Source organism: Hemicordylus capensis, chromosome 2 (genome assembly GCF_027244095.1).
Source record: "Hemicordylus capensis ecotype Gifberg chromosome 2, rHemCap1.1.pri, whole genome shotgun sequence".
In the NCBI taxonomy this organism is placed as follows: Eukaryota; Metazoa; Chordata; class Lepidosauria; order Squamata; family Cordylidae; genus Hemicordylus; species Hemicordylus capensis.
Genome location: NC_069658.1, coordinates 96,993,739 through 97,137,917, shown reverse-complemented (window position 1 = coordinate 97,137,917; position 144,179 = coordinate 96,993,739). Strand labels below are relative to the sequence as shown.

At 41.0% G+C, this 144,179-nt stretch overlaps 1 protein-coding gene across 7 annotated transcripts; it reads right to left on the bottom strand.

The window, feature by feature from the left end:
• Positions 1–58,143: 58,143 nt before the first annotated feature.
• On the bottom strand, positions 58,144–138,434 carry AGTPBP1 (ATP/GTP binding carboxypeptidase 1). Of its 7 annotated transcripts, XM_053295464.1 has the most exons (28): positions 138,303–138,366; positions 137,775–137,846; positions 125,722–125,809; positions 122,993–123,120; positions 121,522–121,589; positions 120,611–120,674; positions 120,222–120,368; positions 114,553–114,684; positions 112,618–112,711; positions 111,675–111,712; positions 104,278–104,486; positions 99,417–99,594; positions 97,592–97,689; positions 94,465–94,581; positions 91,880–92,586; positions 91,304–91,342; positions 76,721–76,804; positions 75,840–75,926; positions 75,606–75,754; positions 74,565–74,652; positions 73,831–73,975; positions 72,469–72,622; positions 68,717–68,897; positions 67,464–67,593; positions 66,472–66,603; positions 63,222–63,398; positions 62,190–62,350; positions 58,144–61,266 (listed from the first exon to the last, which is right to left on the bottom strand). In XM_053295464.1, exons 5-28 carry the CDS (start codon positions 121,570–121,572, stop codon positions 61,089–61,091), a joined length of 3,540 nt encoding a protein of 1,179 aa, XP_053151439.1. In that variant the 5' UTR covers positions 121,573–121,589; positions 122,993–123,120; positions 125,722–125,809; positions 137,775–137,846; positions 138,303–138,366; the 3' UTR covers positions 58,144–61,088. The 7 variants fall into 7 exon arrangements, with proteins under 7 accessions (XP_053151439.1, XP_053151437.1, XP_053151440.1 ...); XM_053295462.1 differs by lacking the exon at positions 125,722–125,809 and having other exon boundaries at positions 138,303–138,434; XM_053295465.1 differs by lacking the exons at positions 137,775–137,846; positions 138,303–138,366 and adding an exon at positions 135,670–135,776.
• Positions 138,435–144,179: the final 5,745 nt, after the last annotated feature.

Sequence of the window (144,179 nt, the reverse complement as noted above, 5' to 3'; positions counted from 1 at the left end):
TGATAGGAAGGGGGCTTTATTTATCACAATAATAAACAAGAGAAAGAGAGTGACAATTAATATACAGAGTTTGGAAGATTTGAAGTCTACTGTAATCCCAAGAATTCTTTATTGATATACATCCATGACTGTGAAATAATTACACAGCAGGATCCTTGGAATGAAATAACACTTATTTGCAAAAGAAAACCTTTGTGTCATTTGTCTTGTTAGTATATGCATAATTGGCCCAGTCAACCTACATTCCATTGCACTGCAAAAACATTCAGATTGCCAGCAAGATTGTTGCCTAGAATCTGGATTCAGTTATTTGATTCTGAATTTATCGTTGATAAGTTCTGTCTCTGTGGTTCTGGATTAAATACAATTAATTGGTATTGGTTGACATACTGCACATTACATGCGTGTTGTAATGTAATGTTTGCACAGTTGCATAAGAGCACGGATGAACTACATGAAAGAATTGTGCAAATGCAGTTCTGTAACTGACAGCCATTATTTCTACCCTCCAGAAGGGTTCTGCATGAGCAGAAACATATAACAGAGGATCAGAAACATGTTTCTGCTCTTGCAGAGCCCTTCTAAAGCGTAAAGTGTACTCTGGAGTCCAAACAATCCTGAGCAACAGGGTGCTTCCTCCACACCCCTGCAGCCACTAGAAGCACAAATAGTTTGTTGGTCAGGATATCAGTCAGTATCTCTTTTTTTAAAAAAACAACAAAAAAACTATCTGCTTTAAAATGAAATCTGAGCTACAGGACACTCTCAATTATCACAGGTTCTCCATGTTTCAACTATTTGAGGTTCAGCAGTATATACCCATTTCCAATTATTGCAGGGTTGAATTTCAGCCATTTGTGATTCCTGTGTCTGCATTTCATACTTCCAGTGGCATTTCCGGTGGTATTTACAGCACTTCTGAAGGCAGTGTGGAGCCATGTTGGGACATGTTTGTCTGGAATTTGGAGCAGTTTTGTTTTTAGGGATATTATTGGAGGAGCAGGAGAGACCAAGGTATAGTGCTGTTGTGCTGTCAAGTCGGTGTTGACTCCAGGAGACCACAGAGCCCTGTGGTTTTCTTTGGTAGAATACAGGAGGGGTTTACCATTGCCATCTCCCGCACAGTATGAGATGATGCCTTCCAGCATCTTCCTATGTTGCTGCTGCCCACTATAGGTGTTTCCCATAGTCTGGGAAACATACCAGTGGGGATTCAAGCCAGCAACCTCTTGCTACCTAGGCAAGTTGCTTCCCCGCTGCATCATTAGGTGTACTCTTCTCTTATTTCTGGTCCCACCCCTTTCTTGTAATTTTCAGCACTTTTTCAAATACTGAGGGACATAACCCCTTCATTTCCCAAAGGCACATTATCACAGTTTCGGCATTCATAGTGGTAACACAGAATATAACCCCCATGATAATCGAGGGCCTCCTGTATGTCAACGCGTACACTTATAACTTATTTACATTACTTTCTGGCAAAGAGACAGAGTTAGAGGTTGCTTTTATATGTAAATAAGAACTATGAAATAAGATGGGGGTGGGAATTAGTCATGTGCACGGACCGGTTCAGAGGCCATTCTAAAGGCCTCCAGACCGGTCCGGACACGGGGTGGTTTTGGTTCGGGCAGATGGGGTGGGGTGTTCCAAATAAGGACGGGGGGGCTTTACTTACCCCTCCCAAGAACGGCACCGTATTTTTTTGAGCAGGCGGGCGGCATACCTCCCTGCCGCCCGCTTCATTCCCCCTCTCGGCACAGCATGGCTCCCTCCTTTTGAATTCTGAATCGGGGCGGCAGGGTATCTCCCAGTCCCTGCCGCCCTCTTCAATGCCCCCGCTCGGCTGGTGGCCGCCCCCTTCGAGCCCCCAAGACCCCTGCTGCCCATTCCCTTCCCATTGCAAGGGGTCGGCAGGAGAACTCCCCTGCCATCCCCGTCCCCTTCGCCGGCTGGGCTGCAAATGGCTCGCAAAAGGCTTCCTAGAAGCCATTTGCAGCCCAGCCGGCGAAGGGGATGGGGACGGCAGGGGAGTTCTCCTGCCGACCCCTTGCAGTATTGGGAAGGGAAGGGGCAGCAGGGGTCTTGGGGTCTCAGGGGGCGGCTGCCAGCCAAGCAGGGGCATTGGAGAGGGCGGCAGGGACTGAGAGATACCCTGCCGCCCCGATTCAGAATTCAGAGAACTTTTCAATCAAAAGCCAGGAGGGAGCCGCACCGAGAGGGGGAATGAAGCGGGCGGCAGGGAGGTATGCCGCCCGCTTGCTCAAAGAAATACGGTGCCATTCTTGGGAGGGGTAAGTAAAGCCCCCCTGTCCTTATTTGGAACCCCCCACCCCAGTGCCGGACCGCAGCTCCGCGGTTCCGTGCACACCCCTAGTGGGAATTGGACTTCTAAGGTGTAATTAGTAATGTCATGTACTCAAGTTTATTAATGTGGGCATCCTACTGGATCCAGGAGCTACCAAATAATCACAAATCATACCTACACACATGGACAAATGTGTTGGTACCCCTGCATGAAAAAAGAAGAACCCACAATTGTCTCTGAAATAATGTGAAACTGACAAAAGTAATTGGCACCCATCCTTGTTTATTACACATTTAACAAAAATCAGACTTTGCTTTAGATGCAACAGAATATTTCAAATAATAACACAAATGAAAATGGCATAGACAAAAATGATGGGACCCTTAACCTAATATTTTGTTGCACAAACTTTAGAGGCAATCACTGCAAACAAGCGATTCCTGAAGTTCTCAATGAGACTTCTGCACCTGTCAACAGGTAGTTTGGCCCACTCTTCCTGAGCAAACTGCTCCAGCTGTGTCAGGTTTGAAGCCTTCTTCAGACTGCATGGTTCAGTTCTTTCCATAGATGTTCGATAGGATAAAAATCAGGGATCATAGAAGGCCACTTCAGAATAGTCCAATGTTTTGTTCTTAGCTATTCTTGTGTGCTTTTAACTGTGTGTTTTGGGTCATTATCCTGTTGGAGGATCCATGACCTACGACTGAGACAGAGCTTTCTGACACTGGGCAGTACCTTTTGCTCCAGAATGTCTTGATAGTCTTGAGATCTCATTGTTCCCTGCACAGACTCAAGGCACCCCGTGCCAGACACAGCAAAGCAGCCCCAAAACATAACCGGGCCTCCTCCATGTTTCACAGTAGTTATGGTGTTCTTTTCTTTGAAAGCTTCATTTTTTCATCTGTGGACATAGAGCTGATGTGACTTGCCCAAAACCTCCAGTTTTGTCTCATCTATCCAAAGGACATTCTCCCAGAAGCATTGTGGCCTGTCAATATGCATTTTAGCAAATCCCAGTCTGACTACTTAATGTGTGTGTTTTTTTCCAACAGTGGAGTCCTCCTGGGTCTTCTTCCATTGAGCCCACTGTCACTCCAAAAGCGACGGATGGTGCAATCAGACACTGATGGACTTTGACCTTGGAGTTCCACTTGTATCTTTTTGGAAGTTGTCCTTGGCTTTTTGTCTACCATTCTCACTATCCTTCTGCCCATTTTGGGGTCGATTTTCCTCTTGCGGCCACATCTAGGGAGATTGGCCACAGTCTCATGGATCTTGAACTTCTTAATAATATTTGCAGCTGTTGTCACAGGAACATCAAACTGCTTGGAGATGGTCTTATTGCCTTTGCCTTTAACATGCTTGTCTATATTTTTCTTTCTGATCTCCTTAGACAACTCTCTCCTTTGCTTTCTCTGGTCCATGTTCATTGTGGGACACACTATGATACCAAACAGCAGAGTGACTACTTTTCTCCATTTAAATAGGCTGAATAACTGATTTCACGATTGGAGACATGTGTGATACTAATTAAAGAAAACAGCTAATTTGAAAAATCACTCTAATCCAATTATTTACGATCTTTTCTAGAGGTACCAACAAATGTGTCCAGGCCACTTTAGAATATCTTTGTAGAATAAGCAATACTTTATCTCTTTTCATGCTTGCTTTGCTTTATTTGATGACATATCAAAGGCATGCAGGTATACATGGGACAATTGCTTTTAATGTAATCGCTTCTCAGGAGGCATTAAATGAGCTGTAAGGGTACCAACAAATTTGTCCACATGTGCAGCTGAGCGCAGCAAGAAACAATGTATTCAGTTAAAGATTTGGCCAGGGAAAAAGAAAAAGAGCACCTTTTACAGCTGGCTAGGAATGGTTTTTAAAATTCTGTAAAACCTACCAAGTAATCAGTTGGCCAATGTGGCTGAGCCTGCGAATGAAGGGAGATGTGGTCTGACAACATCTGGAGACTCAACTTTGAGAATATCTGGTGTTTCTTGTGCTTTTAACTGATTTCTGTCTCTCACACTCATGTGTTTTTATGTTATAGTGTATTTCTTTGCTTCTTTCTCAAATTACACAACTATCCTTCCCACCCTGAGTCTCTCATGTCCTCCTTCTGTTGTTTTGCCCATTGACTATTTTAGACGGTAAGCTCCTTGTGAGCAGGGGCCTTGATATTTTTGCCTGTGTCACTGTGTAAAGCACTATGTACACTGATGGTACTGAAGAAGAAGAAGGCCAAATTCTCTAGCAACAACCCCCTTTTTTAAAAGCTGCAGCTTAGTGGCTTGGATAGCAGGAGAGCCACAACTGCCAAGTTTTTAATGAGGCCACGGGAGTATCTCACTTCTGGAGAGGATACCTTCTGCTGTCTTCCGAAACTCTTTCTCTCAGTCCTAATAAAGGGCATCCAAAATTGCCCAGGATGTCCATTACTGAAATAGTAGTAGCAGCGGTAGTACGGTACTCTAATTCTCTAATACTAATAATACTTCCATTCTCTCTTGTGGGGTGATGGGCACAGGCAATTTGGGAGGCCATCTATAAGGACTATGGGAGAGTATTAGGACTAGCATCTTGAACCTGTATCAGGAGATAATGGAAGCCATCCAGTGCAGATATGAGGTACGCCTGACGGCTTCTACCTCATAAATAGCTCCATCTAACTCAATAAACTGCACCTTTTAAAAATGACCGCTGTTGCCAGAGATTGGAGCTTAGTAAACACGAGAGGGCAGCAAAGAGGTAGTTGCATCTGGCTCTCTGTACAGCAGACTCCCAAGAGAAGAGCTCCTTACAAGAGTTACCTAATTCCTTATCTTCAGCGAATGCCAGATGATGACAAACAACAGCCCCTTCATTTTTGGAGAAGGGACAAAGTGTGCTTGCTGGAGTTTACTGAACCTTAAGAGATGCCACATTCAATGAAAAGAACACTGTTCTTTTCAAACTGAATTCCCAGATGTATTTCTTAAGACATAATTTGACATCAAAAAGATCCTGTAGCCAATCTGTACACGGTGAATGCCAGTGTGAGAAGCAGAGGATGCAGTGACCGCAGACCCCATAGTTAAGTCATCCATAACTACAGAGGATATATGATCAAACAACAGAATTGGTTTAAAACAGTGCCAGAATAAGATCGCATGAGTAAATAACCATGGGGTGGTATTAGGGAAGAGGGCCTTTCATTGATTAGACTTTAAAATTGAGGCATTTGCTACAAAATAGAAAACCATGCAACATGGTCCCTCAGCCGTGGATCGGATTTGCACTTTTGACTTTCGCCTGAAAGGGGTTCGGTGAAAGTAGGGCCAGATCCGTTTTGCAGTTCCAAGTGGCAGAACTCACAGAACAAAAACTATTATTAACTCCCATCTGCTGGAAGGAGGCTGCAGCTGTTTGGAGAGGTTTTGTTCCTGCAAGCTCTGTCGATCTGCTCAGAATTCTAATGCTTGTTTACCAACTGCTTTCAGAAAGAGCAAGATGTTTCAAAGCAAACAAGGTGTGAACGTCTAACCCCCCTTCTTCCCATGAATGTTTTTCAAATTGAGCTCATGCATTTTGGATTTGGTTCTGTGCAGTACTTCAGATTAACACTTTACATGCAACATTATGTACAAATATGCAAGCATCCTATCTTATCTCTATTTCCAAAAAAGCTGGCAATGTTAGGATCCTTATGGACGCCTAACCAGAGAGGGAGGTACTGGTAAAGGCAAACCTGGGATAACCTGCAGATACATTGGTTTCATGAAAATCAGGAGGGGGGGACCTAAGTGGGGCAAAAAACCCCACACCCAAATGACCCCAATGGAGCGGACTGTTTGTGAGCACAGAGGGCTCTTAACAGACAACCAGGTGGGCAGAACTAATCTGTTAATCTGCTTATCATTGTATGTGTGCGTGCACACACATTGTCACACAATAAACACACAATGTTCACCATTTCTCTCTCTTTGTACTAGGGATATACTACAACGTTTGTTGCGGGTCTGTACTTGTGGTACAAGAATGCCTTCTAAAATAAAGAGAGCTCAGACCAGAGGTGTACCTAGGCAATTCTGGAGCCTGGACCTAAAGGCCTTTGGAGGGCCCCCTCCCCTGCTGCAAGTTAAGCATCACCCCCCTACACACACACAGGCCATGACACATGCTGTATTTTTAACAAGTGGGTTCTTGAGGGCCCAAACAGCAACTGCTGCTGCTATGAATATTAATATACCGCTTTTCAACAGAAGATCCCAAATCAGTTTACATAGAGAAACAAAAATAAATAAAATGGCTCCCTGTCCCCAAAGGGCTCACAATCTAAAAAGGAAACATAAGATAGACACCAGCAACAGTCACTGGAGGGATGCTGTGCTGTGGATGGATAGGGCCAGTTGCTCTCCCCCTGCTAAACAGAGAGAATCACCACTTTTAAAAGGTGCCTCTTTGCTCAGTTGAAGTCACAAGAATGAAAGAATATAAAATGAGAGTAGTAGTTCAGCAGCATCTGCAGGCTCCCAGTTTGGGAACCACTGCTTAACAGAAACATTTCAACATGCAATTTGACATATTCCCATTCCACAGATTTCTTTCCCCACTCCCCACTCTGTCTCTAAAGCAGAGGTTACACTCAGTGCTGGCACAAGTCACAGTCACACTCAACCGGCGGTGCAGCAACCACACTAACCAGGACAGACTAGGGAGTATTTGTGGGGGCCCAGGGGGTGTGGAGGCCCTGGATTTCAGCCAGGAAGTCCAGGGGTAAGAGCTCAGATCACAAATCATCTGGCTCAGATCACAACTCTTATATTTATCATTTATATGCTGCTTTAGTGGTCACATAGTGACTGCCATAGCAGCTTATTATGAGCAATAAAGGACAATGCAATAATAAAATCAACAATTAAGCAATGCTACATTTAAAACCAAACATCAAGGACACAGTATAATTTATGAGGGATAGTGCCATCATCAAAAGGCAATCAAAATCAGGAGATCAAATATTTAAAATTTGCCTTAAAAGGACAAGCTTTCAATGTCCTTCTAAAAGATGAGAAGTTAGGAGCCAGATGGGTCTCCCAGGCAACAGAGTTCTAGATCCCAGTTGCTACTACTGAGCAGGCCCTCTCTGGTGTAACCACCAATGTAACTTCATTTGGAGGTGGAACACTGAGCAAAACCTGCCCTGCTGCCAATCTCAATGGGCAGACAGAATCATGTGGGAGGAAGGAGGTGCTCCTCTTAATAGATTTCAGTTCATTTATGTTATGTTACTCATTTTTTCAGATCACAGGTTCTGGGACATACATGCTTTGTCTTGCTGGAATAGCAGATTAGGTTCTTTTAATGCTTAATTTGTGCAAAGACACCCATTTATCTCATATAGTAGAATCTTATATAGCACCAATTTAGTCGAATCTTGAGAAATGTATATGAAGGATCTAGGTTTAGGTGCTGCCAAAAAAAAAAAAAAAAAGGAATTATAATCAACACTGGCTGACATCCTGACTACTGAAACATCCATTCAAGAAGCTGCAGGGACACAGTGAAAGCCTGCAAGTTGCTCTGTTGAGTTCTGAATTATGAGTGCAATTGCACAAAAGTGCTAATATTTTTGAGCACTCTCCCATGCTCCACAAGTGCTCTACAGTCTACACTATAGAGGTGGAAACATGTCCATTCCTTAAATCAGTGACATGTTTCCACTTCTATAGAGCACTTCCAGAGCACAGGAGAGTGCTCTGAAATAGTGTTCTCATGCTATTCTAGTCACAATTGAAAGCTGACGGGAGCTGAAGCGGCAAGGTAGATAACTGGAGCACAAGTGGAGAAAGACTCGACTCAAATACGACAGATTAAAACAAAGAGCACATTTGAAGACATATGCTCAGGCAATATGTGAGGCAAATAAGTGATTCTTTTCTGCCTGTATTGCATCCGCAAGCTCACATCCAACGGGGTTGTTTAGGGTTAGGAACATAGGAAACGGCCATATACTGAGTCAGACCATTGGTCTATCTAGCTCAGTATTGTCTTCACAGACTGGCAGTGGCTTCTCCAAGGTTGCAGGCAGGAATCTCTCTCAGACCTATCTTGCAGAAGCCAGGGAGGGAACTTGAAACCTTCTGCTCTTCCCAGAGCGGCTTCATCCCCTGAGGGGAATATCTTGTAGTGCGCACACATCAAGTCTCCCATTCAGATGCAACCAGGGCAGACCCTGCTTAGCTATGGGGACAAGTCATGCTTGCTACCACAAGACCAGCTCTCCTCTCTCACTAGTCCTTGTGAGAGGACTAGTATGTGTCCCTCCTCCATTGAATCAGAATTTGGAACCATCAATTACCCGTTCTGACATTTTAAATGAGTTCTTTTAGGATAAAATATCTTGTATTTGGGACAGCTTAGATTAAGATTCAGACCCCAGATGGAGAGTGTTGCTCTTCAAAATGTGAATTTTTATATGGCGTCCCTCAGGGCTCCATACTGTCTCCAATGTTTTTTTAAACATCTGCATGAAACTACTGGGAGAGATGATCAGGAGAACTGGTGCAGGGTGTTATCAGTATGCTGACGAAAGCTAAATCTATTTCTCTATGACAGAGTCATCAGGAGAAGGCATAACCTCCCTATTGCCTGCCTGCAGGCAGTGATAGGCTGGATGAGACTGAAAACTGAGTCCAAATAAGACAGAGGTACTTATTGTGTGGGGTCAGAATTCAAGAGACAATTTTGATCTGCTGGTTCTAGATGGGGTCACACTTCCCCAGAAGGAACAGGTACACAGTCTGGGAGTGCTTCTAGATCCAAACTTCTCCCTGGTGTCTCAGGTTGAGGCAGTGGCCAAAGGTGCTTTCCATCAGCTTGGACTCACAGTCACACCCCACCTTCGCAGGGGCGAGGGACCTATTAGAATGGTCCGCCCGAGAAGGTTATTGGATCCTATAGGATTTCAAGAATCCCTGGAGGGATTCAGTGTTGGCTCTGTCGGTGATCCTGTTGATGCCCTGGTGGAGAATTGGAACAGCAAACTCACCAGGGCGGTAGACATGATCGCTCCTCTCCGACCCGCTTCAAAACTGGTCCCTTGGTATACGGAAGAACTACGGGTGCTGAAGTGGCGAGGTAGACGACTGGAGCGCAGGTGGAGAAAAACTCGGATTGAATCTGACAGATTGCAACATAGAGCTCATTTGAAGACCTATGCTCAGGTGATACGTGCGGCAAAGAAGTGATTCTTTTCTGCCTGTATTGCATCCGCAAGTTCACGTCCAGCGGAGTTGTCCAGGGTTGTGAGAGGGCTAGTATGTGCCCCTCCTCCCTTGAATTGGAATCTGGAACAATCTATCACCCACTGTGATGTGTTTAATGAATTATTTGTGGACAAAATCTCTCGTATTCGGGCCGACTGAGATTCCATCTCCACAATTATTTCAGTGTCTGATGTGGAGGTGTCCAGTGACTCCTCATATGTGGTTAGGTTGGATCAGTTCCATTTTGTGACTCCTGAGGATGTAGACTAGCTGATTGGAATGGTGTGGCCCACCACCTGCCCTCTTGACCCATGCCCAATATGGCTAGTTCGATCTAGCAGGGAGGTTGTTGTAGAAGGCCTGGTAGAGATCATAAATGCATCTCTGAGGAAAGGTAGAATGCCTCCTAGTCTTAAGGAGGCAATTATTAGACCGCTTCTAAAGAAGCCTACCTTGGATTCCTCGGAGCTGAGTAACTACAGGCCTGTCTCCAACCTTCCATGGCTGGGCAAGGTAATTGAGAGGGTGGTGGCCTCCCAGCTCCAGACAGTCTTGGAGGAAACTGATTATCTAGACCCATTTCAAACTGGTTTTTGGGTGGGCTATGGGGTGGAGAGTGCCTTGGTTGGCCTGATGGATGATCTCCAACTGGGAATTGACAGAGGAAGTGTGTCTCTGTTGGTCCTTCTGGACCTCTCGGTGGCTTTCGATACTATCCACCATAGTATCCTTCTGGAACGTCTGAGGGGGTTGGGGGTGGGGGGCACTGCTCTGCATTGGTTCCGCTCCTACCTCTCGGGTAGGTTCCAGATGGTGTCCCTTGGAGACTGTTGTTCTTCAAAATCTGAACTTTTTTATGGTGTCCCTCAGGGCTCCATATTGTCTCCGATGTTGTTTAACATCTATATGAAACCGAGATAAAGACACATTTATTTACTCAAGCTTTCTTGTGGTTTTAAATTGTTTTAAGGTTTTAATTTCCATTTTAATTTGTTTATGTTGCTGTAAACCACCCAGAGACGGAGGTTTGGGGCAGTAGACACAAATATAATAAACAAACAAATCTTTACAAGAGTAGCATGTAGGTGCCCACTGCATCTCTGAAGCTGTTTGAGGCATGGATGCTTCAGTAGTCAGGATGTCAGCATTGTATCTATATAAATTGGTGCTGAAGTGCATTGGCACAAAGTTATCATAAGAAAAAACGAAAATCAGATAGCAATGGAAGAGGGATGTCACAATGGCCATGGACAGAGGCAATATGATACTTCTGTCTACATCAATCTGCAAAAGCTTTCAGCTTCCTTTTACTGACATCAGAACTGCTTATATAATTCCCCAGGGAAAAAAATCTAAATGTATACTCTTCAACGGTCCAAACTACATGGTTGGTTAAACATATCAGCTGACACACTGCACAAGGATACGTCAGCCCAGCAATATTGCATGTACACAAGTTACACAACTTAAATTGCACAAATGATGCTACACAAGAGTAAGCTTATTGGATACAATAGACTTACTCTGTGTAACACCATTTGCACAGTTTTTGCATTTGCACAAGTTATGCAACTTGTGTGCACTCAACACTGCTTGGCTGATGGAACCATGCACAAATGGTTTGGCCCTGTGCTATTTTAAGTTAAATCGCAGAAACAGGGAAGTGGTCCGATCAGGACCAGAGCCCAGAGGGTCGGGGTATTTTACTGTTTTCCTTTGGACCATGGTTCTGACAAAAATCATGCTCCAAAACCGCAATTAGCTCACACTTAAAAGAAATTCAAATGAAGTACTAAAATACCAGGGAAAGAGTACATAGTGCTCTTCTACATTTGCAACACAGTACACTCTATATATAGTGTGCAGATAAGCAATGGTAGCAGACAAAGAGACAGAAAAAGAGAGTTCAAGATCTTTGTAAAGACATGCCACATAAAAGTGATGGAACTGAGAATAGAACCTGGCACAGCCACAAGCACAGAAGCCAAGAGAACAGCACCAATATAACAAAAGGAGTCAACTGTGCCACTAGGTGGGCAGAAATATGCAGAATGCAAAGTCTTATCAGCACTTTTATGTAACCAAGATCCAATGTATTTTCAAGAATAATGCAACTGGGATATCAGTTCCATGTAGCCACCCAAATGGATGCTTAAAAGGCATTGGTATATTTATATTTTTAATAATAATTTGGATTTTTATTTATTTATTACATTTCTATAGCGCCTCATACAAAAAAGTCCCTGGGCAGTTCACAATCTAAAAACCATTAAAACACTGACACAATTAAAACAATTTTAAAACTACAAATAAAAACACTAAAACCCAAAGCTTTAAAACTATAAACTAAAAGCCTGGCTAAACAGGTATGTTTTTAGGTCTTTCTTAAAAATATGCAGAGAAGGGGAAACTCTTATTTCATTAGGAAGCGCGTTCTAGAGTCCCAGGCAACTCTAGAAATGGCCCAATTTTGAGTTGCCACCAACCAAGCCGGTTGCAGCTACAACCAGACATCCTCATATGATCTTAATAGGTGGAGGGATTAAAGGTGTTCTCTTAAATACAGCTACAGCTGCACATAGTCAGTTGAAACTACACCTACATCTCAAAATTACTCCAAATAGCTACTTTGGAAACTGGAAAAGACATAGCACCATCACAGAAATGAGAAGGAACCAGTCTCATGCCCAAAGACCCAATCATCTGCCCAGCTAATCAGCCGCTAATCAACCACTACAATCCACAATCCAGCGCGCTAGTCACAAGTGAACAGCAAACTGGTGCCTGCCTGTGGAGCAAGTCCTTTCAAGCAGCACAGAATGTGGAAAGGCTGTGTGGTAATGAAGTGTAGGAAAGAGTTTTAAAAGCACACACTGTATGTTTTTCGGAACACTTCTATTTGCCAAGTTCCAGTTCATCAAACTAGAAACTGGAATGTAAACAATTTGCTGAACTACTGATTTCATATGAAAATAATATTTAATTTCCCCACACATTTTTAGAATGGAAATTGCATATGAAGAATGCAAAAAGTGACACGTCAGCATTTTTACATTCAATTTGATGTGTCTAGAGAGACACGTTAAGGCAAGAAAGAGTGTATGCAGGAAACCCCCTGTAGTGTCAAACTGGCAGTAGTTTTTCACACACCCCTGTAGTGTCAAACTGGCAGTAGTTTTTCACACCATGCATATCTATGGAATTCTCTGCTACAGGATGGTGATGGCCACCAGCTTGGATGGCTTTAAGTGGGACATAGACAAATTCATGGAGAACAGGTCTATCAATGGCTACTAGTCTTGATGGCTATAGGCTAGCTCCAGGCTCAGAGGAAAGATACTTCTGAATACCAGTTGTAGGGGAGCAACAGCAGGAGAAAGGGCATGCCTTCATCTCCTGCTTGTGGGCATCCCAGAGGTATCTGGTGGGTCACTGTGGGAAACAGAATGTTGGACTAGGTAGGCCTGATCCAGCAACGCTGTCCTTATGTTCTTATTTAGTGTCGTGTGTAACTCACACACTGCGGCAATAAGCTTATCTCCAGTGCTCCTACTGCTTTGCCACTGTGCCACATTCCCTTTCCCCAAATCAAAGCAAACCAGTGTGGTGCAGTATTGCAAGTATCAGACTAGATGGGGAGCCAATGTACAAATTGGTTCACACAGCCATGATGCTCACTGGGTAACCTTCGGTCAGATTCAGGTATCTCATCTCTCAGCATAACATTCCCCACAGGGATCAAATGAGGAGAGTCTTTGGAGAAGAGTGGGATAGAAATGTAATAAGCAAGTCGGACATTTGCGGTTTGAAATTGGCTAGCTGAAATGATCACTGATAGTTCGCAATGTGTGTGGGGGTTGCTCAAGCTGCACCTTTGTTGTATGCTGCTGCAGAACTGACCTTATGGCATCCTCAGTTGGTTGGGATATGCATCTTTCACATCTGCATTAATGCAGTGCTGTGCATTCGTGGGTAGGTGGAAAGATCCTGGTCCTGCCACTTGCACAAAGCCACACATTGTGGTGCTAGAGGACTGAATGAATGTCACACCTTTGGGTTAACAGGCTTCACAGAATTGGGTGGTAAAAGAGCTATGAAGGCAGAGATGTGTATGGGAAGGGAACAGCCAGTATGAGTCACTTCAGTGAACATATACCTATTGGCTCGTATAGCTTCCATTTAGATGTGGTGTTCCCCTCCCAAGGAGCCCATTGTAGAAGGGTCTGGTACAAGCCGCTGCCAAAAAAACCCTCTTAAGTGTGCAATAACTAGTGTGATTTTGACATAGTACAGTGTCTCTTGCAGATGTTCTCTTTACTGGCAACTTGTTCTTTTCATGCTTCGAATCAGGTCCTTCCTTTCTACCTGCAACCTTTCTGACAGCCCTGCTGTGCTGCAAGCATGCTTGCTGTGCCTTTTCTCATGCTGTGGTGGTTCAACACAAACTTAAGTACTTTATGTCTATTCTTTGAATATGGTACATAAAGTTCTCTAAGAAGCAGATGGCTTTTAACCCATCTAGGAATGAGAAATGCAGTGAATAGTGTGTGATATTCGAATTGTGAAGATGTAGTGCCAACCAGAGGTGCACCTAGGTCATTTTGGAACCTGGACCTAAAGGCCTTTTGGAGGGCCCCCTCTTCCCCTGCAAATTAAGCAACATCATGCTCCGCCGAGTGACTACACCACTCGGGACAGACTAAAGAGGATTTGGGGGCCCCCAGGGGCTGTGGAGGCCCTGGACTTCGGCCCCAAACTCCAGGGGTAAGAACGCCTCTGGTGCGTTCACATACATCACATGTGCATCACATACATCTCCATAATGCTGCACTGCAGGGCTGCTGAGACCTTCAAAGGCAGCATAGGGATTCTATAAATGGGACAGTTGTGCAAATAACCCATCAGAAGATTTCCCCATTGTCCCAAATGCAGAAATCTGTGGGATGGTGTTTGTACAACCACTCCATTTGCACAATCCCAGTGCTGACTATGAAGGGTGTAGCAGCCCTGCAGTGCAACATTACAGAGACATAACACTGTGTTGGGTGTCAGCCACTGTGTTTTACACAAGGCTGGATCAACTATGGTGCATGTATTCAGGGTATAGTTCCCAGCCACAAGGCAACTTCTACAATGATCCAGTTGCCATAAAGCAGAACGACCAAGCTGTGGTCCAGATCCTACAGCGTTGGAGTAATGGGTCCCGGTTTCTTGAGGTTTCTATTGCATGCTTCAGGTGCAGGATCTAGCCTAGATGCAGGATAACTAGCAACTTCCCCCATCACTTCTGGGAACAATTGAAAACAACAACCCGTGTATCCTTACCAGTTATATCCTAAGTTTGTTCTATAGAAAGCCACAGGTGAAGAAAAAAGGGGAAGACAAAAACACAAAGATTTGAGAAGGGTGGCATCAATTGTTGAAATAATTTGGTGTCTTTTTCCAATAATCCCTTTAAAGATAGACAACAAGATATTGAATAAATGGCAGAGTCAGCTCAATTCATTCATTTGGAATTATAAAAAACCCAGGATTCAATTTAAGGTGATGCAAGATTCCAAAGAAAGAGGTGGTCTTGGAGTTCCTAACTTGAAACTTTACTATCATGCTAGTAGCTTGACTTGGATTTTGAATTGGATTTTAGAGCCCCTGGTGGCGCAGTGGTAAAACTGCCGCCCTGTAACCAGAAGGTTACAAGTTCGATCCTGACCAGGGGCTTCAAGGTTGACTCAGCCTTCCATCCTTCCGAGGTCGGTAAAATGAGTACCCAGAATGTTGGGGGGCAATATGCTAAATCATTGTAAACCGCTTAGAGAGCTCCGGCTATAAAAAAGCGGTATATAAATGTAAGTGCTATATTGCTATTGCTATATATTTTATCCCCTTAAGGAAGTTTTACTCAAATGGAGGAACTTGGTCTTACTAGAGGATTGCATAATTACTTATGGATTTCTGGTTCGAGGAAAGATCTGGAGATACAACAACATACCATTGGACATAGTCTTTTTTTTGTCTGGGATAAATACCAGAAAAGAATAAGTCCTAGATTATCACCTTTGGCCTCAATACTGAATGTTTATTTTCATAAAGAAGAATTTTCTTCTAAATATAATTTTTGGTGAGGCAGTCTATACTCCCTACAAAGTTTGGCCCAATATTTAGCTCTGGACAAATCAGTTTCTTCCGGGCAAACAACTCAACAAGCATCCTGGTTCCAACAAGCTCAGATCAGCTCAATAGTTCGGAAAGAGTTACAGTTACAGGGTGGGAAACTTAGAGGTCTGACTTACTTTGAAAAATTAATCACCCAAAACACTGATCATTTATTAGGCAGAATTTATAAGCTATTACTGAAGTATGAAACAGAGACTGAGCAGATAAAAAATGTATGATAAAATGGATGCAGAACTTTACTAGATCGATCGATCTCTCTGATTGGGAATACCAATGGAAAAAGAATGTGAAATTTACTTTGTGTACCAATCTAAGGGAAAATTGGTATAAGATGTTCTTCAGATAGTATATAACTCCTTTGACTATTAACAAAATAGATGATTCTTTCTCTAAGAAATGTTGGAAATGTAATTCACATTCAGGTTCATTCTACCATATGTGGTGGAGTTGCAATAAAGCTCAACAGTTCTGGAAACAAATTCATATGAAAATTGAACAAATCTTAGAAGTTAAGATTCCCTTTCTTCCAGAAATTTTTCTTTTAAGTATGATAAAACCTTATATTCCTGCCAAGTCAAAAGAATTGTGTTTATATATGATTACAGTGGCTAGGATTATATATGCATCTAATTGGCATAGTTTGGAAATCTCTTCCTTAAACGATTGGTTTTTGAAAGTGTGGGATTATGCTTCAATTTCGAAAGTCTTGGCTTATGTACATGGTATGTCTACTGAATCATTCATGTCTGTTTGGGAACCCTTTATAAATTATAATATCCGTTATGGTCAAACTTTGTTCCCATTTTCTGGATTTGACTTATAGTATTTTTGATATGTAATTTACAAGAAGCTGATCAGATCAGATTTTACAATTTTAAGAGTCTGAATTTTTTTGCTTTATCTTGTTCTAGATATTTTTTCCTTACTGATGTAATTAATTAGAAAAATGAGGTTTGTCATGAAAAATGATTGGTTTTAAATTGTTTTTATGATTATTTGTCTTTGTTCTCTTTGATCTATTTCTTAATAAAAATTCTTATTATTAAAGAAATAATTTGGCGGATGTTTTTTCTCATGCTCAGGGTTTGAATCATCATCATATCTGGGGCTGAGAAGAAATTTCCCCCTAATGTTGGATTGACAGTGACTATGGACTAGGATGGACAGATTTAAATCAAGGCAATTTAATGGATGTGCACAGCATGTGCCCTGCTCTCTTAGATATCCAGTTCTCTGTGCAGTATGCAAGATACTATCAATACACTTGTATATGCAAACAATTAATATGCAGTTTTATTTAGGAAGCATCTAAACAGTAATGGATTTTAAAAATTAAATCAGTGATTGAATTAGCCTTATTCCCCTTGGTGATTTAAAATAAAGGCCAGTTTAATCATTCATTTGAATTTTAAAACCCATTACGATTTAGAGGCTTCCTAAATAAAACTGCATATCAATTGTTTGCTATATTTATATGTATTGATAATATCTTACATACCACACAGAGAACTGGACATCTAAGAGAGAGGTGCACACGCTGCTTGTGAACCACCGTGAAGCATGCCCATGCTCCACGCAGAGATGAGGCTGCTTTGTGCCTAGAAACATTGTGTAAATGCAGTTGCAATGCTACTCCCATTGGGAATGATGAGAGTAATGTCACAACTGCTTTTATGCAATACTTAGCAGGCACAGAGCAGCCTCACCTCCGCAAGCAGCACGGGCCTGCTTTAGAGTGGCTCACAAGCAGCCACTACGCGTCTCTCTTAGACGTCCAGTTTCCTGCATGGTATATATAAGCCTTAACATTGCTTCTGTCTGACAACCAGGCAATGCAACATGCCATTGCATTGTTTACAGTAATATTTTCCTTACTATCAAAGGTAAACTGCCCAGAGATGCAAGTTTTGGGTGGTATACAAATATGTTAAACGAATATGCCAAATAAATAAATATTCCTCAAAATATTTCCAAAGATGAACTCTTAATGACCAGCAGCCATGGCAGGTTTTGTGGACAGGTGCTGACTGGAATCAAGACTAGAAGGCACTGCTTCTTTTCAATGTTCCTTTCTGTTCTAGTGTGTGCTTTCTCAAATAACTGCCCTGCTCTACATCTTCCCTCTCAAAAAAACCCCCCACAACCATTACTTGGCACATCGGTATTCTTCATGAGATGCAAGGTAAATGGCTGTGCTCTCTTATTAGTAGGCAGAGTCAGAAATATTTATAATTAGAGTATTGATTCTGTCTGCAACTGGTTCAGGAGATCAAGCAGTAGTGGATGGATGGCTTACCTCTCTCTGGTCTGCAGTGTCAAGTCATAACTACTATTAGATGGTACGATGATTGGCAAAGGTTTGTTTTTCTCCACAGCTTGTCCTTCCTTCCTTTCACAAATGACAGCAGACTTTCAGAAGTTCATAGAACAGTCAGAAGGTGAGTTTTGAGAGACTATATGTTTGCACTAAGTTCCGATGTCTGAATAAACCAAGTTACTTTTAAAAGAGAAACTTATTAAAGTTGAAACTTAAAAAAATAAAAACAAAATCCAAGCCTTGGCCGACATCTAGACTAGCCTACTCACGAGTAGTTCCATTCAAATTCAAAGGACAAGTTAGTCATGACTAAGTTAACTTCAGTGGGACTACTTCTGAGTAACAGTTTGGCTGTCAGCCATTAATTTTTAATTTAAAAAACCATTGATTTTTATCCATTCTGTTATGGCACCTTTCTGCCTTCATATGTGGCATGTGAACTGGCCTATGTGAAGGAGTGAGCCTGAGCTGTTTGCCCTGTAAGCACCCACAGCAGCTCATCTGCACTCTATTTATGGCACACTGCGGTCTGATCTGTTGGTGGATAGTTCATAGGTGATGGCTAGGCCAGTCAGGTGGCGGGGGGGTTACACTCAATCGCCTTTTTCTGCCCCTACAGTTCTATGGTTTGCAACTTGGCTGGCATGAAGAGATTTCAGACACAGGGCAAGATGGAGATGACCATTGGCTATGACCACTTTTGGCAAATTAGATAGTATGGCTTATACTACTGAGAGTATGGCTTATACTACTGATTTATTAACCTACTTTCCAGTAGGCTTAGGAGATCACCTGGCATTCTCCCATCAACTTCACAACGCCTGGACCAATATGAACCAAATTGGATACAGTTGTAGGGACACAGAGGGACACCTCAACAGCGTAGATTGTGATGATGTCATCCGCATCGATCCAAGATGGAGGACACATACACTTTTGAGGTGCAAGTAGGCTAACTTGTGAACTACGTAACCTATTTGAACTAAATTTGCTAAAGCTGTAGGGACATATAGGAATGCCCTAATGACATAGTGTGTGATGATGTCATCCACTCCAATTCATAATGGTAGCCACGTAAACTTTTGAGGTGCAAGTGGGCTAACTTGTGAACTGCTTAACTGATTTGAACCAAATTTGCTACAGTTGTAGGGACACATAGGAATGCCCCTATATACTATGAGGACTGTCTAACCCAGGCCTGCTCAACTTAGGCCCCCCAGCTGTTTTTGGACTACAACTCCCATAAGCCCCAGCCACAGGGGCCAATAGCCAGGGATTATGGGAGTTGTAGGCCAACATCTGCAGGAGTGCCGAAGTTGAGCAGGCCTGGTCTAACCCATTTGAACCAAACTTGGTACAGTTGTAGTGAGTGACACACAGGGACACCTCAATGGTATCGTATTATTATTATTTTTTCTTGTTTAGACAGTCAGACAGGTGTTATTGACTGGTTTGTTTTATCCAGACATAGAGTCCTTCCCAAGGACCTGGGATGGCTGAATTTTATTGTCAATTGTTATAGATATCGTCGCAGAATATAGGCTGTTCCCAGTAAAGCTGCTTTTTGTAATTGGCTGATGGTGATTTCTGTGACCCCTATGGTGTTGAGGTGCTCTTCAAGGTCTTTTGGAACTGCACCCAGGGCTCCAATTACCACTGGGATTATTTGGGTCTTCTTCTGCCACAGCCTTTCAATTTCAATTGGTAGATCTTTGTATTTGGTGATTTTTTCTATTTCTTTTTCTTCTATTCTGCTATCCCCTGGTATTGCTATGTCGATTATTTTGACTTGTTTTTCTTTCTTCTCGACTACAGTTATATCTGGTGTATTGTGTGGCAGATGTTTGTCTGTTTGTAGTCGAAAGTCCCATAATATTTTTACATCTTCATTTTCTTCAACTTTTTGGATTTTATGGTCCCACCAATTTTTGGCTACAGGTAGCTTGTATTTTTGCAGATGTTCCAGTGTATCATCCCTGCTACCTTGTCATGCCTTTGTCTGTAGTCAGTCTGTGCGATCTTTTTACCACAGCTGATTAGGTGGTCAACGGTTTCATCTGCTTCTTTACAAAGGCGGCACTTGCTGTTTGTGGTGGATTTTTCAACTTTTGCTCTTATTGCATTTGTTCTTAGTAACTGTTCTTGCGCAGCCAGTATTAAACCCTCTGTTTCTTTCTTCAAGTTGCCATTCTTCAGCCATTGCCAGGTCTTCGTGATGTCTGATTTTCCATTTATATTGTGCAAATATTGACCATGCAGTGGCTTATTTTTCCATTTTTCTGCTTGGTTCTTGACTTGTTCTTTCCTGTAGGCCTGCTTTGTTTCATTGGTGTTGAATAGTTTCTCATTATTGACCATTTGAAGTGCATCTTCTTCACTGTCCTTGATATATTCTTCAAGGCCTCTTTTCTCCTCCTCTACTGTTTGGTAGACTTGCAGCATTCCTCTTCCACCTGAGCTGCGAGGGAGGTATAGCCTATCTGCATCACTGCGGGGGTGTAGAGCATGATTGATGGTCATTATTTTCCTGGTCTTACAATCCAGCATCTCTAGCTCTGCCTGGGTCCAGTCTATTATTCCTGCAGTGTATCTGATAACAGGTATAGCCCAGTTGTTTATGGCTTGTATGGTCTTCCCGCCATTGAGTTTGGACTTGAGGATTTTTCTAACTCTCCTGATGTATTCACTTCCAATTTTTCTTTTAACTTCAGTGTATGCGATGTTATCAGCCTGGAGAATGCCCAAGTATTTGTAATGTTCTTTCTCTTCCAGGTTCTTGATGTTGCTTCCATTGGGCAGTTCTATTCCTTCTGTTTTTGTTATTTTCCCTCTGTTCATTATTAATGCAGCACACTTGTCTAGTCCAAACTCCATTGCTATATCACTACTGAATATACGGACAGTGTTTAGCAGTGATTCAATTTCTGTCTGGGACTTTCCATACAACTTCAGATCATCCATGTACAGCAGATGGTTTATTTTACTTGATGTTTTAGATGTTTGGTATCCGAGGTCTGTTTTGTTTAGTATTTGTGAAAGTGGGGTCATGGCGTTTACAAACAATAGAGGGGATAGTGAGTCCCCTTGGAAAATGCCTCTTCTAATGCTAACCTGTCCAAGTGCCTCGCCATTGATTGTTAACTGTGTACTCCACATGCTCATTGCTTTCTTAATAAATATCTGAATGTTTTTGCTGACACCAGTTGTTTCTAAACATTTTAGTATCCATGTGTGAGGCAATGAATCGAAGGCTTTCTTGTAGTCAATCCATGCAACACTTAGATTTGTTTTTCTTCTCTTGCAGTTTTCTAAAATCATTTTGTCAATCAGCAGCTGGTCTTTTGTGCCTCTGGGGTTTTGGCAATTTCCTTTCTGTTCAACTGGAAGCTGTTTGTTAGTTAATAAGTGTTGCATGACTTCATCTGCTATTATTCCAGTTAATAATTTGAACATGGTTGGCAGGCAGGTTATCGGTCTATAATTACTTGGAACTGCACCTTTTACTGGGTCTTTCATTATGAGATGAGTTTTCCCAGTTGTTAGCCATTGTTCAATATCACCGCCTTGCATAATGTGATTGAACTGTTTTGATAGTTGTTTATGAAGGCTTGTTAGGTGTTTAAGCCAAAAGCCATGCAGTTCATCGTCCCCTGGCACAGTCCAATTTTTAATTTTCTTTGCTCTTTCACTTATTAATTCTGGTGTTATTATTAGATCTTGCATTTGTTGGTTACATTTTTTGACCTCTTTCATCCAGCCTGCTTTTTTATTATAATCTATTGCATTGTCCCATAATTTCCCCCAGAATTGCACTGTTTCTTCTTTATTTGGTGTTTCTAGGTTTCTTGCAGTTTCTCCTTCTATGCTTTGGTAGAAACGTCTCTGATTCGACTGGAATTGGAGATTCTGCCTGTGTTGTGTAGTTCTGGCTTCATATCTGCTAATCTTCTTTGACATTGCTGTTATTTGCTGCTTTCTTATTTCCAGGACTTCTCTAATTTTCCTTGAATCTAGGTGGTATTTTTGGATCAAATACTGTTTGGTGTTTTCATTCTTCAGCTTCTTGTCTTTCATATCTTTCAATTTACTAGCATCTGATCTAAGCCTGGAGATTTTATTTTCTAATCTAATCTTCCATTTAGGTGATGTACTACTTTCTTTTTTTACAGGTCCATTGATCTTATATCCGAGCTCTTGTGTTGTTATTGTTGCTGCACTGTACATTAGTTGGTTTGTTTCTTGCAAATTATTGGTTGTTATTTCTGTAAGTGCAGCATTGACATCTTTTAATGCCTGAGCAAGTTGTTTTTTGGCAACTGTTTTTAGAGCTGGAAGTCGAACCCAGGTGGTTGTTTGGTTCATGTGCTCAGTTATTTTTTGCTTTAGTTCTTGTTGCTTTTCTTTTAAACGGTATTCGGGTTTTTGAGGTGAAGGCAAAGGGGTGGTTGCCTTGTTTTGATTTTGAAACAGTTCAGCAACAGTGGCATCCTCGATTTCCAACACCTCCTCCACCTGCGCCTGAGCAACTTCTTCAATTGGTGGTAATTCTTCTTCCATATCTTGAGCCTGTGTTTCTCTTTGCAGTTCTTTAAATACTTTATTTCTTATTCTGTATCTTCTCTGGTCTGCTAGCCTTTGTTCTGTTATTTCTGTATCTGGATGCTTCTCTTTCCAAATTTGGTACATTCTTTTTAAATAACCTCTTCTAGTTGGACTAGACTTGTAATAGAAGATCATTATTTCCTTGTTGGCATTTTTCGTATATTTTTTTTCGGTTAAGCGACGTTTCTTCCAGTAACTTTGCTATCTTCAGCCCTGGTTGCTCAACTGAAGATCCTGAGTCCTGTTGCCACTTGCCACCAGATGTCCAGGGACTATAGCACCTGGCACGGTCCTTGTTGACCCGGGCGACGACCGATCCGGTATAGATTTATTAAAGTAAATTTACTCACCATATTGTTGATGGGAGAGGCACTCTTTGTCTGGCTCCTCTGGTGAGACCTGTCCAGTATGGTTGGACCCAGGGGCGTAGCAAGGTTGGAGTGGGCCCAGAGACAAGATTTTAAAATGGGCCCCCCGCTGATATACACACACACGAACACACTTCACAATATATGGTGCACTCATACTCACATCCCCATTATGAATACGGTGAATACTTAGTTCACATTGAATCAAGTTTCTTTTACTCTCTGCTCCTGCCGATCTCCAAGAGACGCAACATAATTCATAGGGGGTGCAACACGGGTGGGCGGGGAGTCATGTGGTGTGCCTCTGGGGGGCCCCTCGAGGCAGTGGGGCCCCAAGACGACTGCCTCCCCTTGCCTAATGGTAGTTACGCCCCTGGTTGGACCTCTAGCATAGCTCTCACCTTCCTCAGAGCACACAAGCCCCACAACCATGCCAAGGTAGTGCCTCACTGGGGATGATGATGATGTATTCGATTTCTATACCGCCCTTCCAAAAATTGCTCAAAGCCGTTTACGCAGAAAAATAATACATAAATAAGATGGATCCCAAAGGGCTCATAATCTAAAAGAAACGTAATATAGACACCAGCAACAGTCACTGGAGGTACTGTGCTTGGGGTGGATAGGGCCAGTTACTCTCCCCCTGCTACATAAAGAGAATCACCCTGTTAAAAGGTGCCTCTTTGCCAAGTTAGCAGGGGTTAGCAGGGTTTTAATATCATCCACCCTAATCCAAGATGGTGGACACATGAACATTTGAGGTGCACAAAATCTAACTTGTGGACCTCAATTTGAACCAAATCTAGTCCAGTTGTAGAGACAGTAAAAGGAAAGTAGGCTGATTAGTTCTTACTAGAAGAACAACTTGTTTATATCATTTATTAGTCACTTTTCTCTGGTAAGTGATGCCTAAGGCAACATATAAATAAAGCAGCACACATATCGGATAAGAATCTAAGTTTGATTACCCAGCAGGCATGGAAGATTAAAGGAGTTGGGGGGTACTCAGAGGTACTCATCTATTCTTAGCAACAGAGGTACTCAGCAATTCTGTTTTGTTTTTAACAGAATCTGCTGAAGATGCTCATTTTATAATGTGTAACATGTCAGGGAACCAATATAAATGTTATTGCAGGAGGAAACCTGTTTCAGTTCCCATGATTACACTTTAAAGCAGCTGCGCCCCTAGAGAACAATTGAGAGATTTATTTCTCTTATAAATTCTAATTTTACAAAAAGGTCATGCTTTCCTTAGATAAAAAGGAATTTGTTAAAAGCAACAGAAACAGAAATAGCCTACATCACATAAATCATTGCTTTTACAGTCTTTGGAGCATTGGATCTCTAGGGGGGAGGGACTGTGAGGAACCTTTCGTTGGGTTGCCAACTGCCTTGGTGTCATCAGGAAAATTCTGAAATTTGCCATCAGTATTTATTATTATCATTAGTATTTTATTAGTATCATTATTTGCCAACAATATAAGAGTCGCCTTTCTGGAGCAAACAAAGCCCTATTCAGATGTTATGTGGGTATTGTGTCTGAACATATGTGCTTTTGTTTTATTTGTTTAGTGTAAACATTTTAACACCATCAAAATGCAAATCTCCATATGATTTACACAAAATTAAACAGCAAAAAAATTAAAACCACCAACAATTAAAAGATGTTAACAATTTAAAACACTTAAACTTTAACCAAAAGCCTGGTTCAACAGGTGTGTTTTAAAAGCCTTTTTGAAAGCTACCAGAGACAGCTAGGCTTTTACTGTGACCAGAAACATACTCCAAAACTTTGGGGAAGATCTAGAGAAGGCCAACCATGAGTCATTTTCTGTGACTTACTGCATATGCATTTATTTTTGAAGTGAATCTGAGTACAGCCAGGCCCCTTCAAATGCAAGCTACAAATAAGAAGTGTACTGTACATGTGTTGAACATAACTATTGAACATATGGTTTATGTGTTCATCTAGTCCAGCATTCTTATCTGACATGGTGAGCAGTCAGATGCCTCTGGTGTGATATTCTGCTATGAATGGGTATGTTGGGGAATACCTACTGGGTAGACTTGTCCCATAGTTCCAACCAGATTAGGGGAGGAGGGAAATGGCAATCAACTACACGTGGTTTTAAAGCTACACACACACAAAATATACCACATCTGGAAAGCTCACAAACAGGACATAAAGGGGATAGCTGTAAGGAAACAATTTGATGTTTTAAGTATGTTCCTCTGTGAGTTCAGACATGAGAGAAACATTTATGTTTCAGTGTGACACATACTATGATAAATACAGAGCCAGAACATACAGAGAAGAATATGGACAAATTGGCACAAGTATACTCACCCCATCGTGAAGTGGGAGATGCCTGGGAAGCACGGAAAGTATAAAGTTTGTTGGCTTCTTTATTCTGTGTTTTATAGCAAAAAATAGATGTGTGAGAGGAAAGTGGGTGGATAAGCCTGTGGGAAGAAGTTCTGGTTCATTTCCAGAGATTTCTCCCTAGAAGTGAAGCAAGAAGGAAGAGGTTAGTTTGTCCCATGATGCAGCAGGAGAAGGGAGGAATTATGAGTAAGAAGGAGAAAGAGGAAGTATGTTGACAAATTATCTCATCATGCAAGATGCAGATGAAGAGGAGAGGACTGGAACACAGGAAGCGGGATGAGTGTGAGAGGGAGGGTGTGAGACAAGTTTCATATAGGGGCAGGAAGTTTGTTTTCACTCCCATTGTCTAAAGAGAGAGGCTCCTGATTAGAAAATAGGCTATAGATTGGATGAGGAAAGAGCCTGCTTTTTGCTCTTTTTTGTCAAAGACTTTCCATCAGTTCTGAACCCCCTTTTTTGTGCTTTCAGACTCAGTTACAAAGAGTGTCAGAATCAATTTGAGTTAATGTCTTAGGTTCTAGGGTTAGGTTCCACCCATCAAGTGTACTTCTGAAATACATAGTATTTATTTTATTTATTTTATTTATTTTTACCCTTATATCCTGCTCTCCCTCCGAGGAGCTCAAAGCAGTGTACATAGTTATTTTTATCCTCGCAACAACCCTGTGAGGTAGGTTAGGCTGAGAGATACATGACTGGCCCAGAGTCACCCAGTGAGTTTCATGGTTGAATGGAGATTCAAACTCGAGTCTTCCTGCTCCTAGTCCAACACTCTAACCACTATGTTATGCTGGCTCTTTATGCATGCAGGGAAACTATTGTCTCTTTAGCCACCCTCCATTTTTTGTTCCCCAGGACCTTTCCCAGATGGGCAGCTTTAATGCAGCAGGAAGTACCTAAAGTTAAGCTGTTTTGAGCACTGCACCAAAGTGCTACTTTTATAATGTGCGGTAACTGCACAGAGTCAGGAAAAAAGCAGAGTAATGCCATTCGCTGTATGAACAGCACCTTCTATTGCCATCCTGATGTCACTTTAAATGGTTCTCACGTCTGAAACCCCCACCCCACCCCAGCCTAAGTGTAATGAAGTTATGTTAAATCACCATTTGGAAAAGCTCCAGAACTGGGAAGTCAGAGGTAGAGGTAGCCTCTGAACTTGAAGGTTTCCATTAAGTGTTTTGACAAACAGCCATGTCCCAAACAGTCATTCATTCAAGTCAATGAATGCTTTCATGTTTATGTAGGGGTTTGTGATTATTTAGCAAAGTGCCAAGGAAGCTATCACTCCAGTTACAGAATGCTAAGTTTAGTTGTTACAGCTATTTAGAGAAACACGCATGGAGATCACTGTAGATTCGAAGTTACTTAACTAGTTTATTGGTGAAGTACATTTGGGATAGGAAAGACCTATCCTATCGATCAGCTACATAATGAATAGAGAGTGATGTTTCCATCTTCTCTCTAGGAGAAAAAGAATTGAAGTGACTCACTACAGGAAGTACCTGAGGAGTCAAGGCAGGGTCATAGACTAGAGGCAAGCAGGGACAGGTAAGGACACCCTCACTAACTACCGCTACTCCCAATGCCCCTAGTGGTCATTAGGATAGTTGGTGCAAAAGTTCGATGCACTGGAACTCCATCTCCAACAGTTTACAAGGTATAGGCAGATATGAACACTTACAGCAGTGAAGCTCTCCAGAAACAAATATTTAAAAAATCATTTTAAATCTTTTTGTGGAACTGGCTGCTAGATATGGCACATGTACTCACAAATACAAACATTACCCTCACTGGTCAATTGTGATTGTTTGCTGTAACAGACAGGTTCCAGAACTTACCTGGGAAGTGAGGATACTGAGCTACTGCTTCCAATTGCTTGCCCACACAAATAGCATGTAAAATATTTGAGTGGTGCATCTTCATGACAAATGCCTAAATTTGATCTTCCTCCTCTGACACTGATCTGTAACAAAGCACTCTAAGTTGCCTGACCTAGCACAGCAAGCTACTTCTCCTGTATCACATATTGGCACCTCCTTAATGATGCAACCCCTTACCCCTTCTGTTAGCACCTCTTTGCTGTTTCAGTATTGCCCCTGCAATTGAGAAACCCTTATCCTCCACAAGGGATGCTGGAAAGGCTGGAAAGTAGTTTTCTGCACATGCAACATTACTTCTAGTCCAGTCTTTCTGTCCTTGGTATGGAGCACAGAGAGACTGATAAAGCCAAACACCCCAAACATTTGCTTATAGTTTGTCCTCATGCACAGAATGCATAGACCATTATAAAAGGTGCTGCGATGTTTACTAGGATTTTTCTGAAGTTACTGGTTGAGGAATAAAGGTCTCCTGTCAACAGCAGCCAGTAAATTGCACTGGAATCTAACAATCACAAGAAGATCTTCATATTCTGCGACTGAAGAGCCCAACGTGACTTCTGTCTTACAGATGATAGTTATGAGTCTCAGCAGCATGCCAAACAAAAACCAGAGCTGGTCATGGCTAAGTGTGTGTGAGGAGGAGGAGGAGGGGCAGGACAGGAAGAGTGTGTTCAGATTAAAAGGACGCACATGTTCTGGTTTGGGGGGAAATTGACTCTGGCATGCCACTGAATACTAGTGGCACTGGAATACACATTGCTTAAGACTAACATTTCAAGTGCTTCCAGTTACACACTGTGACCTTAAGTTAACTCCAGTCTCTCTGTATCTCATTTGCCAATCTGTAAAATTGTAATCCATCACTTATCGGGAGCAGCTGATATATGCAGAATGTGTTGCATTTGACTGGTGCAACACATTTTGGTGGTTCCTGCTCTCTAACCGAGAGGCACTTTATACACTGGGAAATTTGGCAACATCTACTAGTCATTTGTGAAATTGTGAAAGGAGGATTTCACGAGGGCAGGAAGATTGGCACAGGTTGTGTCCATTTTAACTGTACCATCCTAGCTTTTTTGGAGGGCTGTAAACCCCATTTGAAATACCTCAGAAAACTTATCAGAACTCAAGTATCTCTCTAGGGAGAGTGAAAAGCTTACTTCACTCAACTAAATGTCTCAATGAGTAGATGGAGAAATGCTAGGTGGGTCAGGTAATATGTGTTGTGAGTCTGTAATTATATCCTTGAGCAAGATGACCCTTTTCCTAGCAGCTGTGACCATGCCCATGACTGAAGGCCTGGCTGTTCCACTCACTTCACACAACACTTTTCCCACATCCTCTGCACAAGTATTTCCTAGAGAAATTCCATAGCACAGATAAGAAGAATGGAAGTTGTCACCTAATGGTGACAGAAGCAGAAAAGCAAGGTTGGAAATCCTTTTCTTGTTGAAGCTGTCAAACAAAGGGGCTATTGAGTCTTTTGATGAGGTCTACTCTATAGGAATTGAACTGGCCTGCTTCTCCACTAGGCACATTGGAGCAGCCTGGAAGCACAGACTGACATACTATGCTAAATTCCAAGTGTGTTGTAACGCAACATGCACATAGTTGTACAAAAATTTAACCCCCACCCCTCAGTGAATTCTACGCATTTTGAAGAAACAGGTTGCCCCACACTTCTGAGTACTCTTACGATAATCAAGACTGCCAACAGACAAATTAGAAGGATGTTTTCACAAGTGACAAACAAGTCACAAAGCAAATATACCTTTTGAATGGAGTGCCTCCCTTATGGATATTATTAGTGTGAGACATAAAGTAGTAGCTGGCACACTTTAAATTGAATTCTAATCAGTGCAGGCAATATATTGAATCACATGACAGAATTGAAAAGTGCAAAAATAATTGAGATGCCACCTAATTTGCCTCTTTATATGGCTGGAACTCCATGTTATACATATTAAACATGTGCTTCCCAGACATACCTGCTGGTTAGTAGAAATGCAGGTGAAGAAATGGCAATTGGAGAGATAATGATCTCAGAACTGTGCTACACTCTCTGGCAACCTCTAGGCTTGACTACTGCAATGCTGCCTTTGTATGTAGTTTGTAAACTTCAGTTGGTCCAAAATGCAGCAGCTAGATTGGTCTCCGGGGTTTCTCGGAGAGACCATATTATGCCTGTCTTAGACCAACTGCATTGCCTGCCAGTAAGTTTCCAAGCAAAATACGAAGTGCTGGTAAATACTTTTAAAGCACTAAACAGCTGAGGACTGGTTACCTGGGAGAGTGCCTTCTTCTGCATGATCCATACCTCACATTAAGGTCATCGAGAGAGTCTCCGGATGCCGCCAGCTCGGGCTGTGGGATGTATTTGTTCCTAGGCTGTGGAATGTGCTCCCTATAGATATTTGTGGCTTAACATCTTTATCAGCCTTTAAAGGAGCCCTTAAGACATTTTTTTTTAAGCCTGGACTTTAGTAACCTTTGAATTTTTTGCATTGTTTTACATGATTGTTGTTTTAATAGTTTGTTTTATTGTATATATTGTTGTAAACCACCTAGAGCCTTGGAGTCAGGCAGTATATAAATTACATTAAATTAAATACATAAAATAAATACATAAATTAGGATAGTGAAGTGTTTGGCACTTCCTCCCATCTTTATTCAGATCATGCATTTATTTATTTATTTATTTTGAATTACCTCACTTTTTTTTCCAACCTGCAGCACAGAGAGGCATGTAGCAAAGAACAATATGATAACAACAATAAAATAATAAAGTGTAAAGGGGGAAGGGTCATAGCATCAATTAGACAAACGCCTCTCAACATGGAACAATAAACCTGCAGTTCTGCTCTAAGGGCCAGCCTAGACCGATTGTGTGACTGAGCTGGGAGCTTGATTTTAGGGATGTTTATTAATCACGATTTGTGCACTGATTTGAAGGGCATGTGGGGCACCTTTAAGGGCAAGGAGAGCAGGTCTATACCTACTCCTCTGTTGCAGCTTCCTGCTGCGGCGTTGTACTCCCTAGAGCCCCTCATGTGGCAGTGGCACACAAATGGCCGCCATGCATGCATGGAGCCCATGTACTTGGTTTTTCTAAAAGAAAGAACATGAGAACTTGTGCAGGAGTCCCCAACTGTGACCATGGTGGGACCAAAGTGTTAACCCCTACACATACACTATGATCCCAGTCCATAACAGGCTCCCATGTGTGTTCTTTACATTAGGAAAATCAAGCACACATGCTACAGTTATACACTAAGTGTACTTCCTGTCTAGTTTGTCCCTGAGTGACAGGTTGTCATGCATTATTTTTCAGAAGGCAACACCAGCAAATAAGAGTAAATCTCTGCTTGTGCCTGCCCATCTCTACCTCCTTGGGATGCATGAACAGGTAATGTACAATATGGTAGCAAAGCCTTACACACACACACACACACACACACACACACACACACACACACTGATCCCAATCAAGATCAGACCCTTGTGCGTGCTCCTTACATTAGGGAAATCAAACACACATGCCCCAATTATGCACTGTGTACTTTCTAGTTTATTCAAGTGATATTATTATTCAGTAAGCCAAAAGCCATCAGTTTAAGATGAGAATTAAGATGCTTTACATTTTCACTCGTGCTCTAAAAGAATGGATATTGCAAGTGCCCATCTTAACATCCATGCCGTATAAGTGATATTAAAGACTTGTACAGTCTGGTATATAATGATGGCTTTAGAAATGAGGCTTCATACATCTACACTTTGCCTTGATCAGAGATTCATCCAGCAGAAATTCATCAAGGGCATCTCTAGGAAGTTATTCTGCACCTGTTAAATGTCTCCCCAGCCCAATGTCCAACTGAAAGATCAAGGCAAAGTGTGGGTGCATGGAGTCTGATTTCTAAAGCCACCATCATATACCAGACTGTACATCTTTAATATCACTTATATGGTGCAGAAGTTAAGCTTGAGCAGCTTAACTTGCAATTTCCATTCTTTTAAGAGCACGAGTGAAAATATCTTAACTCTCATCTTAAACTGAAGATTATTGGATTATTGAATTTCCAGGCATTTAAAAGAGGTATCTTACAGTGCTCACATGTAGTCTGCTATTCAAATGCATACCATGGTGGACCCTGCTTAGCAAAGAAGGCAATTTATGCTTGCTGCCAGAAGACCAGCTCTCCTCCACTAGTGTAGCCTGTTCTTGTCTTTAACAGCAATTTGCTATGCAGAAATTAGCCGGTGAAGTTTTTCACCGCATGAAGATAAGCATGATTCCCTGAACAGTACAAGAACTGGCAGTCCTACTTTGTAGCTTCCTAACCTTTGTATATTTGTTCTTCCATTTCTCCCTCCCTCCCTCCCTTTCTTCTCTCTCTCTCACAGACACACACACCTGCCAGCTGCCCTATCCCCAGGGCTCAGATGACCTCCGTGCATGTGTGGAGTCCACACATATGTGGAGTCCATCTGAGTCCACACATGCACAGAGGCCAGGGCAGCCAGCTGGTAACACAGGCTGGCTGGGCCGCAGGGAGACACATGCCAGACTGCCATACCAGTTGTGGACAATGCTGTGTGCACTGCAGCTTCCAAGGTCCTACTGCAAAGACTCTTTCAGCAAGCAAGATGCATTTTTCTATGTCTTAAAATGCAGCTCTGAGGAGCAATTGTGCAATAACCATTGATTGGGTCCCACAGGGAAATTCAAAAGACACTTTTCTGTTATGCAGTCTAAAGGCTGAAATTATGCAAATGGACTACAACAGGTTTCTTAACCTTGGGCCCCTGGATGTTGTTGGACTACAACTCCCATCACCCGCAGACATGGCCTTTGTGGCTGAGGATGATGAGAGTTGTAGTCCAACAACATCTGGGGGCCTGAAGTTAAGAAACCCTGGACTACAAAATCATTTAAATAGCACTTCATCAGTCTGAAAAAAAAAATGTGGCCAACCCTTTAAATCCCTGTTCAAAAGAAAAAAACATTAAACTGCACTGTATAAGCGATTTTCCAATGGATCTTCACCAAAAGTGCAGTGGAGGTGTCTCTTGTCACCTAATGAATGTGTACTGATGACCAGGCAGATTAGACAAATGGTTTTGATTTTATAAGCAATAGAATGTTCAGGGCTTATAATGGTGGAACAATGAAAACACTCTCCATAGGAACATATGAAGCTGACATATACTCAGTCTGACCATTGGTCCATCTAGCTCAGTATTGTCTACACAGACTGGCAGCGGCTTCTCCAAGTTTGCAGACAGGAATCTCTCTCAGACCTATCTTGGAAATACTGCCAGGGAGGGAACTTGGAACCTAGATTCTCTCCCTAGAGTGGCTCCATCTCCTAAGGGGAATATCTTACAGTGCTCACACATGTAGTCTCCCATTCATATGCAACCAGGATGGACCCTTCTTAGCTAAGGGGACAAGTCATGTTTGCTATCACAAGACCAGCGTTCCTCCATCTTAACTATACTGGTGCTGTTGTGCCAATATAATTTTTGAATGATATTATATTTTTACATTTTATTTTTTATGAATACAAGATATACGATGAATATTTATATACCGCATTTCAACCAAAGTTCCCAAAGCAGTTTACATAGATATAAATAAACAAACAAGTTGTTCTAGTAAGACCTAATCTGCCTACTTTCCTTTCACTATCCCTTCCCTACACCTGGACTAAATTTGGTTCAAATCAGCTGGTCCACAAGTTAGACCTCTTGTGCCTCAAATGTTCATTGAATTGGGATAGATGACATAATAACAAACTAAGACATTGAGGTGTCCCTGTGTGTCACTCACTACAACTGTACCTAATTTGGTTCAAATCAGTTAGACAGTCCACAAGTTAGCCCACTTGCACCTCCATGCATCCACCATCTTGGATTGGAGTGGATGACATCATCACTAACTATGTCATTGGGGCATCCCTATGTGTTCCTACAACTGTAGCAAATTTGGTTCAAATCAGGCAGTTCACTTAACTAACCCACTTGCACCTCAAATGTTCACATGCCCACGATCTTGGATTGGGGTAGATGACATCATCAGAAACTATGCCATTGGGACATCCAGAAGCACCCCCAGACTGTGTACCTGTTCCTTCCAGGGAAGTGTGACCCCATCCAAAACAGGCAGATCAATCTCATCTCCTGAGTTGCAACTCTGCACAATGAGTACCTCCGTCTTATCTGGATTCAGTCTCAGTTTATTCTCCCTTATCCAGCCCATCACCGCCTCCAGGCAGGCATTTAGAGAGGTTATGCCCTCTCCTGATGATGTTGATATGGAAAAATAGATTTTGGTGCCTTCAGCATACTGATAGCACCCTGCACCAAATCTCCTGATGATCTCTCCCAGAGGTTTCATGTAGATGTTAAACAACATTGGAGACAATACGGAGCCCTGAGGGACACCATACAAAAGCTCTGATTTTGAAGAACAGTCTCCAAGGGGCACCATCTGGAACTTACCCTAGAGGTAAAAAACCACCAAAAAACCCTTAGAAGTAAATATTAATACAGATATATAAAAATAAATAAAGAAGCAATTACTTAAAGGTAAAATAAGATAAGATAAAACGTAAAAACCTAAATTAGGTATTTCTGACATACCATGTGTGGATCTTAATTTCAGCCATTCAAAACCTGGCTACCTATTGTGAAACATTGGTGTGAATGTCAGGGAAGTAGATTTATGTTTGTTTTACAATAAAACAAGAGGGGTAATATATCTAAAATGTAAATCACAATAAAAAGAGCAGAAGAGGAGCACATAGCCAACTGTCTCAACATCCCCATTCCCACAAGGGCACAATCTCTCCAGATAGGGGACCCACTGGAGCTACCAGGGGCCCTCAAAATGTGCTCTCCCATCAAATAGCATATATTTGTATCAGTCCTCTGGGGCTTCATTTTCCATGGAAGATATTCTTATTCGGGGAATAGGACTATCTTATTTTATATGATTGTGATCATTTTTATGAAAAAACAAAAAAGCACAGAGATTAATGCTGGCTCTGCCACATACAGCTTGACCTTGAATTCATAAGAAATATGCAGAATCCTGAAAAGTCTAAAGGCAGTGATTTATTTGCTGTTTCCCACAGCCAGTCTTCACCCAAGGAGAAAAGATGACATAGTTGTATAGTGCAATGGGGAAATGATAATTTAAAGAGATATTCATAAAAGAGCCTGTCTGATATTCTGTTTGAAATGTTTCCCTGTGTGTTCTATCTAGCAATGTTCTCTGTGAAAAGACATAGTGGCAAAAAAATTAAGCAATAAAATGTGAAAGTGAGAGGTGTAAGAAGACATACTACGATAGAATTATAAAGGGTTTTTTTAAACAAAAGGAAAATGGATTGAGCAGTAGGGATTGTGTCGCCATGCTATGTGACAAATTGTGCTATATGACTATCATAGTGACCAGTTATGACGACAAGAATGTAGGTCCACTGCCAGCTAAAGCTCAGCCACTTTATGCACCACAAGGATTTACGCTGAACATGTAATTAAATAAGGATTTTGGAGAGGATGTAAAGACGTAACACGATGATGAAAAACATATAGACTAGTGGTGTTAGTAGAAATGAATGGGTACTATGGCCAACGTACCACACAGTGTTCTATGGGAAGTTTCCGCACCATCCACACTGCTGCTGGCATTTTTAAACAAAATTGATGCAGTTGCACAAGAACACTATTCCACAAATGCTTAAAATAGTGCAAATGCAGTGGCAGAACATTATGGCCATTGTTTGTGAAACAGTGCTCTTGTGCAACTACATTAAAAAAATGTCTGCAGCAGCACAGGCAGTGTGGAAACTGCCATGGGACACTGCACAGTATGTGGGCCAGTGTGTTTAAGTAAAAGACAAACATGATTGTGTAAAGTTTGAGGTTATTTAATGTTTGGAAAAGAGGCGACTATGAGGGGAATCCCATAAAACTGAATGTTGGGAAATTTAGGACTGACCAGAGGAAGTACTTTTTCACACAGCACATACAGTGGTCCCTCGACTTACGAAGATAATCCGTTCCGAACGCACGTTCGTAGGTCGGAATTTTTGTAAGTCGAAAAGCGCATCCACGGAGGTCCGGAAACATTCGTAAGTCGAGGAAACCGCATCTAAAAATTCGTAGGTCGAGGAAGCCGCATCTAAACCGGCAACGACTTCCGGTATTTTTTGTCGTTCGTATGTCGAAATCTTCGGATGTCGAGTACTTCGTAAGTCGAGGGACAACTGTAATTAATCTATGGAATTCTTTGCCATGGGGTGTGGTGATGGCCAGTAGTTCGGGTGGCTTTAAAAGAAGCTTAGACAAATTCATGGAGAACAGATCTATAAATGGTTACTAGTCTAGTGGCTAGAGACCACCTCTAGCCTCAGAGACATGATGTCTCTCAATACCAGTTACTGGGGATCAGCAGCAAGAGAGAGGGCACGCCCTAACGTGGGCTTTCCAGAGGCATCTGGTGGGCCATTGTGTGAAACAGGATGCTGGACTAGATGGGCCTTGGGCTTGATTCACAAGGGTTATTCTTATGTCTAACTACAGCTGTTTAAGCATTGTTGAATCAAACCAGAATGCCATGGAAATTAGTGTGGCACAGAAGTGAAAAATATGGCATGCACAGTATAGTTAAAGTGACCTTTAGTATGGGTCTAACAATTTTCTGATGGTCATTCATGCTTTCTAAGACCTGTTCATATATGGTCATATTAGGTACCCCTCAAAAGATTCCTATTGTGCTTTTGGCTCAAAAAATGGAAGAAATGGAAAACACGCTACAGGTTGGTTATTAGCTGCTCACAATTCTCTGCCATCATCACCAGCAATAAGTTTGCACTCATGCACCCCACATAATTTAACAGGAAGAGAGTCATCCTCAGAAAGGTTGATAATATTGTACCAGATGAAAGTCTGATGATCAGATCCGTAGTGAGGGGAGCTGGGGACAGTCAACACATCACTTGGGCTGAGTCATCTTGCAGATATTGACTTTTCAGCATACTGGTTAACTTCAGAATTTCCAGCTGCTGCTTTGAAAGTTGAAGAGAGACAGAGAATGTCCTAGATGTCTCAGTCTCACAATCCTCTACTAAGAACTTCATGGAGGTGACATGGGTGACATTCTGCTCAATTAGCTTAGGTTGCAATCCTAAAGACACTTACTAGGGAGTGAGTCCTATTGAATGTAGTGGGTCTTACTACTGAGTAATAGGATTTTGCTATCATAACTCATTGAGAGGCTGGGAGGAAGAGGTGGGGGTGCTATGTGTGAGAGAGGGAAAGTGTGTTTGAAGATGTGACATCCCATAAGCCAGTGGGGGAAGGTGAGGGTGTTGGGAGGGGGGGACATAAAGAGCTATCTTTAAAAAGGGATTGCTGGCGGTATCCCTGGCAGCTGTGAGCAACAGTGCCCTGCCCAACATCCCGCCTGGCAGCCACCACTGCTCCAGCACTCATTTGGCCTCTGTGCATGCGTGGAGGCCAGGTGAGGGCTGGAGTAGCGGCAGCTGCCAGGTAGAAGTCCAGGCAGGGTGCTGTTGCTCACAGCAGCTTGCAGGTGCCAGGGGTACCACCAGCAGTCATTTTTTAAAGGTACCTCTTGACACACACCCATGCCAGCACCACCCTCGTCAGCCCCCACTGTCATAAGCATCAACAATCAAAACTAGGAATGCTGTGAAATTGAACTTTGTATTTCTGTGAGAAATCCACACTATGTAAGATATTTATATTTATTTATTTATTACGTTTCTATCCAAAGGCTCTGGGCGGTGCGCAACAAGTAAAACAAAAACAAAAAACAAACATGAAATCTCAAGTATATACTCTTTAAGTAAAAGGTCATCATGCCCCTGCCTTGTTCTTTATTTCGACTGATTTACAGGAAGTCCTTGACTTAAAATTTTTCTTGCATCCTTGTTAAGATGAAGAGCACTTAGTGTTTATGAAACGCCATATTGTATCAACATGACATCACACATTGCGGGAAGGGAGACTCTGCTAGATGGCTGCTGAGGCGGGGGCTAGAGGACGAGAGGGTGGCAATGGCAACTCAGGCTTACATTGTCATTCCAATTGGCATCCTGGCCGCAACTGCTGCTACATCCGAGGCTGTGGAGGGATTCGCTGAGTCGTCCATCCAAGATGCTGCCCTGACTGCTGCTGTTTTCATCCCTCCTCTTCCAAGCTCAGCTGTTGCATTGTGATGGCAAAGGAGAGACAGCCTGGCCCCTTCCCAGCCCACTCTTCCCATGCTGTTTTCAGCCCGCCCTTCTTCCTTCCCTATCTAACTGTTGCCCTGTGTTGGAAGTAAAGAACTCTGTGCTGTCTCATGTTTCAGTGACAGAGGAGGACAGACTAGTGAGTCAGAGGGCTAGAGGGATCAAGACATTGGTCATCCCTTCTCTACTGCTCTGACACTATCCCTTTGATATGTAGGTTGCTACTCTCCGGGACTTCCTTCCTTCCTTCCTACCACTTCCTCTTCCTTCTTTTCCCTTTCTTTTCCCTTGCAACACCCACGCTTCTCTCTCCCTGCACCATGTGTGCAGAGATGCAGAAATCATCCCTCTGCATCCAGCTGGATAGCTAGATTAGAGATCCTATCTCTCCACTTTACTATCTAGGATGGAGTTCACCAATAAAGGCTCCTTATATTTATTTGAAACTATGAACTGGCTCCAAGTTTCTTTTACTCTCAGCATACACGCATGCCTAGGCAGACTCTGCTGTGTTTTTGCCTTTGTGCACTCTGCTGTAATAGAAGGATATCTCTTACCAGAGAGAATTCTCAACACCCTGAAGGAAGAAGAGGAGGAGGAGGAAGAGATAGAGGCGACCTACCCAATTGCCTCCTTCCCTTCTCTGGAAAAGGTGAGAAAGAGCCAGGAAGGGACTGCGAAGAGAATGGGTGGCATGGGTGAGCATCTTCTGATTCTTCATCATCAAATTCTCTGCTGGATGTCTGCACCTTTGTGACTGACAGCAGCAGAAAAATAAAATAAGGCATCAGATCTTGGTTCAGGAATCAAACCCCAATTTATAACATAGTTTCCTATGGGAATATTGGTTCCATTATTCAGCTTAAGACACAGTTTTCAGTAACTAATTGTGTCATAAGTCTGAAGACTTCCTGTAACAAAATGTTTGATTTTACATGGAACAAGTTATATGTACATATCCAGATACTATCTACGTTTTCCAGTTTTTGCAGTTTTCCATTATCATCAGCAAACCAGTTGCAAAGAAGGATGGTCTCTCCTGCCCATAGAAATTAATGACCAATAAGGTTTATTTATTGCACTTAAACTGCAGTACCATTTCTAGTGCCCCCTGCCAGTGCCCACTCTCCATCCATGTTTGCTGCCCAGGCCCACATGAGAGAGGATGGCACAGTAACATCTCAAAGCATCATGTAACATGGGTGGGATCAGGAGACACTACAGTCAACAGCAGCACCACACTTTGACCCTGGGAAAGGAAGGGACTACATGATCCTAACAATACACTTGATCTTGAATATTTACATTTTACCAATGTAACATGGGAGCCTACCAATGATGAGTGGAAACTATGACACAGTGGTAAAATTGTGCCTATTAATGAAAAATGAATAATATGGTTCTTTCTGTTGCTCCAAACACCACCTGCTTAATTTGCGGTAATCTTTTATCATATTACCTGCTAAACAAAAAACTTAACTAAAACCTTAAAGCAGAATGTGGAAGCACAATGTGTGCCACGATCCTGTGCAGGGATATTCAGAAGTAAATCCCACTGTTTTAAATGAGGCTTACTCCCAGGTAAGTGAGCACAGGACTGAGATCTTAACTGCTAACTTGGCAGAGAGGCACCTTTTAACGTGGTGATTTTTTTTATTTAGCAGGGGGAGAGTAACTGGCTCTATTCACCCCCAGCACAGTACCTCCAGTGACTGTTGCTGGTGTCTATCTTATGTTTCTTTTAGATTGTGAGCCCTTTGGGGACAGGGATCCATCTTATTTATTTATCATTTTTCTATGTAACCACCCTGAGCCATTTTTGGAAGGGTGGTATAGAAATCGAACAAAATAATAATAATAATAAAACAAATCGGTCAATAACACCTGTCTGACTGTGTAAACAAGAAATAATAATAATAATAATAATAATAATAATAATAATAATAATAACAATAATATAAAATAATATAAAAATAATATAATAAAAAATAAAAAATAAAAAATAATAAAAAAGCAATGAGCATGTGGAGTACACAGTTAACAATCAATGGCGAGACAATTGCACATTGAAATTGAAAGGCTGTGGCAGAAAAAGACCCAAAGTAATCCCAGTGGTAATTGGCGCCCTGGGTGCAGTTCCAAAAGACCTTGAAGACCACCTGAACACCATAGGGGTCACAGAAATCACCATCAGCCAATTACAAAAAGCAGCTTTACTGGGAACAGCCTATATTCTGTGATGATATCTATAACAATTGACAATAAAATTCTGGCATCCCAGGTCCTTGGGAAGGACTCGATGTCTGGATAAAACAAACCAGTCAATAACACCTGTCTGACTGTGTAAACAAGAAATAATAATACCACTATTATTTATTTATTTATTTATTTACACGGTCAGACAGGTGTTATTGACTGGTTTGTTTTATCCAGACATCGAGTCCTTCCCAAGGACCTGGGATGCCAGAATTTTATTGTCAATTGTTATAGATATCATCACAGAATATAGGCTGTTCCCAGTAAAGCTGCTTTTTGTAATTGGCTGATGGTGATTTCTGTGGCCCCTATGGTGTTGAGGTGCTCTTCAAGTTGTTCTGGAATTACACCTAGGGCGCCAATTACCACTGGGATTATGTTGGTCTTCTTCTGCCACAGCCTTTCAATTTCAAGTGGTAGATCTTTGTATTTTGTTATTTTTTCTATTTTTTTTTCTTCTATTCTGCTATCCCCTGGTATTGCTATGTCAATTATTTTAACTTGTTTTTCTTTCTTCTCGACTACAGTTATATCTGGTGTGTTGTGTGGCAGATGTTTGTCTGTTTGTAGTCGGAAGTCCCATAATAATTGTACATCTTCATTTTCTTCAACTTTTTCAATTTTATGGTCCCACCAATTTTTGGCTACAGGTAGCTTGTATTTTTTGCAGATGTTCCAGTGTATCATCCCTGCTACCTTGTCATGCCTTTGTTCGTAGTCAGTCTGTGTGATCTTCTTACAACAGCTGATCAGGTGGTCCACTGTTTCATCTGCTTCTTTACAAAGGCGGCACTTGCTGTTTGTTGTGGATTTTTCTACTTTTGCTCTTATTGCATTTGTTCTTAGTGCCTGTTCTTGTGCAGCCAGTATTAAACCCTCTGTTTCTTTCTTCAAATTGCCATTCTTAAGCCATTGCCAGGTCTTGGTGATGTCTGATTTTCCACTTATATTGTGTAAATATTGACCATGCAGGGGCTTATTTTTCCATTTTTCAGCTTGGTTCTTGTCTTGTTCTTTCTTGTAGGCCTGCTTTCTTTCATTGGTGTTGAATAGTTTCGCGTTATTGACCATTTTAAGGGCATCTTCTTCACTGTCCTTGATATATTCTTCAAAGCCTCTTTTCTCCTCCTCTACTGTTTGATGGACTTGCAGCATTCCTCTTCCACTGGAGCTGCGAGGGAGGTATAGCCTATCTGCATCACTGCGGGGGTGTAGAGCATGACTGATGGTCATTATTTTCCTGGTCTCACGATCTAGCGTCTCTAGCTCTGCCTGGGTCCAGTCTATTATTCCTGCAGTGTATCTGATAACAGGTACCTGTATAGCCCAGGTGTTTGTGGCATGTATGGTGTTCCCGCCATTGAGTTTGGACTTGAGGATTTTTCTAACTCTCCTGATGTATTCACTTCCAATTTTTCTTTTAACTTCAGTGTGTGCAATGTTATCAGCCTGGAGAATGCCCAAGTATTTGTAATGTTCTTCCTCCAGGTTCTTGATCTTGCTTCCATTGGGCAGTTCTATTCCTTCTGTTTTTGTTATTTTCCCTCTGTTCATTATTAATGCAGCACACTTGTCTAGTCAAACTCCATTGCTATATCGCTACTGAATATACAGACAGTGTTTAGCAGTGATTCAATTTCTGTCTGGGACTTTCCATACAACTTCAGATCATCCATGTACAGCAGATGGTTGATTTTACTTGATGTTTTAGATGTTTGGTATCCGAGGTCTGTTTTGTTTAGTATTTGTGAAAGTGGAGTCATGGCGATTACAAACAACAGAGGGGATAGTGAGTCCCCTTGGAAAATGCCTCTTCTAATGCTAACCTGTCCAAGTGCCTCGCCATTGATTGTTAACTGTGTACTCCACATGCTCATTGCTTTTTTAATAAATATCTGAACGTTTTTGCTGACACCAGTTGTTTCTAAACATTTTAGTATCCATGTGTGAGGCAATGAATCGAAGGCTTTCTTGTAGTCAATCCATGTAACACTTAGATTGGTTTTTCTTCTCTTGCAATTTTCTAAAATCATTTTGTCAATCAGCAGCTGGTCTTTTGTGCCTCTGGTGTTCGGGCAATTTCCTTTCTGTTCAACTGGAAGCTGTTTGTTAGTTAATAAGTGTTGCATGACTTCATCTGCTATTATTCTAGTTAATCATTTGAACATGGTTGGCAGGCAGGTTATCGGTCTATAATTACTTGGAATTATTATCATCATCATCATCATCATCATCATCATCAGCTGTTGTAAAAAGATCGCACAGAATCTCTACTAACAAAGACATGACAAGGTAGCAGGGAAGATAAGCTGGAACATCTGCAAAAAATACAAGCTACCTGTAGCCAAAGATTATAAAACTGAAAAAAGTTGTAGAAAATGAAGATGCAAAAATATTATGGGACTTCCGACTACAAACAGACAAACATCTGCCACACATTACACCAGATATAACTGTAGTTGAGAAGAAAGAAAAACAAGTGAAAATAATTGAGATAGCAATACCAGGGGATAGCAGAATAGAAGAAAAAGAAATAGAAAAAATAACAAAATACAAAGATCTACCAATTTAAATTGAAAGGCTGTGGCAGAAGAAGACCAAAATAGGTGCAATTCCAGAACAACTTGAAGAGCACCTCAACAACATAGGGACCACAGAAATCACCATCAGCCAATTACAATAAGCAAATTACTGGGAACAGCCTATCTTCTGCGATGATATCTATAATAATAACAGCAACAACATTCTTAATAAAATTCATCCATCCCAGGTCCTTTGGAAGGACTTAATGTCTGGATATAACAAAGCCATGAGAATAACACCTGTTATTTGTTAACAAACAAAGACATGACAATAACACCTGTCTGACTGTGTAAACAACAACAATAATAATATTCAACTGCTGTTAGCTGTTTTATGAAACTACAGATGAATTTTTTTCCACATTATTCTTTCAAGGCTTGAGAGCCAATTATTTCATTGTGTTTAATCAAGAGGCGTATCCAGGGAAAATAGCGCCTAGGGCAAGCACTGAAATTGCGCCCCCTGTCCAAACATCTGACACCCATCATTCAGATAACTTTACCATAATATCAGCTGAAAAATACAAGTCAAGCTCGTTAATCTTTTAATATTTCAAAAACTATTTAGCAGTGGACGTAGCCAGACCAAAAATTGCTGGAAAACTACAAATTTCAGTGTGCTAGGGCTCATGAAATACCCAAAGGAGGTGTACTTGGAAAACGAAACAGAAGTGCCTGAAAAATCCATGCAGTTTGGTTTGAAAACACCAAAATTACAAGCATCAGATGGGATAGATTTGCATTACAATCAATATAAAGATAAGATGAATTGAAACAATAATGAAATGAATCAAATGGTAAATGAAATGAGTTATAAGAGAAATGAATGAAATGAAAATTTGATGAAAACAGTATTTTTCTTTTCTTTTAAAAAAATAGACAGTGCCGAGACTTTGTTACATGTGTTTGCATATCCGTAGCCCTAAGAGTTAAAATCAACAAAGAGAGAGACAAATGTTGGTTTTATATATTTGGAATGTTAAAAATGACAAAAGACATTTGTTTTAATGTGAAAGCAGCCAGAAGAATGCCTTAGAGGATTACAAAATTTGGTTGCATCAAGCACAGTGAACAAAGGCAACCCTGCGCCTTGTGTGTGATAGTGAGCCAAAGAAGAGCTCTTCTTCCTTCATGCAAGTTGTGTGTTCAGAAAAGGGACCAAAACAAATCTGTGAAAGCCAGTTCCTAAATCCCAAACCAGTGGGTTTTCACATCTGCATACACAGCCATAGTTTTACTGATTAAAGATGGGAGACCATGAGAAGCGAAGAAGGTATGAAAGGCTGATAGTTCAGAACTGATTTTTGTTTCCATTCATTGTTGTATTTTTTTTAAACCCACACAAGTTAAACAGGCAAAATTATTTGAACTTGAAACTTCTCCTTGCAGATTTTTTTCATCCTGTTGATTTAGCACTATTGTGCCTAACCAGAGGTGCCATTGAGGAAGAGGAGCCTCCTCCCAGCCCCACAAGCTTCATATTCACATGTGATTTCTCCTCTGTAGCACCTCTGTCTCTGGCCAGCCCAGTGGTTCTAAACACTGAAGGACTATTGGTATAAGTAAATGGGTCTATGCACTCGTTATTCATGCTAAAGTGTTTTTTGCAAACAAGATCTCCTGTATTCGGGCCAACTTGGACTCCACTGTTTTTGCAGGGTCTATGGCGGTGGTGTCCAGCAATCCCTCTTGCAGTATTAGATTGGATCAGTTTCAATCTGTGATTCCTGAGGATGTGGACAAGCTGCTTGGGGCGGTGAGGCCTACCACCTGTTCTCTGGATCCTTGCCCGACTTGGCTGCTTCTGTCTAGCAGGGAGATTGTTGGAGATGGCCTAGTTAATATCATAAATGCATCACTGAGGGAGGGTAGGGTGCCCCCTGGTTTGAAGGAGGGATTGATTAGACCACTCCTAAAGAAGCCTTCTTTGGATCCCTTAGTGATGGACAGTTACAGGCCAATCTCCAATCTCCCTTGGTTGGGCAAGGTGATTGAGAGGGTGATGGCCGACCAGCTCCAGGCAGTCTTGGAGGACACTAATGATCTAGACCCATTTCAAACTGGTTTTAGGGCTGGCTATGGGGTTGAGACAGCCTTGGTTGGCCTGATGGATGACCTTTACCAGGGAATCGACAGAGGGAGTGTGACTCTGCTGGTTCTTCTGGATCTCTCGGCGGTGTTCGATACCATCAATCATGGTATCCTTCTGGATCGCCTGGGGGAGTTAGGATGGGGGCACTGCTCTGCAGTGGTTCCGATCCTATCTCTCAGGTAGATTCCAGATGGTGGAGCTTGGTGACAGTTGCTCCTCAAAATGGGAGCTGTTATATGGAGTCCCCCAGGGCTCCATTCTGTCACCAATGCTTTTTAATATCTACATGAAACCGCTAGGTGAGGTCATCAGGAGATTTGGTGCTGGGTGCTATCAGTATGCTAATGACACCCAAATCTACTTCTCCTTTTCATCTTCAGGAAATGGCACTCATTCTCTAAATGCCTGCCTACAGGCCGTAATGGGCTGGATGAGGGAGAACAAATTGAATCTGAATCCAAGCAAGACGGAGGTGCTCATTGTGGGGGCTCAGAATCTGAGGGATGAGTTAGTGCTGGATGGGGCTACACTCCCCCAGAAGGAGCAGGTGCGAAGCTTGGGAGTACTCCTGGACCCAGGCCTCACCTTGGTATCTCAGGTGGAGGCCATGGCCAGGAGTGCTTTCTATCAGCTTCGGCTGATTCAACAGCTGCGTCCATTCCTCGGAGAGGATGACCTCAAAACAGTGGTGCATCAGCTGGTAACCTCCAGGCTTGACTACCGCAATGTGCTCTACGTGGGGCTGCCTTTGTACGTAGTCCAGAAACTTCAGTTAGTTCAGAATGCAGCAGCCAGATTGGTCTCTGGGGCAACCCGTAGAGACCATATTATGCCTGTTTTGAAACAGCTACACTGGCTGCCGATATGTTTCCGGGCAAAATACAAAGTGCTGGTTATTACCTTTAAAGCCCTGAACAGCTTAGGTCAGAGTTATCTAAGAGAGCACCTTCTTTTAGTTGATTCCCACCGCACGTTAAGGTCATCTGAAGAGGTTCGTCTCCAGTTGCCACCAATTCGTCTGGTGGAGACACAGAGGCGGGCCTTCTCTGTAGCTGCTCCTGGGCTATGGAATGCACTTCCGGCAGAAATTCGTAATTTGAGATCATTGCTGTCCTTCAGGAGAGCCCTTAAAACGTACTTATTTGGCCTGGCCTTCCAGAGTTTTAAATGATTAATTTTTTAAAACTGTTTTAAACTGTTGCCCTGATTTTGAGGGCTTTTAGCTGTTTTATTGGTTTCATTGTGTCTTAATAGTCTGATTTTAATTGTTAATTTGTTTTAATTGTTTTTATCATGTTGTGAACTGCCCTGAGCCATTTTGGAAGGGTGGTATATAAATCTAATCAATCAATCAATCAATGCGCAGATCCCTTTTTTGATAATGCTGTTATTATTGTGATATATAAAAAGATAAGAATAGCCTTGCTGGAGCAGGATCAAGGCCTATTTAGTCCAGCATCCTCTTTCACACAGTGGCCCACCAGATGCCTCTGGGAAGCCCACAGGCAAGAGGTGAGGGCATGCCCTTTCTCCTACTGCTACTCATCTGCAGTTGGTATCTAGAGTCATCTTGCCTCTGAGGCTGGACATGGCCTATAGCCCTCAGACTAGTGGCCATTAATAGACCTGTCCTTCATGAATTTATCTAAGTCCTTCTTAAAGCCATCCAGGCTGATGGCTGCCATCAGATCTTGTGGCATAAATTCTATAGGTTAATTATGCATTGCATGAAAAAGTGCCTCCTTTTGTCATTCCTAAATATGATCGGTCCTATATAAAGATAATCATAACAGATGGCTTTTTTGCAATGTAGTTTTTTAAAAAAAACATTGGATGCATTCAAGAGTGGGAATTTGGATATTGTTGAATCCTGTCCCTCATATTAAAATGTCTCCTCCCTCTTGTTGAAATGAAACGATGCCCATGTGCTAAATCCAAAACATGAAAAATGGACTGGAGAAATTTCTTGCTTATAATATTGAATATGTAAGAACAAGAGCACACATCTGACTTCTCCAAATAGCTTGCCTATTTATAGCTTACAATTTCATGGGAAAAGCCCAAAGCATAAACACTTAAATTGGAGAAATAACAAGTATAACTTAACTAAGAACTTTCTCTGGTTACTGGTCCATCTGAAACTAAGTCTGTTCAGACCCCTGAGAAGATCATGCTGTTTCAGCCACTCACACAGACCTCTGCTGCAAAAGTGAAAGTTTCCTCCTGTTCAGTCACATGACCCGTCTCATCTTGAGGTCTTCAAGGCTTACCTTTCAAAGATGTAGTATCTTTCCTTCATGTTTAGAAGGAACATAGTAATCTTTCCTTCATGTTTAGAACTTTCAGTGGTCATTTAGTAAACTTTTAAAGGTAATTGTATTTTTATACTGTTTTTATCCTTGTAGTATGTTAGCTGCATTGAATGCCTCCAGACTTGAGCGGTAAGGTGCAATATACATATTAAAACTAAAATAAAATAAATTGGTGGAACTGGGAAGGTGGTTATTCAGAAAGCAAGGCCAGTGCTGATACCTGGTTGATCACCTTCTGTGGGTGGACTACTAGGAATAGAGGGGAGCGCTGAGCTGCCAGCTGGCCAGAAGAAATGGTCTGGCCTGCTCTAGTGTCTTTAACTGCAGATTTATACTCAAAAATTGGCAGATGAAACAATCCTCGGGAGGCACTGACTTCATTCAGTCAAGGACAGTGTGCTTGGATACATTGTCCGAAACAAGAACAGAAGTCCTGCCCCACCAGCATGTCTCACTCACTCCCCACTCCCACATTGCTCATGCATGTGTGGTAAGTACCCAGTAGCTCTGCAGGCCCAAAGGTAAAACTCAGGCCTGTGTCTGGGGTGGCTGGTTTGCAAGAAATTGAAGTGTGAACTTTGGTTCTGCCGAACCAACGTAATTGAATGGAATTGTTTATGCTGAGGTCAAGGCCTGATGAGAAGGGAAATTTAGCCCATCCTGCCTTGGAGTTGTTTCTACATTGTGCTATGCTGATGTCAATCATTTGAACTAGCTTGAAACTTGCTATGTGAATCATATTTAGAAGGTCTTAGAAAACCACATTTTAGATATCAGTACATGTATGCGTTTGGAGTACATACTTTCACACAGCAACTGCTGAACTGCTTTTATAAGATATCTCCTGATAACATTTCTTATACACTATTTCCTAATAACAATTCTTTGAATGCTATATCCTAACAACATTTCTTGGAATTGAAGGCGCAAACAAAACTTTGAGAGCTGACCACAGACCGGTCAAGCCGTGAGTAAATAGGATTGTTGCCATCTGGACTTGTAAACAAGTCAGGCCTGGGATCCACTATGCCAGGGATGTCAAACTGTGGCCCTGCAGCTGTTTTTGGACTACAACTCCCATAATCCCCAGGCACAGTGGCCAATAGCCAGGGATGCTGGGAATTGTAGGCCAACATCTGCAGAAGGGCCACAGTTTGACATCCCTGCACTATGCCAATGATGGGGTACCGGGGAATTGTTTACATTAGAGTGGCGACTTTGGCAGATTTGATTTGGCTGTTTTTGACAGCCTTGCCTTGTCAGGCTGTTGTTTCTCTTCCCCCTCTGTTCTCATCCCTCCTCCTCTCTCTCTCTGCTCTTGGCACACAGTCATCACGTCATTGATGAGCTCTTAGCTTCCCCCTCCCCTCTTGAGCCTGGCTGTTCGGCCCCTGGATTGTGCGTGGCTTTCTCCCGCTGTCTGTGCTGTGGATTAAATGTTTTGCATTTTTGTGGTGAGTGCAGGGAGATAAGACTTCATTGCTAAGCGACAGAGCTTTCTAGCAGACACTGAGTGAGATAGGAAAATGTTTTTATTCCTAGTCAGGAAGAGAAAATATGCTGTTGTTAGCTCATTCCAATGAGAGTGAGGAATACTTTTAATGCTTTTCTGTTGGGTGGAAGAAATGATTTTAATTGCTCTTGGACCTATACATTATAATGAGACATGTGATTGATTTTGCTTGTTTGCTAAATTGCTTCGATGTATCATTTAGCCTTCAATAAAGCTTTTAAATTGTAGGTTTTTTGTTTGGGAATGCCTTCGTTCTTCCCCCTCCTTTTCCCTGAACGCACGTGATCTCTCCAATAACGAATCTGAAGTAGTCTGGTAGGCTAGTTGTGTTAGTGACAGCCAGGCTGTTCACAACACTTACAGCCTTCACCTGAAGCAAGTCTCCTGATCACAGAAATGCCCACCATCATGCTTATAGCCTTCACCACTTCAGATGAAGGCTGTTCAGATGAGCGCTACGGAAAGGGGAGTGAACCAAATGATTGATGCACCAGTGGGGTGAGACTCTTATTCTCACTTTGGACAGTGTATCTGAGTACACTGTCTTTGTTTGAATGAGACTACTGAGAATGTGTGGATGCTGCAGTGCTAAGGAGAGACCTATACCACAGCTCTACTGTGTCCAGGGAACTATTCTCTTAATCATCTTTTTGAAGTAATCTTGGGCAAAAAAGAAGCACGATGCTTTGCACTTTCCTTATTTATATTGTTGATGAATTAGACAAAATCTTCTTAAGATATTGGCTGGATACGGTACCCTCAGAACTGGATCTTGCACCAGGGTTGATAAGTTGGCCCATAGGCAAACCACCAATTGCCATAAAGATCAGTACTGAATTTGGTACCAATGGCCAAATTCAAATAGACCCGAAAAAGGATCTATGACATGCTTCGAAGTGGCAGGTGCTTATGCCTTCTACCTCAGGGACACTCACAGTCTTGGTGAACAGTTTGGCAAAGCACAGGCAGTGGGGCAAGAATTGACCTTGTGCCCTCTCACTGAGGTAAATAAATAATAAAGCAAAAATTGATGTCCACCATAAGTTTTTGAAAGCTCGCCTCCACAAATTTTACACAAACAAACCCTGAACACCATAGGGAGCAAGGCAGAGAGAGAAAAGAAGCCTAGGAACTAAAAGAAGGGGTGCCCACTAACTGCAATACTCAAATAAGAAAGAAAAGCTATCTATGTAAAGGGAAAAGATAACGCTCACTATGAGAAATTTCACAGAGAGCACTTCCTGAGCGGCTACTATCTTGGCAATCAGAAGAGGATTGATAGGGAAAGTGCTGTCCCTTCTTGTGGCACACAAGCTAGATTCAAATATCTCTTTGGAAGGGATGCTGACTCCTGTGCTAGAGCTCTAGAACATTCTTGAAGACTTGGCTTGTGCAGGCACAGAACCCATATATATGACTGCATATAGACAGACCCTGAGGAAGAATGATTGGTGGTGAGGTCCTCCACAGCATGGAGATAACCACTGTCACCTGTTAATGTTTGTAGTTCAAGCTGCTTTTAATAAAGGCACGACTACAGTTGCAAGGTTGACAAGCCTAGAGGGGAATGGCAGTGTCCTATTGGAATCTGTCTGTATCTACTGAGGGTTCAAAAGTGCATCAAGTGGACTTATGAACCTATCGGAAATCTTTATGTGAATATTCCCTTAGTTATATTGGGTCTCTGACAGGATACAGCCATCTTGTGGAGAAGGAAAGTCAAACACAAAAGCCTTGGAACTTAGGGGAGGCCCTGGAATAATTAGTGGGGGCGGCAGCACTGTCAGACCTTGGGAAGATAGAGATTTCGATGAAATTAGGAAAAATAATGCCCAGCAATGTTTGTTTTCTTATTGAAATTGGCTGCTAATGCTGCCAGATGTCCAGGATTAGGCTGAATGGTAATTGAACTGCTCTTAACCAGGATATTCTTTGCCCTAGCTGGATGTATCATGTGAAGGAAAACACTCCAGAATGTGGTGGTTTATATTATTATGAACTTTCAACAGAAGGAGATTTGTGGGGAGCCTAGGGCAGTGTCTTTAATGTTTCTTCCTCTCCTGTGTTAACCGGGATACATGGAGCAAACTCAGTTTCAAATCTCCACTCAGCATTTAAGTATCAGTCATTTTAGGAGCTAGAAACCTGAAGTATATACTGAAAATTGTGCTGCTCCTGACTTGGAAGCAAGCATTTCCATATTGGTGGCATGTACTTATAAGGGTAGAGGAATAAGGAATAAGAAAAATTACTCACAGGAAAAGAAGCAATTAGTACAATGGAACTCTTCTTCTTGATTACCGAAAGCACTCGGCAAGATGCTTCTGAGATTTGACCATAGAAAGTGTTGGGGGCAACTCAGAAGTATATGGAATTCAGGCCTGTGTCTGATTTCATTTTATATTAAGAGTTCAATTAAATGCCTGAACTCAAGGTGAACTGACACCCAGGTCTCATGCCTGCCTCATGGACTGCTCTGTGAAGGAAGAGGCGATCCAGCTTTGTATTGTGAAATGGGTACTCAAAGAAGCACAAAAGCCAGGCCAGAACAATCCAAATGTTAAAATGTAACTCACTATCAGATAATGTCTGTGGAAAAGGCCAGGGGCTGATCTTCCCTTTCCTGTTGCAAGAAGTCTATGTTAATCTTTGTCAATGATGGCTCTGCTATACTCAATTGCTCTCTATAGAAATTCCACTCTAGGTAAATGCACACAAAGAAAACACCTGTAGATTAAATCCTTGTACTAACACCTTTTTAACACCTTTTGGGACTAGGCTGGCAAATCTGGGACAAGAAAAGGTGCCCATTTGCAACTCAGAGATGCAGCTTTACTTTGGGCAATGTCTGCCTGAATAATTAAAAGACAATATCCAGAAGGTCACAGCAAGTTGTCACCTTTTGGGACCCAGGAAAGATGAGGAAATATTGAATAGGCTCTATGGGGATCAAAGGAAGATACAACTATAAAGAATGAGGCTTACTGGACAGAGAGCTAGCAGTCTTTTGCCTGCGAGCATTTTTTGCCTGCTAGCAGTCTTTTGCCTACATGCAGTCTTTTGCCTACAAGCAAGACTTGCTCATGAGTAATCCAAGGGTTTGCTGCCCAAGCCGTGGGGCTAGAGGCAGGAACTCTATCCAGGGAGAAGGGACTGTTTGTGACTTCTGCTGCACAGCAAGAAGTCAAGATTCCCCAGCCATGATACTCCCTAGCAATCTTGCCTAACAAGCATACTTGCTCAAGAGCCATTCCAGAGTTTGCTGCTAAGCCGCGGGGCAACAAGCAGGAACTCTGTCCATGGACAAGAACTCTCTGTGACTTCTGCTGCGCAGTGAGAAGTCAAGACTTCCCCAGCCATGGTGCTCTGACTCTCAGACGTGCTCTGAGCAAACTGCATGCTTGATCACCACTCTCAAAAGCTCCAGCCACAACCTCGCTCCTTCAGCTGAAAGATCCACCATTCTCAAGCCTCTGATCTGGGTAATATGCCACCCCACAAGCCTTGGATCCCTCCATCCTTTCCCCTCCTTCTCCTTCCCCCCCTTCCCTCTACTAATTCCTGATCTCCCCAAACCATGCCAGCCCTCAGCCTTCCTCCCCCCCCCTTTTCCATCTATATCTGAATTCTATTCGGCTCTAGGAAGATTTAATACACACACATATGTTAGTTAGGAACACTGGGTGAATATTGGTGCTGGCTAGGGTTGGAATATTGTTAGTAATACTGATAGAATGTTCTGTTTTCTGCTCAGTTAGATTGATGTTGTTATTCTTTTATACTCAATAAAGCCCATTGAATCATTTAGGATTGGATTGATCTCCTGTCTTCCTTGCGCCAGATCCTACATGGTCACTATATAAAAGAACTGGTCACTTGGTGACACTATGAGACAGGCCTAATTTTGAATGCTAGTTAATGAGCATATTTAGTATACAAATCAGGCCTGGTTCACAACAGAAGTGCATGGGAATCTCCATATTCTTGATTGGCAGTGTTGAGCTCTTGTTCCTTCATGGAAATTCCATCAGGAAGAGAAACCAAAGTGATGTTTTAGGCAATAAAAGATGCACATTTGTATTACAGACCAACTTAAGCACAAACCAATTTTAAGCTTTCATGACTAAAAATGTCCCAAAATTTAACAGACTTAGCAAAAACATTGCCAAGTACTTCTTTATGCCATAGGGCTAGAAAACCTGTCTTTTGGTTTCAATGAGAACTGGAATTCCCAGAGACTAATGTTATACCAGACATCAGGTGACTGACAGTACTGGTGCCCAGAGCAAACACTGTTGAAACCAGAGAAGGAGTTAATCCGAGTTTATCTGCCAATCAGCAAAATACCTCACAGATATTATACAAATGAATGTATTTCTAACTTATGGTTTCTATTTAATAGGTTATTTTTCTGCCTCTGTTAAGTTTGCATGTTCCAGAGCTCATCTGAATTCTATAGTGAAAGAAAAGTGAGATCTAAAATAAAGAAATAAAAAGGAATGCTCACACATGCAATCTGGGCAGAGGTAAGAAAAGTGGGTCTCTTCTACACAGCTATTTTTAAGGGACATGAGCTATATCCTCCTTTGTCTCCTAAGTTAGAAAAACAACAAATGTGAGAACTACTATCCCAAGCTACAAACTACAAACAAACAAATAGTGGATCGTACCTTAAATTATAGGTCTTATCTAACCAAAATTATCCAACACAAATACTTATCTAACACAAATACTTACTTATTTAAATAGGGAAGTTAGAGCTGCTTTGGGTGTTACCAAAAAGGGAGTCCTGCATTTCTAGAGTCTATCACCAACATCATTTCCTTAATGTTTGAAAGGGAAATGCATGTATGCTGTGTATGTCTAGGAATTTGACTTTTCCTGTAACGTGAAGTGGCTCAAGCACACACAACTGTCTCCAGTTGAAATCTATAGGCCTTCAAAGTGCTTATCTTTGTCTGGATCATGTTCTAAATACATAAACATGCCTCTACTCCACAACCAATCCCAACCACTGATTCAAAAAGGCACCAATACCAGTCAATATACAGACTTGTATTTGTGCCACATCTGTGATGAAAAACAGCCTCTTTGACATATTCTTCAAGGTGAGAGGAATATATTTTGGCTTAACAGCATGAATTTATAGTCCAATGAGAAAAGAGCCATTCTTCTTAAAAATAAGCTACTAGATTGTGGCTCAGATTATTGTAAAGGTGATTTTTATTGTAAATCTCAGAATTAGGCACAATAGAGAATGATCACTCCATCTCTACAATCTGTAAGCAGGTAGAGCTAGGGAGGAATTTGGTCAAATACATTCATAGCCCTATATGTGTGATAAAAAATCTACTTCAGGGCTATTAGTTCCTTCCTCAGCATTCTCAGTTCAGTCAGTGGAACCTTGGTGGCAGCCATTTAAACCAATCAATTGAAGCTGACTTAACTAGTAGCAGAAAGCAATGCAGCTGAGGTAACCATAGAAACCACAGCAACTAGGACACAGCTGAAAGTTGCCATGTTTTATTCTACCCTCCCCTCATTCCCCTTTACAACATATTTTTTCATTCAAAATCTCTTTTTCACTTGCCAAACGATTTTTATACATGAACCACTACCCCCTCCCTACCAAAATTCTTACTCTCTGGTTGCTTGCTTCTTGTGTCATCCAAGCAGCAAAACTGGAAGGGGGATGATAATTGCTCACATCTGGGCCTGATATGTATTCACATTTGCTTCGGTGAATGATGACTGTTCCTTGCCCTACCACATACAAGAACTGAATGTCCCGCTCCCAGATTACAAGACATTGTCAAACTTTTGAAGCAAAATTTAACATGTCATGAAATAAGACTAAACTGGCCCATATTATCCTTCATTTCTTGTATGAGGTTCTTAGCAGGACAATTTGGTACCCATGTCACAAAATCAGTGGAACATCTGTGATGCATAGAAGCATCTGCTTCTTTTTTTTTAAAAAAGTGGAAAACTTTGTGCTCTGAATTTTTCCAGAGATAGGACATATTTATTGAGATAATTCATTTCACACATCAAAAAGCTTGGACTTCTAATAAAAAGAAACTAACTAATTGTCAATGTGTTGCGCTTTAGTGGTACCCGAACAGCTCACCTTGCATAAATTAGGCCTCATGAATTAGAATCACTTTGCCCTATAGCAAGAAGAAAATGTTTTTAAAGATAAAAGATAAGAAAACAAAAAGCACATTTTATCTCCCAAATCCATCTCTTTTGTCACTGCTATCCTATCACTATCCCACTTTCCACTGCAATCTTCCCCCTCTATTTCTGCAGTAAGATTGTTGTGGGAAGTAAAATAAAAGTGTTAGCTTGGATTCCAGTGGGCTGAATTAGGCAGAATTTTGGAGATCTTGTTGTTCATCCTGCCCATCAGAGGCTAGTGCATTTTCTCTTCAGCATTCTGATCCTATTTTAGAAAGGACTGTGGCAGATCACCACAAAGGTGAAAAGAAGCAAAAGGGGGGGGGGGGCGGGGAGGGAGAAAGGAACTATCTGGGCTCCAGGAAGCTCCCTCACCCCAGCCCCTGCAGAGCTCTTTGATTTCTGAGCTATCAGGGACACTCCACATAGCATTTTCAAAGCTGTTGGTGAGGTACAGTGCAGAGGACACACAACAGCTCTGGCAATCTCCCCCACCCCTCCCCTTTTCAGAGTCAAAGATACATATCCAACTGTATGAGCATGCAATAGCAGGGGCTGTCTGTATAAAGTATGCCCTGTCAAATAATAGACACCTGTGAGTTGAACTGGTGTGGGATTAACTTTGGAGGCTGCAGGGAGTTCACAATGCTGGGATGCAGGATTAGCAGGCTTTAGGAATCAGCTTTGCTGACTTCGTATTTGTAAATTGCAGTGATGCTGTTTGTCTCTGGTGCTTTCTCTCATCCAAAGGAAACTAAACTCTGTGGAACTGTTCCGGACTTCTCATTGCTAGAGGAAATGAGATGCTTAACAATATTCTTTTTGAGCACACAGTTGAATCCTTGCCCTACTGCATTCACTTACTGAGCACAACGTGTTCAAAGCTGTCAGTTTTCATTCTTGGGCATCAAAGTGCCAAGTAAACAAAAACCTTCTATTATGTTTTGGAATTGTATGACACAGGATGGGAGGATTTCTACTCACAGAGGAATTGTTGGTCTAATAACTGAGGAGTACTTGCTTAAAAAAATAAATCCTCATTGTGTGTGTTATTGCTTGAAATTAGCTAAGTACAGCTTACAGGATGAAAAAACTAGTATTGGTACTATAAAGCTGGATAGAAGAAAAAGGTTGGCATGTGCAGCTTCTCTCAGCTATATATCTACAACAGGTATATGGAGCTATTGGGATAGGAGTTAGCAATCTGAACACTGCAGATCTCAATTTCCTTAGTACTGCCCTCATAAAAGTTGAATCTTGCTGTTGGAAGCAACAGACAGCACAAGACTGCCATCTAGGGCAGGAGATGTATCAGTGCATCATTCTGAAGAGGAACACGGTTAGGGCTTTTGGGGACAATATGATTATAGAATTATGCTCTCTCATCTTCCTCTTGTTTGGACATTACTAACATTCAATTTGGGGGACAGGGAAAATATTTTGCATTTCTATCACTGGCAGACTCAGTGTAATACCTCAGAAGGTGCTATAAACTTGTTGCCTGACTCAGCAACTAAACCCAGTACTGCTGTCACTGGAAGCTTTTTGATCGTGGCTGTGACACTGCTGACAACACCTTTCATCCTAATGCATTTGGAACAGTTCTGTAAAGGTTAATAGGAATTCTGTTTCAGAAAAGGTTTAGTGTTCATGAGCATTAATGTAAGTCCTTCACAAACAAAAAGCAAAATAGTGAAAGTTACAAGACAGTGAAAGCTCTGCCATGTCAAGAACCTTTTCTTACTTAATATCTCTAATGGATGTATGCTTTTCCCAACTCAGGGGTGCAGATCCCTTCCTAATCATTTGAGGTGTTCCTCCCTTCACATTTTACTGAACACCCCACTCCACCAAAGCTAATAACCCATATCCTTCAACACCCAAAACATTCCCCCCTCCAAAAAAAATAAAAAAAAAAATGGAGTTGATCTTCAAGTTTTCCTTCTATCTGCACCCTGTCCCCAGACTTGAACACCAAACCAAACAAACTACCCTCTGAAAAGCACCAGATAGGTTTCCCCTACTCTGATACAAACTCTGTTCAGACATTATGTTAAACAAACGTGCAGTCTGTACACAGTGTATACACATACAGTTCTTCACACATTGGGATGGTTCAGGCGATAACACACTAGCCCACATGATTAGGAGGAGGCACCAAGGGTACACCAGTTGGAGCATCCTCTTCAGGGGACATCCTGATGAGTGTACTCTCAAAAAGTGAATTAGATTAACCAACATATTGTTATCCTTAACTATCCTATTCTTGAATCCCTCTGCATTCATTCTGAAGTTTCACATTGATCCTTGGTTTTTGGTCTCAAATTAATTATTAATTGGAGCCAACGCCAAACTAATGAAGTGCTCATGCAACAATGCTGCGCCGGTTCTATGGGGAAGGGGCGATTTTAGTCACTCTCTTCTTCCCTTTGAAGCAGACCATGACTCGCAAAAATATGTCCCTGAGGGTCATGCAATCCCTCCCCTGTAGCACCAGAGCAGCATTAGTAGCAACAGTGTTTCATTAATGGGGGTGTTGCTGGCCAGCATCTCTACATTTCTGTTTTTAAGACTCAATTGTATGAGTTTAGAGTCCTAATGGCAAATGCAACTTGAAAATAGGAGAGACTGGTGAAATTTTTAACCATTTCTAAATAATTAGTAAAGTTTACAGTACAGATGCATAGTGATCTTTGCATCCCTTTGGTACTTTATGCAAAGGCCCATGCTGAAGTGAAAGCCAAAATGATGCACAAATATTAAGTGGGGCGAAAGTAGAGAAATAAAAAGTGGCTTGCATTAAAGATTAGCATAACTAACTCAAAGGGACAATATGATTTTATATGATGTAAGGTTTCACATGTGCTATACAACAGAGTTCATCAATTTCATCCACTTGCTTCATCCACACAAACTTTAAGAATTTTATTACATTTTTGTTGTTGACTGCTGAAGTCATTTTTGATCAAATGCCTTACAGTTTTATCTTCTGTTATTTTATTTACTGTAGAAACAGTATAGGATGCTAGTTCTGAAATTAAGCTGATCCTGGACATAGGTTAGAGATTGAGAGATAAAGTTTCCTTTGAATTTCCATTTCTACAAAGAATTGCTGATGTCCTGCATAAAATGTTTTTAAACACAACACACTGGTTGTTTATAGGGATGTGAAATGGATTTTCCATTTTGTTTTGAGCTGGAAATGACATGCAAAATGCTTGAAAGGTTTCATTGAAACAGTGGCCAAGCTGGCTGTTTCAATGAAACTAACTCAAAAGGTTTTGAGTGTTTCAGCCATGGGGAACAATGAGGAACTTGAAACACCTCATTGTTCCCCATGGGGAGCTCCTAGGGACACCAAAGTGGGTTGGGTGGTAGGGCATGAGGGGTGCTACCTACCACCCAGCCCACAAAAGAAATGGGCAAGTTAACCTTTCCCAAGGTTAACCAATCAAAACAGTTTCAGTGTAAATACACCATCTTCAGTTGCTAACTGCAACAAAGAGGTCTTGGTGGAAAGAACTGTTTGGAAGTTAATGTAAGCATAGCATCGCCAACTTTGCAACTCAAACATTAGTTTTAGTTTGCCTCCAGTTGTTCTTAAAGTACCCCGCACCTTCCCAAGTTAAAAATTTCCTGTTCAATAAAACACAAAGGGAAATCAGGTGATCATAATTCCTTTATTATATATTTGATAAATTATATATCTGGGGCATGCACAAAAGATTTCCACAATTTATTACGGCATTACAATGAATACTTGAAACCTGGACTTCCTGGCTTTTGTAAAAAGTATTTAATGTTGTGACAGCCTTGTTTAAAATTAAATATTTGTGGTCGTTCTTCAGCTAAGAGTTGTTTAATATTCCATGTTAAACTAACAAAGTTGGCACAAATAGCAACCTTTGCCCAAGAAATACAATATATATAAAGGAAGATTCCAGCATTAAATTAAAATGTATTACTGGTGAAGAAGAAAGTGTATTATACAACTTGATATTATATTTAAGTGTATTATACAACTTGATATTATACAATTTTCTCTATTTGATTCAAAAAGTCCATAGAAGCAGATAGAAAGCACAACCTAAATCTATACACTCACAGTATTTATGTTTTATATCAAGCTTGCATCAAAATAGTTCTGTAGACTATAAATTAGGTTGAAAGACATTTGAATATAAGAACAGGAAATTATTTCAAACTGTTAGACTTAAACCTACAGAAAGGAAGACGTTGGAGAAAGAAGAAAGACATGCAGCCTATAATGTCAATATTATTTTATAAACTCACTTTCTAGTTAGGAGATTGTTTAAACTGTGCAGGCAGCACAAAGGCAAGTTAGAGCAGTTCTGACTGACCTTGATGCCAGTAACGCATCACCTTTCCCACATTTTAATTTGACAGGAAATCTAGAGCTCAAATCACAGTTTTACCATACCCAGTGTCAAGCTGAGAATGACAGGGCCTGCTGTCATAGTGTTAAGAGTTAGAGGGGGCTTTGGAGACCTAATCAAACCCCTTGCTCAGTACAGGAATCTGCTACAGTGTCCCTGACAGATGGCCACCAAGTCTCTACTGAAGGAGAGACCACCATTGTGAAAGGCAGATTGCTCTACTGTCAAACAGCTTCTATTGTCGGTAAATTTCTCTGTTTATCCAGAATCTGCTTCCTTGTAATTTCAATCCATTGGTTCTACCTCTTGTCTCGGGAAAAGCAGAAAATAAGTCTGCTCCATCTTCTATTTGACAGCTTTTCAGATATTTGAGGACGGCTTTTGTATCTTCTCTTCTCCAGGCTAAACATGCCCAAGCTCTTTCAAATGTTCCTCACAGGAATTGGTTTCTAGACCCCACTATGTTCATTGCCCTCTTCTGAATCTATTCCAGTTTATCAATACCCTTTTTAAAATGCAGTGCCCAGACTGGACACAGTTACTTACATCCAGATTAGGGTTGGACTAGAGTATTACAAGAAGATACACCTACAGGAGGCTTGCAGTGTTCTGCAATGCCACACAACCGCTAGTGGAAGACTTCCTTTGAGACAAATACAAGGCTGTGTAATGCATCAACATAGTCTACCTGCACAAGAACGAGTTTGAAACAGATGTTCCTTTATTTGTGCAATATGCTATATCCTTAGGCCAGAATAACACTAGTCTGAATATAGGCCAGTATTCCAAGTGAGGTCTAGCCAGTGCAGAAAAGTTGTGATGCTTTTGGAGATGCCACTACATTTAGGAAGGAGCTGTTTCAAAAACCTCAGCTACAACTGCAAACCTGTCATGTCTGTAGTAGGACATGCATATTCCTACTGCTTCAATAAGCTGAAACCATATTCAAACTTGAAGAGTATCAGCACTGTATTCATAAGTATGAGGAAAAGAAACTAGCAAGTAGGTCACTAAATACACACACACACACACACACACTGCAATATTTATACTTATGCTTATTACCAAGGACACACGTTTTCTCCAAATTTTATATTGACTATTTACTTTGGGAGGAACTTAGGTATATACTTTAGGTAATGAACAAGTACATTGGGTCTAGTTTTCAAACAGTAAAGAAGACACTAAATCTGTGCCAGGAATATACCACTTTACGACTGCAAGTGGGGACTCTCATGATTTGAATGCTCCTGCATACAAAAAAGAAAAAGAAAATCACAAACAGAAAACCAGATGCTGGGAAGAGGGGTTCTAGCCTTGTCTAATCTTCTCCCCAACATGCTAGCTTTCAATGAGCAACATCCAGACTAAGTTGTGTCTAAAACTAATTTAGCCACAATTAACTTGTCTCATTGATTTTAGTGGTGCTTAGTCATGACTAACAAGTCTGGATGCTGCCCTCTGTGTGTAATCATGTGAGCCCCCACCTTCTGTCTAAAGTCTAGACACAGGTTTACATCTCATCTGCCATTTGAGATGGGGAAAAAGCCTTTGCTTGTCTAATGCATTTGGTTTTTTTAAAATTAGAAATGTAATTATAAATTCAGAGTGTATTTTAAATCAAGACTGTAGTAAAACCAAGTAATGTTTTATTTAAGGTTCAGCATATAAACTGGCAAGTACATCCATTTTTCTTTAATTCAGCTGTGCAAAATGAACCAGTTTAGCAAAACCCCTGCATTACATCAGACACAACAAAATGTGAAGGCGGGAAGGGGTGGGAAAGGTTAGCACTCTCTGTCTCTCCTCTCCCTGCCCCCCCCCGCTCAAAATTCTGTATATGTGTGTTTCAGCAACCAGCTTGACAGCCAGTATCTGTCACAAGGTAACTTCTGCCCTCTGACACACCAACAACCTTTTATTCAATTTCTTGCTGATTCTCGGGATGAAGAACACAAAAAGCCATGCAACAATATTTAGCAGGCATTCAAGTGATGAAGCAATTTTAATGCTAAGGATAAGAACTAAATTCTTTAAATAAAACAATTGTCAATTCATTTAAAAGCCAGAAACATTTATTGTTTTTTTCAACTGGACTAAACAGACTGCAGTTAGTTTGCTTTAGCAAAGCCACAACATTAAATACTCCACCCTGTCCGTCTTTCAGAAGCCACAGTATTTAATTTCTTCTTCATTTTCCAAAGATGTCTCAAGGCAAATGTGTCCGTGTAATTTCAGAGTCGGAAAGTCCATCTTCTTGAAGGCTGGGTTCATAATCACCAGCATTATTTGCCAAGTCAACATCTGGCTCATCGTTGCTCTCTGCGCTATAATCCACTTCTTCAAGGAAGCGGGGTTCATCTTCTTCCAGAACATAGGTAGTGGGACTAAAGCAAGAACACCACAGGGAATGTTTCAAGTTTGCTATGTTCAAGTGAATCCACACACTTCCTCATTTCCAGCATGAGAAACAATCCATAATTAAATGTTTAATGCCAGCAATATACAATTCTACACAGATTGCTTAATAGGCTACTAAGGGCCACAGGCATTGCATAGGAGACATGTGAACAGTCTTCCAGTGATTTCCTCTTACTTAAAAGAAGCTGTAGGAGGCTGTCAGTTTGAGAGGAGAAAGAGCAGCGGCTGCTTAAACCTTCCCTTCCTGCCATTTATCTGTTCAACATCACCCTCCCCAAGCTGCTTTGCTCCCTTGGGAGAAAAATACTGCATCTTTTCTTTTATGAGAGGAACAATCACAGGACCGGGTGTGTGTGTGGGGGATTTTGATCAAACAGCAGAAGAGAAAGCAACCCCCCACTCCCCACCTCTCTTCTGCTCTCAGTTGTGGCTTCAGAGAGACGGATGCCCAGTCAGATTTTTATTTTTTAAGGCAAACCATCAGGAAGCTGTTCACATGCTTGCTATGTAGTGTATTTTGGAGGCCTAAAAGTCATTCATGGACATGGACACTGGACATGGATGCTGACAATAAGCTCCCAATACTGGTTTTATCCTCTGCACTGAAAAACATTTCATTCATTCCTTCCTCTAGAGGTAAGAACATCTGTATGATAATAGGAACTATTTTTCATATACATCCACGCACACAGTAGTGACTTATACATGCAATGGGAGCAGTACCCTTCTTTCTGGATTCAAATTAGAGTGCTTCACACTGCTGCTGTTATTTACATTTCTTTAAGGTGTTCGCATGAAAGCAGCTATAACAGGCAGACTTTTCTTACAAGCAAAGGAAAATCCCTGAAGATGACCTTTAGAAAAACTAACACGTTTCAATTTGTACTACCTCGTTACTTTACAGCTGGACTCAATCAAATCACTTTCAATGTCGAAGAGGGTAGATGGCAGGTTGTATTCCAGTGGTGATGTCAATCTTTTCAAACGTAATAAACCAGAACAGAACTTGGCTCCCATCTCTTCCAGTTCACGGGTCCCAATTTGCAAGCCCTAATTTCAGAACATATATATCAATATTTGCACTAATATCAGGTATAACCCCAACTCCCAGAAGTATTAACAACCAGTACAGTCATTTGGGCAGACTTTTGATGCCAAACAGGCACAACAAACTCTAAAAACAAAAATATAGATCTTTTCTCAATTTTATATTTCTCTCAGGCACTGTTTCAGACAATACATATTTCAAAAATGTTTCCCTATAAGAGAATACAACCATGAATATTAAACTAAAGCACAAGATTATTTCCCCCCCAGAAGTGTTCACACAGACAAGCCCATGATATACAGCCGATGATGCTGCAGGCTTCTAATGAAGCACCGCAGGCTTTGCACTTTTGCAGAAGAGTGCAAATATTTAAAGTAGCATGCCTGCACTCCAGAAGCGCTACTTAGATGGGAAACACATTGCTGATGGTCAAATGATGCATTTCCAATCTATTTATGTATTCATTTATTTAACACATTTTTATACCCCCCAAAACACAAGTTCTCTGGGCGGTTTACAAGACAATAAAAACAACCAATAAAAAGATTAACACATTTCAATAATTAAAATTTAACACGTTAAAACTATTAAAACACTATCTAATTAAAAGCCTGGGTGAACAAATGCATCTTGACTGCCTTTTAAAAAGTCGTAAGAGATGGGGAGGCTCTTATCTAAGCAGCACTTCCAGAGTGTGGGCACACTACTTTAAATATTTGCACTCTTATGCAAAGGTGCAAGACTGGCAGCACCTCAGGAGCCTGCAGCAGCACACGTGGATCGGTCCCACCCACATTATGCTGTGGATCGGTCCCACCCACATTATGCTGTTCAATATGTGAGTGACTGATCCTATTTTCAGGCATGTTTTACCTTGTATTTCCCCTGATCGCATCCACATAACGTGCTTTCCATGGTGTAACTCCTCTGCACGCCTATCTCTCTCCAGACTACGACACGTGCTGTAGACTCCTTGGATTTTTCCACCACGAAACTGCAGCTGCTCATGCAAAATGCTGGGGCTGTCTGACTCAGAATCTTAGGAAGAGTCTACAGGAAGTTAGGGTTAATATATTTTGCATGAGTGACAATTGACATTGAAGTGTACTGTTGTACCACCTTTTAAAAAAAAATATACACAACAAAACTGGGTGTGAAGTTCTTTGGAATATTCCCTATTTTAGTATTCATATGCAAAGAAACATACCAAGTTATCACTATACATAAAATAAAATAAAAATAATACACATCCAGTAACTCTTGAATTAGGGGGCGGGAGGGGAAGCATGTTCTGGTAATGTTAATGGCCAACAGACGTGTCATTTTGTTAGTTAACTGAATCCCAGGTCCATCTTGGCTTGCTCCTGTACAAGGCCAGTGAAATGGTTCAGCTTCAAAGGACTGAGAAGGAAGTACTAAGAACCAGGAATGTTCTAAGTGCTATTGGAGCTGCCCCTGCCCACAGAGGCACTTAAGAAGAAGAAGAAAATGATGACTCCCTCTTGAACAGAGTAGAAAAGCAGATTTTGGTGCGCACACGCACACATGCGCTGCTGGGGGGAAGGGATAATTACAAGGCTGTCCTAAAATAAGCCAGGATTACTGGGTTTGAGAATCACAGCAAAGACCAGTTTTGTCTACCCTGGCCTAAACCATAACTGGAAGATTTTTGTCTTCTCGTGCACTTCTTCAGGGTGGAAGGAAATGCATTAGCCCAAAGCTTAGGATCATCACATGCAAACATAAATTAACTATCACTCCATGTCACATTCAAACCCATACATTGTTTTTCAGCCCTATCTTAGAGCTGTGAATTCAATGTTGTAAATGCAATCATGTTCTCAAATTATTTAGTATTAAAGCTTTCATTTCAAAATACCAGAAACTAAAATGAGATAAGCAAGCCATGTTTTAAATCAAGAATTAACCATGAAATCATCTTCAGTTCTAGAGTCTCTGGGCATGATCCACAAACCTGCTATACTTCGCAGGTACCTGCCCCCTTCGCAATTCCAGGCACACCTCTATAGGACTGCTGAATGAGATTGTGCAGATACTGTAAACCTAGAGTCTATGCTACAGCCTTCATTGCTACTGTAGTTTAGAGAAGTTGAAACAATGTACAGCTAGAAGCCACAAGTCTAAGCATCCTGCAGAATGCAAGTTACAAAGAAATGGACCCTAAATATAAGCTTTAAGGGCAACACAATGGATACCAGTAAGTTTAATTTAATGGAAAGTCTATATGGGCTACCTCCTTCAGAGGCTCAATAAATGATTTTGTGAGAATCTACAAGATGTTAATTTCAGCATAGGAACGAAGAATACATGGTGATGGTACAAAAGAGAAAGCATTTTGAAAAGATTGTGTTAAGCTACAAAGTTTATATACTTATTTAAAATATTTATCCCATGTCCTTTAGGACAAGTCCTCCTATCAAGCCCTTGCAATCAAAAGGTCCCAGCTAAAGCACTTTGGTTGCCAGAACCTGAGGGGTATACTCGTGGGTCAAATGGGCCATAACCCAAAATTTGGCTTTTAAAAAGCCAATATCTCTGGGTATTTTTTAGTGAAGATGTCCAGAGATATAACCATATCAATTACCGAGAACATTGATGTATTTCTTCTGGGCTTTTGAAGAAAATGCTCCTAGGGTCAATCTCAGAGGTGCAAGTACCTAGGTGTTGCCTCCGCAGAGAAAATGTTATTCAAAATGTTATCACTTAGCTCCACAACTCCATTCATGCAAGGCTGAGACACTAGAAGACCTCTGGACTTCATTATAGCACAAACATTTCTAAAAGTAGAACATTATCTGAAAGTAAGATATTTGTTATTCATTTGAGTTCACTTTTCTGGCTTTGGATTTTTAATCATTTTCCTTTTTCTCGACTGTATTGCCTGCCCCCAAACAAAACTGATGTTTACAAAAAGTCAGGCCATGCCAATTGACAAGTTCTCAAGCCAAGATTTCATCCCAATTTAACTACCCAAGATCCTCTATTAACTAGAGATCCTGGAGACTGAATCTAGTCTTTACCATGCAAAGCAAATGCTCTACTGTTAAACTATGACTCCTCCCTGGTCCATTTTCTTAGGGCACTAGACACCTGCACAGGCTGCAGTGTAAACAAGTTGTTCTAGTAAGAACTAACCTACCTACTTTCCTTTCACTATCCTTACAACTGTACTAAATTTGATTCAAATTGATTAGGCAGTTCTCAAGTTAGCCCACTTGCGCTTTAAACGTTCGTGTATCTGCCATCTTGAATTGGGGTGGATGACAACATCACACCCCAAATCAAACTATGCGTTTGAGGTGTCCCTATGTGTCCTACAACTGTACCATATTTGGTCCAAATCAATTCCCACTTGTACCTCAAACATTTAATGGATGTGTCTGCCATCTTGAATCAGGAGGGATGACATCATTACAAACTACATCCTGAGTCATCCCTTTGTGTCCCTACACCTCTAGCAGATTTGGTTGAAATTGGTTAGGCGGTTCACAAGTTAGCCCAACTGCGCCACAAAATGTCTGCCATCTTGAATTGGGGTGGATGTCATCATAACAAACCATGCTGTTGAGGCATCCCTATGTGTCCCCTACAGCTGTAGCAAATTTGGTTAGGCAGCCCACAAGTTAGCCCACTTGCACCTCAATGGCTCACGTGTCCGCCATCTTAGATCTGGGTGGATGACATCATTACAAACTTCACCACTCAAGTGTCCTTATGTGTCACTCACAACAACTGTACCAAATTTAGTTAAAATCAGTTAGACAGTCCACAAGTTAGCTCACTTGAGCCTCAAACATTTACGCGTTCTCCATCTTGAACTGGTTCATACTGGTCCAGACACTGCAAAGTTGATAGAGGCGGGACACACTCACGGATGAACACACAGACACACAGACACACGGAATGCCAGTTGATCTCATAAGCCTACTGGACAGTAGGCTAACAATGGGAGTTGGGCAAGAGCATGCTTGGATTTATTTACATTTCCACAATAAAATCCAGCAACATAATATCCAGTGAGTTTTGCTTAGGATTAGACAAAAATTTCTGCGGGGCCCTTAGTATGTGGGGTGGGGGAGAAGAAACAAGAAAAAAAGCTCACCCTGTAACCAAGGTCTTCAATCAGATCACAAGAAGCAGCATTAAGATTAGTATGCCACATGGTTTCTTTGATGCTGCAACCATACATAAACACATTTTTCTTACGAGAATGACCATGGTAATCACAGAAAACCTACAAGAAATTTTTCAAAAATTAAACAATGTTATTTGCTTCAAGATATTTTAATTAAAGCATTTTTAATGTCCTTTTTTCTGTAGTGGGACACAGAATTTCCAGCCCTCAAACTTACCTAGAAAATGTAATTTGATCAATTTATGTGCTATCTTTTAAAAGTCTGATGTAAAGAGAGAAAAAGGCTTCAACAGAGAGAAAAAATATGTGAAATTCTGAAGTATATCTGCTTTGGGTTAAAGTTGGGGGGAAGAAAGAATAATAAATGCAACGTTATTAAAATTATCTTTGTCAGTTTACAAAATGTGTTTGTCAGTTTGCACAACATCAGGATTTCCAAGTGATAAACTCTGAAAGTTCTCTACAACCTCTCATCCTCACACTAGCCCATACTTGAAGCTTTAAGTGAGTTTCAGATCTTGGGTTCTCTGAAGCAAGTAGGTTAGAAAAAGCAGACACTGATGGGCTCGGAGGTCGTGACGAATCTCGGCTTTCCCTAACTTAGAAAGGAAGCAGACCCTCATGCAGGGATGGGTGGGATGGGGGAGGTAAAACATGCTTTTCCACAGAGGGATGTTGTGTGGTGCTCAGTATTAATAAAGGTGTCGTGCAATATCTATATCTATATATATACACACACACACCCCTACTACTTTTTTCATAGGAACAATCACATCAAACTGTAGTGGCTAATAACATGGACCATATTTAAATATATAGTATGGTAGTCATTCAGCTAAATTTGAACACAAAAAGGTCTACCAACTAGGTTTACATTTACTTTTGCAAAAGGAGCAGCATTTTCATGCCATGCCAAAATGACTTTCAATGTATTGGGTTGAGTAAATACATACACTTACCAGTGGCAAACGCTTTATAGCAGCCAAATACTGGAGCAGACCTTTGGCATGATAAATTGTGGGATGCAGATCTAGGTTTGGGCTTTGCCATTGTCTATTCAAGTCCTCCCCACTTAAAGAACACCGATGGCTACAGAAGAAATAATTTCAGTAAGATCTTGTTTTCCTAAATAAAAACATTATCTCTCCCAAGTTAGTTTGTATGAAGAAGTTCCACACAATTTTATTAAAACAGAAGAAAGTTCTTTAAAGTCTTGTTTAAGCTATTATTTAACAACAAAAAAGCACAGTTCAGCTAAAAATGAAGAAAATCATTTTTGGAAAGAGAGAAATGAGCTTGCTTCCACTCAAGAGAATAATTATTTCAAACCAGCCTTGATTAATAGTAGTACATAGAGCTCATTTCCAGCTTTTTGAAAAATGCAGAAATAGCTTCTGAAGTTTAGAGGTTTTGTTACTTATTTGTGATACTATAAAAGCAAGACTAAAATATATGGTTGAATGCCATAATTAATGTTTGTATTCCAATGAGAAATGAATAAAACCCAATTTTTCTACAAATTTGTCCAATAATGTTTCTTCTTTGCATATTTATTAGGAAGCAAGTTTGATCAGAAGTCTAATCACCAAGATTCATTTATATCAATCAAACACAGATGGTGCTGTAGCAATTTCCATATTGCAACAATGCATTATCATTGAGGGTAGTTAATTCCAAACAGGTGGATAATTCTAAGCCATCTTCCATGAAAAGACCTTTCAGATATCCCAAATGTACTGATTTTGGAGCATTAACGATAACCTAGCTAGTCCTCTCCCCACCCCCCAAAAAATCTTCCCAGAACTTTTGGAAGAGTCCAAAATACATAAATAATGTATGTGTCTGACATCTACAACCACCACCATTGTATATGTTATATATGTTTCAAGTGCACAGGAGTTAGTTTGTTTTTTTTTAAAGGAAAAAAATAGGCACTGCATTAATCAGATTTTTGCAATACTGTTCCATAGGCAAGACTATTCTTATTTTGTAATTATTTCTCCTAGCCTAGTTTTCTATTTACTATCAAAATTTAATTTTTCTATGCCTAAGGCTGTGTTCACACAGTTACAGCGAGCCCAGCAGAGCTGACTGTGAGAATCCAGAATTTCTGGGCAATTGTTTAACCAGGATAGATAATCTGGGATAGGTTTGGGAGTGTTTGAGAAGCATTGCCATTAATTCCGCAGCTAAAATGCAGTTAAACACTTACTTTCCATTGATGACCCCATCAGGATTAAGCATTGGAATAATTTTAAAAATATAGGATTCTCGTAAGTTCTGAGCAGCAGGATGATTACTCATGAGATATTCCAAAGTTCCCTTCATAACCCAACTTGCATTAGTCTCTCCAGGATGTACACGAGCAGATAAGAAAATATAAGGCCGGTTTCCTAAAAACAGCACACACAGGACAGTATGACATAACCAGTTAATTATCAATTCAAAAGAACTGCAGTTACATAAATCACGAAAAGAACTGTGTATTTCTGAATATGATCTACAATATGAAATACGTTCTAGACATTTATTTTTTGGGGGGAAAACCCCACTTTTTTAACACACCAAAGCAAATTACCAAGCTAGGCTGTGATCTGTATCTAAACATTTGCTGGGCACATTCTATCCTGAATTAGTCTTTTAAAGCTCCCATCAATAGGCGAGTTAGATATGCACCTAAAAACAGGTTGCTTACCTGTAACAGGTGATCTGGTAGTGAACTGGTAACATTCATTAAAAAGTGGGTTCTGCGCCTGTGCAGAAAATTCATTAGCTCCTCGCAGCATTGACCAACCATCACTATGCGTGCCCCGCGCTGGCAGATTGGCACCCTATAGTTCAGTTTCTTGATGGCGGCTTCAGTGCAGCCTTTCCTTTTAAGTGTGTGGACTTGAAACATATTTCTTGCTGTATCTGTTTCAGGGACGGATGTGAGGGTTTTATGAATGTTACCGGATCACTTCCAGATCACCTGTTACAGGTAAGCAATCTGTTTATCTGGTTCGTGATCTGGTAACATCCATAAAAAGTGGGTGACTCACAAGCTACATCACTCCCAGAGGTGGGCGCATATAGCTACTGCAAAACATGCTTGAGTACACCCCTCCCAAAATTAGCCACCGCTACTGAGCACCACTGCAGTTTTTTACAAATGTAGCAGCCATGCAAATATCTTTGAATTTAATTCCTGACAAGTGTGCTGCTGAGGATGCATACACCCTCACAGAGTGAGCTTTTACGGCTTTAGGTGGATCTACCTTCTGTATCTTGTAGGCCAGGTAGATAACCTCCACTAGCCAATGAGAGATCCTCTGTCTAGAGACTGGATTTCCTCCATCTTTTAGTTTATAAGTGACTAACTGCCATTTGGTTTTTCTAATTGCAGACGTCTTCTGCAAATAGAAGAGCACATTGCACATTCACTACTTATTTATTCATTTGATTTATATATCGCTGTTCCAAATTGGTTCAGGGCAATTTACATTAAAATAAAAAATAATTAAAATCAATTAACAGTTAAAAACTATAAAAACAACATAAAACCAATTAATAATTAAAATATTTAAAACAGTTAAAAAACCCTGGAAGGCCAGGCCAACCAGATAGGTTTTAAGGGCTCTCCTGAAAACCAATAATGAATTCAAATTACAGATTTCTGCTTGGAGTGCATTCCACGGACCAGGAGCAGCTACAGAGAAGGCCCGCCTCTGAGTCGCCACCAGACGTGCTGGTTGTAACTGAAGATGGACCTCCTCAGATGACCTTAATGTGCAGTGGGGATCACGCAGAAGAAAGCGCTCTCGAAGATAACTCAGACCTAAGCCATTCAGGGCTTTAAATGTAATAACCAGCACTTTGTATTTTGCCCAGAAATGTATCGGCAGCCAGTGCAACCATTTCAAAATAGGCATGATATGGTCTCTCTGGGTTGCCCCAGAGACCAATCTGGCTGCCGCATTTTTCCAGCTCCTCAGTATACCAAGGGGCCCTTTTTGCAGCAGGTCGGAAGGGACGCTTAGGAGCAATCGTGTCTACTGCCCTGATGAGTTCCCTATTCCAGGTTTCCACCAGGGCATCGACAGAATCACCAGCCGCACCAAGTTCAAAACCCTCCAAGGCTTTTTGGAATCCTACTGGGTCAAGCAACCATTTTGGACGGACCATCCTAATAGGCCCACCACCCCTGCAGGGGTGGATTGTGGCTGTGAAATCAACATTAACCAGGTAGTGGTCTGTCCAAGACAATAGGGAAACCACCAGATCCCCCACCCATGGAACAAACCCCTGATCCGAACAAAAGACTAGATTGAGTGTGTGGCCGGCAACATGAGTTGGTTCAGAAACTAACTGGGATAGGCCCATAGTTATAGCAACAGCAATAGCAATAGCACTTACATTTATATACCGCTCTATAGCTGGAAGCTCTCTAAACAGTTTACAATGATTTAGCATATTGCCCCCCAACATTCTGGGTACTCATTTTACCGACCTCGGAAGGATGGAAGGCTGAGTCAACCTTGAGCCCTTGGTCAGGATCGAACTTGCAACCTTCTGGTTACAGGGCGGCAGTTTTACCACTGCACCACCAGGGGCTCATGGCTAGTTATCATGGCCACTATTAACTCCTGAGCACACCAGACAAGCCAGCCCCAAAGGTGGATGCTGAAGTCCTCCAGCACCAAAAGTCCGGGAGACTACAACACCAACTCCACGACCAGCTCTGTCAGCCTCTTGCCAGTGCTTCCTATCCTTGTCGCGATGGCAAGATGTGCACCTCTTGGGAACTCTCAGCTTCTTAAAGGGAGAGTCCTATGCTGATGGTCCTGGCATCAGGGATTTAGAATGTGTTTGGATTGCAGTTCCTGATGCTGACTTCAAAGTTGTGATCACTTCCTTGAGAGATGTGGAAGCACCCTTTGGAGTTAGGGCTTCCTCCAATAACACTACCCTTAAGTGTGGAGCTCTATTTTTTAAAGTTTCTTTCGAGAACAAGCTGCAGACAGAGCATATGGCTGTGTTATGCCCTTCCCCCAAACATAGGAGACAGCGGCTGTGACCATCCGTAGAGGGGATCTTCTTCCTACAGTGGGTACATTTCTTGAAGGTGGTCTTTTTCCTAGGTGTAAGGCTTGAAAACGACATTCAAAAATCAATAACCTTACCAGTTCATAGTCATACATTTTAAAATGCTTTGCTGAGGTACCGATGTCTGTTAAACAAAGAATAACCTTTTCCCAGTACATTATACACAAGAAGTCACAATTGAGTTTCCAAAGGGTAGTCTGATAACAAGCCCAGTCACAGTCCAAGCCAAAATTGTTATTTTTTAAAAATATATTTTATTTATATATAACATATTTTTATACTGCCCAAAACTCACTTCTCTGGGCGGTTTACAACAAAGCAAACAGAAAAAGTCAAAACAGTTAAAATAAACAACAAAAATTAAAACACCAGTTAAAACAAAGTAAACGATACAGCAAAAGTTAAAACACTAAAACAATTCAAACCTTAAAACATTTTAAACAATGTTAAAAATAGTTTAGCCACTAAAATATTTCTCAGGAGCCAAGAACTAACAAAGAACTGAACGCATTGGTGGTCAGAAAGAAACTAAACTATAGGGTGCCAAATTGCCAATATGAACAAGTGTGGGGCACACGCAGTGGCAGTTGATCAGCGGCACGAGAAGCTAACGAATTTCACCCAACGTGTTCTGCACAGGTGCAGAACCCATGTTATGGATGTTACTGGAACACAAAACAGATCTCCCATTGATGAAAGCTGGGATTTGAAAGTGATTAATTTAGAGTGGATTGTGCCCACTGTATTCTGTTGAGTATCTTTTTAAAAATTATTATTTAAACAAAACATACAGCTACAGGAAAGTAAATGACAGAAATTTTTATTTGAAAATATCTGGATATAATTTTAGCAATTAAAAAGGAAGAAAGGTATACTTACTGAACTGACAGATATGCTCATAGTAGTTTGATTCTGGCATGGCTGTTATAGTGACTAAAGGACAACTGTTTCCAGAGAGGGTCTCACACAAAACATATTGTCGAAAATATATCTGCTGAGGATTGTGCATAGATTCCAGTTTTTGAAGGTGCATCTTTATCACAAAAACAATTAGATTGTAAGCCTATCATTTTATTTTTTAGTCACTGTACAACACCTAGAAATTTTAAGTGCTTCATAAATAATAAAGGAAATCCAAATTAACCCCATGCATATACATCATTGGTTAGTAACATTATGATGTAAATATGTAAGGTTTATCGGTACACACATACATGCTTTTGTGTGAATGACTGTACATTTTAAGTGCTGTCTCCTATGTTTGGGAGAAGGTCCATTATAAAAGTGAGCCTGGGTGCAGGCCCTCTCAAATACATAGTACAGATAGGAAGTATACTTCTGTGCACGTGTTGCACATTATGTATGAATAACTAATACATACATACAGATTTGTACATGCTTACACTGTACATAGAAGTGTATATGCATTCAACATAATGTGTAAATACAGCTATATTTAACAGTGTTAACATTTAAATGTTTATGTGACACTATCAAATACCAAACCACTTCTTCACCTTTGCTTGAGAACACTATGTTTGCACAATCAACCTTAAGGCTGCACAATACATTGAGAGTACTGTGTACAGTTCTCGTCACTGTATCTTAAGAAGAACATTGTAGACCCAGAAAAGGTACAGAAGAGGGCAACTAAGGTAATCAGGGACCTGGAGCACCATCCTCATGAGGCAGGGCTACAGCATCTGGGGACTTTTAGTTTGGAAAAGAGGCGACTACGGGAGACATGATAGAGGTGTATAAAATTTTGCATGGAGCAGAGAGAGAAGACAACAAGACATTTTTCTCCCTTTCTCACAACACTAGAACCAGGGGTCATCCCATGAAACTAATTGCCAGGAAATTTAAGATCAACAAAAGGAAGTACTTTTGCACACAGTGCATAATTAATCTATGGGATTATCTGCCACTGGATGTGGTTCTGACCAATAGCTTGGATGGCTTTAAAAGGGGCTTAGACAAATTCACAGAGGACAAGTCTATAAATGGCTACTAGTCTGATGGCTATAGGCTACCTCCAGCCTTGGAGGCAAGATGCCTCTAAATACTAGTTTCAGGGGAGCAACAGCAGGAGAGAGTGCATATCCTCACCTCTTGCCTGCGGGCTTCTCAGAGGTATCTGGTGGGCCACTGTGGGAAACAGGATGATAGACTAGATGGGCCTTGGGCCTTATCCAACAGGACTGTACGTCTATGCATCTATCCAAGACAAGATTAACTCACCATTAAAGCTGAGTAAGTATATGGATAATGGTAAGCAAAGTAACAAACATCATCCTTATGTGGGAAGTTGATTGTGAAGGTAATGGTGTAGTAGGATTTTCCTTTCTGACCTCCAGCTGCAATTGAACTTCTGGAAAAGTGATTTCTAAGAGGAAAACATAACATTTAAAAAATAAAATTCATGTGCATTTTACCATTGCATGTACACTGCAGACACACAACACTTGCTCAATTATTATTTTTAGTACAAATTAGCAAAAGTTGAAATAAATTCACTCTTTCACTGGTTTTAAAAACAGTGGCTGACATCCTGACTAAAGCAGTGGCAGTGTGTCAGGAGGTTGGAGGCTTCTAGACCTCCAACAGGACAGAGTGCGTAGGGTGGGGTGGGGGGGGATTTTCACTGATCTCCAATTCCCTCAGAAGTGTGCTGTGACCTCCAAAAATATATCCCTGAGAGCTGCATAACCCTCAGGGATATACTTCTGGAGCGTGCAGGACACTTCAAAAGGAAGGAGAGATTGGCAAAAATTGCACCCTCCTTCACACACTCTGTGCTGCAAAGCTAAGAAAGATCTCTGCAGCATGGGCGCACCTTCCTGGCACGCTACTGCTGCATTAGAAAGGATGTTAGCTAGTGTTAATATGGCTAGTGAATGTCAGTATTTCCTTCCAGTGCCTTTTCCAACTTATTAATTCAATATTTGATTTCACTCAATTATTGTTAGACTTACTTGTAGTAACAAATATCTGTTCCTACACGAATCCACCAGGGTCGGCCATTTAATGCATCTTGAACAGAATACATAAGAGGCTGCATACCTTCAAAGAAAAAAAATATTGTTACTGAATACGGCTGCACATACTCAAAGGACTATACCTATCCACTGTTGTTTTTCATAGCCAACAATACTCACTATAGCATTAAAGGGAACTTAACTGCATAATTAAAAATTATGATTGAACATATTGTTAAAAAGTTATCATTCTGCATTCTGAAGATACTGTACTATGAAATTAGCTATGGCTGTACCTTATTTTGATTACTGATAATAGAACAGTTAAGTGTTAAATATTTTTCAATTATGTCCTATCTTCATATCAGTATCTTATGAACTGTTAAAGTCAAGGTACTTATAAGCTAGATTTTTCCCCTTCTTCCCGTCTACCACTTAGAAATATGCTCAGTATCTGTTTCATCTTGGTTTGTACATTGCTATATTCACTTTTATACTGTAATGTACTGTATAGCTTATATACAGTGCAGTTTATATGTGGTAATAAGTTGCAGAGGTAGCATAAATCTTTGACTGATACTAAAGCAAACTCCAGTTATTTCAATTGATTATTTGGCTTTGCCACCTACTTTTTATATATATGGCATATTGTGTGTCAGCAATTCCCATTTTTTGCCAGGTTCTCATTTTCCTTACAAGGACAGGAATAAAGAGTTATGTGGGTTGCTTTCAGGGCCACCCTCCCACCCCTTCCTGGCTTTGGGGATTCACAAAAGGTGGAATTGCAGAAGGCTGCAGTCAAGAAAGAGAGTTAAAGAAAACTGAAGTTTTGAAAAGGGCCATAAGGCCTATTAAAAGGTAAATAGAGGACCATGTGTTGTCTCTGGGACATGTCCCCAAAGCCTCAAAAACACCTTTTCATTTCATTGTTTCAGGGTGTGTGTGTGAGAGAGAGAGAGACTTTGAATGATTTGTATTTCTAAGCCCTCATTCCTCCTAACTGTTTCTTTTCAATAGGAAAAGAATAACAGGTCTTACCATAATTAAACTGACTGTTTGACTTTTCACAGTTGATTATATTAAATCGGTATGCAATGCCTGTCCGCATTCCGCTGACTTCAAAGTAAAACCACTGGTGATAATGATTGCTGTTTATATCAGAGTTCAGAATGAGATCATACTCATTTCTAAAGATGAGCAGAAACAAATAAGTCTTAAAATTAAGAGCAACTGCAGTGCAGTGATAAAATAAATATAATGACAACATCTTACTTTCTGATCTGAATAACTTTGCGTAAGTTTCCAGATTCAAATTTCGAGTTAAACTTCAAAACATCTCCTTCATCTGGCACTGTATAACTTAAAAAGAAAGAAAGAAGTTACAAAATAAAGTTCTCCCTATTAGTAATGTAATTTCAGTTTTGTACTGAACTCAAAAATCCCCAAACATGCAATATCAGGGTGTATGGAGAAATAGTGTAGTTCATCCTAACAAGTGTTAAACGTATGGCCTTAATTATTAAATTGCTTCAGTTTGTAGTGAGAATTCCTTTCACACACAAATACAATGTTGCTGAAGTTTGCTTAGAATTAAATGCAACAAATAAAGCACAGTAGATAGAAGCTGAGCATCCCGACTAACAAAGCACTGATGCAACAGGAGAAGCACTGGTGTAGCATCAATGCTTCTGAACAGTTCCAAGCGAACACTAACTACATTGATACTGGTGTGTGTGTGTGGAGAAATTTCAGTGACTCCCCTCCTTCCCCTTGAAGCCCTCTGCATCACCTGAAAATATATCCCTGAGAGCTGTGTGACCCTCAAGGCCATATTTTTGGGTGGCACAGAGGGCTTCCTGGAGAATAAGAGTTGGTAAACTCACCACTCTTCTGGTGTGCCATTGCTGTTAGTCTGGAAGCACTGCTATTCTGATATTGGAAGCATTGCATCAACACTTGCTTAGACAGATGGCAGCCAGCAAGGTTGGCAGCAACAATTAATTCCTAGTGCCTTTTCATATAAACAGTCCAGAAAACCAGCTATCATATCTTGACTTACTCATCACTTGCTCTGTGCACAAAATAATGCAAAACTGAAAAGAACAGACAGAATGAGAAGTGTTAAAATAAAAGGCTCTTACTGTGAAACCTACCTCCGATTATCAAGGTCATACACAACTCTATCTATAATGTCATTAGGATGAATCAGCCTCTCAATGTCCTGAGCAATTTTTGTCCTACAAAAATAGAGGAAGTTCTCTTGTCACATTTCATAATTGTTAGTTAGAAAGGAGCAATGCCACCTATTAAAACTATGCCATAAGGAAAGAAAAAGGAATTTGATCTTCAAATGAGGTTTCAATCTGGATTCTGTGTTTGCATCCAGTCCTGCTAATAATTTGTGGAACCCACATCCAAGTTATGCCTTCCTGTATGGAAAAAGTCAGCTCCTACACAAGGCGCCAAGGCTCAAAGATCCAATGTCTGATTTCCTTGTTATAGAAATCTTTTCCTTTCAATGTGCCTAGTTTTAATTACTTCATATTAGCAATCAATTAATACTGAATTAATATTAGTAATACAATCTAGTAAAGAGTGGAAAATAATTAAGTTATATATTAGCAATTCATGCAGTAACAGCTGTAGGTAAGAGTTGGGAAAAGTTCCAGGGACTATATTATGCAGTGATTGGGTTTGTGTGCGAGCCTTTCACCTTTGGTAACCTCTATTTCAACATGAGGTTGAGAAAGAAGGATGTTTAATACAAGATGAACTTCATACATGTATCACTTCCGTGTAGGAAATTATGTGCACCAATGTGTATGTTATTGCCTGATGATTTTATTTTACCATGTGTACATGCTGTGGGAATTGAACTAGCTTTTTACATATAGCTGCATGCACACGGCATATACCATTTTCTACACAAATGTGATATTATGTAGAATAGACGTCTTCCCTAAATACCCCCATGTCTTGTTGCCTCAGTCACATGGTGCTCGCTCGCTCTCCTCTGTCACACAACCCCTGATATTTCTGGGGTGCTCAGCTTCAGCCCTCCACCAATTGTTGGATTACAGCTCCTATAATCTCCATCCACACTGGTCAATAGTTAGAGATGATGGGAGTTGAGGTCTGGTGACAGCTAGAGGGCTAAAGCTGTGCATATGCTCAGAAAAAGCTGAAAACACTGAAAGTTAGCATTATTCAAGCTATGTAGGAAAACTTGTACACTACATACAATAAAAAATAATGAAACAAACAGACTTTGACAAAGGACAAGACAGCAAATATTTCCTGTTATTCTGAGTGGGAAAGCTGGCTCATATTTCACGTACACTTAATCATGAGCTATTTCTTGCATTACGTACAAGAGACACTGGCTGGCATACAAACTAGCACTGTGCAGGTGCGTGTTGAGGTCCAGGCTACAGGGGGAATTTTTGCTCCTCTTCCCTTTCCTTCAGAAATACACAAAGCCCACTGTGAATCATGAAAGTGTTTCCCTGAGGGAATTGCACAAGCCTCCGAGACATATTTTGATGATAAACAGTGGGCTTCAGATGGAAGAGGGGGGAAGCAAAAACCATCCCTTCCTCATCTTCCTGTAATAGCATAGCAGTAGTCTGTACCTCAGCATGTTGCACCTACAAAGTGCTAGTCTGAATATGCTAAAGAGTCACACAGGGGTCTTTGTTATTCGCAGGCGTTCCATTCTCACCTATAGGTGTGAATACAGAAACCGCAAATAAAGAAACCTTACCCCTATGGGAATCCAGGGGTTAGCTTTACACACATACGGCTGGGTGGGGGGCAGAAATAAGAGAAAGTACTGTAACTTAAGTGGCCTTAAGTGGTACAGTAGGGAAATGCTTGACTAGCAAGCAGAAGGTTGCCGGTTCGAATCCCCACTGGTACTATACTATACTATACTATACTATACTATACTATACTGGTACAGCAGCAATACAGGAAGATGATAAAAGCCATCATCTCATACTGCGCGGGAAGAGGCAATGGTAAACCTTTCCTGTATTCTACCAAAGAAAACCACAGGACTCTGTGGGCACCAGGAGTTGAAATCGACTTGACAGCACACTTTACCTTTACTTTACTGTACCTTGCTCTCCAGGTCTTCAACAGTGGCCCTCCAAACCCCCAATTATTCTGATTTTTCATGAAAAAAAATCACAGGATTTTTTTTTATTTTTTTAAAGAGCCACAAAAATGGTTCTGCACTGTAAAATGGTGGCTGGAAATAACATCGCAAATCATTTCCAGCCCCTCAAAAACTGAATAGGCAAATTTTGCCTATTTTTTTATACTACAGATAAAGAAAGCAGGTCTTTAAGACCTTTCTGTGGATACGAGAAACTGTGGTTGTTGAAACCGCGGATAATGAGAGCCACCTGGTACATTTATCTCTGAAAGCACAAAAGAGGCTTTTAATGCAATCATGAAGTACATCCTTGATGTCTGTGTAGAATCTTGTCAGTCAACATACATTTATTTATAACTGTAAGTCATCACAGCTAAAGTTTTGTAAAAAGTCAATCATTTCTAAATCAGTTGGATAAATGTTAGTCTACTATAGCAAAAAAGAATGAGAATTATGTGACATTTTAAAGTTTAGCAGCACATGTATTAGTGCTGGTGCTGCAGAACACAACAGTAGTGTCCACACATCATCAGTGGTTCTATGGGAAAACTGGTGCTTGCTTAGTCTGCATGCTGGCCAGTATTTTCTATTCATATGGTTGGATCTTGGACATGGAATGTAGAAGTTATGTAAAAACTCAATAGAAAGGAGAACTGGCCACTCACATGCTCCAGAGGGCAGGAACCCTCTGTTGATTAGCCAAAGGCTTTATAAGCTCGGGAAGGATAACCTCTCCTCAGTTATGATCAGCCAAGTGAAGGTACAGCAAGAGGAAGAAAGTAATGGTAGAGGAAAGTACACAGAACCAGTAGATGCAGATGCCCAGAAAAGGTGGGTTGAGAAGTCCTCAAATCCAGCTGCAAGAAAAGCCTTCACGGTGAGTGACCAATGCTCCTTTCTCTGCTGCTGGATGAGGACATCTCACGTGGGACATGCCACAGCTAGAAACCCCAGGTGGGAGCGTCAGCATCTACTGGGGCAAAATGACTTGTTGGAGAACATGTCTGGCAGACCTGAAAAGAGTGATGCAGATCTATTATAGTGCCTAGCGAAGGTTGATGGGATGTCCATGTAGCTGACTTACACATTTCCTCCAGAGGGGCATTGGTGGAAAGCAGCAGAAGTATCTGCTGACCTTTGAAAAATAATAATTAAGATTTTTATTAATTTCTAATACAGAGAATACAGAAGGCAAGGGGGGGAAATTGAATCAAGAAGATAAAAGACATCTCTAAACTTCTATATACTACGGTAAAATACAATTGATGAAATACAGAGTTACTGTCTATACCATGAGAATTGATCGTGTGAAAGCAATCAAACTGGTTTATGTATTCTTTCAGATATCAAACTGATTTTCAACCAACAGACATTAAATAATTACTTCAATACAGCTTTTCTTCTGGTAATCTGCTGTCCTTGTAGAGTGCGCCAGTATCTTGAGAGGTGGCCGTAGATTCTGTACTTTGCATGCTAATGCTATATATGCTTTGACCCATCTAGCAATAGTAAGTGCCAATACCTTCTGGCCCATGGTAGCCAGGAGGAAAGATACAAACAGGGCAACCATGGGTCTGAATGATGCCATGCGATCTAGGTACATGTTCAGGCAGCATCAGATGTCTAGTTTATGCCATTGCTTTTCCAAAGTGTGGACCAGTTTTGGACAGAAAGACAAAAGTATCATGTCCTGAGAGCGATGAAAGACCAACAGAACTTTAGGTAGGAAGGACAGATCAGGTATCAGGTCACCGGCAGTACCCTAAGTAGCTGCAACAGTGCCAGCACACCAAGTCATAAAAAAGAGGGATAGAGATAGGGACTCCACATCTTCCTCTATCTCATCCTCATCAGAGCGGTCTCCACAAAAATCCAAGAAAAGATATAGACATAAAAGGTCTCAAAAATAAAAAAAGGTAAAAAATAAAATCCAGAAAACAAGACAAGGATCAGGGCTCTCCATCCCATTCATCTGCTATTTTGGTATATGACCTACCTGACCCCCATCCCAGTAGGTAAATCTGGTATGGGGGTCGGAAGAGGTGGTTGGTCGGGGAGTGTGGGAGGTAGAGGGCATGAAGACACTAATTTCACTGGTTCTGGTGCTGCAGGTTGTGGTTGTCCTAGTGTGCCCTCATGTGAGACTGGCCTAGGGAGGACAGGCTGAGCTAGCTGGCAAAGCCCCTACTAGTCATCCTCATCCCTTTGGCATCTGGGAATATTTGGCACAGGCATTTCTCTTGGGGTTGGGAGGGGCCTGCTTGGAGTGCTCCCACCACACCCCATTGGTGGCTCCAGTGGTTGCGAGGGGATATCCCGCATAGTCCCCATAGGCACGATCTGAGTATGAGCAGGCTCAGCTGGAGATGGAGTCTGTTCTATGCATGGTTGCTTGGGAGGCTGTACAGGAGCAGCTGTCAGTCTTGCCGGGACCTCCGTGCAATCGGGAGGCTCCACTGGATTGTGTGCAGGATCTGCCAGCAAACCAGCTGCACCCACTGTCAGTGGATGGCTACACTTCATTTTCTTTGTCCCCGAAGAGCCTTCCATGGGGTTTGGGCCTTCTCTTCCTCCTTCTCCTCCCACTGGCACCATCGAGGACCTGAATGTCATAGGCAGGTTTGCAACCTGGGAGTGGATAAACACTGCCTTACCCAGAGGAGGGAAGAGTTCTTCTTCTTGCCTTTGGGCATGCGTACAGGTGAAACTCGAAAAATTAGAATATTGTGCAAAAGTTCATTAATTTCAGTAATGCAAATTAAAAGGTGAAACTGATATATGAGATAGACGCATTACATGCAAAGCGAGATAAGTCAAGCCTTAATTTGTTATAATTGTGATGATCATGGTGTACAGCTCATGAGAACCCCAAATCCACAATCCCAGAAAATTAGAATATTGTGAAAAGGTTCAACAGTCTAGGCTCCAGGTGTCCCACTCCAATCAGCTAATCAATCCATAACACCTGCAAAGGGTTCCTGAGCCTTTAAATGGTCTCTCAGTCTGGTTCATTAGGAATCACAATCATGGGAAAGACTGCTGACTTGACAGTTGTGCAGAAAACCATCATTGACACCCTCCATAAGGAGGGAAAGCCTCAAAAGGTAATTGCAAAAGAAGTTGGATGTTCCCAAAGTGCTGTATCAAAGCACATTAATAGAAAGTTATGTGGAAGGGAAAAGTGTGGAAGAAAAAGGTGCACAAGCAGCAGGGATGACCGCAGCCTGGAGAGGATTGTCAGGAAAAGGCCATTCAAAAGTGTTGGGGACTTTCACAAGGAGTGGACTGAGGCTGGAGTTAGTGCATCAAGAGCCACCACACACAGACGGATCCTGGACATGGGCTTCAAATGTCGTATTCCTCTTGTCAAGCCGCTCCTGAACAACAAACAACGTCAGAAGCATCTTACCTGGGCTCAAGAAAAAAAGAACTGGTCTGTTGCTCAGTGGTCCAAAGTCCTCTTTTCTGATGAGAGCAACTTTTGCATCTCATTGGGAAACCAAGGACCCAGAGTCTGGAGGAAGAATGGAGAGGCACACAATGCAAGATGCTTGAAGTCCAGTGTGAAGTTTCCACAGTCTGTGTTGATTTGGGGAGCCATGTCATCTGCTGGTGTTGGTCCACTGTGCTTCATTAAGTCCAGGGTCAACGCAGCCGTCTATCAGGAGATTTTGGAGCACTTCATGCTTCCTTCCGCAGATGAGCTGTATGGGGATGCTGACTTCATTTTCCAGCAGGACTTGGCACCTGCCCACACTGCCAAAAGTACCAAAACCTGGTTCAATGACCATGGGATTACTGTGCTTGATTGGCCAGCAAACTCGCCTGACCTGAACCCCATAGAGAATCTATGGGGCACTGCCAAGAGAAGGATGAGAGACATGAGACCAAACAATGCAGAAGAGCTGAAGGCCGCTATTGAAGCATCCTGGTCTTCCATAACACCTCAGCAGTGCCACAGGCTGATAGCATCCATGCCACGCCGCACTGAGGCAGTAATTGCTGCAAAAGGGGCCCAAACCAAGTACTGAATACAAATGCATGCTTATACTTTTCAGAGGTCCGATATTGTTCTATTTACAATCCTTGTTTTATTGGTTTCATGAAATATTCTAATTTTCTGGGATTGTGGATTTGGGGTTCTCATGAGCTGTACACCATGATCATCGCAATTATAACAAATTAAGGCTTGACTTATCTCGCTTTGCATGTAATGCGTCTATCTCATATATCAGTTTCACCTTTTAATTTGCATTACTGAAATTAATGAACTTTTGCACGATATTCTAATTTTTCGTGTTTCACCTGTATATGCCTTAGTCTCAACATTTGCTCCATCTGAAGAGGTAAAGGAAGAGAGGGTGAGTAAGGAGGAAAGAGAAGGGTTTTTTTTTTTTTTTTAAGATTAAGAAATGGGATAGAAAAAATGCTAACTAACGAAACCTAGAGGGAGTAAAGAACAACAAAAAGGGCAGTAAAAAAAGATAGGTTAAGGGGGAAATGCAGAGCAGAGATAGGCTTGTCTGGAGAGTTAGTCACTGGCTCTGGAGCAAAACCACAGGACTGGAAGAAATGGGGAGAGGTTACCCTTCCTGGGCTTATAAAGTCTTTGGCAAATCAACACAAGTCCTGCCCTCTGGAGCATGTGAAAAGGATAACCCATGTAAGATGTCCTCATCCAGCAGCAGAGAACTAGAAATTGCCACCAGAGCAAACAACGCAACATACCATGGGTACACAGACCATTCCTATACCTAGAAGTATTGCAACACAAACAACAATGGCAAATCATCATCTGAGAAAAACACAAGGTCTGATCAGGCATCTGCAAAAAGAACCACTTCCTCAATGGAAAGTAATGGCGAAACTGCTTGCCCAAGCAAACCAAGAAACAGTTCCATGGTACAATCTAACACAGGCACCCATTCAGGAGTCCAGGTGGATTCAACAGATGAAGAGGAAGATTATGCCACGGATTCCTCAGATAAGGAATCCAATGAGCACAACTCTGATCCAAGCCAAAATGTTCCAGATCTGGATGAACCAGTTCATAATTTCATTAAAAAAGATTGCAGGAATACAACCTGTATACTTTACCAGCAATCACAAATTCAGCAAAATCAGCATAGGAGGTTATCCAGACATCCAAACGCCACACAATACCTGCGGACAAGGAGAGGCACAAACTAGATGTCTTACGACGAAGATCCTATGCTACTGCATGCCTAACAATACAAAATCGCCAATTACTTGGCATGCTTATCAAAATATACATTCCTTGTGGGAAACACTGTTTAAAGAACGCACTGCTTTGACACCAGAGGTGTGGTGTGGCGTTTTTCGCTTTTGGAGGTTGATGCACAATCTATCACCAATGAGTTTGGTACAGGATGTTTCATAAGATACTCATTTTCATTTTCTTGTATCCTATACAATGTCTCTAATCTTTTTGACGTTGGAGTGTATGTCTGAATAACCTCCCATGCTGCTTTTGTGGTTACTGGTAACATTGGTAAGTATCCTTAGATGAGGATTTCTTCGCCATTGTTGTTTGTGTTGCAATACTTCTAGGTATAGGAATGGTCTGTGTACCCATGGTATGTCGCCTTATTTGTTCTATTGGCAATTGTGTCTGTGTTTGAGTGGACATTGCTAAATGGAAGCATGGTGGAGAAATAATTGGTGGTGGAAGAAAATTTGTTTGTATTGCAGCATCCTGATTTTCTTATTGTGATACTAACTGTTAGTCTGCACTGATGCATCTTGATTTTCATTTATAGTTGGCGTAACTCGAGTTGCCATAACTCGAGTTACCATTTGTATCAACTGCGGAGTTACCATTCTTTGAGTCTTCCATATCTTAAATTGTGTGTACTCTTCTGGTGAGATGGTAATTGAAGCATCTCCCCACCCCCTTTCTGGAAGCAGTCCATGTATTAGGGTGGTTTCATACATATTTCCTATCGATATCAAGAGTGTCCTTAGAACTGGTGGCATCTGTTCTAGTCCCTCTCCTTCTTCGATATCCAGCCCATGGCTAAGGAAGCCCTTGAAAGTGGTTGTTGAAAGTGTACTTTTGCTGGATTCTAAAAGTGCCTTGATGTCAAATGCTGTTGATGGATCTAATGCTGCTTTGGTATCGAGCTTGGCTTCGTGGTCGATGTTGAAGATTATCAGCAATCCTCCTCCAGACTTCGATGCCATGGATGACACTACTGATAGGAGCTGTCTCAGTGTTGATGGAGACTGTTGAGGCGTAGATGCCGGCGACAAAGATTGCTCAATGTCGAGGCTTCAATGTCAACACATCCCTCGCACTGTGATGTTCTTTCGATGCCAAAGAGCTTGTGGAAGCCAACACGGACTCTCTTATATGCTGTACCCCAGTAGGAGAGGGGGTCATTTTGGATATTCTTGTTTTTTTCATAGTGTTTAGTAGGTTTCTACAATTTATTTCTATTTTTTTTTGCGGGTGGTGCATTGGTATCAGCTTCGCTCTTTCTTTTAGATCTGTCCCATTGGGAATGAGATTCTGGGACAGCTGGCTTCTTAAAGGACATTCCCGCCTTCAAAGTTGTAGCCGTAGCCCCTGGCACTGAGGACTTAGACTGCATATTTGTGGCAGTCCTCTGCACCATTTTCAACATCAAGCATGACAACATTGAGGGAGGTTGCGGCATAGCTTTTCCTGGACTCAGTGCGCTCTTCAATAATGCCACTTTCAAGCAGGCAGCCCAATTTTTAGGGTCTGTTTAGAAAAAGAGCTGTAGATTAAGCAGGATGTAGCGCTATGCCCAAACACAACACACAAAACTAGTGTCCATCTGTTGAGGGGAGTTTGCTCTTGCAGTTTAATGTAAAGTGTGCTGTCGAGTTGATTTCGACTCCTGGCGCCCACACACCTTCTAAAGGTGGTTTCCCCCCTAGGTGCTTTCGCACACACGTAAGGCACGTAAGGGGTTTCGTTAATAAGAGTAGTCGATGTTTGTTCCATATTTTGCCCGTAATTTCCACCAAACACCAAATCCAAATGTTAGGCGTAACTCAGTCTATTTAGCGTTTTCCAAATATCCATGTAAAACATAAATACTTATCGCAACCCATAGAGTAGTCTTGCCATTCTGTAGTCTAATCCATTTAATTTCAATCTTAATCAACTGTATTTTCTTTTCTAAGGAACTAAGTGATCATATTGGCAGTTAGAAAGAAACTGGAAAAAGGATGCCAAACCGCCAGTATTAATAAATGCAGAGCACATGCAGCAAGCAGTTGGGGGCGTGTCGAGGAGCTAACAAGTTTTACCCGAAGCGGTCTGTGCAGGTGTGGAGCCCACTATTTATGAGTGTTGCTGGATCACTATCCGTATCAAAATGCTATTTCACTTTAAAATAACTATCCGAAGACACAGCAAGAATAGCCACCGAACTGCATTTATGGGTAGCTGAACCTTCTCATCTCCAGTTCATCCCAGGGCAGTACAAATGTTGAAACCCAGCTACCTGCCCATCCTGAAGGGATGACAATTCATATCCATCCCTGTGTGACACTTGGAACTCTTAATATATTCAAGTAAATTATTTGAATATTTGTGTTAACACAAACTCATCAGAAGAGATCAATCCAACATAATAAACAATGTATCAGCCACTGGAGCTTTAAGAACAAATGTCTAATTTTCTCTATCAAGCCTAAGCAGGCTCATAGGGGGGGAAAGGGGGTGCCTTCGCTGACTATGGGGCAGCTATCCCGGTGGTGGTGGGGAATAGAAGACGTAACGTTGACAGGTCAGCAGGCTGTTCCAGGGGAAGGGTAGTCAGAAATTTAATAGCTGTCTCCCCTTCTGGCTGTCCTGCCAGCTCTTTGACCTCAGGGAGCACTGCCAACAACCCACATAGCCTTACCCTGCTCCTCTGTAATGCCAGGTCGATCCAAAATAAACCTGAACTCATTCATGATTTGATCATGGATGAAGGGGCCGACCTTGTCTGTATTACTGAGACTTGGTTGTGGGAGGCTAGTGGTACAGTTTGGTCCCAGCTTCTCCCTCCAGGATATTCTGTAGAGGAGCAGGTGAGGGGACATGGGCGGGGAGGTGGAGTGGCTGTGGTCTATAAGGATAACTTCTCCCTTACCAGGGTCCCTGTTAGGGCATCGGACCATATTGAATGTGTGTACTTGAGTTTGGGGACCAGGGATAGATTGGGACTTCTGCTGATGTACCGATTGCCCTGCTGCAGAGCAGAATCCCTTACTGAGCTCACGGACTTGGCTGCGGAACTCGCGTTGGAGTCTCCAAGACTCTTGGTGCTGGGGGACTTCAATGTTCATTTTGGGTCCAATCTGTCCAGGGTAGCTCAGGAGTTCATAGCAGCCATGACAACTATGGGCCTATCCCAAGTGAATCATGTGCTTGATTTGGTCTTTTACTCTGATCAAAGTGGTGTTCCGTGGGTGGGGACTCCTGTGATTTCCCTATTGTCATGGACGGACCACCATCTGGTTAAGGTTGGACTCACAACCACTTCCCACCTCCGCAGGGGCGAGAGGCCTATTAGAATGGTCCGCCCGAAGAGGTTATTGGATCCAGTAAGATTCCAAGAAGCCTTGGAGAGATTCAATGTTGGTTTTGCCAGTGATCCTGTTGATGCCCTGGTTGAGAATTGGAACAACTTGCTCACCAGGGCAGTAGACACGATTGCTCCCAAGCGTCCCCCCCCCGACCCACTTCAAAATTGGTCCCTTAGTATATGGAAGATCTACGGGGGCTGAAGCGGCAAGGTAGGTGACTGGAGCACAAGTAGAGAGAGACTCAACTGGAATTCAACAGATTGCGACATAGAGCACATTTAAAAATCTATGCTCAGGCAATATGTGTGGCAAAGAAGCAGTTCTTTTCTGCCGTTCATGTCCAGTGGAGTTGTTCAGGGTTGTGAGGGGACTAGTATCTGCTCCCCCTCCCTTGAACCAGAATTTGGAGTCATCAGTTACTCGCTGCAATGTGTTTAAAGAGGTTTTTTGCAGATAAAATCTCTCTGATTCAGGCCAACCTAGATAGAGACTCCACAATTAATTTGATGTCTGAACTGGAGGTGCCCAACAACTCCTCTTATGTGATTCGACTGGATTGGTTTCAGTTTGTGACTCCTGAGGATGTGGACAAGCTGCTTGGAGTGGTGAGGCCCACCACTTGTTCTCTTGACCCTGGTCCCTCATGGCTTGTTCTATCTAGCAGGGAGTCTGTTGTAGACAGCCCGGTGGAAATCGTAAATGCTTCTCTGAGGGAGGGCAGGATGCCTCCTTGACTTAAGTAAAAAATCATTAGACCTCTTTTAAAGAAGCCTGCATTAGATCCCTCAGAGATGAGCAATTATAGGCCTGTTTCCAACTTCCCATGGCTGGGCAAGGTAATTGAGAGGGTGGTGGCCTCTTAGCTCCAGGCGGTCTTGGAGGAAACTGATTATCTAGACCCATTTCAAACTGGTTTTTGGACAGGGTATGGGGTGGAGACTGCCTTGGTCGGCCTGATGGATGATCTCCTATTGGGAATTGAAAGAGGAAGTGTGACTCTGTTGCTCCTTTTGGCTCTCAGTGGCTTTCGATACTATCGACCATAGTATCCTTCTGGAACGTCTGAGGGTGTTGGGGGTGGGAGGCACTGTTTTACAGTGGTTCCGCTCCTACCTCTCAACAGATTCCAGATGGTGTCGACTGGAGACTGTTGCTCTTGGAAATCTGAGCTTAAGTATGGTGTCCCTCAAGGCTCCGTACTCTCTCCAATGCTTTTTAACATCTACATGAAACCGCTAGGAGAGATCATTGGGGATTTGGAGCTGGGTGTTACCAGTATGCTGATGACACCCAGATCTACTTCTCCATGTCAACCTCTTCAGGAGCTGCCATATCCTCCCAAAATGCCTGCCTGGAAGCAGTAACGGGCTGGATGAGGGAGAATAAACTGAAACTGAATCCAGATAAGACAGAGGTACTTATTGTGTGGAGTCAGAACTCTAAAGAAGATTTTGATTTACCTGTTCTAGATGGGGTCATACTTCCCCAAAAGGAACAGGTTCGCCATCTGGGAGTACTTCTGGATTCACACCTCTCCCTGGTTTCTAAGGTTGAAGTGGTGGCCAGGGGTGCTTTCTATCAGCTCCGGCTGATACGCCAGCTGCACCCATTTCTTAAGATCAATGACCTCAAAACAATGGTACATCTGTTGGTAACCTCCAGACTTGACTTCTGTAATGCACTCTACGTGGGGCTGCCTTTGTACGTAGTCTGGAAACTTCAGTTGGTTCAGAATGCGGCAGCCAGGTTGGTCTCTGGGTCATCTTAGAGAGACAACGTTACTCCTTTACTGATGGAGCTACAGTGGCTGCCAATAGGTTTCCGGCCAAAATACAAAGTGCTAGTTATAAAGCCCTAAACAGCTTAAGCCCTGGTATTTAAGAGAGCGTCTTATTCACTATGAGCCCCATCACCCATTGAGGTCATCTGAGGAAGTCCATCTCCAGTTACCACCAACTCGTTTGGTGGCTACACAGAGACAGGCCTTCTCAGTCAATGCCCCGAGATTGTGGAATGCACTCCCTGCTGAGGTACGATCCTCGCCATCTCTGGCAATTTTCAAAAAACACCTGAAAACCCATCTTTTTGCCCAAGCTTTCTCAGCTTCCTAATTTTTTTAGGTTTTAATTTCTGGTTTATTTTTCAATTGTTCAATTGTTTTAAGTTTTTTGTATATGTTTTTAACTTGTTTTATGCTATTGTTAACCACCCAGAGACAAAAGTTTGGGATGGTGTATAAATTTGATAAATAAAATAAATATGTATTTGTTTCTTATGGCAAACTTGAAATGTAGGCTTATAAAACTACCTTGAATTTTTGTAAGTGTCCTAGAAACGGGGCTTCATTATGTTAGCAGAATCTTCTTTCACGTATGACTAAATGACATATATGTGCTAATTATGCATCCCTGTTAATTTCACTATACAGCAAGATTACTCAGAAGACTGTATCAGAAGTCAAAGCAAGAACGGCAATACATCTTTTACGAGGATAGCATTTACTTTCACTCTCAGCAACAATAAATTGTATTTGAAGACAACATTATCTGCTTTATCTTCATTACCTGGAATCAACAAAAACACTAGAGATCTCAGGTATGCACAAGACTGAAAAATAATATTAAGCTAGCTGCTGAATGCCCTCAGAGACTAGGCCATAATTATGTTTGTTTATGATATCAGACCCTTGATAATTAGAGCTACTACTAACAAATAATTCTCAATGTTTCTCTTATGTTTTTAAATCTTTTAGTCACTGGGCACATGCAATCCAAACCAGCTCCTTCATTATTCTTGATTATACATTCATCAGCCCAGAAGACATTAATCTAATATTGTTCATATGAGGTAGAATCCACAGTTCCAAATGTCCTCACATTCATAACTGTATCAGAGATATGGGAGATGAGAAAACAAGGTGTCAAAAAGAGTCAGGCACAAAGGATACCTGTGATGCGTAGAAGACTTGCTCAGGCCCTCTCACTAACAAATAAAGCCCAGACTTACTACTCATGCAAGCATTTCCTCTTGGTAATAATCTAAGATTGAGTCCAGCTTCATGAAAATACAACATTTGCTATAGCTTAGTTTTCATGACAGAACAAAAGCAAACCACAACAGGATATTTTCACTGATGTCCCATTATCAAGAAAACATTGGGAGACTGTAGATCTAGTGATTTTTCCCAAGAGTTTAATTAATATCAAGTTATCAATTTGTCAGTATTGGTAACTACAGCAGAACCTGGTTATATGCAGAACTACTATTTGTGGCTCCACATATCTGTGGGGTGTCTCACTGACATCCGTTTTCAGTATCCGCGAATATGAAAGGGTTAAAACCCACGTATCTGCAGTTCCTATAAGGCCAGAAGTGACAGCGGAGGTCACTTCCGCCCACCATTTTGTCTCCAGGGAGCCATTTTGTGGCTCCTTTCCTTCCAAAAAAGGATTTTAAAAAACTATTTTCCATGATTTGGGGGGCATTTCGGGGCACATGGGGGGATTCCTGGCCACATACTCTTGGAACACACCACCGTAAGTTTTTTTGAGTTATTCTACCAATTTTGGACATTTCCCCCCTTTTCCCCACAACTTCAGAACCTAACCTCCCTTTCCCCATAATGACAACTCGTTACTCGCGGTTCCATTACTTGCGACAGTAGAAGGAACAGAACCCCCTGAGTAATGAAGTTTTCCTGTACTTTTTATATCTCTGCACAGCACAATGGGAGTCTGGAGTAGCTGAGGTTCTATACTACAATAACAAACTTTAGTAGAGTTTGCACAGTGCATCTGAAGCCATGTATTTTTGACTTTGTGAAAAAGAGAGCGATTGTGACAGAAAAAGGGGAAACATAGACCGTCTACATGTTGGATTCCCCCCCCCCATTTGAAATACAAGGATCAAGGAAACCGCACACACCCATTCACTGTCAACTATCGTACAAAAGGAGTTCAAGAGACCCCGATGTTATGAAGGAGAAATATCCAATATTTCTTTCACATACATCAGAGTTCGCATGTGACTTGCAGCCATTCTCTTCTTCCTTGTGGAAGAAAAGGAATAAAGTTTGAGTAAAATATCTGTGAATTCTAATACTCCTATGCTTTTAATAAAAATAATTTTAGCATTTATATAGTGCTTAGAAGTTCAATGAAATCTATCTATCTATCTATCTATCTTAGTAAACAATACAACTTCCCATAGGATAGGTTGATGCTATTGTCCCATACTGCAGATGGAGTGGGGTGAGAAACAGAGGCCTAGTGATAATACATTGCCTAAGGCCTGAGTTCATGGTCAAGGTGGAATTTGAACTGGGGATTTCCAAGTCTACTATTAGCCACTACATGAGATAAAAATATAACTCCCTTTTTATATTTCATATTATATGGAACAAAATGACTAGTACTTGCAGGGAAAAGTAGTTCTTCATTCAAAAAATCATTGCCGCATATTAGCTAACAGTTATGGCCACAAACATTCCTATTGACAAAACCCCCAAATTTAAATGTTTTAAATTTAAATTTTGCTGTAAACTTTTGAAGCTCAAATACCTTTAGAAAGAAAGAGGCAAGCTTACCTTTGCACGCCATAAGGTCTTTCAAGAATGGGCTCTTTAAATGGAGGTGGAATGTGTCCAAAATAGTCAGGATAAGCAACTTCTGAATATTCGGGAACAGACTTCGTATTTTTCACAATCTCAATATAAAGTTCTGGGTCATGGAGTTGTAATGCCTCAGGCACCTCAAACATCACTTGCTCTCCCAAAGAAATTGAACAAGGAACTTCCTCCTCTTCAGGATCGGCTCCAGTACAGCACAGCTTTCCCAGCTGGACTGACCGTCCCTCACACAAAACACTTCCACAGGATGAAACATGTTGAAATGGTTTGTTACAGGCAGCTTCACTGAGGCTAGTCTTGCACTCTTTTTTTGTCATGGCCCTTGTACTGCAAGACTGTTCATTTTTGGAAGTATTTTGCAAAGTAATTTTGTCAAAGTCTTTTACTATTTCATGGTTTAGGCACTGACAAGATGAAAGCAACTTTATTTTATCACCTTGATGTTGTAAACTATTGTCCATATTACTATCACTCTTTACCAGACCCAAAAAGATTGGTCTTTTATTACAGTCCTCTGCTTGTAAAGGATGATTCTCCCTCACAGGTGTTTGTGTTGTGTAGTTTGCTGAAGACTGCTCAACTCCAGCAGTAGGAACAACAATAGGCCCTCCTAGTGTTATATTGGTCGAAAAAGGCTTTGGTTCCTTGGAAATGAGGTCATATTCCTTAACATTAAAGACAGAGGGGGAGGGAACATTGTTAGGAACATTTCAACATTTATACATCACAAAGTATACCAAAGCAATCTGGTCCCTGTCCAGAAGGCTTACAATCTAGATTTTGAGGAGGGGACAATCCTAAATGAATCACAAGAGAGAAAGTGTTCCAGGCAGAAGGAGAAACATATTGGAAGTTACAGAGGTTAGGGTGGAACAAAGAGAAAAAGGAACCAAATTCAGCTAATTAGGAATAAGAGACAGAAATAAGAGTACAAGAGGACAGAGATATAGCAGGAGGTAACAAGTTGTACTGGTAAACACCAATACAAAAATTGACAGAGAGTCACTTCCTAAGCCTTGGTCTTTCAGAGCAGTACTCATTTTCTGACAGCGACCAGCCAGATACCATTAGAAAATCACAAGTAGGGATGAAAAGGAGGGAAGCCCAGCTGTGATGGAGTTGTCATTAAGATGGCCAAGTGTTGGAACACAGTCTCTGAAAACGAGTGCTTTTTAGTCTAGGAACCAGGCTACTAATGGGGAGACTTGTTAAGGATGTACAGTATAAAATTATGACTTACATGTGTCTTCCTCTCTCATAATACTAGAATGTGGAGGTCACTCAATAAAGTTGAAGTGGTGTTCAGGACAAAAATTGAGTTCTCTACCAAAAGAAGTGGGGATGGCTACTAACTTGGATAGCTTTTAAAAAATAATTTGAGAAATTTGTGGAGGATAGGTGTGTCGATCTAATATATTGGCAGCTAAATGGAACCTCCATATACTTCTGAGTGACAGATGCTTGTGGCAGATGGGATTACCTCCTTTCTCATTCTACCCTCTAACGTTAACTAGAAAAGCCTCTGCTAAGATATTTTATCTTCTGTTCTGATGACTGTGTAAGATGACCTGAGCATAAGCAACTATTTTAGTATTACATACAAATAGAAAATACCTGATCTTGACAACTTTGAGATGGAAGAAGCAGCAGGTCTTGCCAACAGCTTAAATTCAGGAAAAGGAAAAAGAGGAGTCAATATAGGAGAGAAACACTGAGTTTTCAGTGGAAATATTAAGAAGCTCCATCTTTGGCAAGATTGGTTTGAGATGCTAATTGAACATTTCAGCGAGATATGAACTTAGACAGAAGTGGAGATATCAAGTGGAGAGAGAAAAAGAAGAGAATCAGAAGTATAAAACATGATAAAACAATGGTGCTACTGTGCTACACTTCTGTAAGTGTAGGAAAAAAGGAAAGGAAAGGAAAAGGCTAAGGACTGATGGAGAGAACAAGCAATCAGAAAAAGAGCAGCTTTTCAGACATCTCCTGGAGAACCAGAAGTGTCACAGAAGCTAGGGAATTCAACAGGACTAAAAGCAGCAGAGAGTTTAAGAATGAGAATCAAGAAAAGGTCATTAGTTGAAGAAAGGCCATTAGAAATACTGGTTACAGTGGTTTCAGGGAAGTATAGGTTACTCAGTTCTAGAAGTCTTGTACTAAAGATGAAGGAAATGTAGCAAGAAGAAGAGAAGGAGTTCTAAGCAAGTGTCTTGTCTTCAAGTATAGGAAGATTTGAACATGCCTGAAAAGTCAGTGGACAGTCTTACAGAGGAAAGGGATAGAGTATACAAAAGGAAGCATCAGAAAGGAAGTTCTAAAGGTTTAAGATTCTACCTGAAAATATTTGTAGGTTTAACATTTGGTTTACCATGACACAAGATGATACTGCAAATTATGGTATCTTCTCATTGTTTGAATATAAACCTTGCATGCTTTGAATGCTTATGTTCTATTTCAACAGAAGTAACAGTCCAATAAAATGTGTCTTATGCACTTGACATCTCTAGAACTATCTAGTTTTTATAAAATACTAACATCAATACCTGAAAGTCCTCTACAAGTTCTGGGAAAAATTGTTCATACATCCTCAGATCTTCTATGGGTCGTCCCAATTCCTGCTTTGGTTTCAATTTGTTGATATCAGTCTCTATATCATCATTCTGAAGAGAGAGAAAAGCCATACAATGTTTAAAAATCTTGTGCAATCAGCAACAACAGCCTTAGAGAAAAACACATTTAGAATGCCTAACAATTCTAAATACGGCAAATAAGGTTTTTGTATACCTCAAAAGGAAGCACAAGTGCTCTTATCAATTGATCAGCCAGCATTAAGAATGGCTTTACAATGAGAAACAAATGCATCCTAACCATTTGTTAGAAGCATTTTTGTACAGGTGGACTTCCCTACATGTAGAACTGACATCTACGGTTTTGGATATCCACGGTCAGGTAATTAAGACCCGGCCTCTGCATACGCCAAGTGCTTCCATGTTCATTTCAGTCAAAGAAGATTATCCCTATGTCAGTTCCTTCAACTATATACAGTAGATGGCTTCCTTCAGTGACTTGAGCAGAGTCCCACATATGCAAGAGCTTCACACAACTGTACATCAGGATAATAGAATATCAAGATTGTATGGTACTATCCAATTGGATTAGTCATCTTTTTTAACTCAGAGTGCTGTTTACATTAAAGGGATATTGGCTACGTGTCCTGTAGTGTAGCACAGGCGGTAGAGCCCCACCCATATCAACAAGGGGTTCTAATACACACAGCAATGCTGCTATGCAGGTTATGCACTACTTGAATTATACCCACTGCAAGTAGTGCACAGCCTGTGATTGCATGGGGCTAAGCTGTACTGGAAGAGCTCTCTTATGCAGCAATGTTGCCAAGTCTTTTAGTAACAGTTACAGAATGACTGTGATGGAGTGCTGATCAGTCTAGGATGGTTTCATGTCATGTGCTGTCTTTGAGGCTGAGGTCTCCTGTAGCTACTGTCTCAAGTGCATTGATCCAAATGTTCCCTCTAGCTTCCATTTTCACTGCATCCAATGGTCATATAGTGTGCGTTCGCAAGTGTTAAAATGTTTGGCTACTGGTTGGTCTAAATTTTTTTTTGTTATGATTGCAGACTTTTAATACTGAATCATGTACATAGGTCATTTGTTGTCTTACCCATGTATTGAATATTGCATCCTGGCCGTTTGCACTCAGTCAGGTAGATCACGTTACAGGATTTGCAGCTGATGTTCTGTTTGAATTCATACGTTTTCCCAGTCCCAGTCCCCTTGCAAGTAGATGTGTCACAGAAATAGATACAGGTGACACATCATTTTGAATCACAATGGTGTGATCCTGGATTCCTGACTGGTGACTTAATTACAGCTCTCACTAGCAATTTACCCAGATTTGGTGGCTGATGAAATGCTACAATAGGTGGTTTGCTGATTGCTTTAGAAAGATGATTAGTGTGGACTAAAATTGGATAGCTTCTGCTCTCAGCTCAGACACAGGGTTTGGGTGAAGCTCCAGTTGGAGGCCTAAAAGTTGCTGGGAAATCTCCCAGCCTAGACACTGGGTATGGCTATAAGCTTTGGCAGATCCAAGGGCAATGGTGGAACATGAACGCTGTCTGTACAAGTCTGCCTCTGCCACCTTTGCTGCTTCTCAGCCTCCAGGGGGATCCCCCAGCCCTGGATTTTGCCCTCATTTTTAATGTGTGTTGTGGGGAAGGCTTAGCCACTCTCCCAGCCCAGATGCATGGTGTGAGCCATAGATAAGGGGAGACATAACTAAGGACCCCTGACTGTGTGTTTAGGTTGATGGTGGGGAAGACTCCAAATGGCTGGGGATTTAAAACATTTAAAGGGATTATCTCAGCTGCTTCTCAGGAACCTAACCCCAAAAGGTTTAAACTTTGAAAGTTCATGGTACTTTCCTGTGATCTCTGCAATATTCAAGGTTCTCCTGTATCGGTTGAAAATGCACAGGAACGTAGGAAGCTGAATTATACCCCTGCTAACTCAGCAAAGAGACACCTTTTCAAGTGGTGATTATCTTATATTTAGCAGGAGGAGAACAACTGGCCCCATCCAAGCCCAGCACAGCATCACTCCAGTGGCTGTTGCTGGTATTTGCCTTATGTTTCTTTTTATATTGTGAGCCTTTTGGGGACAGAGGGCCTTCTTATTTATGTCTTGTTTATTTTTCTATGTAAACCGCTTTGGGAACTTTGGTTGAAGAGCGGTATATAAATATTCATAAATTTAAAAAAAAAACGAGTCAGACCACTGGTCCATCTAGCTCATCATTGTCTACACAGCCTGGCAGCAACATCTCCAAGGCAGGAGTCTCTCCCAGCCCTATCGTGGAGATGCTAGGGAGGGAACTTGGAACCTAGATGCTCTTCCCAGAGCGGCTCCATCCCCTAAGGGGAATATCTTACAGTGCTCACACATGTAGTCTCCCATTCAAGTGTAACCAGAGTGGACCCTGCTTAGCTAAGAGGACAATTCATGCTTGCTACCACAAGACCAGCTTGTGGTCTTAAATGTGACTTTAAAAAATTGTGGGAAAGAGTTCTACAGTACTGGGTCTCTAGAAGCATATACAGCTTTTGCCTTTACTGGAATTTGGCTGCCAGAACAGGATGGTGGCTGCTAGTTAGTGAAAGGGCAAGATCTGAGTCATGACCTCAGGACTTTGCTCAGCCATGAACACAACCTGAGAATGAAGGTGATTAACAGGAGCCAGTGATGTTCCTGCTAAAGCTATCTTTAAATGACTCTATCCCAACACACAAATGCTTTCATGCAGCAGAGGGCTGTCAACAAGGATCTCTGGATGCTCTCCTGATATATAAATGGTTCATAAGAGTAGACAATGGGGAAGAGGGGGAGAGACAATGGGGAAGCTCAACAAGTTTGTGAAACACTTCAGTCAAAAATAGGATGTAAGCAGAGATCCAAACACACACTATACAAATCTAGATGAGTTATTATTATTTATTATTTCTCCATTTGTTTTGACAACTAAACCACAGGGCATACAATGCAGTTAATGTATTTATAAGCAAGATACATAAACCACCTTTTTTTCCATTTCTGGCAAGCAATGAAAACCTCCCTTCAAAAGGATATAAGTATTTTCTGGATTCTAGTACTAACCTTAAAATGTTGATCTATGTCATCTTCAATGTCATTTTCAATCTCAGATTCTGTTTCGGTGTCATCATTGTCATCACTTTCATCTACTACGTCATCCACTGTGATATAAAATGCTCTATAAGTAGGGAAGATGTACGATTTCTACAATATGTACATCCCAGAAAAAAAATGATGCATGTGAAACTTTTCACTCACCAACTGAAACCTCAATAACCCATATGAATTAAAATCCCCATGAGACTACATGTTATAAACTTGATTACACAGATTCTCCGTGACAACAGAAATAACCTATTAGATAGTTTCACAGTAAAATTACCTAATGGAGTAGATCTACAATAGAATACTTTATACCATCTTGTTTTAGAGGTCTTCATAAAAACCTGTCATGGCTGCAGGTAACAAGAGAGTCTATTTTGAAATATTTAGGAAACATATCTTTGCCATGTAAAAAAGAAAAAAAATGTGGCAAATACAAACAGTGTAACGATGATATAAATGAAGCAGAATTAAATCAGTATGTTTTTATGCATTTTTATCTAGAAATTAACCATTAAAAATAAAAATAAATCAATTATTTAAGGGGATATAGGACAGCCATCTTCAAATATCTGAAGCACTCTCACACAGAAGGAGTGGACTTGTTCTCTGTTGCTCCTCAACAAGGAACAGTGTTAGGAAATTCTTCTTCACGTCTAGCCTAGCTGTAAGAGCTGTTCCAGAAGAGGACCAGCTCTCCTTTGGAGAGGAGAGCTGGTCTTGTGGTAGCAAGCATGACTTGTCCCCATAGCTAAGCAGGGTCTGTCCTGGTTGCATATGAATGGGAGACTTGATGTGTGAGCACTGCAAGAGATTCCCTTCAGGGGATGAAGCTGCTCTGGGAAGAGCAGAAGGTTTCAAGTTCCCTCCCTAGCTTCTCCAAGATAGGGCTGAGAGAGATTCCTGCCTGCAACCTTGGAGAAGCCGCTGCCAGTCTATGAAGACAATACTGAGCTAGATAGACCAATGGTCTGACTCAGTATATGACAGTTTCCTATGTTCCACAGTGGAACAGTCCAGGGATTCTCAGCGTTGGATTCCCAGGTGTTATTGGACTTCAACTCCCATAATCCCCAGCCAAAGGCCACTGGGGCTGGGGATTATGGGCATTGAAGTCCAATAAAATCTGTTGATCCAACATTGAGAATCCCTGTCTGTCTTGTGTAGTAGTTGGTTCCAGAGGGTTTCCAAAGAGGAACTGGATAGCTTTCTGCCAGAGATATTACGCAATTTTCTGCACTGAGCAAGGGGCTGGCCTAGAATACTTCCAAGGTTCCTTCCAACTCTAAAATTGTATTACTACGTTTGGCAATTTAACCAATCTACTCTGATATAGATATTATAAAATTTAGCTACACCAAAGCCCTATTAAAACATTATGTTGTATGAGAGAGAGAGAGAAACACGCTATCTAGTCCTTCTTACTGCTAAAATACTAATTTTATACTATTTAACACAGATTCTCCTTTTGTAAGCTATGCACAATTTTGTTTTAATGGAATGAAAAATACTATATTGTGTAATTTATATAGGATTATTTAAATTCATGCCTATATTTACACAGGAACTATTAAACAAAACAATAGAAATCTTAACTGGCACTGAATCATTCATTCCTTGCTGTTCGAGGTTTTTTTAAAGTCTTTAATAAATCTGAACTGATGAATTGGATGAAACTGTTTTCTATGTATCCAAAAACAATATATTTAATATATAAAAATAAAAATTTCCTATAGTGCCGAGAGCAGATGAGATTTAAACCATTATATTTCAAACTTAACCATACCTTCAGGAGGCAAACTATATAGCTGAGCCACCGGTCCATTTACAGGGATGACAGGTAGGTGGAAATGGAAAGCACTTTTAATGGTTGGTAGTGGAAGACGATTTTTAGGATAGCATTTCCTCATTATTAGACTGGAAGTGTTGACTAGTGGATCAAGAGTTCTTACTGCAAGACATTCCTATTACAACAAATAAGTCATTATAAAATAAATAATTGCATATCATATATCAACCATGGCTCTACTGTGGTAATTCATGGCAGTGTGAACTTATAAGGGTGCTCATTTGACATCAAACACATGTTTCATTTGTTCACGATACTTACGACAATTTGAAAACTTAAAAAGCATCAGCAAAACTGACTAGAATTATGGTTGATGAAAGACTGAGGTAGAAGAGCCCACTAGGGGGAGCGGGTTCCTGCCTTTTCTTCCAAATACAGTAAAGCTCTAGAAAGGGTCGAGTTGTGGCTCTGTGCAGGCACGCAAATTCAAGTGTGATGCACAGACACCATGAAGAAGAACACAGGTTTCAGCTCTGTTCAAGGTGCAAGACCCACTCCCTGAATGTCAACCTGTTGTGCTCAGAAACTATCCACCCTTTGGAAATACTATTACTGGGCATTTATGTTTCCAGGCAATCAGGCTTTTGTTGTCTAACTGTTAGACAACATAGACTCTAACACTTTCTGACATGCGCATGTGTACTGGGCACTTCCGGTCCAAGGAGAAACCAGGACAGCAAGGAGGTACACTGCCACCCCGCTGGACCATTTTAAAAAGATAGTGCCAGTGAGGAAAACGCGGCAGGAGGGGTAAAAGCACCCTTCTCCTTCCTTAAAGACATCCCCCCCCCTTCGAATCAGCTGAACCACTGGACATTCAAACCTGTTCGGAGGCCTGTAAAAGGGCCTCCAAACCGGTTTGTGCACATCCCTAATCAGTTTCCTCCAAGACTGTCTGGATCTGAGAGGCCACCACCCTCTCAGTTACCTTGCCCAGCCACGGAAGTTTGGAAACAGGCTATAGTTGCTTAACCCTAAGGGATCCACTCCAGGCTTCTTCAGAAGGTCTGATGATTGCCTCCTTAAGACAGTGAGGCATCCTGCCCTCCTTCAGTGAAGCATTTATAATATCTACCAGGCCTACTACAACAATATAGTATATCTATTAGCAATATACCTGCTAGATTGTATATGAATAAGATGAATATTTATATACCGAATATTTATTTATATAGATATAATAAATAAATAAATAAAATGGCTCCCTGTCCCCAAGGGACTCAAAATCTAAAAAAGAAATGTTAAGATAGACACTAGCAGCAGACACTGGAAGGATGCTGTGCTGGAGATGGACAGGGCTAGGGGCCACAGAAATCACCATCAGCCAATTACAAAAAGCAACTTGACTGGGAACAGCCTATATTCTGCAATGATATCTATTATAATAATAGCAACAGCAACAATATTGATAATAAAATTCAGCCATCCCAGGTCCTTGGGAAGGACTTGATGGGGCTATTCTCACGATCGAAGAAAATCGGGCTAGCCTCTGCTAACCTGATTTTCTGCGATCGTGAGACCCACCGGGCTCGGCTGCAAGCCCGGTGGTTCTAGAGAGGGTAACCCGCTCAAGAACCCCTGCCCTAAAACCAGGTTAGCGGAGCGAGCGCTCCACAAACCTGGTTTTGAAGATCGTGAGTAGCCATGGCACGGCTTCGCACCGCGCCTACTCACGAGGAGACGCCCGGAGGGAGGGTCTCACCAGCATGCCCTGCGCGCTCGCGCAGGTCATGCTGGAGCATGTGGCCTTTGCTCCCCCCCAGCCCCTGCCGGCTCCGTCACGGATCATGAGACCCGGTCCGATGTCTGGATAAAACAAACCAGTCAATAACACCTGTCTGACTGTGTAAACAACAACAACAGATCTTCAAATGCGCTCTATGCTGAACAATGTTGGGTTCAAGTCAAGTCTTTTCTTCACTAGCAGTCCAGTCATCTAATTTGCTGTTTCAGCTCCCATAGTTCTTCTGTATACCACGGGGCCAGTTTTGAAGCAGGTTGGAGAGGACGCTTAGGAGTGATCATGTCTACTGCCCTGGTGAGTCTGCGGTTCTAATTCTCCACCAGGGCATCAACAGGATCACCAGCAGAGCCAACATGTTCAGGAATCTAACAACAAACAAAAGACCTAGAGAACACAGTCTCCCCAACTCTAAGAAAGATGACAGAAAGCAGTGGGAACAAGTTGAACTTGAATAAATCTAAGGATAGTAATGAACCATGGAAATCAAATATAGACAGATCCCACCCCACCCCCAAGCGCTGGAACTTAATGTAATTAAAAGGTCAGCAAGACAGCAGACAGGTTCCACAGTAAGAACAGATATTTTAGCTTCAAACTTTCTTGCTGCAGTTTAATGCCTATGGATGAATTCTTCTCCCATATGACCCTGGGACCAGGAGGCACCAGTAAAAATGGCAACATAATTGTTGTAGAATAAATTATGTTTACAATACAATGGCTTGAACTGTTCAGGAAGTGTCAGTCATGGAAGCTGAGCAAATCCCAAGAATTCTTCTAGTACAAGTTAAGCAGCAGGCATTACTAAAGCAACGTTATTCAACAGCTAGAACTAAGTGCAAAAGTGGGAATCTAAGAACTTTAAACAGCAAATGATTTCCCCCCCCCGCCCCTGGGGCATGAATGCCTGCCCCAACTGAAGTGTTTTGGCATGAACTACAGTTTTGTAGCATACCAAGGAGAGTAATGTAAGCTCATTGTTCATTCAAATACTTCCAAACAGAGGCACTGACATAGGAGACTTACAATGTGCTCCAATACAAGCCTTCAATGATGGACATGGCCCATATTAAAGACAGTGGACAGAATCCAGATTGGTTAGTCATGATTAAGCACAATTTAAAGTCAACTATACAAGTTAGTTGTGACTAACACATATTAAATGAGACTTAGTTGGGATCCTGCCCAGAATGTCCTGCAGAATTGTACTTAAGAGCACCATAATCCAATTTGGACGAAATCAACATCTGCAAATTTGCAGCACAGATAAAAATACCAAATTGGATTTTTAAAAAGTATTCTCTCAAAGCATTTAACACCCTTCTGCATTTCAGCATTAGCTGGCATATTAGGAAGCTGAGCTTGTTTGGCCTCAGCCAGCCACAAGAACTTAGTCTCTGCACTAGTGGAATGTCGGGCTTGCTCAATTTCAGGTCCAAATCAGGATATAAGCCACACATCTTCAGCAGAAATGTTCAAGTTTGAGAAAATGTATAACAGTTTAGCACAGACCCTTGACAGAAACACTCAAGGACTTGACAGAAACACTCAAGAACAGCAGGGCTGTTCTTATGGATAACTTCATGGAGAAGAGGTCTATCAATGGCTACTAGTCGGAGGGCTACAGGCCACCTCCAGCCTCAAAAGCAGAATGCCTCTGAGTACCAGTTGCAGGGGAGTAACAGCAGGAGAGAGGGCACGCCCTCAACTCCTGCCTGTGGCTTCCAGCAGCATCTGGTGGGCCACTGTGCAAAACAGGATGCTGGACTAGATGGGCCTTGGGCCTGATCCAGCAGGGCTGTTCTTATTACTTGCTGTAGTAGTTTTTCAACTGTGAACTACGTTAAAAAACACCCTATGCACTACAACTTAATTAAGGTATATTATCCAATGTATAGACTTTTTAAATATAACCATATAGTGTGTAAAATACTAATATGTAAATATTGATAGATGTTAATATATCTTTAAAAGGTATATTCTCTACACTTTTAAAAGGCTCTACTCATATTTTTATTAGTGTATCTTTTTGCTTCCTACTGTTTTCCCTTTTAAAAAAATGTTGGGCATAATCCTTCCGCCAATAAAGTTTTATAGAGGATTAATAAATTAACTAGCTGACCCGGCGCAGAGCATCTGTGCCCCTAGTTCTCCCTGACTCTCCCCCGCACCACTTCAGCCCCTTCTCCCCAACTCTTCCCCCGAGCGTCTCTGATGCCCGCCCGCAGTTTCTGGCCGGCTTTCAAGCCGGCCTGTCCCCTCCTGCCACCGCCTCCTCTTCCTGGAGGCCCAGTCGCCTCCTCATCCTGGCGGCCAGGCCCGCCACCACCACCTGCTCCTGCCGGGCGCCTCCTGAGGCTGGAGCAGCTTCGCCCGCCGTCCAGCTGCTTTCTCAGGCTCCCGAAGCTGCCCCCAGCCTCTGAACTCCCTGCCGCTTCATGACGCGGCACAGCCAACCCACAGAGCCAACTGTCAAACTCCTTTCGGCTTTCCAGCCGCCTGCAGCCACCAAACTCCCTGCCGCTCCAGAACTCTCACGAGAGGTTGCCACACAACCGGACCAGACCATCTTGGAGAAATAATTATATAGATAGATAGATAGATACAGGGTTAGAACATCAATTGTCATTAGACAAGGCAATTAGCTAATGCAGGGGTTCTCAAACTGCGATACTTCAGATGTTGCTGAATTAAAAATCCCATCATCCCCAGTCACAATAAATTGTAGCTGGGGGGTGGTGGGAGTTGTAGTTCAATAACATCTGGAGTACCACCGGTTGAGCTAAAAGATATTAAAGTGCACATTAGCTGTTAACTTCAGAATGTCAAAAGCAGTTGGTTGATCAATTGGGTGTAATTTCCTGACTATTTTTCAGTTCTTGAAGAACAGCAATTATTTAGTTCATACTGTTTTCAGTACTTTCTCCCATACAAAGATCCAGGGAAAGGTACAAAAACATTTTTATATTATACTCTTAAGGTTGTACAAAATCCTAATAAATAGTATATCAAAGGGTTTCACCATGCATTTAGAGCAATAGAAAGGTTTAAACATACTTGTGAAGTATTGTAAAGAATTTTCATCCCATTGACATCAAGAAATGCTTTTCTTCCCAGCTTGATACTTGTAACACTTTTAATACACTGCAAGATTCCTTTGCGGATCAACATGTGCCTGTGTCGGCTATCATGACGGTGCCAGTCTACATAAATTGATAAAAGCATCTGGACATAGCCTCTGTCAACTGCTCTTCTGGCATTTGTTTCTTGGGGAGAAAAAAAAAGGAGTTTAAAAGCTGTCAATAAGCACTGAAGTGTTAAGCCCAGTAAAATTCAGATAATTTATTTTGTTTCAGCTGTCAAGTTTGAATGCAATTCAGAACCAGCTTTGGCTTTCAGAGGAGCATGTCTGTATGATACATATTTGCCTTATTCTCACATTACAGATTTAAGAAAAATGTTTTTTAAAAGGAACATATGAGGCAGCCTTCAAAGATGCTTAAAACTAACAAATCCAAAGCTTTTGAACAAGTCAGTAATGCTATTAATAAGGCTAGCTATAGATGAAACTGCGGGCCAGTTCAGATGTCACACAGAACCTTAGTTTAAGTGTCCCAGGTTGTCTGAACCCACACTATGACACTAATCATGGTTTACTTATGTACATCTAACAATATCTGAACTCTAAGTTTGAAGTTGGCTTGTGTACCTAGATTACACTTAACCTTAGGTCAACTTTTTGGCCAAACCCACTCAGATTAAATAGTAGTTTGTTTCTTTGACTTCTACCTCCAAAGGCTGCAAGTCACAGAGGGGCCAGCCTGGAGCACTTATGAAAGCACAGCTGCTCTAGACTGCAAGCATCACTCTCACTGGTGCCAGTTCAAAACCTTGCACAGTCTGCCTAAACACTGCTTAGGTAATCTCTCCATTCTTTGCCTAGAAACAAAGTCATGGGAAGGAGTCCTTTCTTTTTAAAATCAGAGGCTTAAATCAGTTAGCCAAGACACTTAAGGAACTCTGCCCAACATGTACAGAAACAAATACAGATGGATCAAATAAATCGTGTTGTGATTTTTCTGAAGCAAAACATCACAGAAGACCCATCAATCAGCAATCAATTTTGCTGTTTTGTATAAGGTGGTCATAACCTGGCTACGCAGTAGCCCATTGGGCATGCTGGCGGCCTCCAAAATGGCCACTGCCACAGAGATGAAGCCCGGAATGGGCCGAAGAACTAAAATTCTATTAGTTCTATTTGGAACTAAATAAAGGCCAGTGGGGGGAGGGGGAGCCTCTGGAGACCCCATCCCCACGGCTGTAGATAACTTCCCGGAGTGGCGGCAGGTGTATATATATATATATATATATGTGTGTGTGTGTGTGTGGATACATACACACACACACACACACACACACACACCATGAACCCCCGGAACAGGGTGTGTGTGTTCAGGGATGCACAAAACCAAACATGCCTGGTCTGGTTCGTTTCCAGTCTTGAACCCAACTGGGCAACTCAGTTTTGTGCACACTCCTACCACTTATCCAGCATCATAAAATTGACTCTTTCAATATTCAAGATGCTAAGTTGCAATATGTAAAAAGGAAAAGGAGCATTGGTTACTTACCATGAAGGCTTCTTCTTGCTGCTGGATTTGAGGACATCTCAGATGGGTGATACTTACCACATGCCCCAGAAGGCATGAATATGCAAATTAAGAGATGCTTTAAGAGCCTGGGAAGGAGACTCCCACCCAGTCTGTAGTAGCCAAGCCCAAGGTAGTTAGTTTAAAGGAGAGTAGGTGGAGTGGTATTGATAGGATGGGCTCAAAGGATAGTTTATGTAGCACACATAGAAATAAGAGAAGAAAAATAAAATACTCCAGTAGACACAGACGCCAGGATCGGTGGGCTGATAAGTCCTCAAATCCAGCAGCAAGAAGAAGCCTTCACAGTGAATAACCAATCCTCCTTTCTCTGCTGCTGGATGAGGATATCTCATGCCATAGCTCAGAGCCCCAGATGGGAGTGTCAGCATCTACTGGGATGGAAGAATCTGTTGAAGGACATGTCTGCCAAAGGCTGTTTGTGAAGAGCAATGGAAGTCGAGCTTGTAGTGTCAGGTGAAGGTGATGCCCAGGTGGCCGCTCTGCAGTTTTCAGAAAATCGTGCATTAGTAAAGAACGCAGCTGATGTAGCTGCTTATCTGATAGAGTGTGCTGTGATATGTGATATGGTTGTAGGTTTTGTACCTCATAAGTCAACACAATACAGGACTTAATCCATCTGGCGATCATACTGGTGGAAATCTGATGAAGGAAGGAAGGAAACAAATAAGGTGTCCATGGAGCAGAAGGAAGCTGTGTGGGAGAGAAACACCATCAGACAGCGGTGCACATCAAGTTTATGCCAGGTTTTTCCCCCTCAAGGAGTGGATGTGCTTAGGACAAAATAATGGGAGGACTATGTCCTGAGAGCAGTGAAATACAAAAGCTACTTTAGGCAGAAAAGAAGGGTACAGAATATAACTGAATCAGGTGGGGGGGAAATTCAAAAACTGGGATTGGTGCACACAATTCCGAGGCACGTCTGGCCGATGTGACGGCCACTAGAAAAACTAGTTTAAAAGGAGAGTAGGTGGAGTGGTATTGATAGCATGGGCTGGGCTCAAAGGACAGTTTATGTAGCACACACAGAACTTTATTCAAATCCCAGAAAGGAAACCTGTGTACAGTTGGGGGTGAAAGCAGAGTGGCGCCCCTGCATTTAAGGGGAGATTGAGAATGTAAACCATGGGTGGAGGATGTGGGTAAGAGATTTGTCAGTGAGGCTGCTTGACATTTGAGTGAGTTAGCCTTGAGGCCTTTATCAAAACTATCCTGTAAGAAACTCAGGCAGGCCACAGTCTTCTCCGAAGGGCTTATGACATCGGTACCAGTGGAGAAAGACCCACCAGGTGGACTGGTAAATGCGATTTATATAGTATCCAGCACTTTATGTGTGTAGCCATGGCATTTCAGGACAGTCTGTCCAAACACAAGGCAGCAAGCTTGAACCATGCCGGGTCATCATGGAGAATGGGGCCTTGGTGAAAAAGGTGTGGGGCCACTGAGAGGAACTAAGGACCCTCGATGGCAAGATGCAGTATTTCTGTGAACCATGTCCTTCGGGACCAATGTGGTGCCACCAGAATTACCTGAGCCTTGAATTACCTGAGCAGTAGATGGCTGAGGACTGGCAGTGAAAGGAAGGCATAAAGGAGAACCGGGGCCATGGAGAGGAGAAGGCATCCACTGACTCTGCTCCCTTGCAAGAGAATCAAGACAAGAATCTGGCTAGTTTTGTGTTGGCTGGTGAGGCAAAGAGGTCCACCTGAGGGTGGCCCAAGGCTTGGGTTATTAGCTTGAATATATGAAGGTTGATGCTCCATTTGGCATCATTTGGAAGAATGAAGTGGGCTTGAGAGGTGTCTATTACTCCCAGGAGGTGGATCTGGTTGGAGGGAAGCAGGTGACTTTTGGCCCTGTTCACAAGCAATTCATTTTTCGAGAGGGCCTGAAGAGTGTTGCTCACATCCAACTCTGCAGTTGTAAGGGAGACTTGATCAGGAGTTCGTTTAAGTAAGCAAATGCCCAAATTCTCTTCAGCCAAAAGGTGAGCTATGTGAGGGCCAGAATCTTTGTTAAGATCCTGGGTGCTGAGCCTAATTGTAATTAGTTGCTCTACTTGACATTTTAGCTTTTTTTAAAAAAAAATTTAGCTATTTATTTTAACTATTTTATACTTTTAGATGTTTTTTACTTTTATAGATAGTTGTACCTATATACGTATCCTTGTTTTATCTCTACTTTATTCATCTCCCCACAACTTCTAGGATTGTATCATTAATCATATTGTATCTTATTAATCATAACTTTACCCTTGTTTTATCTTAATTTACTAGTCACTCCACAATTTTTAGAGTTCTGTTTCATTAATCATAATTTTATAGTCTATTAATTAGCAGCAATTTAGTTGTACCTACTTCAAGATAATCTGGTGTATATAATTTTTTAATGTAATTGATCTTTTATTTCATTATTGATCTTTTATTTCATTTTGTCTATACTATATCCTGTGCTGGTTTTTGACTATAATAAAGATGACTGATTGATTGATTGGTGGTTATAATTTTTTTTTAAAAAATCCTGGGTGCTGAGGAGAGGCCAAATGGAAGGTCCCTATATTGGTAATGATGGCCCACATATCTGAAGTAGAGGAGCTGTAGTCTCAACAACTGAATCAGCACATGTGGGTACACCTCCGTCAGGTCCACAGAGGCCATGAAATCAGAGTGGTAGAGGCAATATGCGATGAGTCTCCATCCAGAACTTTCTGCGTTTGATGCACTTGTTCAAGAATTTTAAGTCCAGTACTGCCCTGAGGGAGCAGTCTCTTTTGGGCACAGTGAACAAAATAAGAGCAAACGCCCCTGTCCCTTTTGATGAAGTGGTACTCATTCTATGCCGTTGATGAATTCCAGATGCTGAATTACTCGGAGTAGACTGCATGTTTGGTAAGAGTGTGTGACTGGGGGATTGGAAGGAAATGGTCGGGGGTGGGGGAGGACGTTAGCTCTATTTTGTAACCGTGCGAGATGGTGTTGAGTACCCAGTGGTAAGTCATGTTCACTTCCCACGTGTGAAAGAAGTCCAAGAGATGACTTCCCACCCCCGTGGTGGTGTGGTGAGTCAGGATGGCTGCCTAAGCTTGGATTGAGTAATGCAGGTTTGTAGTGGTTGGTTAGGTGGTCTATTGTTATTGTTGTATTATCTGTTCCAGAAGGAATGTCGTGGTCTAGAGTCTCTATCCCAGGGTCTGAAGGTGGTACGAAACAAACAAAAAGGCTGGAAAGGCCTCAGTGGCTGTCGTCTGTCATCCCTGCAAGGGACTAACGGGAACACCTTCCTCTTGTCTTTAGTTTAAATGAGTATTTCTTTAAGGGCTTAATCACCATAGAGTTTGGCTGCAGTATATGGTACTGCTGCCAGGTTTGTACGTGAGGCTGAGTTTACCTGCCCTGCCAACCTTTAAGCTATAAACTTCTCCTTGTGACCACCATCTTAACATTCACAACACATTAAACAAATATGGACTTCCCGCTCACACCTCCTCGTGAGTCACCAACTATAGAATTAACCCTTGCTATAATAATAATTCAAAAAAAACCTTACAAACACGATTTTGATCTACCCAATCTGCTAATATTATTAGATTTCAAACCCTGTTGTTAAATCAATATTAGGAAAATATTTCTTTAAATATAATAAGAATGGTTTCCAGTCTTCTTTAAAGCATTCTAAATTTTGGTCTCTTATCAGTACTGTAAGTTTTGCCATCTCCGCATATTCCAAAATTTTTATCAGCCAATCTTCTTTTGAAGGCAGTTCATTGCTCTTCCATTTCTGTGCATATATTATTCTGGCTGCCGTGGTAGCATACATAAAGAATGTTAAATTAGTTGTAGAAAACACTCCTTGTGTTATTCTCAGCAGGAAGGATTCTGGCGTCTTAGGAAATGTCATTTTGAATATTTTCTTTAACTCATTATATATCATGTCCCAAAAGGCCTTAGCCTTCCTACAAGTCCACCACATATGAAAAAAGGTTCCTTCAGAATGTCCACATTTCCAACATTTGTTAGAAGAGCAGAAGGTTCCAAGTTCCCTCCCTGGCTTCTCCAAGGTAGGGCTGAGAGATTCCTGCCTGCAACCTTGGAGAAGCCGCTGCCAGTCTGTGAAGACAATACTGAGCTAGATAGACCAATGGTCTGACTCAGTATATGGCAGTTTCCTATGTTCCTAAGAGAAAGAGAAAGTCATGTTGTTTGGAAATTGGGAAGACCAGGGTTTACCGGGCTGGTGGAAGGTGGTCCTGTGAAGCTGTTTGTTGGAGTACAAGTTTACTGATGGCTTTGTTAAATAATGTGTGAAATCGTCTAGTGGGAAAAGCCTGAAGAAGGGTTCAAAGTTTTGGTCATCCAACTATTCTCCTTCCTCTCTAGAATCCACATCTAAATCAGGGCCCTCTGTCCCAGGGATGGGAGTGTTTGGGTTCTTGGGGACAGTATAGGGGTTATCAACATCAAGAATGGGTCCCGGGTTTGGTGGGTCCAGATCAGGACCCCTCCAGATGGGGATCTGGAAACATATACCCCCAAATGGCTGAGGAATGGGATGGAGAGCCTTGAGGCATCCTGGTTTTCTTCTGATTTTTTGTCTTTTTATTTCTATGAGATAACCTATGCTTAGATGTCCTATCTGGATTTTTAGGAGAGCTGGACAAGGAAGGGGACAAGGAGAAAGTGTCCCTGTCCCGCTTTCTAGAGTTTTTAGTTTGGTTGCACTGCTGGAGCAACTTATCAATTATCCCCTGGAACCAAGCCTGCCAGGCTGGTGGGTCAACTACAGGGGTAGTTGGCAGGGAGGGTTGGTTGGGAAGGGTAGGAGTGGGTGGGCGAGAAGGCCCAAGTCTCACTGGTTCTGGCACTAGATCGGGAGTTTTATCAACCAACTCCCACCTTGGGTGCTCTGGCTGGATCAGCTGGGAGGGAGCCCCATTCTCACAATCGTTAGGCTGTCCTGTCCTTTTCACAGGATTTTCCCGTCAGCACTGGGTCTTTGCAACTCGGTGTTGTCATGAAAGCAGCATTCCTGCTGGGGGCCTCTGCCGCTGGTCTGGTTGAGGGCTTTGAGTGCTGCGCCTGAAGGCAACAGTACTGGTGTAGGAGGAGCTCCTGGATGAGAAGAGTCTGCTCAGCATGGCTGTTTAGGAGTCCGAGTAGTGGGCGGAGCACTGAGAGGCTGCAGTGGAGGTGCAGAAATGTCCATCTATGTCCTGGGGCCTTCAGGGACCAGCGCAGAAGACTGGCTGTGCTTGGGCCCAGGTTGCATCTCCCATTGGAGAGCACCAGGTGGTCGTTGGCATGCTTGCAGCTCTGGAGTCACCATTTGCTGGTGAAGTTCTGGAGGAGGGAAGCAGGTGGTCTTCTTTCCTTTGGGGAGCAGCATTCCTAATTCTACCTGGCATCTGGGCCATAGAGGCCCGAGAGGAGAGAGAGATAGTAGGGGTCTTTTTGTTTTGAGAGAGAGGGCAAATGAGGCAAAAAAAGGGGGGGGAGATGAGAATAAAACTAGCAGGCTATAGAAAGAGAAGGTTTGGCTAAGAGAAGAAGGCTGTCTCTGGAGCAGGATGGACTAAAAGAAATGGGTGGGGTTTGCCTTCCCAGGCTCTTAAAGCATCTCTTATTTTGCATCGTCCTGCCTTCTGGAGCACATGGGAAGCATAGCCCATATGAGATGTCCTTATCCAGCAGCAGAGAATGTCATTTTTTAATTTTATCACAGCATGCCTCAGAGCAGTTTCACTACACATTCCAAATGTAACTTTGTTAAACTGAACTATATACTTACTTGATTTTAGTAAGGCAGCAAGAGTGTCTAAAGCAACCCTGTGAATAAAGAGAGAGAGAGAGAGAGAGAGAGAGAGAGAGAGAGAGAGAGAGAGGCCAAGCTAGTTAAATTAAAATGATACTCCCACTGATGGTTAAAACAGTCTACCATGCACAGGGCTGCAACCCTAAACTTTTAACAGCTTGATTGTTCCTTGTAAAAATGAATGATATTAACTTAATAGCAATAGCAATAGCACTTACATTTATATACCGCTCTATAGCCGGAGCTCTCTAAGCGGTTTACAATGATTTAGCATATTGCCCCCAACATTCTGGGTACTTAAAGCATTTTCTTGTTGGTTTTATATTTCAGAAAAGCAAGCTTTCCCCCAACAGCACTCTGTGTGTGTGCATACAAACACACACACACACACACACACACACACACACACACACACACCTCTAGATATTGGCTTCATGATAAGCTTTTCACAAGATAATTCCATAACTTTACAAGCAAATGTGTTAAAAACATATTTCAAGGGTATCAGTGGCACTACATTCTGAGTACATATGATTTTGTGTGTGTATCCAAATAAGAAAGCCTATACTAAAAAAATCATCCTATGCATATTGTTTATTCTCAATTTACTGTTTACAGTTTTATGACAGCTGTTTTTGTGGGGGCGGGAATGAACAGCTCTGCTGGGCACACTGAACATGTCTGGATCGTGACACATACCTTAAGTCAGACTGCTTTTGTATGCCATATGTCAAATCTTTTGGAAACAGAAATGAATACTTTAATTTTGTTTTTTACATGGAAAAACATTATTATTATTTTTAGCAAGAAGCCTAATGGAGCCTTGCAGGTAACTTCTCCATCTCAAAGTATATTTAAAACAACTCTTCAATAACTTCTTTTAAAAGTATAATTAAATACAATCAGGTATTTTACTCACTTCATAAGGCTAGTATTCTTTTTGCTAAAAGGACCAATGATCTTAAATATCAGTTCCACAACTCCATTTTTACCCAAGGACACGGCATTTACAGCTGAAAATAAGGAGATTACCATTTTTTACACCCAAATGCAAAAATATTGATCTGAATGCTTATATATAAATCAGTGTCAATGCAAATAAAACATTATCTTACAAACTTTTATTTCTCTAACATGCAATAAATAAATAAACAAATAATACAATAAAAATTCTAAAATTGAATATGTGCTTTTAAAAATATTGTATGGAGGTTTTTGTGTGAACTTTCAGTGCAATTGGTTTCCTACGGTATTACAGAACAATTTATAGCCTTAACTTTCTTTTAAACTGATCTTTGCACATTTCTGTAAGACCAAGTATTGGCAAGTCGCACTATTTTATTGCATTTGTTCACTGCTTAACTCAAAATTTCAGTATTCTGAAGCCACTCTCCAGCAAATTCAAACTACTACTCTGTACAGTTTAATACTGATGGAAATATACAACTTGCATAATAGAAACTATATAGCTACTATTTCAGAAAGCACACATTTGGAAATGGTTAACACATTGGGAGCTGGTTACAGGATCTGGAATTACAGGCTCCTTGTTACTCCCTTCTTCTTAATGAATCCCTCATTTTTAACCATGGTTAAAATAACATTGGCAGTATGTTAACAATGATTAACACTAACAAGGGTTTGTTTATCATCTTAAAAGGAATTTGGTTAGTACAGAACATTGTCAACATCAATACTGCAACATTTAGCCATGATTAAAGCTAGCCAAACTCTTTACTCACTGATGCTCCCAGATCCACATACATACTGCCTGCTAATCCATGAAGTAGGAATTAACACTCAATGCTCAGATTTTTAGTGAGCTGTATTACATACAGGCAATATGCAATAGATTCCTGAGTATGTAACAGCCATGCACTGGCAATTAAAGACAGGAAGGCTCTGCAAGTGTTAACTGTGGGTGCAGTCTTTTGCTGTGGAATCAGTACAAACACCTCTGCTCAAAATTGTAAAACTGAGTGCCCTGCCCAAACATGTGTTTGAGCAGGACATTCAGACAGTAGGCAAGGACAGATAGCAGCCTTCTATCCTGCTACATTCCTCATTCTGCTGCAAGGCCAGGAAGCAGGCTGCAAGCAGAAGGTTGAGTTTGTCCTGATCCAGTGAGCCACTTCTGTCTCCCTTTTCACTGCCCAAACACCCACAGAAACTTATCGAGAAGGGAGAGGAAATGCTAAACTGGGGCCTTCTCCACAATAAGAATAGTGCAGTGTCATTTTCTCACCAGGGATGTTCCGACTTGGTCCCAATTCAGTCCCTAGAGAGAACATACTTTGAACGTCTATAGAGTGCTATTGTTGCTGCAGAGAAGGCTCCAGAGGTCTTCTCCTCAGCAGGAACTGCACTCCACCAATGCTTGAAGTTTCTGCAGCCACAGCATCTGTCTTCCCCCTGCCCACAGATACACTCTTGGGAGTCTTGGGGCGGGGTGGGGCAGGACAGGACAGGTGACAGAGAATATGGCTGGTTGCATCAAACACTCACAAAGTTGAGGATCTGAATATATTCAGTTTGATACATGAACAAATGTATTCCTCCCTCTTCAGAATGAGCAGAGGGATGCCTCCATCACTGTACTTCCAATTCCCTTTATTATAACCAATGTGTGGATATTTTTTTAAACCATACTCTTCTAGTTTTTATCAGTAAGGTAAATATAAAAGTAATCTCATCTTGCATAAAACATCTATGTAAGTGAATCCGAATGGTAATAACTATTAAGAGCAAAACATCCTAATAGAAGGTGGCTATTTTGGTGTTTCTTTTCCTAATAGGTCTATGGTATCTCTGTAAATGAAGACATATTGACATAAAAATGTGTCACAGTACTTACAATTAGTTGAATAAACCCGTAGCAACTGGAGACAAGGCAGTGTTAACCTTTGATTCTGCAAATTCTGTTTCACTACATTTAGGGTTATATTTAAAGCACCACTAATTCTGGCTTTTATTCCAAATTTTTTATCTGAAAATCAAAAGGAACAGAAGTCCTAGTAGACACACCCAAAAACTAAAATATAATTATAACAGAAAAACTGTTGTAGCACCTTAAATACAAATACATTTACTCCCGCAAAAGCTTTTGTGGACTACACTTTATCAGATGCATATTTACAGTGGTGTTACAATACCACCATTGTAACGAATAGAAAGTCAGCTCATTATTTCAGGACAGAAAGCAATAGCAACTATTCAGCAAACTACAACAGCAAATAACTCCAATTCCCCATTCATCTTTAATACCAAACCTGAACCAAATCAAAAGTTTAAAGTTTCCAAATGAAACTAGGCGGAGATTTTATAAAAACAGTATGCAATTCCTTTTGAAATTTTTGTTACTTTCTTCTCAACTCAGTGACAGCATTACTATTAACTGTGCAGTCCCCAGCTAACTGGGCAAAGAGGCATCTCTGGATCAGGTGGTCCCTTCACCTGGGCAAGTCATTGGCGCGCACGACATCTCTTTATTTAGCAGGGGAGAGTAACTGGCCCTATCCACCCCCAGCACAGTACCTCCAGTGACCATTGCTGGTGTCTATCTTATGGTTTCTTTTTAGACTGTGAGCTCTTTGGGGACAAGGATCCATCTTATTTATTTATTATTTCTCTGTGTAAACTGCTTTTGAAACTTTTGTTGAAAAGCGGTATATAAATATTTGTTGTTGGGATGATGTACTAATCAGGTGAAAGCCACCACAGTTCACTTCATATCAATACTGGTATTTACTAGGCCTGTGCAAATTCAGATTTGAAAATTTGGATTTTATCCAAAATTGTCCCCAGAACTGGTAAAATCCAAATGCCTTTAAAAAAAAATCAGATCAGTAAAGTTCGATTTAATTCCCAAATATCAAAATTAATTTTGGAAATATTTTGAAATTAGCAAAATGGAATAGGATTCCTCCCCCCCCCATAAAAGTGAATGGGGAAATCAAAAAGTACAAAATATTTTTATTTTTACTGACTGTGTGCTTCTGCAATGAGGAAGAAAAACATTAATATAAATTAAAGGGAATGAGCTTTTTCCTCTACATGGGGGATGGAATGATGGTCCAAGAAAGGACTTCAGATCCAGAACTTTTTGTAAAGTTCTGGCTTGTTTCAAGCCAGGGATTGAGCAATTATTTTCCAATTCACTACAGCCCCCCCACCCCTTCCCTACATGTGTGGCAAGTTTCAAGGCTCTACAACCAACCGGTGATTTTTTCTCAATTTCCCCATTGACCATCATGGAGAAAAATCCAGATTTAAGTCAGAATTCGGATATAAATTCAAAATCTGATAAGATACCACCAGAACCCATAGAATCCAAATCCAGTACTGTCAAATTCGGATAAGGTCAAATCCAAATCCAAATCTTCTGAATGCATGCAGGCCTGGTACTTACATGCTCTTTTTGGGAAAGCTCTTCTGTTGTCACTGGGCTTGTAATGCTTAATATCTGTCTTTCTTTCTTTCTTTTGAACTCACAAGAACAAATCTGAAGAACTATTCCGATGAAAAGTGGCAGAACAAAGTCCAAACGTGACAGTGGTCGGAAAAGAACTGAGGAACATGGAGCCCAGCCCACCTTTAAATAGCACGCTGCAGGCATGGAGGTGGGGCTTAGACGCCTCAACAAGCTGCAGCATTGCAACTGTGTGGTTCCTGCGGAGGCGCAGAATCCCCATACTTATGGATCTTGACAGATCTTGATCCAGATCAATTGTTCACAGAATTTCATCTTTTTTAAAATCCAAGTTCTGGACAATAATAATAGTTTTGCACAGAGTCTCTAAAGGCTCTAGGAACTGCAAGCCTCCTTGTTTCTGGGAAATAGAACAGTTCAAGGAAGCTTCTGAGTCTTGGGAGCAAGGGAGCAGTGCAATCATTGAGGTTCTCCTACCATCTCAGGAAAGTTCCTTGAACTCCAATGGCCTAAACCATAGGCTGAGTCTCTTTATATACTTCCTGTATGCTATCCCTCTAACCCTTTGAATAAGGGCCCAGCCTGAGCCCTAACTGAACTCCAGCTATAGTCACATATGTTAAGGAGGCCTTACAAATAGGGATGTACACTGAACTGGTGGGGGCCTGTTCGATGGCAGGGTGGGGGAGAATGCCTGTTTCCCCCACCAGTGCTCGATTTCCTAAAAGTCCGCCAGGATGGCAGCGTACCTCCCTGCTGCCCCGTTGCCCTCTTTATCAGATGTAACCAGAAGTACTCGCCATGCAGGCCCCGTAAAAGGGCCTCCGAACAGGTTTGTGCACATCCCTACTTACAAAGGAGCCTAGTCAGCCCAAATGCTGACCACGCATGTGCCAAATTTCATTTTACATTCTGACTGGAAAACAACTTCTGGCAGAAAATATGCTTAGAAGATACATAGAAGCATTATTAGATGGATAAATATATATTCCATACCAAGTAATTATGTACTCTGGCAAAACTGCTGTTAATCAGATTTCAGCGAGCCTGCTTACCTGCCAACCTTCTATCTGAACCCAATTGTCTCCTCTGTTTTATGGAATTGACAATTAGCCTTAGGTCAAACAATATGATTGGAAACTAATTAAAAACAAATAGTGAACTCATATTAAAACCAAATTAGTGGCTGGAGTTTCTGCAACATCTCTCAAGAAGTGCCTGGTTTATGAGGAGGGGAGAGCAAGAAATGACACATGAACATAGACCTGGCTCAGTCATATTTAGTGACTGAGATATGTCTGAATTTGTGAACCCTGGGATTTCTGGATCCACCTCTCCAACCCATTTTGGATCAGACCCAGACCCCTCAGAGTCCAATCTGAAACTAATCCTTTCTACTGCTTCTTCCCCATCCCTTGCCTTCTCCTAAGCTAATCCAGAGAGAGAGAGAGAGAGAGAGAGAGAGAACCAGCGTGGTGTAGTGGTTAGAGTGCTGGACCAGGACCGGGGAGACCAGATTTCAAATCCCCATTCAACCATGAAACTAGCTGGGTGACTCTGGGCCAGTCACTTCTCTCTCAGCCTAACCTACTTCACAGGGTTGTTGTGAAAGAGAAACTCAAGAATGTAGTACACTGCTCTGGGCTCCTTGGAGGAAGAGCGAGATATAAATGTAAAAATCATCATCATCATCATCCCGCAGTGAGGCACTACCTTGGCGTGATTGTGGGGTTTGCATGCTCTGAGCAAGGTGAGAGCTATGCCAGAGGACCAACCATACTGGACAGGTCTCACCAGAGGAGCCAGACAAAGAGTGCCTCTCCCATCAACAATATGGTGAGACGTAACTTTAACAAATCTATACCGGATCGGTCGTCGCCCGGGTCAACAAGGACTGCGCCAGGTGCTGGAGTCCCTGGACATCTGGTGGCAAGTGGGCAACAGGACTCAGGGATCTTCAGTTGAGCAACCAGGGCTGAAGGTAGCAAAGTTACTGGAAGAAACGTCGCTTAACCGAAAAAAATATACGAAAAATGCCAACAAGGAAATAATGATCTGCTATTACAAGTCTAGTACAACTAGAAGAGGTTATTTAAAAAGAATGTACCAAATTTGGAAAGAGAAGCATCCAGATACAGAAATAACAAAACAAAGGCTAGCAGACCAGAGAAGATTCATAATAAGAAATAAAGTATTCACAGGAGTTGAGCTGGAAGAACTGCAAAGAGCAACACAGGCTCAAGATATGGAAGAAGAATTACCACCAACTGAAGCAGTTGCTCAGGCGCAGGTGGAGGAGGTGTTGGAAATAGAGGATACCACTGTTGCTGAACTGTTTCAAAATCAAAACCAGGGAAACCTCCCCTTTGCCTTCACCTCAAAAACCCAAATGCCGTTTAACAGAAAAGCAACAAGAACTAAAGCAAAAAATAACTGAGCACATCAAGGACAGTGAAGAAGATGCACTTCAAATGGTCACTAATGCGAAACTATTCAACACCAATGAAACAAAGCAGGCCTACAAGAAAGAACAAGTCAAGAACCGAGCAGAAAAATGGAAAAATAAGCCACTGCATGGTCAATATTTGCACAATTTAAGTGGAAAATCAGACATCACCAAGACCTAACAATGGCAACTTGAAGAAAGAAACAGAGGGTTTAATACTGGCTGCACAAGAACAGGCACTAAGAACAAATGCAATAAGAGCAAAAGTCAAAAAATCCACAACAAACAGCAAGTGCTGCCTTTGTAAAGAAGCAGATGAAACCGTGGACCACCTAATCAGCTGTTGTCAAAAGATCGCACAGACTGACTACAAACAAAGGCATGACAAAGTAGCAGGGATGATACACTGGAACTTCTGCAAAAAATACAAGCTACCTGTAGCCAAACATTGGTGGGACCATAAAATTGAAAAAGTGGTAGAAAATGAAGATGTAAAAATATTATGGGACTTCTGACTACAAACAGACAAACATCTGCCACACAATACACCAGATATAACTGTAGTCAAGAAGAAAGAATAACAAGTCAAAATAATCGACATAGCAATACCAGGGGATAGCAGAATAGAAGAAAAAGAAATAGAAAAAAATCACCAAATACAAAGATCTACAAATTGAAATTGAAAGGCTGTGGCAGAAAAAGACCAAAATAATCCCAGTGGTAATTGGCGCCCTGGGTGCAGTTCCAAAAGACCTTAAAGAGCACCTCAACACCATAGGGGCCACAGAAATCACCATCAGCCAAGTACAAAAAGCAGCTTTACTGGGAACAGCCTATATTCTGCGATGATATCTATAACAACAGCAACAACATTGACAATAAAATTCTGGCATTCCAGGTCCTTGGGAAGGACTCAATGTCTAGATAAAACAAGCCAGTCAATAACACCTGTCTGACTGTGTAAAACAAAACAACAACAACAACAACAACCCTCTTTGCTGACTCTTCCCCATCCCTTTCCTTCTCCTAAGGGGACGTGGCAGGGAGGGCTCTCGACAGATTCAGAATCAGATTTAAAATCAGATTAACTCTGATCACCCAGTAGGCGTTGTCCAAGTTAATCTGATTTAACTGTCCAATTCTGAATCAAGCCCGAAGGACTTGTCCTCTTGTCACAGCAATGGAACATTCCACTCTAGGGAGATGGAAATGCAGCTTTCACACTTTTGTGTGCGTGTGTGTGGACTTAATAGTTGATTATTTGTTTTAAGTGGTTTCCAACCATACTGTGTCTCTTTCTCCTCTTTATTATGGAATCACAACATTTGGAGGTGTTTGGCTGGCACCAGTAACTTTTAGATGAAACAATAAAACCTACAGCACAGTGCAACACTTTAGACATAAAGTCACAGAGAAAGGCGGAAGAGAAGCTCATGACTGAGTCTTATTATATCAAGGACACCAGCATGTTTTGTATTCCAGACCTCAAAGGGGATTCAGTAGTAGCAGTAATCATATTTGTCCTATCCTTTCCCATCAGGCAAACTCAAGGATAGGATTACACTGTGTGTTATGTACACACTTTCTATCAGTTTTCAACACAGTAGAGGCAACAGCCATAACATGACTTCACTTAGGTCTGACTCACCTTTTGGACCTATTTTTGCAAGAAGAGAATGAAGTAGCACCATTAATTCTTCATTTGGTGGAGAATCTTTGCTGACATTCACAAGCAATTGCAATGCAATCTGCGTTCCTCCTTTAGCAACAAGAACACCTGTTCTTCTGCTACCACCTAGAAATTAAAAGTTGAGCTATCAGCAGCAATCTTAATAAATACAAATCACACTAGAACACATTTTTACCACACAGTAATTACAAATTACATTTAAAAGGCCAGATGAAATTTATTCTCGACACCAGAAAGGTTATGTTTATATATTTTTCTTTAATTATCCAAGAATAATTCAGATAGATTAAACAAAAGTACCACAAACACACAGACACTATAAACCGCAATTTAATATAAAAACTTACTCACTGCCACCAACTCAATTAGGATGTTTAAGATATTTAGTGTAGTTTGAAGATCTTGTGTATTCTGAAATAATGAATAGCAGATACTTCATGGTTATAATATCACATCTTCCACGGTATATATAAACAGATACACTTAAAAGCTAAACACACACAATAGGCTATGGGCTGGTTTGGATGATACTTTGCAGAACAGGCTGCCACTAGCTGAAAAGGAGGTATGCGGGCTTGCATGTCCTAAACACTAATTTAGTCTAGTATCTGAAGCATGTGCAGTTCAGACAATCTGCCCCACACCATACGATTAAGGAAAGGTGCTTCTGTGTGCTGGTGGGGAGGCTGAGAGAGCACGTACATGCTCACACATGTCCTTTTGATATGGGAGCAGGCTGCTTGGCAAAGTAGGATCTAAACCAGCCCGGAAAGGCTTGATTTAAACTACAATATAAAGGAGCCCTCTTCTTTCCTTCCAGAATCAGAAGGTATGAAAGTTAATATAAGAAATTACAGTGTCTTATTTTTAATTACAAATACAAATCTTTCATCAACAGGACTAAAAGGGTTTAACTTTAATATGCCATAAGTTTGTTAAACATATGCTACAGTGGCTGAAATAGCAAAAGATCATTTAGTTCAAATGACTCTGCTTCAGCACACAGTCAGCTTTTGTGGTCCTTTGTTTAAAAAGAAGCTGTCACAGACAAAATATTTAACAGTCTACTTTTAAGAATTTAATTTTACTTCTAAAAAAACCCAGACTTCATGCTCAATTCCTCACACACAGAAAGGTGCATAAAATAACTACTCAACTGTTTCATTAAGAAATTAGTCTAGGTAGCAAGCTTTTGGAGTTCAAATTTGCAATAATTTTAAATCCATTTGGTCCACTGATACATCATAAAGAACTGTACCTCTAGAGTTGAGAGTATAACTTCAATTCCTGTTGAACCTTTGGCAGTCATTTCCTTCTTGATTTTTTCTGAAAGTAGTAAAAATTATTCTACACATAAATCTGAGTAATTTAATAAGTAGAAAATTAATTTAGAATGCTGAAGATATAAGGTGGTGCAGAAAAGGACTCAAATGTAAAGCCAGCAAACCTACTTCAGTATCAGTGAACCCATATTTTAGAAACTTGAAGATTCGTTTAAAAGCATAAGCTTGTTAAAATATAATGCACTAGTAGGTGACTTCACTGGGGAAAGTCATTTATGTAGATTACACTTCTAGTAAAGTTCAAGAAATTAAATACATGTAATTAATATGCTTTACTTGGGAAGTAAAAGAGCAGTTTGAAATTTGTAGGATTTCAACTTCAAACATTACTCATTTTATTGAATAATGACCATATATGGCAAAATTGAGTCCAAGAAAGAGCTTCTGCTTTTCTTAGGCATGATGTAATTTGGGAATTATTGATCTGATTAATGACTGTTAAAAATATGTTGAAAACAACAACAAAATATGGTTATATTCAGAATTTCTTCATATCTCACACACATACACACACACACACACACCCCATGTGGTTTTCTTTGGTAAAATACAGGAGGGGTTTACCATTGCCATCTCCCATTCAGTAAGATATGATGCCTTTCAGCATCTTCATATATCACTGCTGTCTGACATAGATGTTTCCCATAGTCTGGGAAACATACCAGCGGGGATTCGAACAAGCAATCTCTTGCTCCCTAGGCAAGTTACCTCCCCACTGCACCATTAGGTGGCAGGTATATATTTTCCCCAAGCATATTCCAGTGTAAAAAGTAGTGCATTCAGCTAATTTAATGGCAGGACTGTGTATGCAAAATTTGGTGTCTTCTATCTATAAGTCAGATATCTACAGATATTTGGTATTTGTAGGTAATAAAAAAATATGACTTAATTTCACAAAGAACAAACATACATTTGGTACAAACAAATTCTTCAAAATATATAATAGAAACGAAGCTGCCTTATATCAAGTCATACCAGTGGCCCATCTGGCATGGGCATGTCTACACTAAATGGCCGCAGTTCTCCAGGGTTTCAAGACAGAGGGTCTTTCTTATCCCTACCTAGAAACGATGAGGAATGAATCTGGGATGACCTTCGAGCTAGGCTTTTAAATATTACAACAAAATCAGCACACTCTTCAAACAAGAAAAAAGAACTGCCCGGGCCTAAATGTGCAGAAGCCAACCTTCTACTGCTTAAAGTAGTGGTATCAGAAAGGGTATATGCCTGAAAATGCCAGACATTATGTACAGTGTTCTCTGTAACAAGAAATCAACATCTAGGAACACTGATGATGTATATTACAAATAAAAAGGGGGGGGCAAAGTGCACCCTAGAAAAGGAATCTGATATATTCATGGCTGATTTCAAAGTACATTTACTTACCTTGACTTTGAGCCAGGTGGAGTATCTTTGATGTAACATATCTGGTAGTTTCTGCTTCCACCAAACACTCTGCATTGATCTTCTCCAGCTGTGTCAAAAGGCTCACAATCCGAGAATTGTTGGTTAGACTGGAGAAAATACATATACATTATTTATGTTAAAGTCTACTTTCAATATAAGACAGGTATTTTTCAGGAGCACATAGCGAAATTTTGTTAAGAGTTTAAAATTAGGAACATGATCCAAAGAGTGCATGTGTGGGAGAATCACAGGTACAGCAGGTATTCACTTGCTGTTCCTATGCAGACTTTTAACGTTTGTTGCTTTATCATTTATACATACCAGCTACTATCAAAATGTTAGCACAGATACAAATGGAAAAATGAGATGTATTTCTTTCTTGTCCAAACTTAAATTGGATGTTTAGGACAGAACTAGATTATACCTTAATAAATAGATGTTCCTACTTTATGCCCCCAATACCAAACAACACTCCTTCCTCAAACCGGTTTTCTTAAAAATTACAGAACACAAAAATTAAAAACTGGATTACAGGAGGAGATTTTAAAACATTAATTAACCCAGTTCTGGACACCTCCAAAAAAGAAAGAAAACATACTCAACACCAAGGCAAAAATATGTTAAGGCAACAGACTGAAAAATTCAATTTATTTGACACATGGAGAGAACTACATCCACTGGAAAGAAACTATATGTTTTATTCAAACAGACATCAAACATACTCCAGAACTGATTATATTTATATCTCAGGCCCTCTGTGGCTATATTTACAAAATACCTTTATTGGAGATAAAATTTGGTCAGTTTATAACTGAATCACAGGGTGGCTACAATTTGAGGAAAAAGAAAAGAAAAGAAACTTATGGGAATTAAACACAGCTTTATTAAATAATAAACATATTGTAAAACAATTAGAAAACAAAATCCAATAATTCTTTGAATTTAATGCAGATTGTGGAATAAATCAACAAACAATCTGGGAAGCATTTAAAGCCATGTTTTGAGATGAATTTATAAGTCAAGCATCACAGGCCTTGAAATGCAGGAACTCTGAAAGAGAAAACATTATACAAATTTAAGTTAAAAATATGTACAGTCAACTCCAAAACACTAGATTTGGACTTATTAGATTCTCATGTAATTCAAAAACAGCTATTATTTTTAAGACAAATTTATTTATTTATTTATTTCACTCATATCCTGCTCTTCCTCCGAGGAGCTCAGAGGTTATTGTTCAGAGGACATGGTTATTTTTATCCTCGCAACAGCCCTGTGAGGTAGATTAGGTTGAGAGATACATGACTGGCCCAGAGTCACCCAGTAAGTTTCATGGCTGAATGGGGATTCAAAAAAATGGCAATTCGAATGGGGATTATGAAAAAGGTGCTAGAGCAAGTAAATACTTAGCTAGAAGAATAAATAATAAAACTCAGTCTAAAGCAATCAGACGTCCAAAGACCATAGGAATTTAACAAAAACTACAGACATCTTGGAGGAACTAACTACATTTTATGAAAATCTATACACTTTGGAATCTCCACAACTGGACAATATTCTCAAATTTGTATATACACATCATCATACTAAAATAACATCTTCACATGCTAAAATAACGGAAGATCCTATCTCAGCAGCAGAAATTGTTCAAGCTATAACATCCACTAAACTGGGCAAATGTGCTGGACCAGATGGCTTCTCAATGGACCTTTAGAAAACATTTAAAGACAAACTCACCAAACCTCTTACTATACTATTTAATGATGCTTGAAATAATGGTAAAATCCCACCGACCTAGAAAGAAGCCCATATAGTGGTAATTCCCAAGCCAGATAAGGTTGTCTTACAAATCCTGGATCTTATAGACTGATATCACTGTTAAATCAAGATGCTAAACTATTCACAACAGTATTAGCTAAAAGATCAGACAACTTTATCATTATATACATCCTGACCAATTTGGATTTATCCCTAAAAGAAATTTAGCAGATAACACAAGAACCCTTAATATTATACTCTATGCTAAAAGGAACAAAATTCCTCTCACTATATTGGCTTTGGATGATGAAAAAACTTTTGACAAGCTAGAACCTAATTACCTACAACACTTACCGGACAAACTTTAATTTGGACCAAAAATTTTAAAAATAATAAGTTCTTTATATGATACCCCAACAGCCACGGTATTGCCTAACAATCTATAATCAGAAGACTTCAAAATTCAAAGGAGTACTAGATAAGGCTGCCCATTATCCCCTCTTCTATTTGCCCTTTCCACTGAACCCTTGGCGAATGCAACGAGATCATCAGTAAAAATTAAAGGACTTAAAATTAAGGACATAGAGCATTAGTCTCTATGCAGACGACATCACTCTATACCTGACCAATTCAAACTAAGCTATCTTGAGTATTAAAAATATCTTAGGAGACTTCAAGAAGGCATCAGGTTTTAGCATCAATATCAGTAAATCCATAATTGCTAATTATGATTCTTCAGCGGAAGAAAATTTACAGCTACAAAATGAGACAACTCAAAAGGGCAAAAGAAAAGTGCAAGTCATTAGGTATTTGGATGCCTACTGATGACACCTCACTCATTGGGATTAACCATGTACTACTTTTTCAAAAGATTGAACAAGATCTCTGTAATGGGCATTCTTTAAAGTTATCATGGCTACAACAAATTCATCTAGTAAAAATCATAATCTTACCAAAAACCATCTTTTTATTTCAGACTATTCCATTTCTTATCTCTAAAGCCAAGGTCTCACAATGGCAGCAGATACTGGGCAAGTTTATCTGTAGTTATAAAAAACCAAGAATACAAAGAGCGATACTAAAAACAAACAAATAAATAACGGAGGTTTAAAATATCCAGATTTACAACTATACTATGATTCCACAATACTTTGATGTTGCTTACCTAAACTTACATTGTCTCATGATGACCGAACATGGCCGAACTTGGAGAAACAGGTTTGCTATCCGTACAATATTGAAGAAATATTATGGCAAACCTGGAAAAGCAGACCAACGTGCAAAGACAATCCATACTTATTAAACACTATTCTAATTCTAATGTGGGACAAACGGCATCATATATTAGCTCCATCCATACTCAAATGCTGTCTTCTTCTTTAAACATCAAAGAGGAAATTTATAAAATATTAACTAGATGGCACCTTTCCCCCTCAAACTTAGCTGTGACAAATCCAGATATGTCCCACTTGTGTTGGAAAGGCGGCAAGTAAAAGTTCTTTCTGTCACCAATGGTGGTCTTGTTCATTTATATACAAATTTTGGCTACAAATACATAAACATATTAAAGCAATATTAAACAAAGACCTAGAGTTAAGCCCGATGAATTATTTATTGGATTTACCGCTACAGTCTCAACTCACCACTTCAAACAAAGAACTCTTTAGCCTCCCAACTATATCAGCAAAATTTATAATTGCCTCATATTGGAAGAAAAAAGGGCAAATTTCAGTTAGAGCATGGTTCAATTAATGGATAAAATTTCTTTACTACTGAAAAATGATACAAATCAAAACCTAAGTGCACTATACTATTCCAGGTGGGAACCCTTCTGGAAATATATAGAAGAAGGTAAGGACCCAATGCATGACCCTAATGCTCTGAACTACATTTACTCTTGGTGAAAGTGAATGTTCATTTGTAGAAACTAGCTGATTCTAGTCTGTATGTTCAAAACTGTTATTTAATTGAACGATGCAGGGGGAATTGATGTTATAAATATGTGTCATTGTTATTCCATAATATGATACCTACCTGTCATTGTATTTTGAAGGGAAAATTTCTAGACATAAACTTGTCTTTAAACTGAACAGCCACTTGTGGCAGGAATAGTTGTGGCAGAAATAAGAAGAGTTCTGGCTTTAGTTTAGATTGTTGTGTAGAGCCTTTACAGAGCCAAAATGGGATTAGTAGAGCATCTGTATTTCCCATTTTAAATCAGATTGGCTTGCTGGGCAGACTCCAGATTAAGTCAGTCATGACAAAACTCTATCGAAGTCAGTAAGAGATGTCTAACTAAAGCCCCATTAATTTCAATGAAATTTAGTCATGATTACCAAGCCTCGATTCTGTCCACAGTTTGTTTCTCGATATTATTATTTTTCTAAATCTAAGGACAGGTTTACCCACAAATTTAGAGGCATTATTGCTTTCTACCACAGATTAATAAAGGGATTAAGGCTGTTCTTAAAGAAATTAAGGAGCTACATAAAGCTACATAAGGAAGGGGAAAGTGCTCAATAAGGCTGCATATTTCAGAATCCAAAAAGAGTTATACCACCTTGCACTTTGCTACATACATCAACTGAGCAGTAATTGCCATGGGCAAGAATATTTATGGCAAAAGTACACAATACTTTGGCAGCTGCACGAACCAGGCTCTCTCCCTCTTGTAGCTTTAAAGGGCTACAAGAGGGAAAATCCAAGCTATGAGTGTAACTGGTCCAGCAGTGCCTGGCAGCATACATCATTTCATCTTCTTTTTAGCCCCAAAGGCTACTGGTAGTGACAGAGAGCCACATGGGTAGCTTGAGTTTATAATGGAGTATGTATTCTGTTGGGATGGGCAGAAGCAAGAAGTTGAGATGAGAACATAGACCAATACCTTGCCTCCCGATTTTTAAAGCCATGTGCCCTACTATAAATACCACCATTATAGGGCACCCAGAACTGTGCCATCCATGTGGCTCGTAATTTTTCCTTCTGACCAGAAAGTAAGATTCAATCTATTCTAGACAGAGCCACATTCCTCCTTAAGGACCAAGTTCACACGTGGAAGTTTTATTAGAATCAGTCTTTACTTCAGATGGCCTGGTGGCATGAAGGCTAGTGTGTCAGTTGCAGCTCAGCAGTCAAAATCAATTTGACGGCACACTTTACCTTTTACCTTTAGACAGAAGTAGCCTGGTCACTATGATCCATCCTCTAGCAACATCCAGATGCACCCTTTATAGCTTGGTACCAGGATACTCATGTCTACTTGTATGTGAATCTGCGCAAACACTAAATTCTTCATGCAAGGCCTTTCTCTGGGCACTTCTGCTTTCAAAGGCGAGACAATGGCACCCTGTTTGTGGAACACTCTCCCCATGTCACACCCTTATTGCTAAGTATCAGGTGCTAACTGAAAGCCTTATTTGCATTTGCCTGAGCCTTCCTGAGAATGATCAACTTCTCATTCTGTGTCTGTTTTGTATACTATTTTTATGTGCTACCTTACAATGCTTAGATATATGGTCTTGTATGTTGAACTGACTGTTTTATGGGTTATTTTACTATCGCATGCTGTTGTGGGAGGGTGTGTTTGTATATCCTGCTTTTCAGCCAAATAGCTTTCAAAGAAAAATAGAATAAAACAATTTGGAAACAAAATAGAACCCCATGGAAATAAAAGGGGTTAGGCAGTATCAATTACTAGAGACCAGATTCCATATGAAATCTAGTTGGGCTAATTTAGATTGTAAATTGGCAACGAAGCGCATTTGGAAAAGTGACCAGTATATTGCAATACCCAAAGGCTTCTATATTCATGACAGATACAGTCACCAGCAGAGGAAAGTATGTGTAATGAACAACATACATTATGGTAGACTTCACTTAAACCCATTTAAATCATTTAGGAGGTTTATCATTTATTTAAATATTTCTATACTGCCCCAAACTTGCATCTCTGGGCGGTTTACAATTAAAATCATTTAGAACACAAAAAACATTTAAAACCCAGTATTAAAAATTCCAAAACTATAAATCTAATTAAAAGCCTCGGTGAATAAATGTATCTTCAGTGTCTTTTAAAAAGTTGCCAGAGATGGGGAGGCTCTTATTTCAACAGAGAGCGCATTTCAAAATCCAGGGGCAGCAACGGAGAAGGCCTGTTTCCGAATAGCCGCCAAACAGGTTGGCATCAACTGCAGACGAACCTCTCCAGATGATCTTAACAGGCAGTGGGGCTCACGGCAGAAAAGACATTCTCTTAAATACCCAGGGCCCAAGCTGTTTAGGGATTTGTAGGCAATAACCACCACCTTGTATTTTGCCCAGAAACGTACTGGCAGCCAGTGCATTTCTTTCAACACAGGAGTAAGATGGTCTCTCCTAGATGACCCAGAGCCCAACCTTGCTGCCACATTCTGTACCAACTGCAGTTTCCAGACTATGTACAAAGGCAGCCCTTCACAGAGTTCATTGCAGTAATCCAGCCTAGAAGTTACCAGCATATGTAGCACTGTTTTGAGGTCATTCATCTCGAGAAATTGGAGCAGCTGGCATATCTGCTGAAACTGATAAAAAGCACCTCTGCCCACCACCTTAAACTGGGACACCAAGGAGAGGTTCGGATCCAGAAGCACCCCTAGATTACATACCTGTTCCTTCCAGGGGAGCATGACCCCATCCAGAACTAGCAGATCAAAATTGGCTCCTAAGTTCCAACCCCACACAATAAGTACCTCTGTCTTATCTGGATTCAGCCTCAGTTTGTTATCCCTCATCCAGCCCATTACCGCTTCCAGGCAGGCATTTAGGGAGGTTATGCCCTCTCACGATGATGCTGACATGGAGAAATAGATTTGGGTGTCATCAGCATACTGATAGCACCCTGCACCAAATCTCCTGATGATCTCTCCCAGGGGTTTATTGTAGATGTTAAACAGCATTGGAGACAATATGGAACCCTGAGGGACACCATACAAAAGTGCAGATTTTGAAGAACAGTCTCTAAAAGACACCATCTGGAATCTGCTTGTGAGGCAGGAGCAGAACCACAGCAAAACAGTGCCTCCCACCTCCAGTCCCCTCAGATGTTCCAGAAGGATACTATGGTCAATAGTATCGAAAGCCACTGAGAGATCTAAAAGGACCAACAGAGTCACACTCCCTCTGTTAATTCCCAATTGAAGATCATCCATCAGGCTGACCAAAGCAGTCTCCACCCCATAGCCCATAATCATGAATCTATAATTATTTGATCATTGATTTTAATAGACCTTCACTTTTTAAAAAAGCATTGCCTTCTGATCAATTGATTAACCATAATATGTTTCCAACTGAAAAGTTTCAATCCATGGTGGTATTTTTAAAGCAGTAAGTTTAATTTTTTCAAGATTAATTCTAAATGTACTTCAGAAAGCAATGATTACTTTCTTATTGTATTTGCTAGGACATTTTGATGCCAATATTTGCAATGAGTCCACTGAGTCAGCATCAGGGCTCAGGTTAGCCAGGGATTTCTTGAAGATTAATCATGATATGTGCCCGAATATATTAGGATGTGAATGCTGTAAGTATTAGGTATTTATCATAATTAGGGTGTGAAAAGGTGTAAAACAGGCACCTTGTTTTAGCTCTAAGAATTTACAATGTAACTCAACATTAAATCCTATTGCTGACATTCAAAACATACAGGCGCTGATAAAATTCACCCTTCATATTTGAAACCATATACACAGTATTTGTTTTCTTTGCATCACTTTCCTAGAAATAGGAGAAAGTTCTGTTGCATTTTAAGAAGCAGCTCCATAAGACCTTCTACTGGACAACTTACAATGCAGCTATATTGCAAGTGACAATTTATGTTATACATACAACAAAATATGTTTATCTGAAATAAAACAGTTCAGTTTATTATGATCTTTGATCAGATAATGAAATAAAACAAGAAGTAGGGCACGTGTTTAATAAATACTGCCAGTGTTAGTTTATCAAAGCTATGATGGATTACTCTTCCTTGACCTGCAGTTGTAAAACAAGTTTTGCTACAGTTAAGAAATAGTTCTGCATCTAGAATTAAGTTGCTATATAGTTATTCACTGACTAAAAACTAGGCAGAAGCATTTAGAGCAACTTGCAAGACTCTGAGTGCTAGCCATATTTTCCAACTCCTCCTCAGTGTTGTATTCCAGGAAGCCATTCTTGAGGGCTGAGAGGTAGGGATGTGCATGAACCAGCAGATGGTCAGTTTGACAGCAGGGGTGTGTGGTGTTATATTTAAGTAGGGGGAATGGTGCTCTTACGCCCTCCCCCCCGGCCACATTTCCCCCGCCAGCACAGTACTGAAAATCACTAACATGGGGCAGCAGCGTACCGCCCCGGTAAATGGTCTTATTTCTCTATGTAGACTGCTTTGGAACCTTTTGTTGAAAGGTGGTATATAAATATTTTCTTTTGTTATTGCCGCCCCATCAACGTCAGATGGGTAGTTGAATCAGTTCGGAGGTCCGGAAAGGGGCCTATGAAGCAGTTTGTGCACATCCCTACTGATAGGCCTCTGACACACAATTGGCTTCAAAGGGAGGAGGGAGTCCTGGCAAATAAGGCAGAAATATATTTGGTGAATGGAAACTGTTTCCAACCAGCTTCAGGGGATTCCCCCTCCCTTTGTACTCACCTCTGCTGCATCCCCCCACCCACCCCAATTTTATTTTGATCACCGCCCAGAAGCATAAGCAGGCAAATATTAATCAATACTTACATACCAATCAACAAAAAACATAGCAAACAAAGTAATATTTGCAGCAAATTAAAATACATTCCCATTTCATTCTATATCTATTCTGGTAAAACATGCATCTTCTGTTGGACTTTACTTGCTATTAAGCAGAACTTGGTAACATTTAGAGATACAGTATCACATTATTCAAATCCTCTAAAAGGTAATTTACATAAAATTTATCTGACCATCCTGGAAAGTCTTTTTAAAATAGCAGCAAATAATGATCCTGAATGTCTTCGTAAAACTTATAATGCAACAATACATGAGATGTTGTTTCAATACCACCTGATGTGCATGGGCAAATCAAACAATGTCTGTGTGATATGGAACACCAAGTAGATATGAGTCATGTAAGTAGATAACTTTCAGGATATCAGATTTTTGTCACCAAGCCGGACAGGTATCTTTGTATATGATTACTGTCCCAAAATACTGCAAAGCATTCTTTTGCCCATCATGATGCATTACACAGTGCTGTGCTTGAAGGGAGATTCAAGAAGATCCTATATGTTGAACACCACTGACAATGGCCCCTCAATCCTCAAGGAAGTTTCGACCGAGGGGGGGGAAAGAGACTCAGGGGGCTGCCACAAGGGGGGGACAGGGAAATGGCTGGCACTCATGCCACTTTGGATGCTACCCAGGGTGATTTTTATTTTTAAGGTTAATTTTAAATTTGAAATCTGACTTTATTTAAATCTCTACCCGCCCCGCCCCACACACACACTAACTTCCCAACTCACAAACAATGATCTCTTTAACTTCCATTCTGACTTTGCTTTGTGTCCTTACATGTTTACAAAGAGAAATCCAGTAATTCATAATATTCCCTTATCTAACAAATGGACCACCACAACACAAACGTCATATAAACCAGCACTTCCAAGTCCTCTAGTTAGTTGTATATCATATTTTTAATGTATTTATTTACTACATATTAACCAATTCATATGTACTACTGTTCAGGAAATATCTGAAAAACAAAATAAGAAACTAGGCTTGAATTAGTGTTGACTGAACTGTTACCCATGGGCAGCATTTGGCCTCCTAATTCCAGAAGTTCTCCACTTGAAGTGAGAACTCAACCCAGATGCCTCTGCAACATCACAGCAGCTTTTGGAGCACACTGCCACAAGTCATGTGGATTGGTGTATGGCTGGTCATCAGTATCACAAAAGACTCTGGCAACAATCCCACCTGAAATGAAAATATATTCCACAGTGCTCTGCAACGCAGGCCTTGCTTCACTGTGAACAGGTTCAGTTGCTTAGTTCCGAGACATAAGCATCTGAGATATAAGAAACTGGCCATCCTAGTTTTAAGTTAATCCATCCCATTTAGAACAAGAGAAAGAATTGTTACTGCAAGAGAGCTTATTATAAGAAGCTTGCTTCAGAAACTATTTATTTAAATAAAGTAATAAAATAAATAAATAATGTAAATAAATAAAGTAAATAAAGTAATAAAATAAACTCATGCAGTGAGTTCAACTGAACAAGTTGAAGAGTTTATTTAAACTCACTCCCATAGAAACATACTCAGGATGAAAACCAACTCAGCATCTCATTACAAGTCCAGTTCAAACTTTAACACAAAATTGAACCATGGAAAGCTTCTGTAACATTGTAAATAACTACAACTATTCACTAAGAGTTGCTACAATCCTAAAGCAGTGGTAGCAGCCTTTCAAAACTCAGCACAGTGGCAGAGATGCTACTCTTGAATTATGTCACTTTAATCAATTTTTGATAGACCTTTATAGCTTATATGCACACAGCCAGCTGTGATGTTGACTATCTGTTATTTGCCATTTTAAGTAATCTCAATTAAAACATATATATGCATATTGCTTACTTAAATATTGAAGAAGGAAGACTTTCCAGAGGTCCTTAGTCATGAGTCCCAACTAGCTAGCCTGATTCACTCAGGGAGAATAAAGTTTCAGAGCTGAGGTTCAATGCAATGATGTCTAGATTTCTTGGTGCTTTTGATTCCTCAAAAGCAATGAGAATTTATTGTTTCTTTTTCTCCTCAAACATTCATCCAGATGTCTTTTTGTTGTTGTTGAGTTTTTGTTATAGAAACCAGAGAGCAGCAGCTACCAGTTGTATGAAAGGCTACTGAATACAAAATACTGAGATTCCCATCTCTTTTAGCTCCCATGTACACTATTGTGTTTTGTTGCTGCTGCTGTTTAAAATGTATTCATTCTTGTGCTTCAACTTGTTCAGGCTCCAGTTTCTAAACTTTCATAAGCAAATTCTGTAATCATTCATTAATTTTGTATGAGGAAACACGACTCTCTTGTTTCTTCCATAAGATAAGATCTATTCAGGACGGTGGAAGATTTTTACTTCTTCCAGCCCACATCTAGAATGTATAGAATTAATGTGAGAGGAGGCAACCCCATCACTCATGCACAGATATTTCCATAAAGCCATAAAACACAGGAAACAAAACACTGGTATGCTTTCAAAATTATGAAGGGTCAATTATGAATTATGAAGAGTCAAGGGTTGGATAAAGGGTAGTTCAATGTTTGAGGCCCTTCAAAGCCCTCAACATTACACAACTGGCATACTTCTGATTGTGGAGTGTCTGTCCTTAGACACTCACAGGTTTTCCTCTACACATTAAGCTTGTTGGCATGCGTTAACAGTAGATAGCACCCATGGATACTTGCCTAAATACTGATTATTTAACACAGGAGATTTTGAAGTTTTAGAGGAAACAAGTCATGCTCTAAGGATACTAAAGGTAAAGTGTGTTGTTGAGTCAATTTCGATTCCTGGCGACCACAGAGCCCTGTGGTTGTCTTTGGTAGAATACAGGAGGGGGTTTACCATTGCCTCTTCCCGCACAGTATGAGATTATGCCTTTCAGCATCTTTCTATATCGCTGCTACACAATATAGGTGTTTCCCATAGTCTGGGAAATATACCAGTGGGGATTCGAACTGGAAACCTCTGGCTTGGTAATCAAGCCATTTCCCCACTGCACCATTAAGTGGCTCTATAGCAACCTACCAGGAATTCGAATCGTCAACCTCTGAAACAAGTCATTTCCCCGCTGCACCATTAGGTGGCTCTAAGAATACTACTTTTAGTAAAATTAACATCTCCATTCTATCTTATCTATCTGGAACTCAAGTGTGTTGAATCAGCAATCTTGTTAAACACTAAACAGTTAATGTTTCAATATTAAAGATAAGCCTTACTGGTTTGCACAGGAGCTGTCATGCCTGAGTCCCCAAAATGGCTGGGCCATTTTGGTTAGGGATGGTGGGAGTTATTATTATTACATTTATATCCCGCTTTTCCTCCAAAGAGCCCAGAGCGGTGTACTACATACTCGAGTTTCTCCTCACAACAACCCTGTGAAGTAGGCTGAGAGAGACGTGACTGGCCCAGAGTCACCCAGCTAGTATCATGGCTGAATGGGGATTTGAACTCGGGACTCCCCGGTCCTAGTCTAGCACTCTAACCACTACTCCACGCTAAATGTGAGAACCCCCGGTTCAGTACAAGTTAAAATTACCTAGCTCTATTGTGCTATCATTCTGTCTTCCTGCATGCAGACTTTTGTGGTTAATTTCCAAAAACCATGATAACTTACGTGATATTGCTTCTATCAAAACATAAAGTAATTTCCATAGTAATAGCAGTAGAATAGAATGCACAAAAGCTAGTATTGCATACATTTTAAATGTGCATAGTAGAGGCACTTTTAATGTAAACATGCATTCAATTTCCCACCCCCCTCCATCATCAGAGACTGAATATTTTTGTCTGTCTGTTTGTTTAGAGCTGACCATGTTAACATTTAATAAGAGTTCAACAATTTAAACATTTAATTTAGTAAATGATATTTATATCCTTAGTGGGAGCTTTCTAAACATTGCCTATAGGACAGTTTTAATACTTTAGAGTATCAAAAGAACTCAAGTGTGCAGAAACCAGTACTCTTTCAGGCTCTACACTTAAAATAAATTGTTACTCTTCAGCTTGCCATGAAAATAAATTGGCCATTTAAAAGAGTGACTAGAATGAACTACCACAGTATGTAAACAAGTCATACTTGGAAGAATGATAATATCAATGGCAAAATTCCTTCCATAGGCTTTCCCACTTACCAGGGAATGTTTGCTACTTGCCATGGGTGACTGGACTTCTCAAGCTCTACCCACTTTCCAAGAGGTTTAAACATCCTTACTGTTCTTTGGAACCAATGACGCCGCCTCATGTTCCCATTATTTCCTGTATTAATGCCTCTCAACGAGCTATAAACTAAGTATAACCTACAGCTTGATCATTTCCTACTGAGTGACCCAATTCTAGAGCCTACCTGAGACAACTACATTCTAGTAAGTTACCAGGGCAACCATTTCATGTCATAAGGCTACAGTTCCTAAAAGTCTATAACCAGAGACTCTCTCACTGGAACAGTTTTACTGACGGTTCTGGAAAAAGTATATGTGGCAATTATACTTACTTAGAAATAAGTTTCCCTAAAATAAATGAAATTAAGAGCTGCATCACACATTACAATATTTCTATACAGAAAGTACTTCAGCATGGGCATTATAATAAAACTCATGTCTGAGTATTTTTTTATTTCAATATATGGGTTTTTCCATGAAGAGTATTTACATGCAGGGCGAGCCATGACTAGCCACAACATGTGCTCAAATAATGATAAGCGCATGCTGAGGATCACGATAGGTTATCTACCAGAAGTGCCTTTTCCTCTACCGTTTTACAGCATGCAAAGCAACCCTTAAAAATTTAGGCTGCCACCCTATGCCCACTTACCTGGGAGTAAGTCTACTTGAAATCAGAAGGACATTTCTGAATAGACATACATAGGACTGAGCTGCTGGTATTATCAGAAGACTAAAGTACATTCTCCAGAGTTTACGAAATGCTCCCTGTAATATGTGAAACCCATAGGAGAACCCCAGTTCCATTTTTAGAACATCTGTTGGCCAATACAAATTTCAGCCAGTTATACTTTCATTTCTTCACCAGGACCAACCAAATGACACAAAGTTGTGAGCAACATGCTTTCATGTTCTCTAAGACTCTTCGTAAGGCTGGTTTAAACACAACAGAAAAGTATGTGTGTGGTGGGGGTGGGTGAGAGAAAACTGGGCACAAGAGCTCAGAAGACTGCTATATTTTAAGACAAAGTACAGGATAAATTAGGCAGACTCAATTAGGTTAACCTCAGTAAATATCAGCTGCTGATATAAGGACACTTCTTCTCCAAGTTTTAAGATCTATTTCTATATGGTTAACTGTGGTATTCGCCAAAGGACACAAAAATCGTAGGCAGCCATATAGGTCTGTTAAGAAAAATCCAACAGTCACAGCCAGTAATATTTTATTAGATCTGCTACCACCTGGAAAGTCTGCTGCTCACAGCTTTGTCACTTTGACTGGTCCTAATAAAGGCACTACCAGACTTGGCTTTTCGAATTTTTTTTTAATGGAGCAATATGCTACCTATGATTTTCATTCCTTCAGTATGTCATATGTTTGCTTTAATTCAAAACCCTGACTATATTCACAAATACGGTTTTCCTCCAAGGTTCTCTAATCAAATATGCACAAAGATATTGCTGCTTTGGGGCAATATATTTTGCTCTAGGCTGCATGTTATATCACAGAATCAGTTGAAATTATAGGAGATGCTTTGGCTGTTAAAGGCTAGAGTGTTAGGGGAAAAACCAACTCAAAAACAGTCAATCATTCAATGTGGCAATGAAAACAAACCTAGACCAAGATAAACATGCAACAAATTCATCAAAACATAGTGAATGTAGGCATGGTTGCTAGGATGTACAATTACTAGAACTGCAACTTTTGACCTAAATTCTATATTTTGCAGATTTGTTGTATGTCTCTAATCTACAGTGAGGCCCCAATGACATAGTACAAAGTAGCATTTCCCAAGAACAGAGATTTGGACAAAAACATGTTACTAACTTAAGGAAGAGCAAACTTTGATCTGCAATTAAAGTTTTTGTTGATTATACCTGTAGCTCTGATTTAATTATAAATTGTTTATTTCCTGCAAAAATATGCAGATATCCAAGATGTAATTAACTATTTGCACAAGTGAGGGAAGTCTTTATTTCTTTCACTTTACAAGTCACCTTCAAGGAACATGATCCTAAGTGAAAATTCCTGGAAATAGAATTGAGTGATCAATATCTGCATCTGCTTTTTTTCTTACCTTTTTTCTGATGTCATTTTTACTTTATTCATCCTGGAAATATTAGTTCTTCATATCAACTTCTCATCATATCTGTAAAAAAGAAAAAGAATGCAAGGGCATATTCAAATGCAATATTTGGAATATGAAACTGCTACAGCAAAGGGCCTTTAATCGATAAGTAATGAGAGTCTCAGGATAAGGTGAGAGGATATCTGGCCACAAAAAAGCCACAGATTCTACAGCAACTGCGATAGTCCCTGGGAATTAAAAACTAGGAGGAAGAGAAATAGAGCGCAGCTCAGAGGTAATGCAGAGCCAGGATTGTATCCTGGCCTTGTGCACTGTCGCCGAACACCAGACAAGGGTGTAGTCCTGCCGGTCGGACGAGCCGGTACTTTTTATTTTGCCAGAGCTGAGCTCTGCAGGGACACAGAACACATAAAGGCGGCGACGGGAAGCGGAAAGGAGCCCCGAAGCGGCGCCCGGCTGTGAAACAAGCCGAGGCAGCGAGCAAAGAAGCTGGAGAACGAGATGAGAATTCCTTACCATTATCCTGATTCTGCGCCCTCCACTCGCTTTGCGCCCTGCGCTGCTGCTGGCTCCTTTCAAGCTCCGTCGGTTTGTTTCCACAGCCCCCCGCGACGCCTCCCCCTCCTTCCCCTTCTCGTCGCCTGCTCTGCGTCACTGCAGGGAATCCCTCCTCCTTGGCTCCTTCTTTCGCATTTCGGGGGGCGGGAGGGGGAGAAACAGCACCGTGCGGGACGGCAGGAGAAAGATTAAGAGCCAAAGAGCAGAGGAAGGAAATTCTGATACTTGGAGAAAGGGGAGGCCTCCTCCTTTTCCTCCTCTCTCTCTGATAACGAGGGGGAGGAGAGGGGAAGGGGTGTGTTCTAACTAGCCTCAGAGCAGGCATTCGGACATTTGGGGCAGAGGCTCCATTGGAAGTCGGGAGGATTTGGGTGTGTTGGCTGTCCCTGTGTAAGGCCTAGGCCGTTTTCTAAAAACGTTTTTCTTTCGATTGGGGACGGAAGTTCTTTTAAAATCTGGTATCCTCCGATTCCGTTTTCTAACAATATTTCAATGTGTGTATGTGGGGGACAGGTGGTCTTCAGCATCCTATAAAGAAAACAATAGCTCTGTATGGCTGGACCCTTGTGCTTATCAAATGTACTCCATAGTTGTTGTTTTTTAATTTCTAACTGAGATTTGGCTCACATTAGAACATAAGAGCAGCCCTTATGGATCAGGCACAAGGCCCATCTAGTCCAGCATCCTGTTTCACACAGTGGCCCACCAGATGCCTCTGGGGAGCCCACACAGGCAAGAAGTATGTGCATGCCCTCTCTCCTGCTGCTGCTCCCCTGCAACTGGTATTGAGAGGCATCATGCATTTCTCATTTGAATGTGTGGGTGCATAATCCCCCTTTTTGCATACTTTATTATTTAGAGTGGGGTTTGCCAATCAAGGCAGTATTCTCTCTCTCTCTCTCTCTCTCACACACACACACACACACACACAGAGAGAGAATTGGCTTTACTGACATTCAGTTACAGTCCAGTTGTAGTTTGGAAGCTTAGAACAAAAATATTTCGTTTTTGGATACTAGTGGCGTATTGCAGGTCCATATGGAAGTTTGCAAATCTACCAGAGACACACTCTCATATGCATATAGTCAATGTGGAAATCTCTTAGTAGAGCATAAATATATATGTTCCTCTCTTCAGTCTCCCCAAGTGGCCACCAATTATCCCCAAAAGGTTTTTTTCCTTCCAGCTTTGGCTTACTGCTTAGGATTTTCAATGCCAGACCCCCAAATTTCAGCAAATGCACAGAAAAATGTTCCAAAAATGTGGTGACAGCCAACAACCTGGATGGCTTTTAAGAGGGGTTTGGATGACATCATGGGGGAGAGGTCTATCAATGGCTACTAGTCGGAGGGCTGTGGGCCACCTCCAGCCTCAAAGGCAGGATACCTCTGAGTACCAGTTGCAGGGGAGTAATGGCAGGTGAGAGGGCATGCCCTCAACTCCCGTCTGTGGCTTCCAGTGGCATCTGGTGGGCCACTGTGCGAAACAGGATGCTGGACTAGATGGGCCTTGGGCCTGATCCAGCAGGGCTGTTCTTATGTTCACCCCACAAACAGAAACACAACCAAACACTATGAAATTCAGTAAACCAAAAACCTACTTAAGATGAGAGTTAATATGTTTTCAATTTAAGATGTTTTCAAAATCTCCAGAAATTCAACAGGTCCCCAATCTTTCCACAATCACTTTCTACAGATGCATCTGAAGGATTTTGCCTAGTGCATCTCTGCAAGACACAGTTCCCCACCCCCCAAATACTTTGGTTAGAGTCTGCCAAGATTGCTTGATTTTGACATAAAATGTGATTCATAACCAAAAATCCTAAGTCTAATACTTCTGATGTTTGTGTGGTTTGTAAAGGGCAGTGTGTGCTTCTGTGGCTCAGGGATGTTGCATTTTAGGTCACATCTGAACCAGCCCAAGGTGTAAGCAGTAATATGGAGCCAATAGAAAGGAAAACAAAAGTAACCAGGGCTATTGTTTAAACAGGAAGCTGAAGAGTTTGTCAGGAATTGCTGAAAAGAAGAGCAAGACTGAGATGCAAACAGAGGGAAAGTTGAGGAGCAATGCCCAACAGTTTTTTTTGGCGGGGGAGAATAAAGACACTCTTGGAGTAGGGACAGAGAAAAATATGTTTTGGGACTGAAGATACGGGTTGTTAGGTTTGGTCATGGGGAGGTTATAAAATTAGGTGAAACTCTAAGGATCTGCACCCCTGGTAGAGGAGTCTAAGAAAAGCATGGAGTCTAAAATAATTGCTGGGAAGAGTAAATTCATGAGTAATAGACTGTATTGTGTCAATTGGCACTTTTCATTTTAGATCACAGAATAGTAAATTAAGACAACTATAATTCCATAAAACAGCAATGAGAATTATTACTTGGATTCATCTAAACCAATAACCCAATAACCAATAAACTAGTAACCAATAATAGTTCCATATCTGACAAATGCTAACTTGTTTTTGGGAAATGCTATGTGAAAGGATTTCTGACTAGTCCTCATAGAAGTTGATTGCTTGATTGATTAAGTACTGTCAAGTCAGTGTCGACTCTTAGCAAACCCATAGATAGATTCTCTACAGGATGATCTGTCTTCAACTTGGTCTTTAAGGTCTCTCAGTGGTGCATTCATTGCTGTTGCAATTGAGTCCATCCACTTTGCTGCTGGTCATCCTCTTCTTCTCTTTCCTTCAGCTTTCCCCAGCATTATAGACTTCTCAATGGAGCTGGGTTTTCGCGCAATGTGTCCAAAGTATGATAATTTGAGCCTGGTCATTTGTGCCTCGAGTGAACATTCTGGATTGATTTGTTCTATGATCCATTTGTTTATTTTCCTTGTTGTCCATGGTATCCTCAAAAGTCTTCTCCAACAACAAAGTTCAAAAGTGTCAATACTTTATCTTGCTTCTTCAAAATCCAGCTGTCACATCCATAGAGTGTCATGGGAATAACCATTGTCTAAATGATTCTAATCTTTGTAGGTATAGACACGTCACAGCAACTAAGTATCCTTTCCAAGGCCTTCACTGCAACCCTACCAAGTGCTAGTCTGCAGCGTATTTCTTGACTACTGGATCCTTTACTGTTGATGGTCGATCCTAAAAGGCAGAAGCTATCCAGCATTTCAATGTCTTCATTATCAATTCTGAGGCTGGTTGCTGTACTCCTTGTCATTAGTTTAGTCTTCTTTACATTTAGTCGTAGTCCCATTTTTTCATTGTGTTCCTTGACTTTCATTACTAGAGCTTGCAGCTCATCTGCATTCTCAGCTATCAGAGTGATGTCATCAGCGTAGTTCAGGTTATAAGGATATTGTGTGATGGTTTAAATAATCTGTTAAGTCTCCTTTCTTATACTAATATATCACCCAATCAAAACAATGTACCAAGAACTCCAAAAAAGAAGATGCCTAGAGCACCTCATCTTATCTTAAAGCTGATTTATAACCCAAAGCCTTATGAAATTATATTTCCTGTTTTCAGCTAAATAAATCCAGGTGGGCTTTTTATGTATTATTGTATGCATAATTGTTTTAGAGTTAAAGTGTTTTGCAAAAAGCTACATTTTCCATATTTGTGAATAGCCTTTTTTGTTCTAATGGATGCCAGCATGTTATTAAAAATGCAATTGCTAAGTAAACATATGAGGATTTATTTTTGCAAGAATGGTATGCTTTGCTTTCATAAGCAACACTTTAATTTTCCCCACCAGTATATTTACTTGGAGCATAGTTTCTAAAATGTCCTTATTCTGAAATAAGATTTGATAAAATGGAAGATGTGGTGCTTTAGCTGCATTTACTATTATTGGAGAACTATGATCAGGAGTTCTATAAGAAATTGGCACAGCTAAGGAACATACCACCAACATTTTCACTGGAGAAACCCCAGTGGAATATATTACTTCATCTGTTATATGTCAGCAGTTCTTCACAATCAATTTGTTTTTATCACTTTTCAGACCTCTGTTAGAATGTAAACTACATTACACTAAAACTTTCCTGGCCTTCTTATGTCAGCAAGATTAGGGAATGTATAAACTAAAGGCACAATCCACAACCCTGTCATACTGACGTAAGACAGTCCTACCTCATGGCAGCTGAGCCCTGCCAAACTTCAGGCATGCTTGGGGCCCACGTGTAACATGGCCAACAAGTCCTAGTGCAACTAGCTGCCCCGTCCAATTCCTGTGTGGAAACAGCTCTCCCAGGACCTGCACATCTTTACCCATCTCTGCTGTCTTCGTTTCAAGATAATTCCATCTCAAAACAATTCCCTCCAGATTTTGTTCCATGTCCCATATAAGCCCATATCCTGGTCAACAGGACAGTATGCACATTTATATCATACAAAATACTGTGTCACATAAATGGCTCGTGAGGGAAAGCCACCTCACAATTGAAAGTATTCAATCTCCCAGTTTGTACTGGACACAGTTATTCAACATCAATAGCTGGCCAGGGATACAGCCACCTACTCCCTAGCTTTGTGGAGTTTTGTTGCCTTCAAGGTCCATGTACATCTTTTTTTCTTTTTCTTCCTTTCTAATCTACAAACACATTTCACAAGTAACCTCTCTCCTCTGAATTTCTAAACTGCATCAATCATTTATAAAATATTTTTTAAATTAAAAGTCTTCAAGACCTTTCCCAGAGTGAGCCTATTTCAAGTACATAGAAAGTTTGACTAGCAGTGTGGCATTGTCACTTTCCTGCTTCTAGAAATTGCATGGAAAGAATACATGTTAATTCTTACAAATTAAGCTACAAACTGCAGATTACTGTCATGCAGATATACTAGACAAACATGGGAAGGTCACAGCTCAGTGGCAGAACACTTGATTTGCATTCCTATGGTCCTAGGTTCAATTCCTAGCATTTCCTGGAGCTTTCCTGGACAGCAGGCTTTACCGTGGGTTTACTGCGAGACTTTAACGCAAGTTCGAAGTTGCCCCCAAAAGCCAACACAAAAAGTGGATTTTTTTTTACCCCAGATATAAATCGGACTACACTCTGAAGTGCACTGAAAAACCTGAATTGTGCATGAAGTGCTCCCCAATAGCTCACAGGAGCTTTGGGGTAAATTAAGCCAATATGTGAATGCACACCTCCATTCCAAAGGAGATGTGAACTAAAAGCTTGGTGTGAAAAACTTCCTGGTAAAGAAGATCATTAGAACACAGAAAAAACGTGAGAGAGACATTTCCAGTGACCGCAGACAATATGAGGCCAGACAGTCAGTAAAAGGTAGGGTTGTATCATACGGAAACATTTTGCCTATCAACAGCATAGATAACAAGTACACCCAGAGGCGTATCTAGGGAAAATAATGCCTAGGGCAAGCACTGAAATAGCACCCCCTGTCCAAACATCCGACACCTATCTTTCAGATAACTTTACCATAATATCAGCTCAAAAACACAAGTCAAGCTCATAAATCTTTTAATATTTCAAAAACTATTTAGCAGTAGATGTAGCCAGACAAAAAAATGCTGGAAAGCTACAAATTTCAGTATGCTGGGGCTCATGAAATACTCAAATACTAGCCAACCCGCAGAGAGCATCTGTGCTCTCTTTGGGGCCAGCTGTATCCCCCTCCCTCCCTTCTGCCTCACACTCTTGCCCCCTCCCCTCCCTCCCCACTATCTCACCCTCCCACCCCTCTCTCTCACCCTCCTGCCCCAGTCTCTCCTGCCCTCCCCCTCTCCCCCTGCCTCACTCTCTCTTGCCCCTCCCTCCCCCTCGCTTCTCTCTCCTGCCCTTCCCCTCTCCCCCTCCCCCCAATCGCTTACTCTCCCCTCCCCCACTCTCTTGCCCTCCCCTCCCCCACTCTCT

What these genes read in the sequence shown, in the direction of transcription:
- AGTPBP1 (XM_053295460.1), bottom strand. Translation starts at nt 135,779, where the DNA reads ATGAGGCGGCGTCATTGGTTCCAAAGAACAGTAAGGATGTTTAAACCT. An exon ending in TTATACTCTCAACTCTAGAG is followed by an intron (nt 120,675 to 121,521) that starts GTACAGTTCTTT and finishes TCATTATTTCAG; the next exon opens with AATACACAAGATCTTCAAAC. An exon ending in ACATAGATCAACATTTTAAG is followed by an intron (nt 94,582 to 97,591) that starts GTTAGTACTAGA and finishes CTCTCTCTTCAG; the next exon opens with AATGATGATATAGAGACTGA.